This window comes from Caloenas nicobarica, chromosome 12, assembly GCF_036013445.1.
Source record: "Caloenas nicobarica isolate bCalNic1 chromosome 12, bCalNic1.hap1, whole genome shotgun sequence".
Lineage (NCBI taxonomy): Eukaryota > Metazoa > Chordata > Aves > Columbiformes > Columbidae > Caloenas > Caloenas nicobarica.
Genome location: NC_088256.1, coordinates 11,743,420 through 11,887,598, shown reverse-complemented (window position 1 = coordinate 11,887,598; position 144,179 = coordinate 11,743,420). Strand labels below are relative to the sequence as shown.

The 144,179-nt window shown below is 42.4% G+C and overlaps 3 protein-coding genes across 11 annotated transcripts in view; all 3 read right to left on the bottom strand.

The window, feature by feature from the left end:
- MTMR1 (myotubularin related protein 1) overlaps window positions 1–1,298 on the bottom strand; it is a 37,603-nt gene extending 36,305 nt beyond the window's left edge. For 3 of the 6 annotated variants that reach the window (XM_065643321.1, XM_065643322.1, XM_065643325.1), the window contains exons 1-2: window positions 1,077–1,298; window positions 532–588 (exon numbers count right to left, since the gene is read on the bottom strand). In XM_065643321.1, coding sequence (XP_065499393.1) covers window positions 532–588; window positions 1,077–1,204 — 185 coding nt within the window. In that variant the 5' untranslated portion in view covers window positions 1,205–1,298. The remainder of the gene's footprint in view (window positions 1–531; window positions 589–1,076) is intronic. The other 3 variants (XM_065643323.1, XM_065643326.1, XM_065643327.1) reach the window with 1 other exon arrangement.
- A 209-nt stretch (window positions 1,299–1,507) lies between these two features.
- Window positions 1,508–42,644, bottom strand: MTM1 (myotubularin 1). 4 transcript variants are annotated; one of them, XM_065643195.1, is made up of 16 exons: window positions 42,571–42,644; window positions 40,356–40,507; window positions 31,016–31,081; window positions 29,976–30,048; window positions 28,368–28,462; window positions 27,270–27,380; window positions 26,269–26,370; window positions 20,930–21,013; window positions 19,532–19,681; window positions 17,510–17,698; window positions 13,150–13,335; window positions 11,917–12,123; window positions 8,506–8,598; window positions 7,570–7,683; window positions 7,039–7,215; window positions 1,508–4,658 (listed from the first exon to the last, which is right to left on the bottom strand). In XM_065643195.1, exons 3-16 carry the CDS (start codon window positions 31,070–31,072, stop codon window positions 4,491–4,493), a joined length of 1,806 nt encoding a protein of 601 aa, XP_065499267.1. In that variant the 5' UTR covers window positions 31,073–31,081; window positions 40,356–40,507; window positions 42,571–42,644; the 3' UTR covers window positions 1,508–4,490. The 4 variants fall into 4 exon arrangements, with proteins under 4 accessions (XP_065499267.1, XP_065499268.1, XP_065499270.1 ...); XM_065643196.1 differs by having other exon boundaries at window positions 1,508–4,655; XM_065643198.1 differs by lacking the exons at window positions 31,016–31,081; window positions 40,356–40,507; window positions 42,571–42,644 and adding an exon at window positions 29,627–29,704 and having other exon boundaries at window positions 29,976–30,049.
- Window positions 42,645–56,753: 14,109 nt separating this feature from the next.
- MAMLD1 (mastermind like domain containing 1) lies at window positions 56,754–139,462 on the bottom strand. The gene is made up of 5 exons (XM_065643631.1): window positions 139,214–139,462; window positions 89,739–91,433; window positions 60,809–60,955; window positions 59,237–59,318; window positions 56,754–58,958 (listed from the first exon to the last, which is right to left on the bottom strand). The coding sequence occupies exons 1-5, from the start codon at window positions 139,265–139,267 to the stop codon at window positions 57,940–57,942; spliced, it is 2,997 nt and encodes a 998-aa protein (XP_065499703.1). The 5' UTR covers window positions 139,268–139,462; the 3' UTR covers window positions 56,754–57,939.
- Window positions 139,463–144,179: the final 4,717 nt, after the last annotated feature.

The following is a 144,179-nucleotide window of genomic DNA, read 5'->3' as shown; positions in this document are numbered from 1 at the left end:
ATCTGAGGCCACGCACATTAGCGTAGCCTAGTACAACAGACATTATAACTGACAAACAGACATTATAACTTTTCCAGGATAGAACAAGATCAGGTGAAGAAAGATGAAAACTAAGATAAGAAAGTGCACTAAGATGTAAGTTTTGGTGACAGAAGATGGACATTTGACTTCCACCTTCGCTAGAACGATGCAAAACTCCACATTTCTCCTAACAGAAAAGAGAATACGAAGACTGGAACCTGGCACTGATTTTTAAAAAGTCTTTTTTAAGGTGTTGGGTTTTTTGTTTGTTTGTTGGTTTTCATCTAAGTGAAATTTCAGTTAGTTTTTATTCCTTGTTTAAGGTTTTTCAAAATCAACCCTGAAGGCTGCCTGCAGCTGGAAACTTGGAAGGAATCGCTCCGCCAGGACCTGCTGCACTCGGTGCGGTAACACCTGGCGCGGGTGACACCGCGGTGACACCCCTGGTGACACCCGCTAACCTGCGGCCAGCCCAGCGCCTGCCACGGGACACGAAGCCACCGCACACACCTGGGGACGAGCTGACAGAGCGGGGGGACACCGCGCCGCCTGGGGACTGTGACACCTCTGCGGACGAAACACACGCACGAAAAAAATAAATAGGGAATAAAGATTTAAAATCTGAGAACGGCCTCAGAGGAGTTCGCAAAGATCAGAAACTATGCACTGCCCCCCCACAAAAAACTCGGCCAAAATCCTGCCGGCAGCCTCAGCCTGCGCGCAGAGGGTGACGTGAATGACAAGAAATACGCAACCGCGGGCAGGAAACTTTGACAACGGGCAGCTCCCCGGCCGGGGACAACCTGCGCGGTGGCACAGAGCAGAGCACGGCCCGCAGCCGCCGGGGCCGGCCGGGCCCCGCGGCTCCCGCCGGCCGCACCGCTTCCGTTCCGCAGCCGCTTTCGGGGCGCGGGGCGGGGAGGCCGCCCCAGGCCGGGTTCCGCGCTCCGCGGGTCGCCCGCCGCCGCCTCCCGGCCCCGCGGGCAGCGCAGGCCGCGGCGCCCGGCCCGAGCGCGGGAAGCGCGGCCCCAGCTCCCGCCGCCGGCTCCGCTCACCTGTCCAGCGTCTCCGTGCTGGCCTGCCGCGACCCTGCCCCCGCCGCCGCGGCGCCCCCCGCCCGCACGGCTCGCCGGCCCGCGCCGCCGCCCTCCACCGCCGGCCCAGCCGCCGCCGGCCGCTCCATGTTTCCGGCCGCCGGGATGGCGGACTCCCGCCCCTCCGCGGCGTCTCCCCGGCCGGGCCCGGGCCCCGGCAACGGCCGAGAGCTGTCACCTGGCGGCGGGGCTTACCCACAGGCCTCCGCGCCGCCGGGAGGGCGGGCAGCGGCCCCGCGCGGCGGGGGAAGGCCCGGCCGCCAGCGGCCCGCGCTGAGGGGACAGCGGCCGAGGGGCCTGCACGCCCCGCAGCCCCCGGGCAGCCCCCTGCTGGGAGAGACGGACCGGCCGCGAAAACGTCTGTCACAGGCAAAGGGTTTAAAACTGACACCTTTATTTATTATTTTCCCCCTTCACATAAATACACGGCAGACGGATGTTAAGCTCTCCCTCCCCCGCCCCAAAGTCGCTTGGCAAATAACACCCTGCTCCGTCCTGCGCTTCCCAACGAGCGGGGCCGAAGCCGTCAGTACCCGAGAGCGCTGGTCAGTTACAAAAACCTGCTCTCTCAAGCATGACACTAAATGCGAGACAAAAATCTGAACTCAAGGCAGAGTTTAAAAACACGTCAAAAGGAGGTAGAACGCACATCATCTCTAAGGTATACCCATAAGCTGGGGTGGATAAGGCATAAGCGAATAAAGAAGGCATTCAACAAATAAACTTTCTACATAAGTAACTGAAGCCCAGCACAAAAACTAGGTTATCTTCTGGGGTCCGTGGAAGTAAGAATACAGAAAGGAAAAAACTAAAACAGGGTAAATGATGGATATTTTGTATGGGATATGGGGCACTTACAGCTGTTGGTGTTCGGATCACAGCCCTGCTGTTCCACCCCTCCTGAAAAAGGCACTCGGCGCCTGGGACTCTCCCCTTCACCACCTCAAAAGCTTCCCCAGGCTGGTTCTCGGCCGTGACAGGTACAAGAGGTACCTGCAGCCCTGCCCAGAGCACAGGAGGCGTCAGGGAACGCAGCACAGCGCAGAGTGACAGCCCAGTGAAGGGGAAAGGAGGAAAGTTTGCTGTTAACATTGATCAGTTTGTATGCTTACCCGCACAACAACTTTGAAGTAGTATTTTCCAGATATCACTGGATTAAGAACAGCTCTACGTTTGCCTAATATTGCCATGTAAAAATAGAGTTAAAACAAGTATCTTATCTGTTAACTTGAAAAAAAAAACCCAAGCCCACACAGAGCTACGTTAGAGAGCTTCAAAGGCTGAAATCTGACTGAACCAGTAATACAAAGAATGGTATATATGCAATGAAGTGCAAAAAGGTCCTTCTCACTCTATTACACTTTCCCAAATGCAATAGGTTATCACGTAGTGTTTACACAGTAAAAACTATTACAGTTTCTGAACTTCTCTACACTGCTCAGAGATGTCACCAACTCAAATAGAGAAACGTTAAATACTCTAATAAAAAGAGCTTTTTTTATAAACCACAAGTAAGTAGAAGGCAAATACACCAGAGTATGCATAGCTGTCAAAACATATCATGAGAATCAAGTATCCTTCTTCATTTATCTGATACAATGCATCTTATTTACCTTAGCAAGTCAAGATTTTGGGACAATGTTGTTATTTTGGAAACATACACTGAACAACATTGACGGGAAAATGAAATTTAGAGGACAAAAATAAGTAATAAAAATCATGTGTATTTAGAACACATATACCGTAGGCTCTGAGCTTCCCTGGAAAAAATAGTGCAATTCAGTGTATATACTGAATTAAATCAAGAGGTGGTACACTTCTATTCCTTTGAAAAAATACTGTTCTAAAAATATTCAGATGCCCTCTAAAATTTGACTTTATGGAACTATAGTTTTAAATTTAGTTTTCATATGCAAAATATTTACACTTTATAAACTTGCAGAATTTCTAACAAACTATATTATATATAATTACACAAAACTTAATTTATATATAATCCTATTATATCTTGCAGCTCAAAACTCATCACATGTACAATAATTTACAATGACAGAAGCCTCAAGCATCAAAACATCTCCTTTAAAATAATATTACAGCCCTCTACAGATTCTGAATTGCAGTATCTCCTGGATTGCCTGAATATCATTGAACTTCTGAGAATATGCAAAATTTTAATTAAATATCAAGTAGCAAGGTTTGTGCTGTCATAAGAAGTGCTTGCAACTATTTAAAAAACACCTGAAAGGAACAAATTGAAGGTTTACAAGAAGCCTCTGAAATGAAAGCTTGAAACTAGAATTCATTGTGAGGTTCACTCCAAGTGCACGCACTATATGCAAATCTTGTATACTGAAGTCCCTTAAATACTTAAAATAAATTTGTTGAACAAAAGTTAAATTAAACAGTAAGCTATAAATGTACAAGTTTTCAACAGTGTTCGTAACTGAAAATTTTTGCCTACTTTGGTATAAAAGCTCCTTTAAATAGGCACATTAACTTTTAGAAGACAAACACAAGCTTTAATACTATGGCTATTGCTGGATATTTAAGCAATGTCTCTGAGAGTTTGTTTTTAATTATATAAATCTTCTTCAGAACCATTTTATTCTGTATTAATCCAAAGAACCAATACTGCCAACAGTGATAATTTGTAATATACTTTAGTGCTAGACAGCTAGACAAAACAGGACTTCTCAGAATCCAGTACAATTCTCATTTGTTTAAAAAAAAAAATCCATTTACAAAAAAAAAATTCTTTTATTTTGATGCCTACTGAGCTATTTGAATTTTTTAATTAGAAGCATATTAGTGAAATCCCTTCCATATTTGTATTTCAAAAAAGTAAAATTTGTAATTCTCATGTAACCAGAAAATTTCAACACTTCTCTCTGAAATCTTACATTAGAATTTATTTTTATCTCGTGAACTCCATAAATGTATTCCTAGCAGGAATACACACATACCTAATTTTATACAGTGTGAATATTCCTGTTGCCATTCATGTGTTTATTTAAGACATGTAAGACTGAGCATGAATTTCCTTACAGGAACATGTCCTAGAATGTAATAAATTAAAGCATTCCTATGAAAACAATAAATCAATTTCATTTCAATTGTACCACACTTTCCAAAATACCTCTTAGAGCACTCCACAACTATAAGTTGATTAATAATGTTCCCAGTCCACAGGTTCCGAAAGGCACGTAATTGAAGAGTTGGTTTCGTTTCTTTTGAAGACCTCCTCAGATGAAGAAAACCTAAAATAATTTGTGTTAGGACAGTCTAATGTAAGGCATTAAAATATTTGTCTTTATGCTATAGATCTATGTTAAGCACCACTTGCTGTCACAGCATAGAATGAAGCCAACATTTTCTTCAAAAATGTGTTTGTACTTGGGACATCATTTGTGAGGGAGATGCTGATGAGGCTGATGAATTTGATATCTTAGAATTATTTGTGATCTGTAGCTCTTCAAGTCTCCTCATGTAATCATCACGTAGTGCAAGGAGCTCCATGTAACGCTGCTCCACTGGATTTGGCTGCTAGAAAGAGATCTATATTAGTCTTATCACTTCAGTCCAACTACTTTACACAGTTAGGCTGCTATATTTGTGTTTTCCTGGCATTACTCAGTATTTGTAGTTTCCAACATATGTAACAAGTGGTAGCTACACAGAAATATTTACTTCCATAATGCAAGAGCCTTCTGCCTTCCACTTGTTCTCATCCAAAGAAAATCTTTACATACAAACCAGTTCTTCCTACCTCAATAAAATGAAGCCAGCACTCCCTGAAGCATATGGATTTTATTTTCTTATTGTCTAATATTGTGCGGAATATAGGCATGAATACTTTGTCCGAAGCTTTTATCTTATTGATTTATTAAAAGGTTTTAGACTCCAGAGGTCAGATGTCTCATCTTCCCTAAAAACAGTGTATAGCCAGACTGACTATTCTAGCTACGCCATTCAGATTAAGATGAAATACATGCCTTCAGATTAAATAACTTCCCTTAGTGATTAAATTTACTTCAGTTTTTAATAGTAAATTTGCAATTCTGTGTAAATAAACAAGTGAAATAAATGCAAAATGTTATTAGTGAATTTTGTAAGTAAACCTAAATGCATTTAAAATCAACTGCCCCAGCTTTTCACAGAAAGAGCATCTTAATTGTTTCCATTTTAAGCTTAGCTTCCTTTTTCAGATAGAGTAATGAAACACATAGAAAAGAAGTATTACAAGTATCCAAGGCAGATACAGTACCTAAAGTTCCCTTCAGCTGTGTATACCTGTCAAGAAGTTGCTGCCACTTCACAGTTAACTGCCTGTAATTAAAAGCTATTAGTACAGTTTCAGGAGCAAATGTAAACGCCTCACCAGTTCAAAACCAGCTGAACCAGCACTCTTATGTGCACCACCCACTGCACACCCCAGCTGAGGACGGTGATGAATGTTGAAGCAGCTGTGGAAGTTTGATCAATGACTGAGCATAGTTACTAAGATGATTAGAGGTGTAGGGTTAATGATGTCGCTAGTGACAGGCCAGATTCTTCACTAGACTGAAGTCTGATGTGGAGCATGCTTCTGAGTAATGGCACTTAGAAAAGTCATCGAAAAACTGGTTCAGGCCGTATGTCCACTATTTAGTTGCTTAAGTCAAGATGAAGCTTAATTTCATGTGTAGCAAAAAAAAAAAAAAGTTGCATTTTTCTTATAGAAAAACGGTGAAAATGAGGGACCAGTAGCAGCAGCACAGAAGATTATCACATCGGTTTGCATTTCTAATACGGAACTCCTGCCAAAAACCTTTCCTGAATAATGGCAAAGTGCATTTTAAGTACACTTACAGCTAATTTGCATGCCCTGTAATCCTTTCTAAAATCTTTGTATTCACCTTTTGCAAAATGCCCTCATCTTTCACAGCAAGCAACAAAAACTTTAAAACTAGAACTTCAAGTAAAAACTGGCAACATACTCATAAGAAAATATAGCAAACTGTCTGTTTTCAGCCTCTATGGTGTAAATAATACAGGAGATCAGCCGTGGAAAAGGAAGCGCATTGCTTGAAAATGCCCGATTCACTCCAGGGGCTGGACTGTGAAAACTGCTTCTGTCAAAGAAATTGTACCTCTGCCTTTCCCTATTCAAAACTCCACATCTTGGTAAGAAGGACAAATAAGTCTCTGCACACTATCTTTACATGCCACAATGCTGAGATTTCTAGCAAGATTGTAACAAACACTGATGTTCCATATATTAACCATTAAAAGCACAGAACTGAACTATGTGTAATTTGATAAAAGCTTTTCTGGGTTTTCAATACGATCCACATGTATAATTTTCAATGGCAGCTTTCATCCAATGGTCACACGATGTAAACAACGTTGGGTCAAAGTTATATTAAAAAAATTCTTGCCATAAACCATCAATACAGATAGCAGTTTTGAAAGAGAAAGGACCAAATAGGTCATTTTAATTTGTAAAAGGCTTAATACACTCTCTAAGAAAAAGGAGAGTGACTGAGCAAATGCAACTAAGGGTGTTTGTGATGCTAATGTCTTAACTCTTCAGGGATCACTAAGCCCTATTTATAAGCATTGTCATGCACCCTTTAGCAGCAAAGCCCCTTAAAAATGCTCCCCCCACCCTGTATCCAAGAAGAGAGGCTAGAAAGAGCTTGAGGATGACTTGATGCTAAGCAGGGAAATAAGCTCAGAGTGCTGAGAAGAGCTGAGACAAAAAAAAGAGCAAGGGGAAAAAAAAGAAACCAAAATTTTCCTTTTCACCTTTTTTCTCCATCTTTACAGATATCATATTGAAAACCTGAACAGATTACAGGTACTATTCTACAAGTCAGCTGTGACACAAAATCCTGTTTCTGAAGTCTAAAAGCATTTTGTACAGTATAGAGAATTTACTTACTTGTTGCCGAATTCTTGGGTTCCACCGGATGTAGTAATTGACCCAGAGCTCTAAATGGCGCATACTGGCTACTGGATAGAGTGCTCGATTTAGTTCTTTAGTATAAAAAGGATTGGTGTATTTAGATTTTTCACTGTTTATCAAAGACCACAAAGACAATGTTTTCTCAGTCACTTTCTAAAATGAAATTGAAATAAGAACAGTAAATATTTGCACAAAATCAGGACATCCATCACAGAAGCTATGGTTGCATACTACTATTAATATACTTCTGATTTTCTTGGAAGCATAACAAGTTACTGCATTAGAAATATTCTAAAATCAGTGCTTGACAAGTGTTTTAATGACTGCATAGTCTTTAAGCTACAAAACCCAAGGAATTTACCATGCAACTATTCTATAACGAGAATAAAGCCAGTTCAAAACCACTGTCATACTAGGAATATAAACAAATACAATATAACCAAAACTTCCTGTAATCATCTATAGTCAAGACAGCAATACAATCAAACCACCAGTGATTTGACTAACCTCTTTTTCTCTAAGAAACTCACTGTTGTACAAGAATGTACCAAACCGGCAGCTGTACAAGTGATCCAGGATTGTAATCAAGAACTGCTCATTGAATTCAAAGGCCGTAGGAAACTAATAACAGAAAAGACAAAAGTGATCTTTACATCATAAAAGGAGGGAGGGATGAACATGCCCTGGTTAAGAGTCTAAAGGCAGCATTTAGAAGCCTGAATACATCTACAAAGTATTTTTAAGATAGTACTTTCATATACTTCGCAGCATAGTAAGTGTTCAGATGATGAGGTATTCAGCTTCCTCAAACTAGTCACTGAAAAGAACTCTTCTCGAAATGTTCTAACTGCCTTTAGTTTATAAAGACAAGAATAAGACACAGAATGTTTACAGCTACGTTTTTACTAGCAAGACAGAATTAGGCATCCATAGTGTACTTTTTATAGTGCAGCACCACACAGGAAAATAAGGGTTTAGCCCCTAATCCTTGGCCCTAAACAAAGTTTGCTGCTTTGTTTCAAACTTATTGAAAATACAGCATTTAAATCATAGCACTCAACAGCTCCCGAGCTTCCTTTTTTCAGGCTTTGACAAAATCAAGGCACAGCTTCACAGAAATGGTGAAATGAAAAGACAGACCCCATTAAGATGGATGCAATTGTGCAAAAGCATTCTGCTGGGTCACCTCTCTCACTGTGTTTCTGAGAAGCTCATAGCTGAAACGCACTTGCCCTGCATGCTCAGTCAACACCACATCAAGCAACGCAACTCCAGCTTGTGCAGCACTTTCAGAAACAGGGCAGATAGATGGCGTGGTTTAAAATAAATACAATGCCAGAGCAGAAGGGGAAGCTGTCCTCTTTGAAGACTTTTTTTTTTAATCTAGTATTTTAATTCAGAATCACTTTACAACATTAGCTTCAGAAGAATGATATATCATACCTGTTTAGACATCTGCCACACACAGTCAATAAACTGGAGAAAGATGGGCGATCTGTCTGCATCAGCATGATTTTTATCACCGTGGCCTATTCTCTGAAATGAAGCAATACAGCCTCCTGTTAACCAAAACTGTCTCTTTTATGGCCAATAGATGTTGTTTCTTATTTTGCACTAGAATATTAATGCTTCTGTAATAGAGCAACCTGTCCTTATGATTTAAAAATTAGTTACTGCAGCAAAGAGGAGAGATTCAGATATAAAGAAATACAGTCAAAGTGTTCCAAAGAGGTCTGAGAAAAATTCTGAAGTGATCATTAGTCTTGTTATATTATAAAAACCTGCAAGTTATTGGACAAGCAGAACTGTTAAAGCATTCATTACTTTTCAAATAACCAAGACAAATTTTGAACCATATTTACATAATAAGTTTGTCAAAAGCGAAGTTATATACTTTGTCTCCTTTTGTAGTTTAAGCCACTGGAGAACCTAGATCAAACTACCCACACAATCTCCTCTTCCTCCTCCACACTTGAACCTGAGGATTGACCCTGAGGTAGACAGTGAACACGATCAACTTTAAAGAAATATTCATGCTCTTGACAGAAAATTAACATACATTTTAAAAATGTTGGTGAGGAGTCTAAAGTAACATCCGACAGAATTCTCTTCACAGACAAAAAGTAGGTTTAGTAAAAGCTGTTCCCTTTCTTTTCACATTTGATAGCTGAGAACAGATAAGAGATTCAGGGAAAACAGATTCTGTTAACTCTTGAATATACTTGCCTGGAGGAGACAAAAAGAGGAGCATGTATGTTGAACTAAGATGTTGCCTATCTGCCTGTAAGATAGCAGGATTAATATCTTAAGGATGTGAAAAACTGTAATATCAGTACACTACTCTGTACGATGATTTGGAAGATAGTTTAAAATATTAGAATTGAATTTCAGGAAATATAGCGACATGAGGGATTGTAGCTGAGCTCAGTCGACAATAGCAAATGACTAGAAAAGCACTACAGGCAAGACAAACAAATTGGACTCCTTGCTCTCCAGTTTTCATGGTTTAAAATACATGGTATCTGTTAACAGAATCACACATGTGTTCAGCAAGGAGTGAAAGTCCTTCCACTTTCAGTATGGTTAGCAGTATCAGGATGTCCGAGTATCTTCCATCTGTAATTATGTCTACGTCTCACATTTCTTATATTGGAATGATTTATTAGAATGACATCCCACACAGTGCACTAAGCAAATGATTTTTATCATCTGGAAAGTTCATCATTTGCTAAAGTTGGGGTAAGGAATTCCTTTTCAACACAGAAACTTACTATGTGCTTCATTAGATAGAAAATACACAGAAGAACTATTAAGAAGTCTACCACTTAGTTATTTGTTATTAAAACATCCAAATTGCAACCCTGGTGATATGAAAACATGAATCTTGCTCTAACCCGGCCAATGTAAGAAACACGCAACTCTTCTCCAGCTTCCCTTGAGGGAAGGCACAACAACGAGAGCTTCAGAGCCAAGGTTCAGGAAACGCGAGCTGCACTGGAGTGCCCAGCCCTCACTAGTAAAACTCACACTTCTATCAAATAATTACCAAACTAAAACACAGTGATCAAAACACTCTCTGCTTGCGTTACCAGTTTTTACTCTGCAGTACCCTCCAGAAAAGGACTACCTTCACCAGAAGCTAAACAACCCACCAAATCAAAATATATGGTACTCTCAGAAAAGAGCAGATGGCTAAAGGAGAGTGGCTTCAATCACTTCCAAAGATTACTAACTGAATAAGCGAGCTGGCAAAAAACAAACAGCAGTTTAAGCAAAAGCAAGCTATTTAAATCGCCCTTTTTGCTGCTACACTGTCAGAGATGAACCAGTGGACTTAGCAAGTCATCTGGAAGTCCTGCCTAACTAATAGGAGAGAAACATCATCTGTTGAGAGAGAACAAACTCCTCTGATTACTCAAACTAATATTTTAATAAAAAGAATCACAGATTATTCAAATCACAGATTATTCAAATTTACTCACAATGGTGAAAGACACATGGATCTCTCTTTCTAAGGTTTGTGTTAAGTCATAACATACGCACTAGGCTACAAGTCTCCTAGTCATGCAATCTGATTTTATCTGGATCATGAATATAACATTTTTTAAAAAATACAAAACAAAATAAGATGAGAATAAAAAGTCAAGCCAGTGTTTTCCTATGGCTGTACCAAGACAGAATACTTCAAAGGTTTATGTAACACTCACTACTAGAAGACTACAGGTAAGTACATGGAACACTGGGCTACAGCAGATACTCAAAACAATCAAAATGCAAATCTCCTAAGCCTCAAAGCACCTTTATAACATCAGATCAAAGACTGCTGCAGCCTGAAAACACACTTAAATGGAGAAGCGATTCATGCTGAGTAGCTATACATGAATTTCTAAATGACTGAGCCACTCTTGCAAATGTAAAATGGACATGAAATACACATACAGGTATATTTTTCAATTTCTTGATTTTTCCAGATTGCCTATTTTCCCAATTTTAGCTGTATTAATCAATATATTTAGAATATTCCACTAGGGACAAATGGTCTGTGCAAATAACTTGTACTGAAGGTGTGGAAACTTCTTACTGTGAATTACAGGGTTCAGCAACAAGTTACACTGTTGTAAAGCTCTCAGCTTATGTTTTATGTTTACATATCCCAGCACAGTCTCCCTGGCAACCTGTTCTGCTTCTCCAGGTTCTTCATATAGATCTCCTGCTTAAATGATTAGCTGCCAAATTTAAGAGATGTTCCACTAAGACTCTGAAAACTTTCCTAACACAAACACCCTTGACTTTGCATTATACACAGCGGTATATTAAGGACTTGTGATAGACAATTTCTACCTAACCTTCTAAGCACCCAAAAGACAACTGAACAGAACTAGAGCCAGCATTGCCAGTGACAGCCTCTCGAGAGATATCATGACAAGTTTAGAACATCTGGGAAGAAGCCACTTAAAAGACATCGGCTGGACTCATTCATCTGCCTCTCATGACATTCAAAATAGTCCAAAGAGTGACTGGGGGAGGAGCCTCATGTCCCAGTCTTATTTGATCATCTTCTGAAAAGTTTGGGAGGATGTAATTTTTCTGCCTTCTCATTTTGTTTGCTCAATAACAACAGTAACCCTAGTAATTATGTGTTTTTAAAAGGGTGTAAAGGACAAAATGAGTTCTCAGAGAAAGAACAGGAAAACACATATTAACCAAACAGTTCTGAAAACAAAAGCTCTGCTCAGATTTACCTGGAAATGTTTAAAAATCAGAATTCCAAAATAATGAAAAGATCATCAAACCCTGGAAACTTTTTAGAATGTTAAGCTTGCATGGCCCTTGTGATTATCTTCTAATTCTTACCGATGCAAATTTGTGTCCAAAGCTTATCCACTCTTTTTGCACCAGAACTTCAAAGCCTTCAACGGTTCTGTAGTAGCTGTCGAGCATCAGCATGGCCAGCGACGTCAGCTGCGCCGTGCGGTCCCAGCCGTCGCTGCAGTGAACCACCACAGAGCTCCTTCCTGACGACACCTTGTCTGCCACCTGAATAGCTCCTGTCAAGACAAGCTAGCAAAGAGGAACAGACACCAAACAACACAGAAGATTAGTCTTATCATTCTAACAAAAAGAAATGGACTTCCTCGTATCTACACAGTATCTAAATTGATACTGTTCCCATTAAAAGACCTGAAGAGCACGGTGTAGTTAATTGGAAAAGAATTTTCTAGGAGATCGAGTAAATTTCTTGTATAAAAATAGAGAAACAGATTGGTTCCCTAATCCCTTAGTAAGATCTAATTCATCTCACAGCAAATTCTTTAAAAATGGGGTAGAGAGCAGTAACCTGGATAAATCAAAGAATGTAAGCTTCTTTTTTAAAGAAAGAGGATTTACCACAGGATATACTCTCTAAAAATTCTGTATTTCATTTGGCTCCTTTCTTTGAACTAAACTACTGAAATATCTCAGTTGTTGAAAAAAGGAACTTGTACCATTCTAATATGCTTATTTTCCAAATATTAACTTCAAATGAAAATTTATTAAGTAGGATCTCATTACATAATACTCTAAATACTTTTGCATAGCTGTACTTGAGGCAAAAGGTTCAAAGGTCAAGTAGTAAGAACACTAGTGAATTTCTATTTTAAATATTTTATTTGTGCTACAAGATGAAAATTACAAAATTTACAAAACCATCATTCACAAAACAGTCACATACATACTGACAAGTTATTACTAATCCTTCACAAGGACAGTTATCTGTAGTTCTGTATTGCTAGGAACCAAAATAAATCAGTTCTCACACATGTAAAGAAAATCAGACTAACAATACATTCCTCTATTAAAGACTGACATTTGACTCTAGGCAGACAATAAATGCTGAATTTTCCCTACTGTTGCTTAGTAATGGTCTCTTATAACAGACTCTAAGTCTAGCTGGCAGAAAACAAACAGTCGGTGATGGTGGTTTTGTAGTCCAAGTAGTTTCATGTGTTCCCTACCAGGACTATCTCAAAGTCTAGCAAAGAAAGCAAGACTGATATGACAGATTTGGACTTTTTTTTTTCCCCCAAACAAAAAGCAAAAGGTTACCTTTATATGTTCTAACCAATGGGTTGATTCCAGACTTGACAGCCAGTGTGATTCTTCCACATTAGGATAAACTATGTCCTTCAACTTCTTCAAAGATTCCCGCATGACATGAATATTATGAATGTCCAAGAAGAAAAGTTCTGCGTTGGGATACGCATCTTCACTTTCATATCCTCCACCCGTTGCCTACAAACAAGAGATTTAAAATTAACTTGGGTCATATACACACTGTTGCAGGTCCTTTTCAGCAGAGCAAGAAGGGACTGAATTTCATTCATACTTTATTTTGTAGTTGGGCAATGTATAACGCTGGAAAGGAATACTCGGGGGCTTTCCTTTGTCCAAAAGGACAAAGCGTGTTAAGTATGTAGCTCATGGTCAGAAAGACATTCAAATTGCTCCAGCTAGCCTAGCTCCTTTCAAAACTTCAAGGGAGCAACCCTAAAAGGGAAAATTAATTATTTTAGATTAACACTATAAGGTTGATTGTACTGTTGGGCCTGGAGACCTTCAAATAGGATTGAACTAGCCAGGTAAGGGACAGCATCACATCAGTCAGGACTCAGACTGCTTTGAGACTAAAAAGACATCTGTACCTTCCTTGTTACTTTTGAGATTCATGGTGAAACAGCTTTTCCTTGATCAACTGACATTACAATGTCAATACTTTTTTCTTCATTTATGTTCATTTTTCCCACCAAGAATTAAACAAACTCATGATTTTGAATACAAAAGAAATCAACTTACTTCCCAGACAGATTAGTAAGGTTAAATTCAAATGTAAAGTACATCATATGTAAGAGTAATTACTCATAACATACTAGATCACCACTTCCAGGGAACAAAATTGGTCATTTCATCGTCTCTGTACTGATTAGAAAGAAATTCAGTCAAAAAGATTTGTCTGTTTCTTTATACCACTAATTCCAAAGAGAGCAAATCTCAGGGTTATCAGTGCAAACTTGCTACCAAAAAAAAGTTGCCTGTGTTTAAACTGCCTAGTTTTTTACTACTGAAATATTGAACTGCTATTGAAGTAGATAAAAACTATAAAATGTTTGGCCAGGTAAAATTAAATGTAAGAGTAAGATTAAGAATTAGCTATGTTTCATTTAAGAATTAACTTCAAGAATCTTAGATTCTGCCTCTAAGTAGTAAACTAGTGATAACGTTAGAAAAGTTACTTTAAAGTAACTTTATACTTTAAAGTTACTTTAAAGTAACTTTTCTAAGATTAAATTTTATTGCTGAAGGCTAAACATGTATTTAGATCATTAAGAAATCAAAGAGCCACATAAGTAGAAACTTTACGCTACTGCTGCTCTCTCAAAACATTTAATCCTCACCACAGCAGAGGATGTGCCTGGTCACAAAAGGAAGCAGAAAAACCACACATATTTTAGGACACAGTACCACTGATGAGGTTTCCCAAAGACAGCTGCAAAATCACAGCATTTCCTGCAGACAGCAAAAACATGCCATGCCATGAATTGTGATAAATAAATCATAAAATGTCCCAAGTTGGAAGGGATGCCTCTATAGGCCATTACAGCCACCACCTACATTTCAGACACCAACCTGAAGTACAGGACAGCCTTTCCCCACTAGTACCACCTACATGTCTGTACAGTGGCACAGCATCTCTATTCTATGCTCTGTCTCCTTCCTCGGATGTGAGGGTTTTCTCAGAGCTGCCAGGCTCTGAAACCTAAAGAAATAATACTCCAAGGCAAGAAAAAAAACGCAGTTGTTATGAAGTCTTGGTGAGGAACAACTGTAATTTTAGCATCAGGCTGCTGCAACTCCTACTGACTGTGTGGTCTTGACCTACGTACAAAGAACACAGGAATGCTCGAGTAGCGTAGCCTGAGGTTTTGCTTATACTAATCTTCACAGTTGTTCAAGAAAGCTTTTTTCAGTGCTGATCAACACTGGCTTGCACTCTGTACACCACTGTTCCTCAGACCCAGAAATGCACCCTACTGCTTTTACTGCTACGATTGAGTATTTTGTATTCAGACATAGCAGGTGTTAATTAAAACACGTGTGAAATCACAGAATGTTAGGGATTAGAAGGGACCTCAAAAGATCATTTAACCCAATCCCCCTGCCAGAGCAGGAACACCTAGATGAGGTCACACAGGAAGGAGACTCCACAATCCCCCTGGGCAGCCTGTTCCAGGCTCTGTCACCCTCACCGTGAAGAAGTTTCTTCTCATATTTAAGTGGAACCTCCTGTGTTCCAGTTTGTACCCATTGCCCCTTGTCCTATCATTGGTTGTCAGCGAGAAGAGCCTGGCTCCACCCTCCTGACACTCACCCTTTACATATATATAAACATTAATGAGGTCACCCCTCAGTCTCCTCTTCTGCAAGCTAAAGAGACCCAGCTCCCACAGCCTTTCCTCATACAGGAGATGCTCCACTCCCTTAATCATCTTTGTTGCCCTGCACTGGACTCTCTCCAGCAGTTCCCTGTCCTCCTTCAACTGAGGGGCCCAGAACTGGACACAATATTCCAGATGAGGTCTCACCAGGGCAGAGTAGAGTAGGAGGAGAACCTCTCTCGATCATTTTAAAAAGCTGAAAACTGTGCTTCATACTTCAGTAAGAATGATGTGTGTATAAAGTTTGGCCATAATACATCTTTGAAACAAATGGGCTAAAGGATTGAGTTTGTCCAAGAACTGGGGAAAAATTTAAGTTAATATATGAATTGACATTCCTTCCACAAAGCAAACAGAAGGATTACATGTTTTGTTCACCCGTAAAAATTCAGTGTGCAGAAGATAATGCAATTTATAGAATAAAATGCAAGCAATTGAGATAGACCCTCAAAATACAAACCATCAGATTAAAACCTAGCCAAATAGCCCCTAGGATAGAGTCTCTGAAAGAATGTGTGCTACACAAAATTTTTTAAAAAGCCTCATTTCTTGCTTAATAAACACCCTCTATTAGAGAGAAGGCTGTAAAGGTACAGATGTGTGCATTTAAATTGCACAGAGCAAAACACTAACATTGTTGTCCCTCTCAAACTCTGAAACAACTTAACTGTTGTTACACATAAACCTCCTAGAGGCAAACAAGTTTTATCATTTTGTATTCCTTTCAGCACAAACATTGAAGAGGACTCATTCCAGTAAATTAGTGTTCATTTTTGTGCCAAAACACTATTCAGAAGTTAGAATTCCTTCTCTGTCAGATAAGCACACTCATCGTTTCATTAAGATCTCAAATGCTCTTGAGGTCCTGTCTCATGCTCTTTGCTGAGAATGTAAGTACTGAAGAGCATGTTCACTTCATCTGCGCTTTAAGTTCGGAGGCCAAGGGACTATCCCAGACACCGAGGGACTGAAGTTGGTAAACACGAGTTTGAAGAAAGCATTAAACTTGTGTCCTTTACTGCCTCTCCTAACCAGGCTTTTCATACAAATGTGGAGGACATCCACGTCTGCCGTGCTCCGTGCCACGTACGACAGTGACGCACTGGGACTGGCACTATCCAACCATGCCTGAAAAATCTGATCATCGCCAGAGTTGAGGGGGTGGCAGAGGGGAAATCAAGGCACAGGGACACCTTTTCTTCTTGGAAGGCTGGACCAGATGATCTTTCAAGATCCCTTCCAACCTGGGCTGTTCTATGATCTGATCCCATTTAGGCTTTAATTGCAGATGAGCAAAGAAATGGCCAGTTTGTCAGATGGAAACACTACCTCAGTTACTGCACTTACCACCTACAGGCACCTAGGGAAGAACAGACATCTTGGTATCCAAGATCATACCCATACTGCTCTTCAGAGTGCAACCCTCCAAATTAACTTACTAATCACTTTCTCTTTATTTGCTGGGTGCCTGCATAGGTCTGAAGTGGGTCACATAATGGTTAGGAAGAATCGAAGGATGCCGATCAGTGGGCTTGGCTTTACGCACACAGCCTTTCCAGGACAGAATGTTCCCAGAGGATACAAAGCAGAGCTGTAGCTTGCACAGAAGTGGCACATCATTCCAACAGAGGACATGCTCTAAAGCTCAGCCCACATCTACCTCCCAGTGGAGAGTGTAGTCATATCTGATTTCCGTCGCACTCTAAGATCTGTGTTTGACTGATAATAGACAGGGTAGAACATGTCTGGAAATCCACATATGGTCCTGAAACCCTGCTTATGACCTACTTTACGCGCTCAAGTGCCTTCATGGCCTTAAGACTCTGTATTTGTTTATGTCAATGTATATTTGCTTATGTAAATTTATCTACATTGAGATTACTACTGTTCCCAAAAACCTCCTCACAGAAAAATTCAAACTAAGTCTCCTCCCCTTCCCCCTTCATAAATAAGACTATTAAGCATCTGTTTACCTTGTTCGCAACTGCGTTGACATTGGGCCTAGCATCATAGATGGTCAGTTTTGAAATCTGCCCATTAGCGTCCCTGATGACATCAAGATATCTTTCATCATCTTTATTCCGCTTGCCACTCATTCCAACAAGGGGTTGACTGCAGCGCATAATAACAGCTTGAGTCTCTGGATGAATCCATGACAGAACCTAGTCACATGTCAAAAACACAGTAGAAGAAATACACTTTATTAAAAATCGTAACTTAGATTTTAAAGTTACGTTCTTTAAAGTAGATTGTATGAAAAGCAACACTTTTAATTTTATTTCTTCAAAATATAATTCCCAGACATCTTAACTGCTTCCACTTTAGTCTCATAAAATTTAGTAGTAATAATCTTTAAAGTAGAGTTGATTCTCTTACATATTTAACTCTTACTGAAATTATACTTACCTATATAATACAATATATTTTAGTATCTTCCTACAAGTCTTAGGCTGCAAAAATAATTCTGAAAAGTAAACTGGAAACAAACATTGCAATTCCTGCTGAAACTAAGAAACAATTCAGAAGAATGAACTCATTGTAGAAACAGTGACTAAGATGCTCCAGTTCTACCAGAACAACTTTTCCCTTTTTTTGGATAAGGAAGGGAAATTGAACCGTTCTGCAGCACCCTGAATGCTTCCCATTCTCTTTAAAGGAACAAAATGTTTTGTTCCTCGGCCCTCTTTACAAAGAGGCGGCACTGGAGCAGAGTGCACGCTGCCTTTGCTGCTCTTCAGAGCCAGAGGGGACTTGTCACAAACAAGAGATACAGAGCTGCCCAGGAAACAGATTGCAGTGCAAGAGATTAAAGATAAGCATCCCAAGAAGGAGGCAAAAACTCCACCTTCATCATTGAAGAATATTAAGAAACAGTATTCTCACCCAGTCTGAAAGTTGTGGGTTACAGAGCAAAAGAACAGAGTTAAAAGAAAAAAATCCTCAGGAAGTATTCACTCCTGAAATACAACCCTTAGTTGTGTATCTAGAAACGAGACCTGTCAGTGTGTGTGGGGGTGAGTATGATTGGTTATTTCCTGACAAGAACAAAATTACTGTTAACAAGGAAATGACTGTACAGGCATACAAAAGCCCTGTCACGAATTTTGATATCACAGAGAAGATACTGCTGGGTTATAAGAATTATATGCACACTATGTACTTAACATATATATTATACACATTACATATTATACATATACATGTGTATATATAGACTACATTTATAATTATAGGCCTAGCCTGTCAGTAAATACTTTATCTAATAAATATTTATCATATTGATTTTCACATCTGTTTGAAATTAACCAAGATTCAAGGCAGCTTTCTGATACTGACAGAGAATCTAGCACATCTTCCAAGTTTGCCAAATTGAAATACTAGTTAAAAAAGATTGTATTGTGATATAAATTAATATTTTCTATAGTGCTGTAAAGAGCTGATACATAAAAATTCTCTTACCTCTAACAATTTTAGTTACAGAAATATACCCCAAAATTCAAAGCGATTTATCTTATATTCTTCAGCCCAAATGAAAGGACTAAAAACCCCAAGTATTCATTACAGAGACTATGCATAAGGTCTTATTTTAGGACTGACCACTGGAACTATGCCTAAATGCCATGCAGTTTGCATACAGGAGGATAACATTTGTGATCACTTTTTATGTGCATCCAACAATAGTCAACAAACAAGTACAGATGGCAGTCTAAGGCTCATACTTCATTAAGAAAAGGGAATCTGCAATGCTGGCAGTTGTTACCAGAAAAGTCAAGTTAAAACCAACAAAGTTGGAACGGGTGATGTTTGTGGGGGAAAAACGGAAATGTGGCTTGGTCAAGACACTAGTTTCAAGCAGCAATAGCCCTCAGCCAATCAAAACTGTTTTGCTGTAACCATTTCCAGAAAAAGCAGCCTCTGTGTTCAGCAAAAAGTTGTTTGTATGCATACTTAAAACTAGCTACACAATAAGGTAACTTTCATCACATAATACTTACCGGGATTCTATTTCGGGACCTAAAGGCAGCAACTTTCTTGAGATCATCATCTGTTGCATTATATGGCACTACTAAGAGCGATGGATATGTGTCACACAGTCCATAATGTTCATTAATAAAAGTTACTCGCCACCGTTCATTAGGCAGTCCCTAAAATGCAACACAAAGTTTTTCAATCTATTTTTGGCTGTACAAATAATTCTGCAATTGAATTTTACATGATATTATGGCCACATGGTGGCAACAACCTACCAATTTAATCTAACTACAGTACTGTTTCAAAACAATAGAAGAAAAAAAGATTACAAGGCCATACAAAACAGCTCGTTGCTGATGGATTCACAGCCTTAAACAAGTGCATAGCTATCTCATATACTCTTACATACGCAATTCTATTCTTACAACAAGTCTCAAAGGAATGATTGAAGGTAGTATATGCATTGCTTTAACTATGGGATTGAGGAAAGAAAATTGCCTTCTCTCCTCCCTCAAAGCTCTGCCTTTCCATTTTGCCTGCTGAAAAGAGACTATCGTGCTGAGAAGATGGGGGGTGAGGGAGGAAGCTCATCCCAACCTTTCTTCTCTGTAGCCAGTACTACCTTCAGGTTAAAAATAAGATTCAAAGTAGCTTTCTTATTGAGAAACAACAACTTTTAGTTGTATTCTGCTCAGTAAGGCATTTCATAAATAGCAGCCAGGAAATTGAGAAAGACTGATAAGCCCTCTGCACATGCACAGCGAGGTTTGTGTGGGTGTTTCTATTTCACCTTTTTTGGGTCTTAGGTCCCTAAACCTTTAACCAAAAAACTATGGAGGGAAAAAAAAAAAATCCAAGTCCTTATTGTTTGCCTTTTTTTTTAAAAAAAAAAAAAAAGTCATATTTAAAGCAAAAATAAATTGTCTAAAAGACATTTTAAAATTAAATATAACATCCTCTTTCATTGACTTCTTTCCAAAATCACCTAAGACCAAGGTAGAATACTGACAGACATTTAAGTACCTTCTATAAAGCAACATTGTTTCTAAAGTGGTGGTTTTGGTTTTTTTTTCCTCCCTTCACTTCAGAAAAAAAGTAGACTAAATCAAATCTATATTTAGGGCGCCGTAGTTACATATTTGGCACATTGTCCCCACCCCTTGCTTGCTTAAGAGTGGCACACTGTGAGAGATATCAATAACTTCCTTCAAAGAGCAAAGGCTACCTTCCTGTGACTTTTTTTTTTTTTTTAAGATTCCAGTGTTTTATTCCTTTACTTTTTTTCCAAGTTCTGTTTGCATCTTCTCCCATTCTCAGCTCCCTCCACAAAAGAGCTGGTAAGAGAAATGCACAAACAATAATTCTTCCATGTAAGTTGTCAGATACGAAAGCACCAGGCAACTGCAGCTTTAATAACTCACTTGTCTCCTGTATTCCGACATTGGATTGTACACCATCCATCCATTTTCAGAAAACTTTTCTTCATTTGCAAATGCAAAAAAAAGCTGTAGGATGTAAAAGAAGCTTATTATACTGAACTCTGACTGAAAGTGGTAAATATGAGGGCTTATCATCAGTTACACTCTGACGATTGCAGCACAGTTCCATTCAACAACATACAGTTTAAAGTAATTTCTCAACTTAAGATTTTTGTACATTCAGCTCCACTTCAGCAGCTCATCAGATGAAAGTAAAATTTGTATCCCCTCACAATTTCAAGCATAACACAGCAGAAGAGTCAGAGTAGGAGAATGTGCATTTAAAACACTCTGCATCCATTTAAACTCATTTCATACCATTCTATTTAATTTCAAACTACAGTTTAACTTCAGTGTAACAAGCAACCTCCATTTATAATCATATTAATACTAAGAATCACATACCTAAGCAAACTTAAGAGATATGTTTGGATATAATTGTATTTTCTTGCTTGTGTCACTGGAAGCCGTATTTAGCACACATTTGTACATTACTTTTGTTTATTAAAAATAAAACATGATAGAGTAATGTGAAGTAATTTCTATTGAATAACATTTTTTGTCAAACTGGAACTTGGATTATTCTGATGCACCTAATTGACAAATTCTATTATAGTGAAAAAAAATCAATGCAATAAATATGTATGTAGACCCCAGAAGGGTTTGTTATGATTTAGGCAAGTTTCACATCTGCTGTAAGGACCCATATATTTCCACTTTCATCCTAAATAACCCAGCTTAATTCTGTTTACTTCCTTGCAGGTGCTAACCGACAATTTCAACACACAGAGTCTCTTTTTCAGTCCTCCTACAGATTAAGTGCTTGCCTTCAACATTCAATTTATCATTACCATTTCGCACACAAACAGGTGATACACTGGTTGCTCACAACACAATGTAGTTCTGCAAGACAGAGGAGAGAGCAGCTGCAATGTGACAATACTGTTTGGCAAGCAGTCTGTTTACAAACAGTTATATATTTACTCTATTTACGGAATCATAGTACAGAAGTACATGTTCTACTTGTACACGAGTATATAACATATATACTAATCACTAAATATTTGGCCAATCTTCATGCATTACAAAAGAAGAAAGCAGCAAAACTAGAACAAGAAAGTGTTAAACATATGCAAAGAAAGTCAATTGTTTTCTCTATTTCTAACTTCCTGGTTTATGCTTTTCACACAGCGTAAATCACTAAGCTTTTACTCAGTGAAAAGGCTGGCAGTTTCTCAGTGTGTTCAAAAATAAAGATGTCATTACCCTTGCCTTTAATATGCCATTACTACAGAGCCAGTTATGTCTTACCCATTCATCTAAAAACTAATATCAGTCATTGTAGTATTAATATAATTAACTTTTGATAATTTGCAAACATGGTAACCTTATGCCATTATCGCACTAAGACTGATGTAAGTCCTTCAGAAAAAAAGCCTCAAGTCAAGATGTTTTTGGCAAGATCAAGTGTACCATGAGGCCAGCACCTATGCTAGGCCTCACTGCCAGATAAAATAATCTTTGTAGATCCAATAGCATGATCTGAGTCTCATATTTTAAATTACCACCAGAATAAGCAGCTACATCAGGAGTGGAAGAGATCAAAGTCAGACAGCACGACTACCAGTGTCTCTCATCAAAACCGGCATTCCAACAGAGCTATCATGGTTAGAAATAAATGTGTACCATGCAGGTATTATGGGGGCAAATAATCTTATTAAAATGATGTGTAGTTTCTAGATAAAAGCAGGAAGTGAAGCAGCTGCTATGCAGAAACTAAGCTACAGAGACTAAATACATTTCATCTGTTGTGAGGCACTACGAAGATTTAATTTTGTGGGTCTGGTTTTTTTGTTGTTTGGTTTTGAGGTGTTTGGAGGGGTTTTTTGACTTTTTTTTTTTTAACTTTTAAAAGAACACTTTCAGCATTTATTTTCTTTCAATTAGCACAAGTTTCCAAACACAAGAGAGGCCTATGGATAGGAGCTGTTTGTTCCATATCAACCAAGCTGTCAGTCAGGTGAGCTATCAGATTTTACATTACATAATGTATTGATTCAAGGAGATGTGAACCCAACCTACGCTCAAACTGGAGAGAGACAGGAATCAGCTTCTGGAAGTAAGCACATAGTACAACACAGACACTGCTAAACAATTGCAAACAGACCTGTGATTTATTAGAGGCTCTCAAATACTGCTGTTGGCATGGTGATTGAGAAAAAGCTTGAAAACAGTAAGTACACTCCACTCAGAAATAATGTTTTGGACTGTATTTACCATCCATTTGTCCAAGAATGGTATAGCATGAAGGAAATGGCAGCATGGCATTTCCAAAAGTTCTTGTTTAGGATCATCTCTAAGGATATGGTTCCACTACAGATAAAAATCTGACATGAAATATAAAAATACAGATAAAAATCAGGACAGTAAAAGTTAGATCTTTATTGTCCTGATGATGCCTTCTTTCCACTGCAGAGCTGCACAAGCATCAGCACTGCTGAACTAGCTGAAGATCAGGGATGCAGTTCCACGAGGCGGTCTGAGCAAAATTACCAGTTTAACACTGATGAACACAGGATATCCCTCCCTTTTATCTCCTGTCTGCTCACTGTTCCACTCACATGCCCTCTCTTGCACTAGTTCTGGTGCACACTGATTTCAAACCAGGTCTCCTCAAATTGTTAGAAGTGGCACAAGACTAACTCAGAAAACAATATTTTGTGCTGGATAAGTGAGGTACTTTGCCTTACTTGGTGATTATACCACTGTATGTTTGATATAAGAGGAATAATCAGCCACATAGCTGGAAGGTAGAGAGGAGGAGACCAGAGAAAAGCAAGCATTCAGCATTTGAGTAGCAGAGGGCTGACATCTTCACCCAGCTGTCACGTGAAGCCACAGCACATTCTTTATGAAAGATCTCCCTGATTGAGCTGGCTGCATGACCAGAGCGCTAGCGTGTGTTCCAAGCAGCAGGCAGGCGTGCACAGCCTGGGCACACTGTGATATTCAGACAGTGAAACCTTGCTCTAAACCAGCCATGGAAAGGGGCAGTCCCACCATTCCTCCTCATGCCCATCTGCCCATAGATACCCCAGGCCCATCCTCACATTGGGCTAACAAGACGGAGGAAATGATTCAGGGTAAAGCTTTTGTTTTTTCCTCCTTGCTTAGCTTTAGTCCCTTTCAGTTCCCTATCTGGTTCATCACACAGCCTCAAACTCATGCAGGGAAAACCAAGGCAGGAATGAACAACCAGGCAGAAACACCCACCTTTGGCAGGATCCATTTAAACTGCTTGCTGAAATACAGTGAAAGCACACCAAAAATACCACAGGCTTGCTGAGCTCCTTTTAAAGTTAAGGGCTCATCCACATTGTGACATGAGAAAAAGAGGACAGATGTAACTTCCTGATATAACAAGCTCACTATGTTTCACTCAAAAGTAAGCACAATGTCTAATGGTTACACCCTGCACCAGACACGGCTAAGAGATAGAAAGTATGGCCATTCTCCATATTGTCACTATATTCCCAAGTTTTGTGCTTTACTGAATCCGAAGGCAAAATTACCTCCGCCTTGACCGAGCCTTTTGGTATTGAGTGTAACTTTTACCGGCAAGTTACATTCAAAATGGATCAGGCCATGTAATGATGAGCTTTACTGGATTCAACGGGTGCAACAAATAGAGCAGGAAGTGCACGACTCCACACATCATTCACTGCCATCACTAGACAGGAACACCAGGTCTTTTTGGATGGCAAAACCTAATACAAGTCCACATCCCATCATCGTGCCATTCCAAGCCCTGTAGTAGGATTGGACACCACAAAAAAAAGAAAAAATCCCACAGGGGACTCTCCTAAGTCAGTTACAGCTTAATCTGTCAACATTCACTACATGCAAATCTACACAGGTCCTCAACGTAAGAGAAAAAAAAATCATCATGAAGATGATTAAATATTGGAGGAGATTGCCCAGGGACACAATAGAATCTGCCTTGCAGGAAATACTCAAGACTAGGCTTGACAGTGCCCTGGATAACCTAAAGGCTTATTTGCAACAGAAGCCTGGACCAGATGATATCCAGAAGACCCTTTTGACCTAAAGTTCTCTATAATTCAATATTTCTATATAGAGTTTTCTCTCTTTTCCATCATCCTTTCAAAATCCCATCTGAAGTCCATATTTGCTGTTATGCTTTCAATCATTCTCTATAGTAAGGTGCATAAAATGCCAGCAGTAGAGTTAGAGATACATTTTCTTATGCAAGTTTTCTTTGTAAAACTCCTCACACCCACCCAAATGTAGAAATCTCAGTTTCATTTCTTAAGACCTATTCATCAACACTACAAAATATTCTAAGCAAAAGCATTTATTTTTCCTTATGCTTTCATTCCACCACCGTTTGCATACAGAATGCAAAATTTCTGCAAAAAGTTGTAAAGAATTAAATGTTTACAGACTGTAGCCCATTGATTGACATGTATCATCAGAGAAGGGAATAAGATTCTTGCTGCAGCCTCTTATACTCAACAATTGTCTGAATAAAGTTCTTAAAAATTCACAGCAGAACTCTCCAACAATTTGTGAAGAGAGCTCTGATATAATTAGTCTAAATGAAAGCACCCCGATAAAACATAAATTGAATTTTACAAAAGACAAAATAAAGCATTTACTGAAGATATGTCAAAATGATCACAATACACAGATTTTGGCAAAGAGACAGAAGATAATGTTAGTTAACATCATTGTCACTCAACTCCTTCCATAAGATGCTTTTTTAACTTGAAATAAATGTATGTAAATTCATTACTGTACTAGCTGTTATATTTTTCAACAGTTTCATCAATAAAACAAGTGTTGTCTTCCCACATCTTCTTTTCCCAAAGTAAAACTCTTGGTAATTCATATTATCATTGCCTTGGAGAATGCCCAATAGTTTAACATTTTCAAGAAATCAAGTAAGGAACACACTACTATATTTCCTAATTAGGGAGGATAACTTGCAGTCTCTAAGCAATGAAATCTGTATGGATCAGAGGTACTCAGTAGTTTACCTGAGTATAGCATATAGCATCCATAATTTTACAGATACATAGATATAAGTGTTGAAAATGTACAAAATAAAACCATTAATTCTCTTTAGTTAATGCTGACACCAGATACCGTGGTTATTCTTTTTAAAAAGCCATGATGTCCATCAGTAGGTCCAACAGTTGAAGTTAATTGGCAAGAATTCTGCATTAAGATGACTCAATAGTATAAATTGTGTAACTTACCAAGTTATGTGACTGGGGAAAAGCATATTTCGTGAGGACTTCAAATATATCTCTTCGACTGTGCCCTTCTTGTTTTAATGCAAACCGTAAATTTCTCATATCCTAAAACAAAGGCATTATCTTTTAAGAGAACCACAGTTGTAAGATACTTTTATCTGATGTACAAATGCTATATTATCCACTAAACATGATTTAGCATCTGCTTGCAACATACTTCAAACCATTCTGAATGTTCAATTTTATTTTTTTATCCCATAAAACAGAGCATAAGGATTGTACAACTAAAGCAGTATGACATTCTGTGTGGCGTAAACACTGTTTTGGCATTAAGCCATCAAAAATGACTGTATCTGATTCTCTAAAAAGTCTCATGGGCTACTATTGAATCTTTGCAGAAGGGGAGTTAATCTATGCTTTCAAAATGAAAATTTGCCAGTCATCTGTCTAGACTACATTGTCCCCAGCTATCACTAACCTCAAAAATAAGCAAATTGTGCATTAACTACTAAGAATACTTCATTAATGAGTCAAATAAAGGATCCTGAATTATCCACTGGGAACTCTCCTATGACCATATTTTTTTCACGGCAACATAATTTTTTGGTGAGACTAAGGAAATAGGGATAGCTGTTGCATAAGCTTTTCACTGCCTTTACAGCTTATGAAATCCCATTTGAGGTGTTCTTCAAAGATTTTAGGATTATAAACAGATTGCTTTTAGAACAAATGAAATAACAAAGCAATGCAGGAATAATGCCCTAAAACAGGACTACTGTGCAAAACCTACTGTCAATTAGTGATTCAGAAAGAAAGACCAATCCCTCTCCTCACATGTAGAGAGGACAGATAAATAGCCCTTTATACAAAAGGTTCCAGTTCCAAAAACCTCTTTTTAAATTCCTCTCTGAGGAACATGTGTTTTTTCATTCCTATAAATAGGTAAGCACTGAGAAAAGGAACCTCTAGATTTCATTTTCTACTGAATTACTGGAAAGTCTTACTTTACAGGTTATATCTAATCCATAAGAGTTCTCTCCTCTGCTTGAAGCTCCTCCCATTTTTTCAATCCTTGAAATTACACCCAATGGAACATTCAATATCACAACTGGATCCTGCAAGGAAAGTTCGAGTAAGGAAAGGATTGATCCGAAAAGAAGACTCAAGCAAAATGTTCTTATGCATTCTAGAATATAAAGCAGACATGAAATACATACAGGAAGCAAAAGTGTGTTTCTGCGTTTGATTTGAGTCTCCCCTCCCAACACGTTATGAAGTCTGTACTCTACAGCCTTAAACAACATCCAATTTAACATGCAACAAAAATACCTCATGCCTAATACAGTATGCAGGGAAAAAAGGTGGCAACACCTTCAAAGACACCTTCTGCTACACACTTCTGATTGCCTCTGCTTGCTAAGACTGCTTTAGTGACATGCAGAATAAAGTAGAATAAAATGAAAAAGAGATTACTAGTAGAGTTAGTTGCAACCAGAAAAATCTCAGTTCAGCAGTCCTAAAACCTTATTTAAAAATAATTATAAGACAGATAACAAGCACATTTCATGTTGCTGTTTATCAAACATACTACTACTCTCCCCACTCATGTGAAGTTCTATTGATCTAAGTATTTTTCTTTTCCAACAGCAAGGGCAAACAAAAATCTTGCTTTACTGATAGCCGTTTTAAGAACTATTGCACATCATTAGCTGCTGCCCTTGATGTATGACTGAATAAGTGTAGAGAGAACAACTATCAAAAAAGTTTCAAGAGACAAAAGATAAAGGCATCGGTTCAGTGTGACTAAACTGTACATTTAACTGACAAAAATCACACTTTACAAGAATTTAAAGAACTTACATTTTTATACAGATTTCGCAGTAGCACAAAGGCAATTACTATTTAGTCATTACACAATTAAGATACTGCAAATATTACAGATCATTTCAAGTAAAAAGCCTCCCGTGCAATTCCACGAGTATACATGTGCCAAAACTAAAATAAATGAACTGTCCACAAAATAAATCAAAGACCACAGGGGTGAACAGAAGGGAGTTTAAAGCCAACTCATCCCACAGAAGTTATTGTGGCATATTACTCACATTTTCCACACTTCTTAGGTACAGCCTGTAGTTTGTGATGTACACTCTTCCTTTAACAGGGCCATTAAATGGACACATATAAATAACATCCTTGTCTGTAAGAAATGCAGCATTTCTTAAAGATTGCAAAAAGAAAAAAATCAGAGCTAAGGACAGCATCAGTTAAGTAGCAGTAAAATAAAGAGAGCTGCACTCATAAGAGCCAGCATAAGAGATGAATTAATTTAAGAAGTAATAAATTTGAATTTTGTCCACTTGAATTGTTAAGAAAATGTGAAAGTTTCATATAGTAAACTTGCTTAAATTAAATCAGCAGATTTCAGTAGCCTTCCTAATTACATTTGCGTTCTTCTCTTTCTTGGCACTATGTGGAAGAAGGCAGGACATAGAACAGCGAGTAGATTTAAGTCCTCTCTGTGATTACTGAACCAGTCTATTCACTGTCCCAGAACAAATACATTCTTCTGTTGATACCATTACATCTTTCGGTGCTCTGTAACCAATAGTGCACTGAAGTACATAGTTCAAGTTGTAAAGTGTTCAGGGAACTCACCGTCCCAAAGACAAACATTGCATTTCAATTTGAGGCAATCAAATACAGCAGGCCCATCAGCACTGTTTCAGCAAGGACAGTTGCAAAACTAGTACTAACACGCACTACTCAAAAGAGAGGTTTAACTGAAGCAATGCCATTGGAGACTTAAGTGAAGCACTATAAACCACCTATTTCTCCCTTTCCACTCATTTCTTTCGCTCATTCTATTTATCCGCCTTCCACAACAAGCACCTTCCTTCCAACCTGCTGCCCCAAAGCATAGGCAATTTTCATAACAATCATATCAAACATTCATCTTAGTCCCACACCCTCTCCCTCATGCCTTCCCCACAACTTTCCTCATTAAAAACATGCGTGCTTCCTCTGAATCACCATTTTGATTTCACCTCAGCCAACCTCATTTACAAACCCACCCAATAAACCCTCAGGCAGAGGGGCAGGAGAAGCTTCATAAAGGAAAGACTCTCAGTTCATTCTGATACCTCAACACAAACTTCCACGAGTGGAAAGAGCTTCCATCAAGTAAGAAAGCACTGTACACAACTCATTTGTCTTCCTTATGCTACAACATTCCTGTATGTAAAGGCTAACAAGTGCATAGTAGCTACATGCATGCCATGTTGTGTCAAGGAAGCATAAGATTGTACTTAGGGTAGTCACAGTTTGGGCTAAGGTTCCACACTGCTGCACAAGGTATCAATACCTAGTGGGTTGCATGTAGAATTCTCTTGACTTTGGAAAGCTTGGAGGGGCTCTGATCACTAGACACATGCTATTTAGTCTGTAAATACAATTATGACACATCTTCACTTGCAATTCTTTGCATCGGAGGATCTACCATGTGCAGAAACCAAGATTTTAAAGACTTAAAAAGTTATTAGTGATAAGTGATAAAAAGTCTCTATCGCCATTACATAAAAAATGGACATTTTAGCCTGACTTACTCTGCCCCCAGTCCAAACCACTCCAAATTGTGAAACAATCCAGCAAGATACATGTATACGCCAGATTCCTAAACATACACTACATTAGGCAGCTATACAGTTCCATACCTGTAACTCTAGTTTCTCCTGGCAGACGAGGTATTTCTTCATTTTGTTCCCAATTAGTTCCATCTTTTAGAGTCTAAAGAAAGATAAGTACAACAGCACATCACATTTTATTTACAATTACTTCAAGTTCCAGATTAAAAAAAAAAATCTTAAAGGTAATTTCTGCATGGGAAAGAACAGGTTTTTCCACAGTAGAAATTGTCAGACTGAACCAAACCAGGAACACACTCCCCTCTACTAAACTCCAGCTCTTAAACATTTAAAGGTTGAACAGACTTGAAACATAAGCATGTTTAAGTCTTTTTCCTTCTAAAAAAACCAGTTAACTATATTTGCATTAAATTGGAAATAAATTTCTACACTAAGTTCTCTGAAAAATTTGTGTATTTAATTTTCCAGCTATACTGGGCTTGGAAGAACAAATCAGATGAAATCACTTAAGCAATGTACTCACAACTATTACACGCAATATACTAATTTGTGACTTTCCCACTTTCAGTAGTTTTTAAGAATGATTAATAGAAAATAATCACTGTTTTTGAAGAAATGTTTAAAAAGCTGAATAAAACCTTAGTTTCTCTTTTCTTGCACATAGGTTACATTTTCTTCAGGCACGCATCAAAAAAGCAGAGCTTTTTAAATTGCTTTAATGTATTTCTCACAACACATGAACATTTTAAAACTGGGCAAACCACACATAAGTAGGTATAACTTATCAAGTGCAGTACAGAATCTTTCTACAGCATCAAAGTGCCAAAAATTTTCAAGAATGCCACAGATTATTTCGATGTAGAAAGCAAGGACAAGCATAGTGTAGTAGAATTGATTTGAATGAGGCTCTTATAACTTGTGATACAGAGAATATTTCACCCATTCACTCTGAAAGACATTTAAGTCAACTCAGCATATACATGCAAGAAAAAAAGTCATTAAAATACTCCTTTTTCTACCCAAATATGGAAGATAATGATCTCTGGGACCTCTGACGTAAAAAAAAAAACCAAACATGAACCACACACCATAAAAAAAGTTACACTCACCCTTTTACCTGGGGAACTCTCCAAGGAGTTATATTTAGGTGCTGATGATGAAGCCATACCGGGTATCTGATGAGAAAGCACAAATTGGAGACTTACACTTCCTCCTGGACTACATCCTATTTACAGGAGAGATTTAGACTTTGGAGGTCCACAGGTAGACATCAAGACCTTCCAAGAATGTTTTGCAAGGTACCATTAATTTTAAAAATTACATAATGCCTTATAATTGAAGGTCACTATTTAAAAATGTCCAAATCTACAAGGAAATTAATTACTAGCTCTGGGATTGGTTCTTATTATAAGGAATATTCTGACTCAAGCTGCATTTTGGAATTCAGTTGTTTGAATACTATTATTAGTTCAGCAAACAGACATTAGTGCTTGTTTTAAGTGACAGGATACACATACTACGACATGCAACCTACTTGGAGCATTTGTATTAAGACTTTGTTTAGGAAAACAGGAACAAACTATAAAATTATTGCAGGCTCTTGAAATCACAAGTGTGTCAATACACTCAAGTGTTTCAAGAAGCTTAAAAAAAATTAAAAAAGGAGAGAAGGAAAAAGCAGGAGTTCCACAGTACTTCTGCATTTAAAAACAATCCCCCATTTCCTAAAATGAAACTTCAGTTAGCACACCAGAAGGGGGAGTGTCCAGCCTTCTAGTCTGAATAGCCTCGATATGTTTAAAAGAAAATGGTTTTATTTGCTTTTAAATGGTATTGATTGAAGACAGAATCACATGATACACGATTCACCTTCTTAGTATTTCCTGACATCGCACAAGAGATCTCCAGAACAAACGCTGGGAAAATGCTCATACTTGAAGTTACTCCAAACGGTAACTTTGTACCAAATTCTACTTCCCTTTCCCTACTCATCCGCCCCTCATCAAACTGCTTTGACATTCTACTGCAGTCTTGGAGAGGTTTTGTTTGTTTGTTTGGGGCAGGGGGAAGTGATTACAGACCACACAGTGGTTGTTTCTATTCTGTAAATGAAACATTGTAGCCTTACATACGCACTTTCCCCTCTGGACACTGAAAAAAGTCTGCACAGGTCTCTGCACCGTGAGAACTCGGCCCCTGTGTGACAGCGGGCTCACAGTGACACCCCACACGTGATAGCAACAGAATAAACTGAGACCCCAAAACCTCTGAAGTTACTATAACAATACAGGACTGTGTCTGGACAGCAAGAAGGTGGAAAACCACGACCTTAAGTTCTACAGGTTTGTTACCGCCTCGCAGTGCCCAGGTCTTCCGTATCTTATGAAGAAAACATAGGAAACCTGACACTGTTTAAAATCGTAAGATTCAGTGATACAGTATCAGTGTAAGAATCACACCCTTCCAGGAAAAGGAAAAAAAAAAATAGGAACCCACATTCAGTTGAAAAATGAAGAAAAATGCCTCTGAATGCCTGTGTGACCCTGTCCCAGGGAGGTATCGCTTCCTTTCTGGGTCTCCAGCAGTCTCAGCTTTCTCCAGACACTGAAACAGAAGGGTCCTGAACTAATTTTAGCGCAACTTCAACAATTTAAATGAAAAGCTATTAGCAATCAACATTAAATCACTGTTCTTTCAAACTGTTCCACCAAAAAAACTGTTGCAACACTGGAGACTCATTTTTGTCTATAAAATTAAGATTAAGATATTCTCTCAGTTTTTCCTTCCTTGTAATATCTTATGTACTATAAAACTTAAGGTAGATATAACTTTTTCTATATTGCTATGTTAACTTGTGAACATCTAATATTTGTTCAGATGACTTCCCTTAATTTACAGAAGCTTAATTTTTCTGATAACCAGATATTTATAAAGGTAAAAGGTATATTGACTCAGAAGCTTGTTTTAAAATGTTTTACACATGAAATGGTTTTTGTTCATATTTTAAGTGAGAAATACCAGGTGAAACAAAGAGACAAAGGCACAGCAGCCCCAGTTTTCCTATGCCGGCATAGAAAGTGGTTTCAGCTAGAGCTCACATAAATTTCAATTAAGGCTGCACCAGCCGTGAGAGACAAGCGAGCATAAACGAGCCCCAGACAGGCGACTTGTAAAAGATGTGGCAACCCTGAATGGATCTGCACTGCGAAGTGGAGCTTTTGCCTGCAGCAAGTACAGGCACACCCAAGCCAGCCGTGGATCTTGCAACCACAGCTACTCCACCACCAGTCCCAGGACAAGCGTCAGCAGAGGCCACCGGAGCCTGCGCAGGGTCCCCGGCGCTCATCCCATCATTGCTCCCACTGCCTACGCCCAGCAGAGCAAAAGCTACTTCAGAGGTTCCTCACGCCTGTCGGTGCCACCTCTGACTGTAGCGAACGTCCTTCTGCTGCTCACACAGGGAGTGGTATGAAGGATTTTACAGCCTTCCATTTCCTCCTCCTCTTCCTGTATTCTTTCCTCCCTTACTGCACATTCGCTAAGTTTTGGCTGAACTATAACACCACACGAGGTGAGTTATTATAAACCTCCCCTCCGCACTGCCACCCCACCAGGGCACTCCAGCCAAAGGAGATGTCTGTGCGTACATGTTTCTGTGGATATAAGTTTACTTTGTGTAAAATTCCCCCAGCTCTCCATGAGACTGATTTCTTTAAACATACTTTACAGTGAGAATTAGTTCACTCACTGACTTCGATATCTATAGAATATTTCATTATAGAATTCTAACCAACTACTCTGTTTTATTTCCAACACATTAATGGTGCAAATTATTCTCATTCAGAGATAATTAGGTTGAATAAATATGTACGGAAGGTAAGGTGTTATCAGCTTTTTTTTTTTAAATCCATCAAACATTTTCACTAAAATTAATGGAAGTTATTTCATCAGTATATAAGCCGAAGAATTCTTTTAATGCTACCTAGATTTTGCTTTGAAATCCAATCATACTTAAAAAACCCAAATATTAATAAGCACATTTATAACCACCCACATTTCCCTGATTTCTGTAGGTAAACTACAGTCAGGTAATTAAACTTCACATCTGTGATTTCAGGCAACAGACAAGATTAAGTTCTCATTTAAAAGTACCCACCAAACACAGACGCACCCTTAAAGAAGTGGATTCCTCTACATCAAAAGAGCAAACAAGTTTTTAAAGACATTTAAAATGAACATGAAATATTTCATTTTATAAAATTCTTTCTTTTTCTGTCAAATTGCAGAAGCAGCTTCTGGCAGCCTCCCAAAGTAATATTGCCATGAACAATTCAAAAACATACTTCATCATAGTCTTAAAATAGCAACAACTTTCTCATTATCATGGAGCAGCAGTTGTCCTTCCACACAGGGAAAAAACCTTCCAAGTAATTTTCCACTGCAAACACATTTTATTCCCCAGTATCACCCATATACTTCTAGACTTGCACAAAAATTGAAACCCATACAAACCTCACCCTTGTCAGCAGCTGAACAAAGGTACAATTACTCTGCAAATTTAAAACAAATCAGACAACTTTGTTTATGATATTCTGCAGTTACAAACAGTTGAACATTCTTCCCTGAATCTAGAATAGGAAGGAGACAAAGCAATTTTACTGGATTTAACTTGAACTAATAAACAAAGCTTTGTTAAAGCTACCAGAACTTAATATAGTAACACTACCAAGAAATGTAGGCTCCAAAGATCTTACAATGACAATTAAACTACTTGAGATCTGTATTTTCATTGAAGATTATATTTATACTTGTGCTTCCTAGGATTCATGGGAATGGAGGCACAAAAACATTTGAAAGAGTAGGCACAGAAAGCCACGTTTTAGAAGTCAATTCAAGGATCCTATCTGCTTTTTATGAACACACATTGACAAACACAAGTGTATACCCACACAGAAAGTGTAAATAAGCTTTAAAACACGTAAATAAGCTTTTGAAGGTTAAGAAACCTGAAATGACCAGTTACTCTTTCCTTAAGGTTCTTCACTGCTGAACAGGCTAGAGCCTGCATGCAGCACGGCTTGGAAAGGCCACCAAGATTCCTATGAGCCACATTTAGATTGACAACAGCCTGGTGAAAGTAATTTTCGTCTTTTATGATCCAAGAACAAGTTAAAACTCATTCAACATTTTGCTGGTCCTTTTAGGGCTTGTCTTCACACCAGAACCACATCAAATAATTTGTAACTAGTGCGTAACTGAGTCATGCTTGTATCAAGCTAAAATCTTTACACATATAAAGAACTAGTTTGTAACCAAACACAAGGTAATCTGCATGTGCCAGAGGATTACTACCAAACACATCTGAGATCAAGTCAACTGCATCAAGTAAGTTGTGAGCATCACTTTCCAGATTTTAAATATTTTTGACCCTCCATCATTGGATTAAAACTTTTGGAAAAAACAAACAAACAAACACACACGCTTTCAAATTCACCCCTATATCAATCATTTGGAGAAAGAGCAATTTTGACAACAACTTAATGTAAAATTAAGTTTTTAACTTTGTATAGTCTCCAATGTTCAATATGTTAATCTGGAAAGATCGAGCAAATTAAACTGCTAAATTACCATACACAGAAGACATTTGCAGAATATACTGAGTAAGAGGCAAACATGATGAAAAGACATTAGTGACACATATTATTATAGATGAAACAGTTCTGGGGGGTGCGTGTATGCGTACATACATACATAAAATAATACAACTGGTTAAGTATGAAAATTATTTGCCTTTACCAGAATCAGATTTATCCATATGGTAAAAATGAGCAGCTACAAGTTCAACTGAACATTTTCTAGCAGCATTCTGATTTCTGTCACACATCAATAACCATGGCACAGGATAACACCAAAGTTCTCATAGTCCTGCTCCAGATAATGATTTGTGCAAGAATGAAAGAGTCTGTGCACCTCCAAGGCCTCTCCTAAAAATATAGTTACAAAATTTACTAAGTCACTTCATTTGCTGTCATAGTAATACAGAAAACAATTAGAGCACTTCTAAGAGAGTTACAGTTACAATGACACTTGAAAGCGGTCAGGGCATTGGGTAAGTCATTTAAAATCTGCAAGGCATCTGCCAGTCTAGATAAAAATGAAGTTATTTTCATAGTTAGACCTGATACCACATAAGGAATTATTTCAAAGAGGAGAAAAATAGCACTATGTTAGTAAACAATTTTTCACTGTGTTTGAGAGGTAAATGTGAGTTACTGCAGGTATACAGAAAAAGCTACTTGCATCCTCATTTACACAGAAGATGCAAAAAATGAAAAAACAGATTTATAATGACAAGGTCACACAAAGATTGTAGTGTTTTATTTGGTACAGTAAATACCTACAGAGCCAGTATGAATACACTGCCTTCTGCTTTCCATAATAAAATTAAAAGCATAAAATAAAAGTCCTAAAAATAAAACCACATCTGTCAGCAGCACAACTGCACAGAAAACACATAATATACAGGTTTTCAGAAATAACATACAGAATAGAGCAGAAATCTGGGAATTTCTCGCTAAGACAGTTAAAAAATTAAGCTACAACAACCAGGAAGGGAGAAGAAAAAAGAAAAAAAAATATTTCACTCTGAGTATTAAGAAGAAAGGCACATAAATCCTTAGAAAAAAATATGAAAAGCAGTGGTCCTGAAGGGCCAAGCCCACAACAGCACCTAAGTTATCAGAGAGTCACCAAAATAACCATCAGCATCTTTAACACTAGTAAAAGAGGATTTAATCTAATGAAGTCAAGAATAGTCATTTGTCTCATTAAGGTTAATAAAACATATACAGAGATCCAAAACAAGTCACAAGAAAGAGCTACAGCAATGAAGGCAGTTTTCCAGTCACCAGCTGTCCCTAACCAAATAGCACCAATCAACCAAAAAGAAACACAGTGAGGCCAAAGTGCCACAACCAACTAATCAAGATAGAAATAATTACATCTCTTTCATTCATTTAACCAGTTATATTTTATCACAAAGGAACTATATTTAATAATGGAAACAAAAATGAGGTAGCAGAACTCTACAAAGTTTAACAAAGCTACAAAAAATAAGTAGCATAAGGCAGAACATTCCGGTTTCAAACAGAAAGTTAAAAAACCAAAACAAAACACAGAGAAAATCCAGACCATCGAAGTACTTGCTTATATTTATTTCCAAAGGAAATTAAAAAAAAAACTCATAAAACTTTGTGCAACAGGGAAAGATACCAATGCAGGGTTTGTTGTTTGTTTGTTTTTTAATCATGTTGTCCATGCTCACTGACCTGATATATTTAGACTACTTAACTAAAAAATAGATTTTAGCATCTAAGAGTCATAGAGTACTAACATCAAAAACACAGCTAGAGCAATGCCAATTCAGACATCATAGTCACGTGTATTTACTTGTGGCCAGCAGAAATTACATGTCCCTTGTTATACAGCTGATGGCAAATAGAGAGGAAAACTGACCTACCTGTGAGACTCAAGTATCATTTAAACTGGAAGAGGCTCGGTTAAACCACTTAAGAGAGCATTTATGATTTCCTACCATGAGCGTTCAAGGGCAAATCATAACTATGATGTACACCAACAAACCACCTTTGTGTATCAAGTCATAAGCTTCTACCTGTACTTATTCCAGAGTGGATCTCTGGAGTCAACATGGACTGCTAGATCATGGAATCTCCTATTTCTTCTTTACCATCACAGTCGCAGGGTGTAAAATCCTTCTAAGTGTAACCTCTTCTTAATGGAGTCTGCAGCCCTTATGTTTCCTCAAGTGGATCCTCATGATTCTACTGGTCTGAGATTGGATTATGCCACTAGTGTGTCTTCTCCTTTAATGTCTAAATGATATTCCCCATTCACATGTACTTACTAAATCTACATTTTCCAGGGAAATCATATGAGCTTTCAAGTCTCTTTGAAAGCCATCTCAATTCAAGCTATAACTGGAACACAAAAAGCATGCCAGCAATGGAAGCCTCAATGGGACACTGTGCATAAAGAATGCATACTAGCACTTGCCCTTCTGCACTGAAGTTTCTAAGTCAATCAAATTCTTCAGTAATGCATTATAAAAAGTTCTGTATCCTACAAAAAAGATATTACTTAGAAAAAAAATTTGCAATCCGGAGCTACCTGTTTGCTAAACGTCAATTCTCCCCCAGGCTTCCTGTCTTGAAGAAAATTGCACTCCAGAATCCCTCATGTTGCAAATTCTCTGCTAGACTGTGAACAGCAACCTGTACAACTCAACACAGACTGCTGAATTCGATTGCGAAGAATCAGAAATGCTTCCTCTCCCAGAAAAAGTATTCTCTTATTCCCTGATGTGCCCTGTATTTGAAAGAGCAAGTCACTGTCCCTGAAGGACTCGATATGAACAAGTGCAAATGAACAAAAGTTCACAACAGTGAAGTGACTGCTAATTCAGCAAACAAATTAGAAGTGCACCAGTTGCCTGCCCACTCCTATTTTATAGGTTCCCTATACCAGGTAGTTTTGAAGATATCAGAAGGAAGACCTTACACTAACAAAAAATAATATCCTGACACTGAAGTCCTACAAATGGTAAGAAGTAGCAACAGCCTGGCAGAAAGTTTGGCAAATATCTTCTCAGTGCCACCAGATCCTATGCACTTTTGTGTATATTTTTATTAAAAAAAAAAATCTTGTAGCTTTACATGAAACCCATGTATTGGATAAATAATAGCTGGAAGGAGTGAAAAAACTTCAGTTCTGACTTGATTGATATTTCTCCTGATTCCATTTGAAGGTTTTCTTTTTTTCACTGTCTTAACTTCTCATAGAATTTGACTCCCATCCTATTTTCAAAGTAAATCACAACTTCCAACCAGACTTAAAGTTTGTAACATTACTTTTTTGAATTATCAGTTGCTTTCTCTTCTCAAATTACATTGAAAATGTAGCTTAGGGTGATAACCCTGGCTTTTATCCTGCAAGCTTTCTTGTAAGAAAACTGCAAGCTCTCTCACAAAGAGAGATTATACAGCGTCTGTGATGGTACATGTGCTACTAAGAAACTTATCTGCTGATGAACTCTGATCTGTTAGTTAGATATTTCCTGTGCTTTATGTCACAGTAACAAGGAAAAGTAGCACGACTTCAGTGTTAACAAATGCAATTATTTGCTAAGGCCTGTTTTCTAGCAATTGTCAGAGGTCTGTTCCTTGTAATTTATGCTGACAATTATTTCTGTCCACTTGTATTCACTCATTGCTTCTCCTTGTGTTTATTCTATGCATAATCTCTTTCTCTTGTGATTATTTTTTTTCCTGACTTTTTCTTAATATTTACTCTGGTAACTGAGCTCCAAAGTGCAAGTTCAGTCATGCAAGTGGATCAAAGAAAGTACTAGTTTTCCCTCTATGCATGTAGCCCTGTACAGCGAGTAGCTGATAAATTTAGCCAGGTTAGGTGGTATGACAGAAGTGAGTGGGTTTTTTTAGGAACCATCTGTCACATTACCTTTAGAATCAGCATTACATCTGTAGGAAACCTATGCCTGAAGGCTGATCCGTGGCTTTCTAAACCCACCCAGTCTATTTTCTCCACTCTGCATCCCCTGCAGGGAATGTATACCTCCCACATTGTCAAAAGCTGATGCGGTTGACAGGAAAGCCTATGGGATAGCAAATACAGCTTCAAAGTTTTCTATTAAGAAAGCCTTCAGTTGCTCTCTGCTCATTCTTCTTGAAAGATATCCCCTCAGGCCACTGCAGTTCTATTGCTAAAGATTTAACTGATGATTCCACAAGAGAAATGGAAATGCTATCTGTTATATAATAATATACCATATATTAAAAAAAACCCACTGTAACAGTTAAAATAACATTCTCTACTCAGGCTTTCCTCCAACCTCCCTTTGAGAACATGTACAAATGATGCATCAGACTCATCCTCTTTCATCCGCTGTGTTTAGTTCCTTCTTCCACTACATGGGTTGCTTCCTTGAATACACATAATACCATGGAGAAAGTACCATTCTGAGTTTGTCTGTTTAAAAAGAAGTAGACTAGGGACTATGAAGAAGTCATTCACAAACCATTCTTTGCTTCAATCTGTAAGAACAGGGAGATTGGGACTATCTTGCCTAAGTCATTCACGAGGCAGCACCATACTTTTGGGTGTGCTCTGCTTCAAGTAACAGGCAAGTACTTTGCTGGGCACAGAAAGTTACTTCTGCATTCCACATCTGCCTATGTATGTTATGCATTAACAGGTCCAGTCACACCACACAGTCTCTGGCACACAGCCTTTCCATTCATTATAGGCAACAACCCAGTGAAGAGGTTGCACACCAACTACTTGGATTTTTATTGAAAAACACACACCCCACCTTACACCAAAGCGTAACCAAGTCTACTTGAAAACACTTACTTTTGTTTTCTCTTGCTCAGAAGCCTCCAGGTTTAATAAGTCATTTCAGTTGTAGAAAATATAGACACCCACTCCAGTGCGAGATGAGAGGACAACTGTGTTCATTCCTTCAACTTTCAAACAAGATTTGACTTTTGTGCTGTAGCTGGCTCCTGACAGGAACGGAACAGGTAGGAAGATATTGTTAGCACTGCCAGAACATTTCAATTGACATTACTTTAAAAAAAAAAGCTTCAGAAAGGAAGTAAAACCCCAGAATAGTTGCTACTAAAAACATTCTAGAGAAAGGAAACAAAGAGTACTAGTTCTTTTTATGTTTTATCTTGTGTCAGGAGGTTTGGCATCAAGTAGTTGGAACTAAGAACAACTTTCTCTTCTAAAACTTTAAGATACAGTTTTGAAATGTTTCTAATGATTTTACAGACTTTTAACCGTGCTTATTGTCCCCATACATATTTGGGCATCTTTCTGCACAAGTTAAGCACTTCCTCTCTCATCCCTCCCCCAAAAATACTGCCATTTGTTTCTCTTCCTACATAAATTCAGGAATGACTTTCACATGAAAACTGTTACGTAACTTGGCGAAGTCGGAAGGAATAGACCATGAAGCAAAACTTATTTTAACCCGATTTAAGTTCTTAGAAAAATGAGTAGGTTGTCTCCTTTAAAAGAACACACACAATATTAAAGATTTACAGTTACTTCTCATTAAGTTAGTCCTGCACTCTAAATTAACTGTTGTTAGTTAACACTGTGACTCTACATATCAGAAACACATTAGAGTTTGTTCGACCTCAGTGATGCTACAAGCTCATCTCTTTGGCAAGTGCTTCATTTGGAAGTTTCCTTCTGACTAAGTATAGAAGAATAAACAGTGCAAAAAAAGAAAATTCTGCATTATATTGAAAACACCTCTATAATGCATCTCTTGTGACACTTGCCACAAATGAAGCTACATATAGCTCCCAAAGTTCCGTGTGTTAAGGCTCATTGCACTTACCAGCTTTGTTAATAACTGTACAGCCCAACTTTTTTAACCACCCAAACTACAAATTAACATTAAAAAGAAAACTATAACGGGAAAGAGGTTCTGGTTTTGCACAGTGCTAATCCTTTACCATGAGACACCTGCCCTTCAAATCTGGTTAATGATAAACAAATATATGACTAATAGGGTGCAATGAGCACAATACTGCACCAAAACAGGTATTATGCACTAGAGCCAGGACACTTTTTAAACATATATTATTTTGGCTACTACCTACCATGACAAGTCAACCTACAGGCCAACTGCAAAACACTTGTACCTACACAGTTTTAAAACTGAATTTGCCTATGTTGCTTTCTATAGTACCAAGAAAAATGGGGCTTTTTGTGAAAAGCAAAAAAGCTAATACCCTTCTTATGCTCTTAATTACATGTACAGCAAAAAAACAACAACAACAACCCAACCAACCAAACTATGGATCACACAAAGTAGCAATTATACTTTTTGACTGCCATAGCACAAAGACCAGCAAGCAGAAACAATCTACCATCTTCAAGAGTTACTTCTTGTTCTAAATCAACTAAAAACATTTACTCCGAAAGGGAAGGTTTCAGCTTTTCAGCCGTGAACACTGAAACAAGCCACATGCTTCAGAACAAAATTTAAGCCAGTCAGAAAGGGCTTAAAAATCTGAAAGCGAATAAAGAGCACTCCGAATATTTTCATATCACCGGAGAGAATTTATTTTCTCAGGAAAGGTAAAAAACACGGCTCAGAGGTGTCTTCGCTAAGCCGCGCCGCTGGGCCGTGCCGCCTCCAGACTGATCCGGCACACCGGGGCCGGAGCCGGGGGAAGCCGGGGCCGAACGGCAACAAATGGCAACAAACGGCCCCGGCAGCCGCAGGGCCCCGCCGGCCGCTGGCGGCCACGGGTGACTCCGGGCAGGGGCTGCGGGGCTCCCACAGCAGCAGGAGGGGCCCTCACAGCAGAGCCCCCGGGCTACCCGGGAGCCGAAGAGGCAGCGACGGGGGACGCGAGAGCGGCCGTGCCCTGAGGGGCTGGGCCGGAGGGAAGGCCCGGGCCGGCGGCAGCCCCCGCCTGGGCATAGCGGGGGGGTGGACGGCAGGAAAGGATCCCTGGGGCGGGGAGAGGCCGGGAGTGCGGGGACAGGAGTGGAGCCCGCCGGGGTAGCCCCGCTGCCCAGCCCGGACCCCACCGACACTCACCGCGACGCCGCCGCGGGCCCGAATGCGGCGCCGAGCGCTGCCCGCCCCGCGCGGGCCCACCGCGCCCGATCACGTGACCAGCCGGCTCCCGCTCCGCCCCACGGGGCCGCTCCCCGGGGGCTGCCGGGAGCTGTAGTCCGCGGGGCATGCCGGGAGCTGTAGTCCGCGGGGCATGCCGGGAGCTGTAGTCCGGGAGGAGCCACCAGCGCCTTCCGGCGGCAACAACAACAACAACCGGAACAAAGCCAACAGAAACACCAAAACACACGCACACAAAACCCAACAAACAAAACCAAGCAAAATAACAACTGCAACGACTTTATAAAATGGCCCGTTTCTGCCGCACCAAGAGCAGCCGTGTACACCTGGAGGGCAAGGCGGTGATGCGGAAACCCTTTACTGTCTGATCCTACGTGCACTCAGGAACAGGGATTTGTGTATTATGAAACATTTTTGATGCTATCAAACGTATTTTCAAGTTCTAGAACAACTGTGTCCAGCTTCTCCGGTGCTGCAGCCAGCCCTGACTTGTTCCCTGTCAGCGGCGCCTGTCCCTGCTCTCAGGACTGGATGCCACAGAAGAGCTGATCAAAGAAAAAACAATAAAGAAAACAATAAAAAATGAAAGTAACCTTGGGCTCTTTCATGATCCCAAGCAATTAGAAATTTCACATTTTGTTTAACTCGGATCTCGCAGCTCCAGCAGTGCCACCTCACACTCCCTTCCTTTGGGAGGAAGATCATCACCTGCCAGCTTGCAAGCGTCAGACCGACGACCATCGCCTCTGCTGTTCCATGTCTTCCTCAAGAAGTCTTTCTCCAGTTTGATTTTGCCAGTTGTTTGTTGTGTATGAACAAATAGTTACACCATCTGAAGAGCTGACGGAGCTAAAGGTGCTTTGAGATGAACCATGCGTTTGTACCAGACAAGATCTACTTTCAGAAGGGGCCACAAGATAATAATTTTAAAATTAATTTTATTCATTACTTTTAAGTGTCTCCCTTACTATCAACGATTTACACTTAGAATTCCAAAAACTTTAGAAAATCAAAGCCAAAAGACACAAGGGAATTGGGCTGGTGCCTCTTATGATGGGAAAATTGTTTCTGGAGTAAAAAATATTTTTATACAACAAGCATGATGAAACTTTGTGTTTTACATTGATAAGCAGCAGAAGGAAGCAGTGAGCAAAAGGAGACGGAACATGAGTTCACCTTCATCATGCAGGCAAACTTGTCTGTTGTCGTCCAGAACAATATGCCTTTGCTTCTGACATCATCCTTTCAGTAAAGACTAGCTAGAAAAATCACTGAGGAGATTTTGGAGACTCGCTTTGCTTGATTCACTGTGGTATATCCAACTGTAAATCATAAATCAATGTATTGATTTATATACCTATTTATACCTATAGGTATACATTTATTGTTCTACATATATGTGTGCGTTTACACACAGGGGATCCTTCTTATTTGGTCATTCATTCAAGGTTTGATTCAGATCACATTTTAAAGCTTTACTCTGACATAATGAAAACTAGAAAGATTTTTTTTTTTTTTTGCGTTACTAATTTCTGGCACTTTATGTCTCAGATCACTAAAAATGCTCTCACAAATTTCTTTCCATCAATTTTGTTCTAGATCTTTTCCAACCTGGCTTATGCCCCTTGCATTTCTTTAAAAAGACAAATTATCGAAGCTCATATGACCTTTAATGATCACAACTACTATTCCATCCTAATGTGTCAAATGAAATACTCTCCACCCTTTGGTGACTCTGTCTTCTCCCTTTTTTTCCTCCTACATTTCTAACCCACCTACTGGCACATTTTTGAGGGACTTATTACATGCTTTCCACCTTCCAGCAGATATTAACCTTGGGTCACTCCTCTAGTCACTCTACATTTTATCCTCAGATAAAGTGTGCTACAACCAGAGTTCAAACAATAATTTCTGCACAGATTTTTCACACCTGTGCCCCTTCACTGCAGATTGGCACACGTTCCTAACTAAGCTCTTGGCTTGTGTCTCTATTACCTTCCTACGCCTGTTTAGTGGGGCTTTACCTCCTCCTGCCCCACCAGTCCCACACCTGCACAGTCAGACGCCTGAAGATGATGTGAACTGGAGGAAGCGTGCTTTGATTCACCTGACCGATGATTCACCTGATGGCTATTTGGATCTGCAAGAGCATATGTTATTAAAGTTGTATGTATGAGTGGGGTTCTGGGATGCTTAGGCTGTCTCAGTATTTCTGAGCCTGGTCCTTGTTCTTTTGTATTGCAGCATATGGTGCCTGGGTCGTAATCAGCCCAGACAGCACACAAACATTCCAGCCTTCGATCCCTGGACCATCTGGATAGAAACTGGTTAATTGACAACCCTAATGTCATTTTAAGCTCAGTGTAGTTAAAATAGCATATCTTCTCCCACAAGTACTCTCTACTTTATCTGTTACACTATTATCTGCCTCTATGTAATCATCTTTGACTCAGACCTTTCCTTAGTCCTTTATGTTCAGACTGTATCTAAGTCTGTCCATATCACTAAAACTCCCATCTTCTCAAATCTCAATTACTGCAACATCCTTTCCTCTGGCCTTGGAAAATATAACCTTGTCTTGCTCATACTTATTGAGAAAGCTTCTATGAAGATAATTTTTCTTAGTCTGTCATTTTCACCATGTTATGTCTCTCTTTTCATCCCTGTGCTGGCTCAGCCTACTCTGTCATGTTGATCCCTACCTACAGGTCTTTACTTTGAAAGGCCTCCGTAGCCTGTCTTCACCTCACTTGCCATTTCCATTCACCACTGAGATCTAATTGCAGCTCCAGTCAGCTCGCAACACCAGTTTTCACAGCCCACTTGTAATACGTTTAAACAGCTTCTTTTGTGCATGCCTTTGTCTGCCTTTTATTTCCAGGGATTCTATAAACAGCCCAGAAGTTACAGATTATTTTTCTTCAAAACTCTCCTTAAAACTTTTCTTTCCTGCAATGTCTATAATACAGTGTCACATTTCTTTATGCTGCCTCTCCTGCCTGAATTCCTCAGTTCTCTCGGTTCATACTTTGTAAAGCCCTCAAGGCAGGACCATCCTTCGTGTTGGTCCTGATCCGTGATGGGGTCTTGTAGCACTACAGTAATGCAAATAATAAATACACACATGGAACCAAGATGCCAGGGAGAACCTAGGTATTATGAGATTGAAGACAACAAAGTGCAATTTGGGAACATAACCATATCTGATAATAACTTGTTTTCCTACTATTCTGGAGACTAGGGGAGGCAAAACTAAGTGGAGGTGAGGAGTCTGCACCTTTAAATGAAGCCCATAGGTCAAGTTAAAGGTGATTTATGTCCATATACCACGCAACAATTTTCACTTGGTTATAGTTATTGTTGTGACAAATAAAATGGAAAAGACAATGTAGTGTTAAACGTATCATACATACATAGGTATGTCTGTATTTTCACTTGTGGACTCTTTTTTTTTTACTTTCATGAGTTAGATATTGGAAAAGATAAGGTACATCAGTGACTCTCTTGCTTTTCTAGCACTGTGCCGCTTACACCCTTTGTTTCCTGTTATTGTCCTTTGTTTGCTAACTTGATGTTTATTTTTGTCTCTGCTAAATAAAGACTGCCAGATTTAATTCATTAAGCTGTACTTTAAGACCTCTTTAACCTATTTCTATCTAGCTTTTCTCTCAATTAGCCTAATCATTTCTTTATCAAGTAACATGTTACCAAATAAAACACCTAGAGCACCCTAAAAAAGAATCTGCCCTTTGCTGTTTGACTCGCAATAGCAATAAGGTGAGTTATACAAGAGGCTTGTTGTATTTTTGGATCCTGCGGCTCCCAAGGGCTGGAAATAGCAATTGTATTTTTGGAAAAATTTTCAGAAACACTTACTGAATGTACATACTTGTTATTGTGAAATCAGGCAGATGCTACCTTTCAGATACCTAGGTTTTGCATGCACAGTATTGCTGTCACCAAAACCTGGCACATGGCAAATGAAACATACATATACATATATATACACATGCATCAGCTGTGAGTAGTAGACAGACACCTCCTATTAGATGCTGATTCTTTGTCTTAAAAGACAGAGAAAATTAATATCAGGCACTTGCTGATTCTATAGTTAGGTAGGAAAAAACTCCATTATATTCCCCGTGCAAATATTAGAAGTAGTTAGTATGTTTTATTTGAGAAATAGCTGCATTTCACAGGAAGGCAGACTCATTCTCACATGTATCGTACCTAATTTGCATAGTAAGGAAAAGGTTTCAAGAGAACTGGAATTAATTTGGATGAAAAGAACCAAACAAATGGAAGTTGGTAATATCCACTGAATTACCAGAACTGTTAGTGGACTAAATTTTAGTACCATCAGAACAATGCCCCATATTAAGAGAAATAGAAGAAAACCCTCTTAAATAGCACACAAAGGAATAAGCTTCTAGTACAATTACATGTAAATTGCAATAGAAAGTTACCTGTTAAATGTGTAAATACAGCTCATAAACCAGAAGGACCTTAAAAACTAATACCTGTTAAGTGCTTTACTTTTGCTCTGTGCTTGGAAGTTCTCTGAAGGGCTCAATTTTCATTCAAATCCCGAAAGAACTCTAGTGTCACAGGGCAGCTGAGGCGACAGCAGGGAAGTGGTTAAAGCTAAAACACCTCGTAAAAGCATAGCATGTTGACATCAAACAGTTTCATCCACATAAAAAAACCTGTATAAGATGGACCCCCAACACTCTCCTTCTATTGTCAAGGTCCACACATGTATGACTTAAACTACAGTAGTGTCTGAATCACTTAAAATTCAGCATGTAGCAATTAGTTTAATCATGCCAATAAGCGCAACAGAGATGGGCTGACAGAATAGAGTTAATACATGCTCTATTCAGAAATACTTTTTGTTTTACAGTGCAAGAGTCAGGGCAGCTGATGGGGCAGGAAGGGAAACATTTTCACCAGCATTTACTACTCACAGTGGAATATTTGTGTTTTTTGAAAGCAGAGCAAACACAGCACAGCCCCTCTCAGCTCTCATCTCCCAACAAAGAGGAGGTAGTTTTAAAATTCGGACAAGCTCCAGGCAGCAGACGGTGGCTGCTGAACACTGAAGGATCCCAAGGTCCCAGAACCAGCCAGAGAGCCTGCAGAAAGATCAGCGCTGGGAAAGCCCTTCCTCTTTCCTCTTTAGAAACAAGTTTTTGCTTGATTTCCATGATAGTATTTGGTGTCATATTGTCAACAGAAGTAACTACTTACACAGGATAGGAAACCAATGAGTTGGCAAACTGTTCCAGGCACTGCTACCCACCAGAACTTTTCTGAATTCCCTCGCTAAAGCCCAGCTGATCCATTAATTCAGAAGAAACTCTGAATTCCCAGGTGCTGGTGATGAAGTTGAGGTTGGATTCAAGCCTGTGTCAGCAGAGGCTGCCAGTGCATAGCTGGACAAGTTGAGAATATGGTTTCTTTTGGGTTCTCCAAAGCTCATACTTTATTGATTTTGGTTAAATTCGAATTTCCCCTGACTATTTTTTGCAGGGAAAATGGATCTAACCTTGTTGTTCTTTATAATAAAAGAGAAAACATACCACCGTAGCCAGTTTACCTAAATATGTCATGGTGGGGAGAAGAGAAACTAGTTTCAGATGCAGTTTTCTTTAACACTGTTCAGAAAATAGCCATTTATTAGCTTAAATGGTTAAAAACAACTGGCATTCATGGTGTTAGCAGGAGTCTTCGCTGCAGCAGCCAATGAAGGTTTTCCTCTTAACTCCAGGGGGACCCAGGATCATTCCCATGCGACTGAAAGAGCCATGCTGCTGTGGATTAACTAGCCTGCTCCTCTTTGCACTCTGGTGACTAGGAAAAAATAACTTCATTATGGAACAGAATTTCTTCAGTTGATCTAATGAGTGAAATGAAACCCCTATCAGCTCTGCAAAATCACTGAGACAAGTGGGGTCCTTGGAAGCCCTGAATATCATATCAGATGCTGATACAGGTTTCTTCAGACAATTAGCAAAGCTTCAAGCAGCCACCTGAAAGAAATAATGGCTTTTATTGGAGCTAATGCAGTCATTTCTTCCACGAAGCTTCTTGTGAATAATTCTTGCTGGAAAAATTGTACATGATTTCTTTTCATTTATATTTTAATGCAATTTATTATACAACAGCGACCTCTGTTCAGGGTTCAGAAGATCAGAGTACTTACGGTAATCTTCACAGCACTTTGTATCTCCAGCTACAGCTTACATTCACAGCATGAAAAGAATAAGAAGTTAATGTACCAAATCAGAAAGTCTCTGTGTGGCAGTGTTAATCTCAGTGTTGAGTTATTATTTATTAGTAGTATTATGGTAGTGTCTAGAGACCAGGGCCTCATTGTGTTGGGCACTGCATAAAATACACAAAGAATATGTCTAGTCTCTAGAATAGCTCACAGTTTAAGTTCGAGGATGTGGACAAGAGGTACTACAGCTATCATTACTGCCACAGCCAGAGGCAAAACTCTTTTCATGCTTATTGTGGATGCTGACACCAGGAATAAAATTACCTACTGACAGATAATTAAAATGAAAACATTATTCTGGAATCAGACCTCATGGTGCAAGAAGATGAAAAAAGCTTCCCTGCCTGATTTCACGCCAGGCCAAGCACAGTTGCAGATGGTGTCTTGCTACACTCTTGGGTACATTAACCATCCATAAGAAGCTCAAGAGGTGTCAGGCGTTTGAGCTTCTAAGCCAGTCGATCATGGAGATGTCTGCAAGATGAAACTGTGGGTAAGATGGTGAAGCAGTTACATATTCCTGTGGGTTAGAGAGTACCGGAAAAGCATGCGTCTGTGATGGTAGATCTACACATGGCTTAACACGTTAGCTTTTGGCACAGCAGCTGGAAATGTGGGTACGTTTCCTAGCTTACACACTGGTAACCATTCCAAGATTCAATTACCTTTCTTCACTACCTCTAGTAAATAATGTTTGGCTCCCCTATGTTGAATGCTGTATTTGTATCACAACTCACTTCTAGGCAGTTTCCTCTGAGAAGGAGTCTGATGCAGTCATTTCTGTCTGTGCCTGGGCACCCCCCCACTAGACGATTTTGAACTGTTGGTTAATGGTACCAAATGCAAAATACACTTGGGGTCTCAAGATAATTAACTTTGACAGAGTAAACAGCCAGAGAGAAGGGGGTGAGTATCCAAGTACTCACCAGTTCACCTCTTACGACCTTGGATTCCCATCAACCATTCTTTACAGCCAGACACGGCAGTCTACAGATTGTCATCATGTGTATGCAGGACTATGCAAAGAAAATAAAGGAAATGTAGAGGTGTGCAAGGAGATATATAAAAAACAATGAAAAAACCCAAACAAAACCCAAAAAAGCATACCTTAGTTAAAAAGTCAGAACGGCTATAAATACCAGATCTATAAGAAATTGCTTCCATTGTTCGGGGGCAAAACTGGTTAAGTAGCACATTGAAGCTGAATTGGGAATCCAAGAGCAGATACCCTCCCGGAGTGCTTGTGTAGCTGAACAGCACGAACTCAGTCTCTGAGTGGCTGCGAATAACTACAAATGCACACAAACTGCGAGGCACCAACAAAACACTAATTTTCCAGGTAGGTTCAGAGCACGCCCTGAAATTCATCGGTGTAAAAACTCACTTCCCTTTTCAGCAAGGGACTGGGTTCTCAGTCACTCAAGCAGCAAACCTCAGCCTGTGGCAGCTAAGCATTTACAAGTATTTAGTTTAAATTTTTCTTTGGATACTCCGTCACTGGCCACAGGCAGTGGGAACTGCTGCTTTTGGCCTGGCAAGAGCAGCTGTAGGCTCATCTGCTTTGTGGGGCCCGTGCTGCACGGGGAGCGGGTGCTGCAGGAGGCTGCTGCGGTTCCAGGAGACTCTTGGATCTCATTGACACAGTAAAGCAAAGACATGGGACTAATAATACTGCTTGGCACTTTGACGGTCCTAGCTGCTCAAAGCACTTTATCGGTGTTAAGCAATTACCCCTCAAACTATCTCTGTGGAAGAGGGACTATCTCAGTTTTATGGGTAGGCAAGCTGAGGTGCAGAGCTTGGCTGGGACACTAGCAGCCTCTGGTTTTCAGTGACGAGCACACCACTGGGCTAGAACCCTCACCAGAAGAAGGAAAGGGCTCTGCAAGGCAGCAAAGGAGCATCCCATGGCAAATCGGCTGTGCAGACCCACCAACCACACTCCCAGCTCTCCGCTAGCAAAGAGACATCATTACATCTCTGTGTGTTCTGGCCTGAGCACAGGCTCTGAGGGAGATGACCATGCGACAGGATTTGAGGAAAGGTCATCTCTGTGCAGAGGGGGTCACTTGGGGCCACAAGTGAATTCCTAGCTGTAAAATCTATCTCCAGTGCATTTGTGCACCCTCTCTCCCTTCCTCTCCCTCCATCCTTCATTCCAGGCAGGCCCCAGGCGATGTTGCATTCACGGCAGTCCTGCTTTGGCGTCACAGCCGCATCCAGCCTGGCATTAGCTCGGTGACGCTGCACCACGCTGCCCAGAGCAGCACCGCTCCCCAGCCCACGCAGGCTGCTCCCCATATGAATGTGTGTCCATCGTGCTACTTCCTCTGGAGATGGATCAGAACTCAGATCTGTCCCTTTTCTCCTGCTCGATCCCCACAGGTCCTCTCTCTCCTGCTAGCTGTCTGGGTACTCACTGCATTAGCATGGTCCACCATGGGATGCTATTACCTGATTTCAAACACAGGTCATAAGTCACAATACCTTAGCAGAGTAGAGATCTGAAGGTTTGAAGCAGAAGCGGGACTGCACCTGCTCTTCATGATGCACAAGTGGCGCTTTCAAAGAGTTTGTTGGCAGGGATATTGGCCTAGAATGGTGACCCACTCAGGTTTTCACCGCGAGCCCAGCCCCTCTGGCAGGGCAAGGTGTGCCACGTCCCAGAGCCGGGAACAAGGTGCTGAGTAAAGCAAAGACCTTGCCCAGCAGACAGGTGAAATCCATGGCCCATCCTCCTCTGCCTACCTGCCTGGCTGCATGCTCTCCCTGGCTGGGATGAGCCGACTGGCTCTTGAGGTTGGAAAATTAAGACACCAAAGGGCCTGACTCATGGTCCCATTTTGCCCACAACAGGCCATACAGAAACAACCAGCTTATCCTCCCAGATCTGTGAAACAAAGTCCAAACTTGTGCACATCAACTGACGGTAATACAACCCACCGGCCCTGAGACAGGGCTGCCAGTCCTGCTTAACTACACTTGAAATATCCTACTAGTGTCTGCCTGCCTCATTAGGTGCTTAAATATCTTTGGGTTTCAAGTCCTGAGCCTTTTGTGCCTCACAGTCCCCCACTGCTAATGGATATCACCAACTATCCTGAAAGGGCACAGGAAAATATATATATATTTATTAAAGATTGTGAGGCTCAAAGCGGGAGGAGGAGGGAGGGGTTAGTGGGAACCACTTAGGCAAATAGTGTAGCCAGCTAATAGGTGTAAGAGAATAATAATTTATGGGCTGAGAAGAAGAAAGGAACACAGGTCCTGGTCTGCGAGGTAATTCTGTTTCCCTGGCTGCCATACAAAGCCAGCAGAACTGACAAGGAGCAGTCTGTAAACTTGAAACAAAGCATGTTTCTGCAGCTGGTTGGAGTCAAGCACAGCTCTATATTAGCGAAGAAAAAAAGAGATTTCACAACTTTATAGCTTCAGGCTGGTTTCCCCTCAGGGACTGAAAACAGACCAGTCTCCCCACCTCCTGCCACTGCCCCAGGTCTTGTCTGTCTCAGCCATACATCAAACAGCTCCAGGATGTGAAACCAAGCAGGGTCAGCACTCAGGTCCTTTCGCTCCTTGAAAAGGGTTTAAGACAACATCAGAATAATTAAAGTGTCCTATTTTTGATATAAATCCGACTTTGACCTTAAATTGACGTTTCTGTTTTCTTCTCCAACCAAATTGTTTAAATCTCAGACATCAAATTGCAGCATCATAAACCTCGATAAGGACAAAAACCATGTGATGCACACAACCCCAGAGCTGCTCACTGCTTTCTGTCTCTGATACATGTGAGACCAGCAGCAGGGTTCAGCCACACAGCGAAGGGCCTTTTGGGCTGTGGGGACAAAGCATTGCTGTAGCAGTGACACATAGCCATGACGCAATCCCCACCACTGTCACGCAAACCTTGAGAAAAAACAAAAAAAAATTTCCACCATCTCTACATCCTGAGCTCAGGAAAGCAAAGAAATTGAGCTCCATGTCCCCACCACATGCATGGTCATGGCTGCTTGGCTACACAGAGGGCACACAGCCCAACACACACAGCCCAGCGCAGGCAGCGCGAGCCCTTGTTGGGCAAACGGCTGCTTTGGGCAGAGCAGGGATCAAAGCCAAGTCCCAGACCTGCCGCGTAAGGGGAAATGGATTAAGACATGTATAAACCAGCATATTTGCTCTGCACAGTGCTACAAAACCATCGAGTGAGCAGGGAGGGAGCAAAGAAAATGGCTGCGACTAACTACACCTCTACTGGTTTCAGCCTGGCTGCTTTAATAAGGTGCCTTTCCCCGGTTTTATGCAGGATTGTACACAGGAGGCCTCTTGACCAGCCAGAGCCTTAAGTTCTCAGTAACTCCTGCAGCTGCCAACAAGTACTTGTATTTTAGCTTGCCCAGGGGAGACCCTTACTGGTATTTAAAACACACCACTCTCCTCCAGACTCTTGGCTTTAAAAAAAAAAATGCTACATATACAGCAGGGAATAGAAGGTGAAACAGGCAGTAATTTGGCATTATGCACCAAAACCTGAGCTCAGCCGGAATAGATGGCTGGGCAGATGTGCCAGGGCCAACTGTGGCCCCAGGAGCACGTTTCACCTGCCCGTCACTGCAGACATGTGGCAGGAGAGGAGGCAGAGCCGGCGCAGCAGCCGGCCGCTCGCCCTCACGCCTTCCCTCGCCCTTGCCTGCCCTGCAGCCAGGTGCCAGCGCGGAGCAGGTCCTCTCCTGGGACCACCCGGCACATCTGTGGAACCTCTCCCGCAGCACGGGGCCATCAGGGCAGGACCAGGAGGCAAGTGCCAGCCTCCTGCCAGGTGCTTGCTCTGGCTCCCAGACTGGTGTAAATCAGGGGTTACCCTGCTGCAGGCAGTGGAATAGCTCCTGATTTACAACATCCTACACAAGAGGAGAACTTGACCTTACACTTCAACATCAGTGCAGCTTCCTTTGTTGAAAGCTTCTTAACCAAGACATGTAATCAATCCTGGAGGGCCACCGAGCAGCAGAGCTCAGGTTCTGCATAAGTCAGGGCTCAGCTTCTCAGGGAAATTGCCTGATCCAGGCTCCCGTGACGTCTATTCCTAGGCACTGCCTGCATGCTTTCTGATAGGAATGAGTGTGGTTTTCTGTGTTGCCTTTGTCAAAAATGCGTTGCTTTAGATTAATACAGTCCACAAGGAGAATTTTTCCATCATAAGTCTGACTTACCTATGCTACTAACCTTTCAGACAGACAGGCTTTTTGGGAGCTCAGGTCTTTCTTTGGAAATTCTGGCCTTTATAGGCATTTGATGTTATTTTAGAATCTAAGAGGAAAAGCTTACTGCCTTACCTCTGTTTTCATGGCCGTAATTATGAGGGCAGTCTGGTGACGTAACTTGTTTGGGAAATAAATGATAGCTTTCAACAGCAAGTGCTGTCAGACACTTGGTTCCTTGTAACTATTTTAGAAATCCACATTCAATTTGCACTCCACAGCGCCAGATGCTTCTCTTACTTATGCTTGTGTAAGTCCCGTGCTACACCGCTGCCCTCAGACCTACTCCATGTTTACACTGCCTGCGAGGCAGCGGAATTTGGCTCATGGCATAAGTCTGTCTATGCCTTGTGGAGTGATCTGCTAGTCCAGTAAATGCAATGGGAGTACTGTACAGATGTATTTAGTCTTACTCTCTCACCAGTTGTAACTATTCACCTTAGTGATACAGACTGTGAAAGCAAAGGTAGGATCAGACTTCAGGTATTTTCACAGGTAGAAGAAAAGGGGAAGGCAAAGCACAGACAAAGGTTACTTTTTGCAGAATAAAATAGACAACTTCTTGTGATAGAGGCATTACCTGTTACAGCCTGCCACCAACCAGAGCTTCAGTGCTAGTGCTCCAGCTGCTGAAATGTTACCCCACGGTCATCACACCTTCACCCTGCACATCCCTGCGCTTTGTGCTCCAGCACAAGCCACCTGCTGAGCCGGGGCAGAGGCAGCAGCTCCGGGGCTGCAACCCAAGCAGACCACCAGTCATAGCAGCTATGTGCTAACCCCCCAAAAGATATGTTTGAGAATTAGCAGTTACAAGCACAACCAGAGAGAACAAGATAATACTTAGCTCTGTTCTTTTTCCAAGTGTGATACAGTCCTGACAGCAGCTCTGTGGCAAGAAAGCATCATCATTCCCTCTCGAGATGTGAGGAACTGGGATACAGAGAGGTGAAAAGCTCTACCAGCTCAAAAGCTAGACAAAAAAAACAGAGTGAAAACAAGCGGGTACATGATAAACCATTTTCCATAAAATCTGTGGAAAACAGTCGGGTTTTGAAGACATCCCCTCGCAGTATTTGGAACCCAAATTCTGCAGAACTGAAAAGCCGAGAGGTGCACTGGCACAAAGCAAAGAATGAAAAGAGGGCACCTTATGATGTTTATTAATATCCTAAAGAAGAGCGTGTGGGCAGCAGCCTTGTCTGCCACGCGTGACTGCCATGCTGTAAGCCGGCGGGGCTCCAGCACTGCTGGCTCCCAGACCTGTGGTCAGACCAGCAGCTCCGTGAGGCAGCAAAGCCCCGGCTGCAGCCAGCGCTGTTCCCTGCCAGGACACCGCTCGCGACAGAAAAGCTGCTGAAACGGTGCCAGTTTTCATGGCCAAACAAACTCACCTTTGTCCTTGCCACAGACGTACTCAGAGGTATTTCTCCCCTTCTCTGCTGTCTGGAGGCGAGTCGGTGTTTCTGTCTCATTCAGACACTTGCTGAGTTTTACAGCCTGATTTGGGCAATTGTTTGGTGGGGCTGATTTCCTTTGCTGGAAAAACTGGCTCCTTTCCTCCTTGCCCTGGTTTCACACAAGTACGTGCCATTCGTAAGATCAGGCTGGTTGGGAGCCAGTTCCCATTGCATGGCAAAGACCTGCCTTTGCCATCATGAAGCCACAGGGACCTCTGACAAAGTCTGGGGTGGTTGTGCTTAGGAGAGGTCTCCTCCCCACCTGAGCACCGGCAGCAGAGCTTGTACTCGACTGCTGTAAACCCTGACTGTCCCCTCTCATTTTTGACTTTGAGAGCTGTTTTCTGCCATCCAGCTCCAGAGAAAAGGCTTCTTGAAGGACCCACTCCAGGGGGAGGACAACCTTGCCAATGCTTCTCTCCAGCATGGACCATTTTGAAGGAGATCCCCCCAGGAGATGTCCTCAGGCTTGCCATGCCCACAGTGTGGCTGGGACAAAGAGCAGAACAGACACGTCTTCTCCACCAGCCCTAGGAAGCTAGGGCAGCGTCTGGTGCTGTTTACACAAGGCAGTTTTAGCTACAGATTCTATTTGTGCATTTAAGATTGCTAAAATTTTCCTGTTTCTTCCCACCCTCCTCCCTGCCTCGCCTCCCCCAGGGCAGGCACCAGCTCTCCTGCCAGACAATTTCTGTGTCAAAGGAGTGACATGTAGTACCCGCCACCACGGCAGGCATTGCTGAACGAGCAAGGTGGCACTGCGCCTCAGCCCCCCAGCCCTTCTCACGGCTTCATGTTCTGATGGGACAACTGACACCAGCTTTTAGAAACAAGAACCGTAACCTAAATAAATGTGGTGCCATGTAAAATAAAACCCAACAGAGATTAATTTCACCTTCACTTATAATTAGACTGGAAAAGGAAAGTAAGCCTAAGAAATGCCATCTTAAAATAAAATTAAAGCCTGCTTCAATTCTTTGCCTAGCCCATTTCTTCTACTAACAGCACACAAGCATCTGTACATGTTATTAAATTGACGTTGTAGCATCCTGGACAAATCAAATTAATTCAAATATCTGCAGGTATGAAACGTTGTAGCTGAGAAATGAGCACATGAAGTATATGCAATTTTCCCCTGGCAGTTTATTATGGTACGAAGAAAAAAACATTCTGTGCTTGAAGCTGACGTTATATTACAAATGTATTGCGAAGTATGACGTGACTATTAAAATATGATTACACAAAGTATGAACATTTTAAGAAGTTTACAGTACAGTGAATCTTTTATAAACAGACTCTTAAATATACATAGGACAACAGTAGCTGACAGAAAAACATCAAAAATTAACTATTAATGTTTATAGACTTTTCCCCTGAAAAAAAGTCTCACATTAAAACAGAAATTATGAAAAGCCTTAAAACCAGGAACAAATCACCTGTACACTACAAATATACATGGCAGAGGTGTGCAAGCCAGAGCTGCCTTTTCATGGAAGGGCACGGTCGGCAGGGAGGTTTGGCAGGGTCTGCCCAGCGCCTCCGCTCCAGCATCACCCAGTTCGTACAGCGCAGAGCTCACCCGCCCGCGATGCCCACGCACGCGCCGGGCAGCAGCTGTAACATCACCAGCACACACTCACTGCAGGACAACGGACGACACATTGTCAGTGTCAAATCGACCTACCGGAGTGTATCAAATAGAGAACTTGCCCGAGATATTGCAAATGGATCTCTGTGGGCAGATCTCTGAATGCACCAGGAGCCCAGATGGGACCTCCATAACAGAATCAGGCTGCAAGACTGAGCCACAAGGGAATCAGCAGCTCTTTTTATGGATTTTTTTTTTTTTTAATGCAACTTTTCCATCTTTTCTCTTCATATGGGAGAACAGATGCCACATCTGATTTCTGCTTAGTCTGGTTGCAATGACACCCCTAGTTCATGTGTTAAGTTATGTCAAAAACATAAGTAGTTTATGCTGTAATACACAGTATTACTGAAACTAACAATATTATTTGCATATTTATAACAAAGTATAATGAAATCACTATAATAAAACCAAAAGTTATGCTATAGGTTTATTTACAAACAGTCCAGCAAAGAAGTATAAACACTTCTACATTTAAGGTTTAGGAAAACATAATTTACAAAATATTCAAATATATACAGTCATCTGAAAAACTGCCAATATTAAACTTTGATGCAGGCAAAGAATTGGCTGAGTCTCTTCATTTTGTATTGAAAGAGGCAGCGGCTTTCGTGGGTTGTCTGCTGCTTTTCAAAAGTCACACATAGGTTTTTTACAAGGAGACTGCTTCTCTCCGAGCTAAACGTGTCCAGAGCTTTGAGCGTGCTGTCCCAAAATGTCATCTATCATTGTCAGATTGTTCAACCACTCCTCGTCGTTGCTGCTGCTGTTCTTCATGAGGGAGTCGAGGAAGTCGGTGTCGCTGCAGTTGGTGGGCAGGACGGAGCCGCCGTGCTGGGACACAAAGTCATACTGCGGCAGCTCGGCCGCCGCGCTCATCCTGGGGAAGGCATCGGGTGGCTGGCCGGCGGCCGGGTAGCTGGGCGGGCCGAGGCCCGAGGCAGGATTGAGCTGGTTAAAACCGGACACTCCTTGTGGCATTGATTTCATAACATTCATAGCTGGCAACGGTCCTCTGGTTAAATTGTGTCTCAAGTTCTGATTACTCATTGAGCTCAAGCCCTGGCCAGACTGCCCCATGCTCAGTTTTTGCATCTGTCTGACCTGGACGCCGGGAGCGATCTGATTAGGCGGCACGACGGGCTGCTGGGAGAACTGCTGACCCGGTGCGCTCGGCCTCACGCTCTGCTTGGAGAAGAGGGCGTTACCGGAGAACTGCTGCATGCTGGTATCCATTTGGCTTTGATTTGGCATTCTTGGCACGGCGGTCGGCGTCCACATCTGGGCAGATGAGCTGGGGTAGACGTTGGGGATTCTTGGCATACTCGGCTGCCTCAAGTGCTGCTGAGTTGCAGAGTGATTCGCTAAGGAACCGGAACTGAAGCCTGCCATCGGCATCCCCGGCCGCACAGCAGAGTGGCTGTGTACTGTCTGGCACCCCGAGTTCATGCCCAGTGAGTTCTGGCTCGGCCGCAGCGGGATGTTAAAGTCAGAATTAGGTGGAAAAATCTCCTGCTGCTTGCCAGGGTTGTGTGGAATCATCACCACGGTCCCGCTGCTCTGGCTGGCGGTGGCCGGGGCCATGCCAGAGCCCAAGGAGCTCTGGAGCATGGCTGGGTTCGACGGCAGCATGCGGTGGTTGGGCGGAGGAGCCGGCATCACCTGGCTGCAGTCAGCGGCAAGGGGCTGCTGCACAGCTGCGTACAAAGAGACACGTTAACCCGTCGGCACACGTACACCCTGGAAACACGGCAGAGCCTTAAAAGGCTGCTGCTCCGTCTTCCTCCTTCATGACTTAGGCCTCTCCCCTGTGTTCTTTGTAATAGTTATTACTGGAGCGATAAGGAAATGGGTGAAGTGAGAAAATGTTAAATCCTTTTATTTCAGGGCAGAGAATCATTAAGCAGCCTGTTTTAATCAGAACCCAGGCCCTGGCTCCTTGAGGCTTTTCATTGCATGCCACTTCCCTCCTTACCTTGGAACTGATTTAATTGCTGAGCTGCAAACAAACTCCTCTGCTCAGATGTTACTCCCAGCATGTTTTGTCTCTGCTTTTCCTGGAAAACAAGGGGCATAACAGTCAAGCTGCGGTCTCTTGCAGACACTTGAAGTGTAGCTACTGTCACCATTAACAATCTCTCCTGTAACACACCTCTCTGACAAGACTCAGCCCAGACAGTTCATTTCAGACCGGATCTTAATTGTTCCCATGCCCCTTCTTGCAAAGGTGTCCTGACAACAGCCCAGCACAAGAAAGTGCAGCCTTCAGCAGATGCTGTGCAGGCAGCCCAAGGCCCAAGGGAGCTGGATGAACATGGAGACTCTTGTGTTCACCAGCTTATCAGTGACGTGCAGCACAGCCAGAAGCTGCAGGAATCCTGGTGTCTCCCCAGTGCTTCTTGTGCTGACTATTTGGACGTGTTCTCTGAAGTACCAGATCCGGGGACAAAAGGTGCCCAAAAGTGTATTAGTGAACAGAATCTGTGGCAGCATTGCAGGGACACACTGACAAACAGGAGACTGCTGGTGACCATTACCCTGTCTGAAGGATGGCTCTGCTCAGTTGTACCATCGCCTTTTGTGCTGGTTGCCACTTCTAACCAGAACAAAGCAGTGAGCCACAGCAAGCCAGGGATCCTCAGCAGATGCACCCTGAGCAAGGCATTGCTGGCTTTCTCCAAGTGACCTGATTTGCGTCTCCCACCATTTAACCCCAGAACTCGCCACCACACCCTCATCCTTGCTCTGGACAGCAGCTGTGACCTGGGGAACTCTCCATGGGTGGTGGAAGCTGAGGCCTGGCTGAAGTCCTGCTGTATTAGAGCAGCACAGAGAAGCTTGAAGCCAACTTGTGACAAGGAGGCAGAGTTGGTTTTGAAAGGGAATCTGATCAATGAGCAGGACAGTACTTGGTTGAAGGTTTTCCTGAGCTACTTCTCATCTCATTTCCCATCCAAAGAAATGAGCCTCCTTGACCTGAATCCAGCAGCACACTCAGAAAGTCAGAGGCACATGTTCGATGCTGCCTCACCCAGCTCATCTGTGGGTTTCCTCCATCCCTGCTCCTTTGTACAGCATGTTACAAACCTCATACAGGGACTTCTGTTGCTAGAGAGACCAGCAAATTCCAGGACAAACTGGAGTCTAACATCTGATCTGGTAAATCCCCAGGGAACCAGAGAGAAAGGGAAGCATGGAGAACATCTCTCCTAGAGCTGACTCAGTCTCCAAGCCTCCCTTCTCTGCATTTTCCCTCCCAACTCTGTGGCTGACCAAGGATGACGGCAACGATACGGAGGTGACTGAATCCTTCCCTTGCATATGAGTGGGCAGACCTGCACTCGGACATGCTGAGCAGCCCTTGGCCACAGCCTGCCTTGGGTATGACATCCTGGACTCACCACCGCAGCCCCAGTCTGACTCAACCCAGCAATTCCAGGGTGACTCCTTAGTGTTTGCTGACTGGTGATTTCCCCATTCCAGTTAGTCCTGTCCTTCCCAGTGAGGCGGACAGCAAAGGAACCCACAGAGGCACTCGGCATCCTACCTGCATCAGCTGTCGTTTCATTATTTGCTGCTTCAGTAAATGGTTCCTCATCGTGTACCCATTCACCGTGGCTGGTGCCGTCACGGAGCCTCCGCTTGGGATGGAGCCCGGCTCCTGAAGTCTGGCAACAATTCCAGCATTTTGATCCTGCCAAGAAAGATGAAAAAAGAAAATTAATCTCATCAGGGAGATAACAACAGAAGCCCTTATCCTCTCTGCTGATATCCTCTCTCCGGTCTCTGGCTGTCCCCAAGGCCAAAACACCTTGTGCATTCACATGAACCCACACATCACAGCGAGGACAGCGAGGGGCAGGGGACTACTCTGATTTCCGAGGATCAGCACAAGAAGTGAGAGAAGCAAAAGCTTAATTCGAAATTATTTGTGACTATCCCAAGGCTACGGGACTGATTCACCACCATTACTGGAGTCACATGGCTGCCTGGGTGGCAGAAGGGATGTGAGTAAAGTGTCACATTTCCCACCAGTTCTCCAACTGCTACACTGAAAGACATAAGGAAAGAAAAGTTGCATCAGGGTAGGATTTGGCAATTTGATATAAAGGAGAAACCTACAGTAAAAGAAAACAGCTATCTAAAGGCAGAAGAGGGGAAAAAGTGCCATCAGACCAGGGACCTGGAAAGATGGGGAAGATGTGGGCCTGGGATTGAAGTGGATCTTGTGGGTTCCATGATTGGACAAATGAGAAGATCTAATTGTGAAAGGAGAGGAGAACATATAAAAATGCAGGTCAGGTCACGGCTGGGCACAAGTCAATAATGCCATGGGCCTGATTCCTGGCTGGTGCAAACTGCCCTTGCTGTAAGTCCTCAGTGAAAGATCTGAGTTGACTTTCACCAGCTGAAGACTTGCTTCCAAAGAAAGAGCATTGTGGGGAGAAGAGAAAAAAAAAATCACAAGAACATGATGAAGACACAACCCAAAAAGGAACAAGAATTTAAAAAGTACTGAAGGCTAAACATCTTAGGAGTTGGCAGGTAGTCAGGGAAATACAAGAGAAAAATGAGGTGGAAGTCAGGGCCTCACTGAGGACAAGTGCGTGCTGTACCCAGCACCAGCAGTACTAGTGTATTCCCCTTTCTCCATTTTCACATCCAGCTTCTACATTATTTATGATGCTTTGTTATTATTGGCAGGGAGAAGTATGTATATTATATCCAGCATCCTTAGCTGGGCCATGCTTCCTTTGTTTTCAGAATCGAAGCCCACATCCTTTGTTTGAGAATCAATGTTATCAGGAGATAAGCAAGAAGAAAATGGTTGTTGCCTTTTGACATCTGACAATTAGAAGCATGCTCAGAAGGAGAAAACAGGATACGAGCCATGTTTCAGAGTTGCCAGAAGAAAGTCTTGGAAGGCATTTGTCACCAGGCGAGCTTCTCAGGCCTGGGGCACCTTTCCACAGCAGTTTCACCATGAGGAATCACCCAACTCCTTCCAAGATACTCTTTGTAAGAGCGATTACCAAGAAGGTCACTGAAATGACTCATTTTTATGGTGCCTCCTTTTGTTGTAGCACTTTGGTCTATTATGCAGAAGCACAATTGATGAAATGTAAATGCCTGCTAGATAATTTACTAAAAGACACAAACCTGCAGCTCATCACTGCTCTCATTATCATTCCTATTCATGGGCAGTCTCATATGACTAGACTTTATTACCGGTGCTTTGCTTACAATTCTGCTGGACATCTCTCCTCCTCCTCCTTCCCTCCTACCCATTTTACTCCTTGTCTCCCACAGAAAAAGAGGGAGGGCAGGAAAAAAGTAAATATGATTTACTGCAGATGTAAATATGAAAGTTCATGTAAAGCTAGCACTCTGCTTTCATGTCAGACATGATTCTGCAGCTACAGTTAAGCTTTGAATAATGCAGATTGCCTCTAGGGGAATATTTGAAAGTGCAGAGATTCAGTTTGTGTACTCTGCACATGAAAGACACTGAAATGTTCATACCACCAAAATCCCTGCCATCTATCCAATTTCCTCCAAACTTGTCTTGTTGCGTGCAGAGGGTCTGTGCTTACTGAAGCAAATGAGTTTAGTGCAAGGACAATCATTCTGATGTCTTGCTCAGGGCTATTGCATTAACAAGTCATAACATTAAAGTCTCTTTTCCTAATCATGTCCACCTCATTCTAATTTCTCCTAAGCATCATCAAGAAGATAATGTTGATTTTTCCATATTATTAATGTTACAGAAGTGTAAATCACATTATTAATTGCAGTTCTTGTGCTGTGGCAGTACAACAGCTTAATTATATGGGACTTTCTGCAGGCACCCTATAGCAATAATGACAATCGGCAAAGTTCATTTGCAAATACATAGAATGGGTTGCTGAGTTTTTCAGAGCAAAGTTGTATAACACTTAATTAGCCAGTAAAGAAACAATCTACAGATATAAATTTTGCTTTTGGGGAAATTAGGACAAAATAGAATAGATGGGAAGAAAAGAAATGAATTAAAAATTTTGCGTTCTACAGTTCACATTTAGGTTAAACCAAAAAAGAAAAAAAAAGAAAAGAAAAAGGAAAAAGTTCTCTCTTTTCACCACTAGTGGGAACTACTGTATTTCCTTACAATAAAAAATTACCACCTAAACGTCAGAACTAAGAATAGCTCTGGTGTGGTCTAAAGGACACTGCTATCTGTACCAAAGGTTAATGAACTTTAAACATTTTTCCTTTTCATCACTCCCCAAGAAAAATTACTTTCCTTCCCATAATAAGGGCATGCCAAACAAGCCATAATCTTAACTTGTCTATAGTTCGGACTATCGCATTTTAAAATCCAGGAAGACAGCAAAGGGAGAAGGATTCTAGTGTCGAAGTCAGGAACGATGGAAGTGGATGTTCACAGCCAAAAGTGTCGTGCAGCTGAGCCAGCTGCCAGGTACGCTGGAGGATATAGATGGCTACAGGGGATTCTTATTCTTCAGTTTTTTAAGAAAAAAAAAGTGCATGTAGGTATGAGGGGTTTTTTGCCATTCCCCCCCCGCCCCCAATTCATATTGCAGCATCAAATGGGCTGAAGCCCTAGCCAAACGGCACGCTGTGCGGACCTAGAACTGGAGAGCATGTGTTTCTGTTGCTAGGCAAACTGTGGCACAGCAGATCTGGAGCTCCTGCAGCGCTCTCTGGGCTTTCCAGGGTGGCAATTTCTGTTCAAAAGGCACTGGGGCAAGCTTCACTGCTCTGACTTGGAGAAAAGAATCAGGTTCCGGGTTTGCAGGAATGTATCCTGTTTGTGTCAGTATTCCACCACTGGCTGTAATTGTAAAAGCTGCTGCACAGCCCAGTGAAACCAGTCCCTCCCAGCCGCCCAGCCTGTGCACAGGCTGTCCGGGCTGGGCAAACACATCTGCAGACCCCTGCGTCCAGCTGCAGCGAGCCTGGGTCTGGACCAACACAACATTCGGGCACACGCTTAATGCAAAGAGTGTGCACAGTCTCATTGAGATCTACCACATATATTTATGAATCTACATCCTTCTAAAAACCCACTGATGAGCTCGACCTGCCCAGCCCCATCATGTGATTATGTACGAGATGCACAACTGCAGTAAATAAGCACAGAGATGCATTGTTCTGTGTGAACGCAGTTGATAAACTCCAGTCCTCAGCACTTATTTATATATCCAGTAATCACTTTGTGGCTTCACTTAAGCGAGAATGAAGAAATTTATGGCCCCTAATTCCTCTGAATCCTCATTAACAAACAGTCCAAAAAGAATTTAAAAGCAAGACTTTCTAAGGATCTGAGCTAGAGCTTTAATCGCGCTTTGGCAAATATGTTAAAATCCCTCTAATCTTTAATAAAGAGCATTCATTGTTTTTTCAGGACTACGTGAAAACACTAAACTCGTTTATCATTATTAAACTTTCCCATCTGCTCTTACAGTGTAACTCCAAAGAATATAACAAAGAAATGTACATGTTAAATTGTATTGACTTAAGCCCAGAGCTATTGGAGATGTACAATTTATTTCAGTGAGGGCATGAAGGGGACTGCAGGCTGCTAGACAGAGTCATTTGTCCAATGCTGAAAAGACAGTTATCTGCACCAAAATGGCTCTTGGAAAGGCACATTTGCTTTACAAGAAATAAGCTGCCAGGTGAGACCATTCAGCATTATGTTACAGACCCAGACAATAAAACTAAGCCATGAATTTCAATAGTTAACAGATGGACTAATTAGAGACAGAATTCTTTGCGGTTCTAACAGATAACCAGGTCACAGCAAGGTTACTGAGACAGAGACAGGCAGCTCTGCACATTTCGGTAGATATTTGCAGAATCAGGGAAGAACTGCACTTCCTAACTGAAAGCATTAGCAGCAGTGGAAGAATAGAAACACGTCTAATTAAAAACGCCTGTAGTACCTGCATTTAAAAAGTTTCTTCCATTTCAAACGACATTGCTGATTTGAAAAATATTCCCTCTGCTTTCAATGGGGCATCCAGCTGAATCCAGTAATTATAGAGCTTAAAACCGGATAGTTGTTGACATGAGCCACAGCACTTCAGCGTAAAAGACCAAAGGAAGTGGGTCGCTCAGGGTAGATGCTAGCTGTAAATATGAGAAAGGGACAAACTGCTTTTTCCACCGGTCGTTCTTGTTTGGTTGGTTGGTTGGTTTTTAACCAAAGATAACTCAGCTTGAAGCATTTACTGAGACATCACACAGAAAAAAACAAACGAAACCAAACCAAAAAGCCAAAAACCCAAACAAAAACAGAGAGGAAAACCATGGCTATAGGACCTGACAGGAGCCTGTGCTGATCCGCTCCGAAGCCCCGGCTGCTCGGCCAGGGACTTCAGGTGGATCCGTATTCACGGCAGGGACAGCTGTTCTCTAGGGGTGGGGTGAAGCTTCATTAATCAAGTTTTGTTCTGTGTTTTAAGAACATCTGTTATGCATGGGGAGTTCTGTCCTCAGCTGAAGAAATGCAAATACTAGTTTCAAACGAATGCCTCTGCGCTTCCCTGTGCTCCCGCCTGCCTGCCAGTGCCTTTTCCCTGACTAGTAGGTGTCCTGCATCGCCGTGGTGGGGCTTTCATGCCTGGGCAGCACTTCACTCTGATGTCCAAGACTAAGACTTGTAGGCACAAACACTCTATAAATCCCACAGACTAAGCAATTAAAACACTAACACTATTAAAGTTGGCTCAACCATAGAATTGCATGTAAACAGTTTTGTGTTTAGATCTACGGAAAAGCCACATGTAGATTCTTGATGTGTAATAACCTTGTGCAGCCCCATAGAAAATCTTGACACCACCTTGACAAAGGAGGATCTCCTCCACAGCTGTTAATCCAAGTAGAGACTAAGATGGTCAATCTGTTTGGTCAATGCATACAAACGAAGCAAACAAAATCCAGGGTCATGGTTAGGCAGAACGATCATGTCAGCCCACTCAAGAGTGTGGTGGCTGTGAGATGCCATCTTCATTTGCTTCACGCTGAAGTCAGGGGTTACACATGCTGCTTGCCTTTAACAAAACTCTCCATTTGCTCTTTGGAAGTTTTCTGTATTTTTTCTCTCCTCAATTCTGCTCACAATTCAGAGATGCTCTTCAAGATAAAACAGCCTTTCAGTTCAGAAATGCTCCAAAGCTTTTTGTTTGTTTGCTTGTTTGTTTTAACAGAATGTATGAACATTGATAAAACAAACTGTGCAGGTCAGTGGATCTTTTTTTACCCATCTTTCATCCATTTACTTGATATACAAGCATGTGAAATACTAACAGACTCAAGTTAGTAAGCTTCTCTTGGTGGCTGTCAGTCAAGAAAAGGCTTTGTTTGAACACTGTAAGTGATCCACGAGTACATGGCTTTGTTTTTAAAAAACACTCTCTTTTCATACGGTACAAGCACTTGCAGCTTCCTTCAAAGGCAGTCCCCCTTCTTTGCTAGGAGCAATGACAGGATCACCACACCTGGCTAGCAATTTTATCAGGGTCTCCTGCCTTCAAGCAAACCAGATGAAACACTAATTTCCCTATAGCTGCTCTTATATTACATGCCGTTCAAAACAAAACAAAATCCCATTGAAGTATCCAAAGTGCTTTTAAAAATCCACTCGTGATTTTAATAAGATGGAAACTAAGTCTATTTCCCCTATTAAAAAAAATAATCACATTAGTTAAAGCTTTTGTGCAAAGACTACCAATATTTTCAGAGCTGGTTTCATCCATGAAAACATGCCATTGAAGAGCAGGAACAATCAGAGAAACAGAAAGACAGAAAATCCAGATTGAATTATTGCAACAGTGATTTTTTTCTCTTAGATGAAAATGCATCCTTTAGCAGGCAAGTTGAAATCAAGCTGTGATGCTGTTACCAGCATCATGTTGTTAGAAAGAGCATGGGAAACTGCTTTGGGAGCAGCCAAGACCCTGAGGCAGAACACGGACAGGAGAGCTGGTGTATCACAGACACACACACCCGTCCAGGGACTGCGGTGCTTGTAAGGAGGCACGATCAAGACTCCACCGTCAGCAGTTCCCCTGCAAATAGATCCTTTGGCCCCGACGAACTGCCAGGCCATGGGGGCCGGCAGCCCGGACAACAGCTTTGCTCCACCATCCTGAGCGAAAGGCAAATCTTTCAGCAGGACTGGAAACCCACAGAGGCTCTGCCAGACCCCGATGGCAATGGGACCGTGGTACCTGCAGCATTAACACACTTCTCTTCCACCTGAAAGCGATGCTATGGGGCTAGACTCATCCCTAGAAGTCTTTGTACCACTGCACTTCAACATAAACTGGGTCTGGTATTGTTTCTATGTGTATACACCCAAAGTGGGTGTTTTGTACCTGTCTATATAACATATTGTCAAGATCCAAAATTGAATTCTCTGCAAAGAACAAAATATTTATATTTGGCTTGTACAGCTATCATGATTCTCCGACCCTTGACGCCATGCTCCTGTTCCCATGGAGGGCAGCTTGCCTATAAATTCAATGAGATAATCTAAAACTGTATTTATCTCACCCAATTTTGGCTGCTAGTCCTTCTGCCCGTCTCTACAAGGTTGCGTTAGCTGTGATGACAAACTACAACATCTCATATCTATAAAGCGGTTTGACTCAAGTAATCCTTGTGTTATGTCAAGGCATGCTCTCAGAGGTGTCAATGAGATTCAAAAGGAGCTGGGTTAGCTCAGCACACAGCAAAAGCTGCTACAGAGAAATGCAATAACTGCCTAGGGGATTTATGTATTAGGGAGAACAGAACAGATCTGATCAAAAAAAGGTGAAGATTTCACTCTAACAAAGTGAAAGTCAGGAAAACTTGAGCTAATGGGAGAAATCAGTTCTCTACCTGCCCATTTCCAAATCACAGAGGATTTGGATCACAGAGGCTTGTGAATCCCTTGATTTCTCTAAGTTAAAGTTTCCATGAATTTCTTTTTCCTTTTCATGCAAAGGTTCAATTTGCAGAGGCAGATGCCCAAGTCTTGTTGACTTTCAATAGCAGCTGGCTGCCGAACTGCTTCTGAGAAGCCCTTTGCATGAAAACCTGCCCACATGCAAAACCCAACAGTATATACTCCTGATTTCTCATGTAAGTGCACAAACAAAGCATGCTCTGGCACAAAGTATCACATCACTTTTTCAGTATTAAACCTCTCACAATCTTACTCTTTCCTAACAGATGAAACTATTCGAACACCTAAAATGGTTGTAGCAGATCAACTACCCAGATGCCAAAAATTACCACCATGACTTAGAAAACAAAATGCAGTGATAAATAATATGCTAAAATAATGAATACAAAGTGGGCTGTGACTAGGTAGCCCTCATGATCAAATTTTTAAAACCAAGATATTGACATGTTAAAAAAGCAAAATGTATTAAGGTGACCTTGAGCATGTGGAACAAGGAGCGATTCCATTATTTTTTTAAATGGAAATTATTATTAAAACACCCGGAGCTGAACTGCTGTAACCAAGTCAACTCAATCTCCCCTTAAAAATTCCTTTTCTCCCCTTCCATTCAGATTGTATTTACAAACTGTAGATGTCTCATTTTTTTTCCTGTGTCATTTCATTATTACAGAGTTGAGATCACTAGCCATCTGCAGCTTCATTTCATCAAGCTCTGATTTGTCCTTGGAGCAAGGTCATCCGGGACAAGAACATAAAATGCTGCTTTCCTCAACTGACAGTTCTTTATGCCTTCCTGTAAATATTCCCCACTAATTTTAAATAATTTAACCACTTCATACTCCCCCTCACACACACTGAAAAGGCTGATATATACGCATATTAATAAGGATCTTGTCATTTAACCACTACATGACATATTAGAAGCAATTAATGGTGTTTATTTGCTGATAACATAGGCATTTCGAACTCCAGCTCAAGAATCCTTGGTAGCTTCATGTGACTTGCAGGATATTAGCTATGGGTCAGAAGTTGGGACCCCCCCATTCAGCATTAGCATATGCTTGGAGCGACTCTGTTTTCCATCAAGCAGAAAAAAAATGCAGTCAATGCACAAAAATTACCAGCTGCTACATACCCTATGGTGGGTGAGTGATAATAAAACATCACTAGGTATATGTGGGTTCATTCATCGAAATCAATAGACTGGTAAGGAAATATTTTCAGGCGCATCACACAACATTCCAAGCTAAAAAGTAAAAAAATGGAACATGGAATTTCTACTCAGATCAGATGTGACTTGCCATAAATTTCAGAGCATCTTCTCTGAAGCAGATACTGCTGCTCTGGATCATGGCAAAACCAAGCTAACCAACCAACAGCAACAACAAAAAAGCCCAGGGTAAATTAATATGAGAGTCTTCATTAGCACACCCATAAAGCAAGAGGGAACAAGTGAGTGATAAAGAATAATCAGCACTAGCTCTGGGAGTCACTTTTCCTCCCAGTATCTGGCTGCAGATGCTGGCAACAGCAGACTGAGGGTCCAAGCTCTAATCTCCAGCTCAAGGTGTGTATCTTTTGGCACCTGGAAAATTCACTCCCGGGCTGATGTGGTGCATTCTGGGATACACTCTGCTGTACACAGCCATCCGCCTCACAAATAATCGTGTGAGAGTTCTTACCTGTGTGCCTTTAACAGTCCAAATAGTCCTAGACGTGAAGATGGGCACGTCGTAGAGACGTGAAGATGGGCACGTCGTAGAGACGTGAAGATGGGCACGTCGTAGAGACGTGAAGATGGGCACGTCGTAGAGACGTGAAGATGGGCACGTCGTAGAGATGTGAAGATGGGCACGTCGTAGAGACGTGCTTGCAGGCACCCCTGGATACGCACCGTGCAGACCGGCACACGAGCCTCTGACAAGCTTACTTGCACAAGCGAGTGTCCCGTTGGACACACAGTGGAGGGTCAGCTCACGAGACTGTGAGCACACAATTTGTCAGAAGGAGATGTAGCAAATGGGATCATTAAAGGTGAACTCCTAAGATACCTCTAAAGGAGATGATCTTGAATGTTGAGTTTGTTTCATGACTGAGTCACAGGATAAAAGCTGGCCGTATGGACTGGGGCTTGCACGACCAGGTTCAGTTTCCAGTTCCATCATACACAGTTTCTTCAGGTGACTATGGACAGGTTGCTTCATTTCTCCCTCTGTCTCAGTTTCACCTCAAAAGGAATTAAAATTACTCCCTGAACAGGAGGCTGAGGTTCAGTTCCCAGGGCAGCGTGGGGGTTATTCAGCCTCCTGAAACAGTGCCTCTCCCATGCCCTTGGGTGATGACCCCACAGACCTGCAGCAGAACCGCGCTCCATGCTGCTCACCGGCGAGAGGTGGAAGCGCTTTTTCTGCTTCACTCCACATACGAGATTTTGTCGTGTCCTCTCTGCATCTCTCCTCCGGGTCCAGCCACAGCTGGTTGCATCTCAGAGGAGCACTAAACTACACCAAGTTGTAATGGTCCCCTGGGGCCTCTAACCTGGCTGCACGGACCAGCGGAGCGCAGCATGTCGCAGCCACACGCCCCGTGGTCCCATGACTCGCCCCTTCTGTGCCAGTGAAAAGAAGCTGCTGCAACAACTACAGACAATGCCGCACCGGGGGAATCCCTCAGTGCCCAGCTAGGAGCTGTGTGAAGAGGGCTGTGTGCTAGAAGTCAGCCCTGTTTTGACTGGTACAAAAAGAAGAGGTTGGCTGAGGTATTTATGGGTGAGAATCATCGATTTCCCTGCAAGTCCTGCTTGATATTTTCTTGTGAGAGCTTTTACTGCAGTGAGAACAGTCCTGCTTCCCTCCACAACTTCTCCCACATCCCTGGCTTCTGCCTCCTTCCATCCCCATTATATGTCCTTCTCTGTCATTGGCACAGCTGGAGATACTTTTCATTCAAAATTCATCCACTAGGAAGAAAACGCCCAAGTGCCTCCAGATACCATCTTCTCAAAACAACCAACAGTCCCCCTAAGTTCTACGGGATTTTGGTGTCTCTGCCACTTAAGATAATAGAAGTTGAAGAAACGTGTGCCTTTGAACATTCGGCCAGCCACACTTCTGCTGTAAGGAAAGAGGGAATTGTGTAAAAGAAGCGAGGAGGCTGGAGCTAGTCCATGTTCCCAGTGAGGCAGAGATGTTGCAGAGCACTCATAAGTGTTTCTTCTACGGAGACACCGCATGTCAACAGTTAACTTCCCTTTGTTCCCATCCAAATGATTAAGGTTAGAAGCCTGCCTGGTGACATCACCAGAGTTTAAACATGCTGGATACGGTCCAGGGAGCCAAAGTTATTGCTGACCCCATGGTTACTGATCCGCTCCGCAAGTAGCTGATGTCTGCTCTCACTTTATGAATTATTTAATGGGTTAAAGATTGGTCAGATCTTCTTTATGCAACATACAGCTATACAGTGGGCAGGAGGACATAAACATGCATTAACAAGGTTAAAGTCATATACTGTAACTACACTGTCTGTTTTCAGCTTGCAGCTTTATTGACTTAATCACGCCGGCACCGCAGCCAACAAATCATTAAATCCATTCCATTCTTTTGCTGGTTACCAACCACAAAAACAGAGGCAGGCAAACACGGAGCAAATCTCGGAGGGGGCGGGGAGCGGCGGCGGGGTGCGGGGCAGAGGGAGAACAGTGGGATCACTATGGAGCGCTGCACTGCCCTGTCACTGCCAGCACAAAGACGCCAAATCTGTCTTTACGGACTAAGTGGTTTCATGGTTTAAAGTGACACACTCATTTGTGCCTGTTTTGCAATAATTATACAAAAGAAGGAGGGAGGGGGGAGTAAAAAGCAAACTGAGCTTCTTCATACCATAACCGTGTGTGTGTGTGTGTGTGAGCGCGCATCCTCCCAGCGCCGCAGATCCGTCTGTGAGCACAGCCCAGGGCCAGGGCAGAGATCTGGGCACTCGCTCTACCCCAGGGCTCTCGGGCCTCACACTGCACTCCCTGCTAATCTGCAGTAAAATGCAGGCATAATTAAGAGTTCAGCGTAAAAGAAAAAAGACAAGGAGCGTAAAAGAAAAAAGACAAGGAGGACCAGGAGTCCTCTGTTGCCCTTCAGGAGCAACTCTGACCATAGCGAGCAACAGAAGTCCCCATTTTCAGACTGAAGTAACAACTTCACTTTCAGACAAAGGCTTTAATTTTTGACCTGGCACTTTTTGTAACTTTTCATATCCATGTCCAGACAACTTCCTAGAAGCACCCTGATTGTCAGCAGTGCTGAGAACACAAGTGCCCACCACCGTCAGCAGATTGACCTAAGTACTGTTTCTAGGTGGTTAGTTCAAGACATCCAAGTCTGAAAACAAAGCAGTCAGCTTAGCGGTTTTCAACCCGTAAGATCTTTATTTGTCACTGCTGTCGTCCCCATTCATTTCTTGATGGAAATCATCTTCTCTATCACCATAAAATACAAGCGGCTTGTTCTGCGCTATGGGAACACCACGTTGGGACACAGCTCCTCTGTGTTATGATCAGGCTACAGAGGAAGAATTCAGCATGAACTCTTGGAAACCTTCAGACATCAGGGTGTTTTGATTCTTTTAGAGATGCTAGACACAGCCTATTTGCACGCTTTCCTCCACTGAGAGAACATGAAATAAGCTCTGCCTTTCTGGGGAAGACTCAGCTACACAAGGAGAGCTTCTTGGCCCATTTCTCTCTATTGTGAAAAGAAGGAGTGGCCAACAAGCTCCTTTTTCTTCACCCTCTGGGTACGGGCTGCTTAGAGGTCCCTTAAGAATAACCCAGATTTTGGCACCCTACCAGTGTAGGGGCTTGGCAGAAACATTTGCACCTTGTCCTGAGATACACTGCTGCAGACCTTTCTGAACACCGTCATTATTTGGTTTTTATAGTTGTTTTCTTTAGACCCAAACAAGCCTTCTTACAGTTTGAGTTCCAACCTTGCCTTCTTTTGTTTACTAGTCTCCAGATCCCTCTCACCCAAAGACGTCTTCTGGCTCCACATAGTGCAAATAAATGTATCATTACTTGGTGCAGGAGTCAGCCAGAATTCCTCTTGGAAACAGCCACCGGAGAACAGTTTGTCCCACAGCCCCTTGCCCACAGTAGTGAGGTGACAGAGCACCAGCAAAGGTACTTCTTTCCAGCCACTGCGCTGGAAAACCAGACAGAAACAAAAATGCTTTCTGAGGCAGAAGTCAGCTATTTAAGGTACCGAAATGACTTTCAACTTCACAGACTTTTGTATATTGGATCACCAGAGCTGCTGCTCCTTCTAAAGATGGAGAATAAATGTACCCCCAGCAGACAAGGGCCAAGCCTAGGCGTGTTGTCCAGGCTTCCCTCACTGCAGACCATCCATCACATCTCAGAGGTGCAATTTAGGGTGAGGTGAAATTATCCTCCAAAGACCTTTTCCTCCATGGGCCACAGGAGGAGCCTAAATGATGGGAGCAGGAGGATGAATCCCAACTGGTTGCAGAGGAAGGCTGACAATGGAGAGCACTAAACCCACATGTCACAAGTCCCAAGCCAGTGCTTAACTAAGGAACTATTTTGCCTTTTGTCCGGGGTTCAGCAGCTCTGGCTCCATGGCTTGTGCTCAGCAGAGCAAGCTCCGCGTACCCTGCTGACACCACATCCCACCACCGAACCCCAGCGTTCCCTGCCAGCGTGCACCCACCTTTTCATTCATGCGTGCTCACTGGCCCAAGTCGGCAAAGCAAGGGCTTGTATGATGGCCACATCAGCCTGGAAAGCATCTTATCATTGACCTGTGCTTATCGAGAGAACGTGGAAATGCAGGGGAGGCTCCGCTGCCACGGTCATTAGCCGACAAACTGCTTCAAAGGGAAGTGACAGTTGTGGTGGTGTTTTAGGACTGACACACCCAGCTAGGAGTAACACACCACTTGGGCTATTTATAATCACTGATTCTACAGTCTTAAAATAGCACTGCTTTTATTTTTACATTTTTAGGCGTGCTTGTATATTTAAGCAACTCCATTTGCAGGCTCCGCATCAAACACGCCACAGCCAGTCTTGGAAATGAGAGGCGGCACTCTGTGCCTCCCCACTGAAAGCAGAGGTGAATTCCTCTCTCCCCACAGCCCCTGTCTCCTTGGACAGTGTGATTAGAGTCCCCAGGCCTATTTCCACCTATTTTTACAAACAGACTGGCTCTTCCAAATTCACAAAGCAAGGGACATGCAGCATCCGCCTGCAAACATCTGAATGCAGCAGAGCGCAGAAATGTTTCACGGGCTGCAGTACATGGCCACACGTGTGCTGCTCTTATCAACAGACACCACAAAGACTCTGAAGGAGTTAATGGATTCTACAATAAAGCGATTCTGACTGTTTGTGTTTTTCTTAAAAAACAAAGGTCAATACACAAAAGTAGTCAAACAAACCACTGCTGCGCCTCTGAAAGGAGAGCTCTCTACAGCCTCAGCACAGGCATAGCTATGTGTTCTCTGCTCTTTGGTGCCACAATGTACCTTGGTTGGCATTTCTTAATGACTGGAGCATCCATGTACTCTTTGTAAAACAATTATAAAATATTCAGGGCAGGAAAAAAAATACCTTGCACAGCCAAGGCTCCGGCAGACTGCATAGGTGTCAAATGGTAAATCGTTAGGTGTTTTGTTTTAATTGCAGAGTTATTTATACCCTGGAACTTGTTATTAACATAGGAAAAAAACCCAGAACCTATTGTTACCCATAATTACGGGGACTATTATGGGACTGCAAAAGCTCGGATGGCCCCAGCCAGACCACCCCTCCTTTGGCAGCAGTGACTGGCATGGGGAGGAACATTAAACAGAGGCCTCGTTTTAAGATACTTCAGCCAAGAGCTTCAAAGGGGTCGGTCCCAACATGTGAACCCCAATTTCTGCGCCGAGCCTCACCCCTCTGCACCCCTCCTCCTGCCTCTGGCCACTGACGTGGCATAAAGCAGGGGTGCTTTTGGGAGAGGGTACTGCAGGGGTGCAATCCCACCTTCCCTGTCAGCAAATCCTTTCTGACCAAGGCACACACTGACAGGACACATCCTGGATTTGGCCTGGAGTTGCATAACCATCCTTGTTAAAATTCAGGATTAACAGGTTATATTTTCATTTGTGAGATTGCTATCTGCCCCGAGAAAGGTTTCCGATTTCACCAGCACTAATCAGGACGCCACAATGGATTTCCGGTCCCAGCAATGAGGCTCGAGAGCCTTTGTACCTTGTGGAGCTGGTTTTAATTCAAATCTAACTGGCATAGCTATTGTAGGCTGCATGTTGAACAGATTAGATTAAAAAAAACTATTCACTTACATGCTACTGTACCTCATTTCTAAATCCATTCCTTACAGACACAAATCTCTGTGACCACCAAAGCATCTGGTAGCTGTGCTACCTTTCCAGGAATGACACCCTCCATCTCTCCAGCGGCCCTGAGCAAAGATCCTCATTACAGCTTTGTGCCTTAAAAGAAACCTGTCAAAACCCTGCATTGGTGCCCACCTCAAGCTCTGGTTTATGCTGTTAAGGATATAATAAAAAATAAGCAGCAAATATGCCCTATATAAAGAGATTAGCGTGCCATGACAGCCCATGCTCCCGAACAACACGGGGATACATGCCCTGCCTCGTACGTCGGCTCACCGGGCATTTCACATTTTAATGCTACCGCCCAGACACGACGCCCTGGCAGAGGACCTGCAGTCGGCCTAGGAGGACAGTCAAGTACAAAACTACGGATGCCATAATTATAACTGGGAGGCCAAAGAGGCTCTCGAGAGGGACTATCTCTGTGGACAGAGAGGGGAAAGGCTCACTGACGACTGGCTTTACCAGATGAGTAAATTAGACCTGGGCTAGAGCCTTCTTGCTCTCCCCCTGCCTCCTCCCCCAAGGACTGTGTGAGTCAGTAGAACTGGAGGGAAAATATATACTAAATTCTACAAGTGCAGGAATTAAAGAGACATCTACAGAGCTTGCCTCTGGCACTTGATACCAGCTGCAAAATCGGGTTAGCTTGACATTGCTGCTGGAGGTGAACAGAGCCAGGCAGGCTGGCTGAGCAGCAGACGAGCAAAGCTCCTCTCTGCAAAGCAGGTGAGCTGAAAGCTGACTGCAGGCTCATTGCTACAGCACGCAAACACGGTTTTAAATTTTTAAATCCGGGAGTGGAGTGAGAACAATCAAGGAAACAAACTCTGTTTCCTGAACAAACATGAGGTTCAGACAGTTTGGGATTATGAGATACATGCAAATCTGCAAGTCTGGCCTGAGCCAGTTTTTGAGGGCTACAGACCCCTGCAAGTTCTCCAAGGTTCAAAGAAGCTTTTCCTTTAATACTCAGATCAATAACATCTCGGTGTTGAGGCTCTTATGCAGGTGAGAGCACCACCAAATCAACCCCAGTGACGTTCACACTGTCAGGCAGCGGCCTGGGAGAGCTCTGTAACCGGCATCGCAGCTCCGGAGAGGAAATCTCAAATGTCTGGTACATCCTGCTGCGGGGAGTGCCACATGGCAGGGGGCTGGCTCAAAGCTCTCCGGCTTTGTCCGCTCGGACGGGATGCCAGGACCCGTCAGCGATGACACCCAGCTGCCCCTCCCAGAGGGATGCCACCCGAAACGTCTGCCTGTCGCTGCCCCGTCCCCTGTCCCAGCCTACCCCTTGCCACGAGCAGCCTTCAGAACCCGGTGTACAAACTAACCCAGAAAAAAAGCGACAAATTACTAGGTTACAGCTGAAGAGGCTTTTTTTCCTTAACACTTTCCTTCCTCTGCCCATTTGCTGCTGGATTTGAGATAAAGGCTGATAAAGTCCAGAAGCCTTTGATACCTCTCCCCAAGTTGGGGAGGTTTCCTTGGGGCTGCGGCTGCTGCTGGGGTCAGCTGGGAGGAGGGCGAGGAGGGCAGGGGAGGGAGAAGGGGAAAAAATGAACAGCTGCAAAGCAATTAAGCCTGCCTCTCTGCCTTACTGTCCAAAGCAGGAGGCAATCTAATTCAGCCTGGTGCCTCTCTTCCTTCAGCCGTCTGGTGCCTGCCTGGGATTCAGGAAAGGGGCTGTCTGACTGCCCACTTTGTCTGCTGAGCCAAAGGGGCCCTTCCCAGCCACAATTTCCAAAGGAAAGAGATCTTGGCTGGCGCTGTCTCTTCTTTTCTGAGAAAAACATGCACTGAATGTAGTGGCAGCAGCTTTATAACCCTCTCCTGCCCTTCCTCAGCAAACAACCAAAGTGGAGTGGGAGCATGAAAATGACCCCGCTGGCTCCTCCGCTCAGCACTTGTCTCCCAGCACAATGAATCAATTAGCGTCCGATCATTATTGTGGTAACTGTATCTTTCACAAGCAAGATTTTATATAGAGATAGAATAGGATGTTTTCTGCTCATTTCCTTCCTGTCATTCCAATCACGAACTACTGTTAAAAATACAATGCATTTAAAGTCTGTAATATTTGCAAGCATGTGCTCCAGTTTCCCAGCTGAATGGCTGGTCTTTTGTTTTCTGCACAGTAAAGGTATGGAGAAACAGCTATACAGGAGAGCCTATAGTGCAACTGGGCTAGAAACTCGCACAGGGCATATACAGAAGGTCATCTCATTTTCATGTTCCTAATATCAGGGATTACTTTAATTCCTTATTCTGGCCAACTGTTTCAGTTTATAATCCATGGCACAGGACTCCTTCCAGCATGTCTAAGGTGGTACTCGTTCAGCTTTTTATTTGGAAAACGTCAGTGCAGCAGTAAAAGCCTTTTAGTACCCAGTCAGAAGGAGAAAACAGGCTCTGTTAGAGGAATAGAGTACAATTCAACTGTACTTTTGGTTAAGATTGACAATAATCTAGTCAGCAGGTAGATCCCCTCCCTCTATCTTAATCAAGACAGAAATAGGCAAAAATGTGTATTTTAAATGCAAAGAGACAGCATTTCATCTTAGGAAAGGTCTCAATACTATTATCATCGTCAGCAAAAACAAGAAATCACAGAGAGAGCAAGATTTTAGCTCACCATACTGGCAAATGCTTTACAAACGATGAAATTTGAGGAAACCTCTGTAAACTAAAGTACAGTAGTTTTTGCATATTGTGTCAATCTAGAATGGAGCAGCACACCCAAGGCAGAAGTTCCTTTCTTACCTTATTCCAGGGTCCCTGATACAAGGTCAAAGTTATTTTTAAAATTAGAATTTAAAGACATAGATATATGCCACCTATATAGCAAAAAGCTCGTACTCTGGACTGGCCACAAAACTGATCTGTCCATTACCACCCTCACTGCCAATATTTTTTTGTAATAAAAAAAGTTCTTATTAAATGGTCACTTGAAAAAAAAAGTAAAATACAACATAAATGAATGTTGGGGATTTTAGACAATGTCCTAAACTATGGGAAAATACCAATATGTCTAGCAAAACTTTTTTTCAGTTCAAGATTTACTCACATTTCAGGACCATCACACAGTCTATGGTGATGTTATCAGCATTTCTCTGTTCTTGCTGACCTTAAGCACTCTCAAACCATTAAATACATAATATTTTCTGATAATAAAATGCCATTTCCATTTCAGTAACAATAATTCACTTTGATGAGATAGGAACTTACACATCAAATGAGTCTACCTCTGTTTGAGAAATATTAGCGCACTTTGGGGAATTGTAGAATCACAAATAATGACATCGAGAGTCCAACATATTCCTGGAGAACTTGTAACTCCCAGTTACATCAATAGGAATTTGAGATGTGTAAGGATTGCAAAATCAGATGTTAATCTGCAGCCAACAACACAGGTATGGGCAGTCTGCATTTTTGCCTTAAGCAAACAAAACTATTAATGAGGGAAAACAGCAACAGTTTCTAACTGCATGTATAAATAGGCATTAAAAACAACTGTATTCCTTAAGTGAGTCATTACATCATAAAGAAAATTTTTACAAAAAACTTCGCGTTGTTTGCAAATTTCCCATTTACTTTTTTTTTTTTTTTTTTGCAATTCTTCCCTTCCCACTCATAACACACACACCGACCTCGGCAAAGAGAACTGCAAGAGACGGAAACCTGACGCTTAAATTGAAAAACACAGAATCATCAATATTTACTCCGGCACCTTGAGTTAGCAGGTTCTCCACTTTTTCTGCAGTCGAATAACCAATGCAATCTAACCATAGACCTTCTTATAAAACTACGACAAGATTACTCAGCTTTCTCCTGGCACGGGGAGATGCAGCTCTTTAGCTCCCGGCGGCTGCTCTCGGTGCAGGGTCTGGGCTGCGCAACTGCCTCAGCGCTCCCCATCGCCGAGCCAAGGACAAAAAATACAGCAGGAATAGCTTAATTCCAGCTCTAAATGAGCTCAGCGGGGAATCTAAACAGTCAAGTCAATTGCCAGAATCTGCACTTTTCAACCTCGTTCTGCTCCTTTGATCAGGCTGAATTTTGAGCTACGGCGATTAATGGACTAATAGAGGAAGTCACAGGGTATCTCTTGGGAGAAGAGGGAAAGGAGAAAAAAGTATCTCATCCTCATTATGTGTCTATTCTGCTAAACGCCACATTTCCACGTAGAAAAATAAAATGCCGCTGCAGAAAGTGTGCTGACTGAGCTGGAAAGGAGGAGAAAAAGGGGGCTGTACGAAACCAAAAAAATAAATGCTCATACGATCATTCATTCGTTGCTTAAACACGCCCTTCGGAGCAATGGTAAAAGAAAACAGACTATCCAAATACAAGTGCCCTGTAAACTACCCTTCAATCCAGTTCAGTAACAGTTTGTACTTAATAATGCTGGAGAGCAAAGGAAATATTAAACACATTTATTATGCAAAGAGAAGTTTTCAAAAGCCCTAAGTATTTAAGCACTGAGAGAAATGGATTTGTTTATGACAGGGGTACATACTACTGATATCCCAGGACAGTATGTCCTCATCTTTCAGGAAAGGGAAGAAACACATTAACAACAGCAGCCTGCAATGACCAAAAAAAAAAAAAAAAAAAAAGAGAGGGAGAAAGTATATATATATCTTTTTTTTCCTCATTTGCTTTTGCTATTGCTGTGCTCAAGAAGAGGGGGCAGCTTTTCTTCCTGCAAGGGGCAAATTTTGCTTCTGCAATTCATGACTGGAAAAAACAAACACCAGAGGACTGCAAAGAATCACTGGACTGATTAAAACATAAACTTATTCAAAGTTTGGCATGTTTACAAAATGCTGGTACTAACCTCCATGAAAACAAACAAACAAACACAAAACAACAACAGAAAAGCCAAAATAATTCAAACATAAACTTGAGCTGAGGTAGGAACAAGTGCATCAAAGCTTCCAACTCTCTCTTTTTTTGTCCTAGCACTAATATGCCATTGCCAATGATTACTGTGCCCTTTGCTGCATCCTCCTCCTCCACCTTTGCACTTTCTTGAGCATACAAAGACTATATGCATACATGATTCACTCTGCATCAGAAATAATCCTCTAGTTGTCCTGGAATGACCTCCCACTGTATAAATTTAGGTGTGTGTGAAACTTTACAAAATCAAGCTGTTAATGCAATGTCTTAAACAGGGATATGATACTATTTTGTCTACATTACAGGGTTTACCCTCCTTGTGGGTCTCTTATCAATTCCGTAATGGGGAAAAATAGCTTGGCATAGCTTGTCCACATCTGCATCTGTCTGGCACTGATCTGAGGTATCGTGTTTTCATTATTTCAATGACAAATATTAAATAATTTTGCTGGTTATATAGAGAATATTATTTAAGCTAAAGTAATGTATTTCCTATCTTCTTATTTTAACATTCCCATACGCAAAGGGTTAATTTGTAATATAGGATTACTTTTTGTTAGCAGTAGTGATTTAAGAATTACATACTGATAATGATAATATTTGCCTTTAAATATGCTATAAAAAATTTAACTTTAAAGCATACATGTAGTAGAGTGATGAGCCTTCAAAGTCCTAAGAAGAGCTGCTACATTCTGATTGTGGATTTTTATCAATTATTAATGCCGGCTGTTTGAAATAGTCCAAAGTGCTCGAGACAGGAATATTACAGAGCCAACACAGCAGACTGATACACTTCCTAAACGTACAGTTTTTGAAGACAGCTCGTAATAGTGTTTGGCTTTCAAAGCTTAATGTTAACAGCTTTGATGGGACTGCTTCTAATTTGTATTTAAGACCCATTACCTCTCCCTCTAAGCAATCTTCGTGAAACATCATTTGTTCCAGGGGGATATTTGCCATCCAGTACAGCACTGTAATGGCCGTTAATTCACACCATTTTGCTTGCTCCTGTATTAATCAGCAAACTGTGAATCATCCCAGTGTTTCCAGACTTGCAGATGTACGAGAGAACCACTGAGGCCAGTTCAGTTTCTCTCCCCATTCAGACGCGGAGACAATATCAGTTCCTGTTTACAGCCACAGCTTTGTTTTCCCCCACCCACACACTGAAATTTCTCCAAAATGCCCAGAGAAAAAGAAAAAAAAAAAAAAAAAAAAAAAGACACTGAGTTCATTTTACCAGGAAAGTTATTTCTAGGTATTGCATCTGAAACAAAACATGTTTGTACTTTTATTTTGTGTGCAGCGTTTACTGCAGCGAGGCAGAAATGACAGGGGAGCAGAAGGACAAAGTCGGCTGCTCCAGCACCCCACCCTGTCGAACCACCGGCCGGCGCCAGGCACAGCATTTAACAGCATCTGAGGGACTCTCTTATTTATTTGGTTGCTTTTTTATTCTAATTGTTAAATTAAACTTTGGTTCTGTAAGTATTTCTGCCTTGTGGAATACAGACGTCATTTTAGACTACTGCAAGACAACACTAGGTAGAAACCACCCCAAAAATCAAGGGTACAAACCATGCTCTCACGGTATCACTGCAGAAAGTACTAAAATTAATTATTAATTTAGGCATCAAATTCGAGGTAGTAAGAAGGGTAAGGTTTTAGGGAAAAGAGCACATTTTCTGAAAGCCGGGCTGCTTTTTGTTCAAAATAAGCTCCCCAAACTGCCATTTACTAAGAAAGATACAGAAAATACAGGAAACAAACCAATCTTCCACACATGTGGGAAGTAATGGAATTGAGAAGTTCTGATATTAATGGGAATTTACAACAGATGAAACAAGTTGGGTGTATAACAGGGCCATGGAAACCATTTCCTCATTGCTGTTCATCAGCATGAACACACCTTTTCAATATAAGAATTATAGGTGCGCTGACCAGTAAGTGAGGATGCAAGTAGTGAGCCTTACTCATCGCTAACCACTATTCACATTGTTATTTGCAAGAATGATACACAGAAGGAAGTTAAGGCATTTCTTATGAAGCCAAACAGTGAGAAGGTCCCCGAGTCTTTCCCTGGATTCCTAGGATGTTTATAACTCCATATCATCTAAGGGCACAGTTGAGAAAAAATATATGTTCAAAATCTTTTGCTCAACTGCTCATAATTTAAAATTTCAGCATATGAATTTTTTTTTATTTTTTGTGGTAGTAAAGAAAGCAAAACAGGTTACTTTAAAAAAAAAAAAAAGAGCAAGAAAATTTGCAGATGGGGCCTGATTCAGCTGATGTTGAGCCCAGGAAAGCTTGTGAATTCTGCTACCAGGCTGCCTAAAAAACCCAAGAGAAACTGCCCACCTAGGCTGGCCGGACCAGAGTGGTTTTGGTACAAAAGGGTGTCAGAATATGGTTTGACATCCAACACATCAGGCACTTTTTAGCGCTACACCACCACTCGCCTTATGCCTGTGAGAGAAGAGGGTCTCTACCACCCCTGACTGCAAAGCAGAAGGAAACAACCGTCTGTTGCTTAAAGCTCAAAACCACAAAAGCGAGGGGGTTTTTGGAGTTCACGCAGACGCTTGGTGCGATGGCAGACTCTGCTCCGCTCGCCCCGGGGGACCGGGAACCTCGCCAACAGCAGCCTGTCGGGCTGGAATCCAGCACCTTGTCCTGAATTTCTCTGCGATAAGTCACATTTCCATCTAGGTGTTCACAGCACATGAATACTGCTTCCTCTGGTCTTTCTCCACCAAAGCCCTGGACAGCACCACATCAGCCCGCGCACACACGTCGCTTCACCCTCCGGCAGGTAACGGAGCCAAAGCCTTTCTTGAACCCCCCAGCAGCCCTCGCCGGTGTTCGTATTATAGTACCTCCCGTGTCTCTTTTTTCTTTCCAAGTGGATTTTAATTGTCCAGCATGAGATTCCCATAGAGTTGTCTATATCCTAAGAGCTAAGCTGCTGGCAGAACATCTTCCATTTTATTAAACAGGTCGTAACTAAAGACCCAGCTGGACTGAGGAAAGTGCCGCAGCTTTGGTGCAGTGTCCACGTTAATTTCAGATCCAAAAGGATGGTGATGGTGAGGGTGGGGAAGGATGCTCCCCACATGGTCTTCAGAAAGATTTGGTCTATTTACAATCATCTCCTCTGCAGATGGCTTCCCCTAATGATGTGCCCTGTGGTGTCCAAAAGTGCTTTCAGCACAACAGAAAGCTAAACTGGAAGGAATGGTGAGTGCATTAGGCAGAGCTGCTAGAAACATCAATGCCTGTAAACATCTCAAAATACACGCCAAAGAACTGGGAAGGTTAAGACACAGCTACAAGGGCTCCACTACAACAGGGAAATGCTTTGAAATACCTGTAATCTAACAGAAGACAACATGCGCAACTTAAAGAACACTGTGAAAGAGCAACGGGCTAGGAAAATCCAGATGTGAACCAAGTTTTTTATCTTGATCATAGCATTTCTGAAAATGTTGTATTGCTGCTGGCATGTTGAGGGCAAACATCCCATTTCTTTCCACAAGTTTACTCCTTACTTTCCAAAACTTATCTTACATTATTTATTCCCAGGGGAGGGAGAGGAAGGGAGAAGATAGCAGTCCGAAAAGTTCAGTAGAGTTCCTTTCAGACTCTCTTGAAAGAAGGGAGGGGAGAATATCCAAGTTTGGGAAAAAAAGAAAAAGAAAAAAAAAAAAATCAACTCTGTTGCAAGCGCACAGGTAAATATAAATTCAGAAATGACCATTCAAGAAGATGTTTTTATATCTGTGGAGAGGTCAAACTCCAAGCTCAGCCTTATTGCTCTCTGTAATCCAGATTCATCACCAGCTTCCTTCATTCACCTATTCAAAGGCACTTAATTAACTAAAGGGCTTGTTGCTTTGCCTTCAAAAGCTCTCCACTCCTTCAAAAGCTTTGCTTTCGTATTGTGCTACCATTGCCCTGTGAAATCAAATCGTTTTTCTTCTCCACAGCATCGGTTAAAAAAAAAAAAGTAGTATTTTTAAAACTTCTCCAGAGAAAAGGAAAGGAAAATAAGGAGGGGAAAGAAAAATAAAAGGAGAAAGAAAAGGAGAAAGAAAAGGAGAAAGAAAAGGAGAAAGAAAAGGAGAAAGAAAAGGAGAAAGAAAAGGAGAAAGAAAAGGAGAAAGAAAAGGAGAAAGAAAAGGAGAAAGAAAAGGAGAAAGAGAAAGAGAAAAGAGAAAAGAGAAAACAGGAAAGAGAAAAGAGAAATAAGAGAAGGAAAAGAGAGGAAAGGAAAGGGAAAAGGAGAAAAAAAAGAAAACGAGGGGGGAAATACCAGTGGAACTTAATTCAAAATGGCTTTAAAGATAAGTTTGACACTTAATAAAAAAAAGGAGGAGGGAGTGAAACTGCAGATGAAATCTGGCCAGTACTTTTGGTCGTATTTATTACACATGATATTGTAGTTTTTTGATGTGTTAGAAAGACTCCTTGTCACATCTTGGAGATCCCAGATAAAACATGTTTTTTCCCTGTACTTACAAGAGGACTGTATGTACTCAGATGCTGTGTGCTGCGTTCTCTGCTTTTCCAAACTCTTCATCAACCTGCATCAGAGCTTATAAACATCAAGCGCTGCTCAGTCAGAAGAGCCTCACCTAACAGTCCTGGTGCGCTGACTTGTCGCAGGCAGAAATAACGTCACATAATGTAGAACATGGAGGAATCGATCCATGGTATTAACATTTCTGTTTATATTAATAAAAGCTGTATTTTCTATCCCGTTATATTTATTTAACCTTTGGCATCTAAGCTCTGGGTCAGTTTGCTCTTTATAACAGTGCATTTCCTCTTCAGTTTTGTTTCTATATTTAGAGAACTCATGCTCAGAAACAAGATTTTTTGTTTAATTCCCCCCCCCTAGTATATTTAATCTAGCTCAGGGGTTTTGGTGTTTCTCTGCAACCTATAATTTACTCTGCCAACTCAGATACTATATTGCTGCTTTTACCACAGTTAAAGAAACACTGCTAAGTCCTTTTCAAAGGTTTTTTTAGTCTTCAGCGTGTTCTTCACTATCTCACATGCAGTCCATACTTAGTAAAATATAGCCATCTTTACTGCAAATAAAATTATTTTTCTCTCTGTCTCTTCTCCTATCATTTTTCCTCTACCGTCATTTTTGGCGATGGAGCTGAAACAAATATATCCTTCACTGACAATCCAGTACGCAACTATCTGGATGTCAGCAGGAATGCAGAGAGCTCTAAGAATAGCACATTTGGTTCCTGCAGCGCAAGCAGAGCTCAGAAATGCACAGTGTGTCCCACCCAAACAATGGCTATTTATTAGCTGCACCCCTCCAACAAAACAACCTTTTAAGTTGTGTTTTGGTTTTCAACATTTTACACCAAGAGCAGTGGGCAATACTGCCCTCCGCCCCGAGACTCTCAAATTTTAACTCAGGCACACTTGGGCTTGGAAAAGCAATGGCCACCCAAAGGGTTTCTTTTATTCCAGCCTGACTTAACCTGCAAAGATCACCGTCTCCTTTTCCTGCCTTTTGGGGAACCCTTCTTTCTGTTCACAAAGACCCGTGTTTGTTCTTGTATTGGCGAGAGTACAAGCAGAGCTCTTCTGGAGGCGGTGATGTTGTAGCAGCATCGCTGGAGGCAGAATTGGGCCCAATATATCTGATGTGCCAGAATAGGAGATCTGCAAGTACGAACTGTATTTAGACATGAAAATGCCCAACTATTCAACCTGCCTGGGCAAATGCAGCTTTTCATGCACCCAAGAACAGCCAATAAAGTCAAGTGGCTAAACTTAAGCCCGGAAAATAGCGTGTGATAGTTTTGGAGACTATCTTTGACTCTCTGGCATTTACTACCAACTTTATATCGCGGATTTATGAGCTCAAACCTTTGAGTATAATATCACTCGGCAAGTATCAGCCCTACATGAGTAAAATGAAAATCTGCACATATCCACAAGAGCGATGTTAGCACCACCAGGCTTTGCAATAGCGCACAATGCAAACTGTCAGTGCCTCAATCAATATCTGTCAATGCTCAACAATAAAGACATAGTGCTTCAGATGGGAAAAGATTAGCCCTTATCAGATTTACCGGTTGTCCAGGCAATACAGGATCTGGGATGCAGACTGATTACACTTAAGAGATATATCATTAAGTACAAAAACAGTAGAGCTGTGAGGCACCACCGGTAACCCAGCTTTTGGAATGCGGAGTCTTTGCTTTAATACGCATTTAAACAATAGCAAAAAGCTCACTCTGGGTCCATGTCCCAGCCGCTGCTCTCTTCCCCATGTTGCCTTGCCTGCTACAAGGATCAAATTTCATGGTTTATTGTTCTCTCTCCAACTGGCCACCATCCACATTCTTTTTCTGTACAAAGCTGCACCTCTTGCTCAAAAGAAGAGAGTACTATGCCTTCTTTTTATAAATTTTAGTCACATTTTAAAACACACACACAGAGTAAGGGGATGACTTTTAGACACTAAACAACATTCCAGGGAATGCTGTTATTTTTCTTTGAGCAAATTTCTGTGAGCGGTGTTAAAAAAGGCAATTTTCCACTAGAAGGTTACTAATTTTTGAAGATACAGAAGTCGTCTCCCCTGTCTTCTGAATCTTTAACATTTTGTCTTTTAATGAAACAACTGCTCTGTGTTTGAAAAGCCCTATTCATCACTTGCCTCAGGAGAGAATTGGCACTGAGATTCTGCAAAGCTCAAATTCAGCTCCAAGTACACTGCTGGAAATCAAAACTAACAGTCACTGGAGCTACTTCACTATAATGGAGTAAAATTGGTACACAGCAGGTTGGGTCCAAAATTTCAGTATCAATGTCTCAATGTAAATAAGAAATCTACTGCAGAATACCTAGAATATTTTTTCCATGTGACTTTTCTTCCAATTCAGCACTCAGGATCCATTTTCTTCTATGAGATTTGCAGTAAAGTTATCAAAACCTAACAAAACGTTCCACTCCTGAACATCCACCATCTTTCTTCGGCAGCTCAACAGACTATAAAACTGAAGCACTGTCATCTGGTGTATAATTATTGTAATAAGTCTTACTTGTAAAATGAAGGAGGCACCATAAGCTTACCTAACTAGTCTGAAAATGTAAAATGCTCAGCACCTGTAATCACTGTTTTAACTGTCCTTGATCTTTACTGATAGCTGCCAAACTATAATAACTCTCTCTCTGATGGTGAGAATCAGCTAAAAATGCAGCACAGGGCACTAGGAAAGCTGCTGGAAGAGGGGCAAAGGCCAGTTAAAGAGACTCACCTCAGGATTTTTTCTAGCCCCCCCCCCCCCCTTTTTTTTTGGCTAATCAATGAAGTAGAGGGTTCAAGGGTGTAAGACAAAAATGCAAAGCAGGGAAAACTAGGGCACAGGAAACCTCAGGAATCCAACAGGGACGAGGCAATTCCACACACCCAGCAAGGGAGCCAGAAAAAAAATATGCTCAAAGGTTATGGACATACGATCAAAAGTAATTATGTTACTGCAGTTAACTTACCAGCCATCATCCGAGATGCAGTAAAACACCATGAATGTATTCTTCACCCACACTGCCTCCAGAGTAAAACATCTGATGGGCAGTAATTCATGAAGATGCAGCAACCTACTCACTTTCAGTCATATGTCCATCCATACCCCTAGCTCCCAAGCCAGCAGGACCCTCTACTTTGTGTTTAATTTGGGTCTGACTGAACACAAACAGGGTCCTCACGTGCTTATAACGACATAATTGCTTGAGGTCTTTGTTGAATTAGGGGTCTTATACTGATAACCCTTTAAAATGAACTATATATGCCATATCATTACGTCATATATTTGGATAAGCGAATTAAGCAAGTCGCCAGTCCTTCCCAGCTGTCTGTTTTAAGCTGCTGTATTGAAGCAAGGGAGTACTGAATGTGCACAACTTGGAAAAGAATTGATCCTAAAGTGGCACAGTGGAAATGCACCTCATTGATTTACCGCAAGAAGCTGACATTTAGTAACTATCCCCTTATTACTATCATAGGACAAGGTTACACCAAGTCATCTACATGGAGGAAATCCACCTCTAGGAGAACCGGTCACTTAGCAGGGAAGAAGAGCAAAGAAACTCAGGTTGTGGAGTGCATTCCCAGCCGAGCACCGTGCTCTTGAGCAGATCCTAGCAGAGCTTCAAAGATCAGCTGGGTGAGAAGTGCTTCAGTCCTTCACAGGAGCTGAATGAGTGCCTGTGTCCATAGCTCCGCAGCTGGAAGGATTCTCCTTCTAAAGTGTTGGTTCAGCCTAACGAGGTACTGGGCTTTGGTGATAAGGCTCAATGTTTCCCACTATTTTTCTTAATAAGAAATATTTATTCCTCACACCCAGGCTGCTCTCAGACTAAGTCCCCAAGCCCTTCCTTGTTCTGAAGTCCCTGTTCACAGTAAATCTCTCCTCTCTGGGGTAGCAGCAGATAGTGCTTCACACCTCTCCTTCAGTCTCAAGGAGAGGGTTGCTGGAGAGAAATCAGGGTTGCGTCTCACTCCTGCCAGCTGCATTTTTGCATTTACCAGCTCGCCTGGTATCGCAGATCAACAAAGGGTGGGGAATGGCTCTCATCCAAAGCAGGGCATTGCTCCTGGCAAATACTGGTAACAGGTATTTCAAGTCCGCCTCTTTGCTCTTCGGCAGCTGTACTGTTTGACCTGCTGTCCGTGAAGGAGTCATAGTTTAACTTCACTTCTCACCGCCCCGACGCCCTGATCTTTCCTAGCCTCAGAAGCATAACACAGACATGAATTTTTTGAAGGGCACTAAGAAAAAAAATATATTCCCACTAAAAAGATGATGGGAACATCTCTACAGATTACAATAGAAGCTAAATAAGAATACCACCTATACACGTAAAAATAATTTCTTTTAGTGGTATGAAATGGGCTTTGCGTAATAGCATAAAGTTCTCCACACGGCTAGAAGAGACAATGGATGATGGAATTAAAGTACATTTCAAGTGAAGAAATAAATAAAGTTACTTCTGCTAACACCAGGATGTTGTTACTGCCTTGTCCGTGTACACACTGTGCACATCCCAGAACTTTAGCAACATTGCAATTGAAACGCAAAGAAAAGTAAAAATAAGAAAATAAATGACTCAATATTTTCACATAAGCCTTATAAGACAGAAGAGACGTTCTCACCTGTCTGCTTTGAGAAGGCAAGGCGGCAGGCTGCACGTGTCTCTGCATCCGATGGGGCTGCATCAGCTGCCGAAACTGCTGCTGGAGAAACTGGCTGTTGCTGGGCTGCTGGGCCGGCTGCGGGGCTGGGGACTGCTGCTGCTGGAGATAGTGCATGAGAGACTGCTGCCCTTGGCCTGCCGACAGAGGTGACATCTTTTGAGGAGCTGACTCCGAGGCAAAGTGAGACAGTGGTTTGGTGTTATTGAAAGAAAACTGGTCTTGGCTAACAGGGCTCTCATTCACCAGACCTGGCTGCAAGCTACTGGATGGCTGTTGCATAATTATGTTCATATTTTTGGACTGGTTTGTAGTCATTGATTTAAAAAGCGAGCTCTGCATGCTTGTGGGGTTGCTGTTTGGAGTGATGTTGGAGATTAATGTACCTTGAGGACTGAAGGGCTGCTGATGCAGAGCTGGGCTTGACAGCTTTTCTGGTCTGTATGGTGGAGAAGGTCCAGTATTTGTGGAGGCCATGCTGCCAACCAAGTTGTTCTGTGGACTTTTAATGTTGTTGGCTGGTAAGCTGGCTGCTGTCAGGGTGGGCAGCATGGAGCTCTGCGGGCTGAAGGGCTGCTGGTTCAGAGCCGGACTGGAAAGCTTCTCAGACCCATAAGGAGGAGAGGGGCCATTGGATGGGGTGCTGCTGGAAGTCATGCTTGAAAGCAGAGTGTTTTGAGGACTCTGAATGTTGTTTCCCGGTAAATTATTAGCAGGCATGCCAGACACCATAACATTCTGAGGACTGAAAGGCTGATGGTGTGGGGATGATCCTGTCCTGTAAGGCGGAGAGAGACCAGGAGGAGACAGAGCTGGCCAGCTGGAAGCCTGTACTGGCTGCTTAGTAGTAGACACCTGCTTGCTAGCTGCCAGCTGCTTTAGCTGCTGAGCATGCCAGTTGGAGCCGGGTATATTGGGTAAGGGGACTGGAAGCATAGGTGGTGGCTGGTTCTTGCCCTGAGCTGCTGTAGAGATGGGTGATGCAGCAGGTTTGTTTGAGGGAGGAACTTGGAAGTTAGCTCCAGCAGAGGACGGCCTCATCTGAGGAGATCCTCCACTGGCTGGATTGCAGCCTGGAGAAAAATCCTTGTTAGCAACATGGTTCTCCAAGTGGGAAGTCTGTGGGGAGGACTTTGGAGGGGTGCTTATGCTTGGTTGAGAATGACTCAGCCCAAGTGGTTCTTCAGCCTTGCTGCACAAAATCTTCTCCAGATCCAGGTCACTGGGTGAAGGATCAGGCATTTTTGTCAGCTCTTCCAACAGATCTTGCAGCTCCTGGTCCACAGACTGTAAGCTGTTTCCTTTCTCATCATAGTGGACGATGTTATTGTTTTGCCCTCCTATTGATGCCTTCTGATTTATTTCCGTGTTGGGTGGCACTGAAAATGGGGAACCAATGCCACCACCATTCATGTGATTATTTTCAAGGAGCACTGAGTGACCTGCGACACCCAGGGAAGAAGAGCTGTGACTGGTGGAGAACGGAGAACTTTGTATTTCTGGACATGCCACATTGGGATTGGCACCTTGGCCCATAGCAAGGTTCACGTCATCAAGACAAAGTCTTTTACTGTCATTTGGGAAAATGACATCAGGCACGCCACCGGAGGCAGGAGAGCTATCATCTTCCAGTTTTCTTTTAATGGATCCCTGTAACTGGAAAAATAAAAAAGAAGAAAAGATCCATTATTGACCTTATTCTAACATGCTCTGAAGCTCCATACTGTAACACTGGGTTGGAGATAAAGAAAATTAAATCGTACAATTAAAAAACAAATCATGTGGGACAAATTCAATCAGGATTTAAGTGTGTGCAACTTCACTGAAATCAAGAGAGTTATAGTCAAAGGCAAAATCTCACATGTTGGCCTTAAAACAGATGTAAAATACGGTCTGTCATGTGAACTGTAATAGAAGTTTTTTAAATAGTTTCTGGTACCATTTCAATTAAGACATTATACTCCCTGAATAACACACATGCCAACATTTTTATGGTAACATTTTTTAGGTCTAAAAAATGCCAGATCTGAATGAAACCCTGGACTGAATTTAGTGACCTTCTACCAGTGACTCAGATTAAATTCAGACCTGAGACAAATAAATTGTTTTACATTCTTTATAGGCAGAACATCTGAAATAACTGGCATACTTTCTAAACAAACCAGAACAAAACAAATTCTCAACTATCTATCTAAACAGACTTTCAAGCTTCCTAATCACAGATGTTTTAGATTTCAGAAACCAGCAAATAACAGCTAAATCTCTTAATTTTTGTTTATTCTTCTAAGTCTAAGGCAGTATGGGCTTTATTCTTTTGAAGGATTGCAAATCATTCATAAAAACGGAAATGTTTTCAAAATACAATTATATAAATATCTAGATCTACAAGAAATGGTAAAGTTGTAAATCCACAAATCTTAGGGAAAAAGACCTGCCTTATACATATAAAGAAAGTGAAACCAAACCCAATGCTTCTAATACTAATTCAGCGTGGTATGGCAATCTCTTCAAAATATAATCATCTGTGGCTTTCAATTTTAACAAGCATGACCTGTATGTCACAGGATTAATCAGACATTAACACTGCTGCTTCAAGTTAAGGGAAATCAGCATTATGTCCTTGTTTATCAATAGAGGGAGGCAGCATTTAGAGAAGTATCTAATCAGCAATGCCGAAAGCATAAGAAGTCCCTGTTCCTCTAAGGTGGCTCACCGTGAAGCCTCTCCCAGCCCTGGCCTACAATTGCAAGTGCTGCCAGTCATCTAGCACCATGACAAAAATTAACATCTAATAACAGCTAATATCACCAGAAAAGCCCCACCACCCAACTCCCATGTAACCAGATCCACTCTAGGGCTCTGCCAGGTATGACTAACTTCGAAATTTTACACTAATTATTAAGCACATCACAGTTTTGCCTGAGAGTCACTACGCAACAGCCAGCAACTTTGGTGCTCTCAGACAACGGTGTCAGAGGACGATTGCTGTAGGGTGTGCAGAAGGTGCGGAACACAAGGTGGGAACACCTCCTTGCAGCTTCTTCTGCAATGGGCATGTGAAGGCCACTGTGCAAACGACCCATGTCCACCCCTAAATTCAGCCTGTCTTCAGGCAATCGACCCCAAACGTGCATTGTTCTGACCCGGGAACACAGGAGAGCTGCCCAGTGGCTCACTCAGCTGGCTCACTGAGTGCTCGCTCATCACTTATTTCTAAACTGGTGGGCAGAGAGAAGATTGCAGATTTGTGCCTACAGTTGCTTAGGCTAGAGATGCAGTTTAGGATTAGTATCAGGCATTGCCGTGCGAGTATTCAGCTTACACAGACATTTGGAAAAGTGAGAGGGCACAAGTTAATTGTACGTGAGCAGCATGACGGATGGAAAAGCAGGTCTGCGTACTACAGAGAGCTGATGATCAGGTTTTAGGAGGAGTTCACCTAGCCCCCGTCAACAGGCACAGCAGTTTTCAATGGCATTGTGGCAAACAGACCTTTTTACATGGGTGCTTTCCCCTTTCGCTCTAAGAGCGATCCCTTCCTCGAGCCATCAGTGCTTCTCTCCCGTGCCCCCCAGTTGCATTGCTTTAACATGGGTTGCACTCAAAAACCACTGGCAAGTGAGAACTGGCGCTGAACGGGGAGAGTCGCTCTGAGTCGCACCATGCGCTGGTTACCTGACAGCCTCCTGGTCAGTGGCGCGACGCGTGGTTTGAAGCGTTGCTCTGCGAGAGAACACCTTCACATCACAGCTAAGACAGCTGAAGCACTAGGGATTTGATTATTCCTCTGGACTGATGAGGCCAACATTTCCGTAGCTTTAAGAAATGGAACAAGGCCTGAAGCTTCTCCCAAGTGTTGGTCTAATGATGGATGAAATTGTTTTCCTTCATTTTCTTTGCTAAAACTAAGCCAGAGTTGCATGTTCCAACAGATGTTGCCCTGTGTAGGCTGAAACATGTTGGTAGAGCATAACTACATATATTTAAACTCAGGCATGTATAGAGAAGCTTTACAGGGGCTTCACACATCCAAAATAAACACAGTGTGTTCCCAATTGTACCCTGGGAACCTTTGGGCAGGAAGTGGTGGGGGATCTCCCACACTTGGCCAGCTGACATGCTGGCACGTGTGTCCTTGCCAGGGCTTCTTTTGCCATAGGACATTCCTATGCTCTGAGTTACTGGGGAAAAATTTGGGCTTTTGAATACCTCAAAAAATAGGTTTTTTAACTGTTGTGCTGGGGAGTAAATGTGATGGGAAAACAAAACTCCATTTCCCCAAGACTGTTACTAGATATAAACAGATAAAATAAGGCCATAACTTTCAGATGGCATAGGCATTCCAAAACTGGGACAGGATTTTTAAATAGGATGCTGTTGCTTAGCCCTCGTGAGAAGCCTGGCTGTAAGAGAGGCAGTGAAATTAGCTGGGTGTCACGTTCTCTTGAAAAGCAAGACTCCTGTTTCCCAGGTGAATATTTGCACAAGGACCATAAAATCCAGAAGACCAATTTCCCCCAGTGCAGGCAGGTATAACTCCACACAACTTAGTAGCATTGCTTTTGCTTAAGATAGATTTGACTACAGCCCCAGATTTGAAAGATACTGTCCTTAAAGCAGCTAAACAAATCACAGAGTAATTTTGGTTAGAAGGGATGCCTGGGTATCATCAGACCTCTGCTTCAAGCATATCACAAATGAAAAAAAACACACTACAGTATTTCACCAGGCTATTAAGTATGAACTACATGCAGAAATCCCTTCTCGGGCTGCATGGGCTAGCTGACAAGCTTGCTTCAATGTTCCCCACTGATGCACGCGTGGTTGTTACTCCCACGCAGGACGCTCTGTGCTGGTCTGTCTGTGAGGAGCCAGTGTTTTTCTCCCCAGCTCCCAGCGACTGCTCTCCATGAACGTGCCACTGGGGCAACCCTGACCAGTGCAGGGGATAGTAATGCAGTGTCATATCATGGGGACACTGGCTGGCTCAGATGTGCTAACAACAATGGTGGCAGGAGATCATCATCAAGGCACTATAACTTTTAGGACCAGGAGCTTCTGACCTTCCTAATTCAAGAAGCTGCTTGTTGCAGATCATTCATCCGGTACTCTCAGATGTCTCAAGACTAACTCTTTAAAGCCTATCTGTCCTTTTCTAGACTCTTCCCTTACTAAAAACATTTTTACTGCCCACTTCCTTCATCTGGCCCAGGATTCCCCAGGAAGGACCTGATTTATTCCAACTCTTTCTCCTCTTTGAGAGGGCTTATGCTATTTGACAAAATCAACAGAAATGAGAAGAGCACTAAAATATGTTCTTCCTCTTTCTCTGCTGATTACTATATTGGGCAGCCCTGTTTCAAATGGATAACCGAGAAGCAAACGGAAAGATTTTAGTAACTCATAAACACACACACACACACACTTAAACGGGCTGGAACTGTCTACGGCTAAGGATGGGAAAGCTTCATTCATATGTGCAAGCAAGGACAAGGCAGACAAGCAACAATCTTGCGACCTTGTCAAAATTCATTAAAATGCATTAGCATGCACAGGCTAACTTCTGTCTGGGAATACCTGGGAAACAAAGGCAGGCACTCTGAATATCTGATTATGAGTTCTCCATTACCCCAGGTTTGCTTTTAGAAGTGAGAGTGCCCTGACCCCAGCACTACTATCCTCTCAAAACCAGCGAGCTGTCTTTCTGGGAAAGACCCAAGTTACGAATGAGTAGTGCTGCTAGCTCGCAATGGCAGCATAATGCGACTAAATAATAACTGTTTACCCAGCTCTGTCCAAGGAAGCTATACAGTTGTGGTTACAAACATCTAATTTGTCACACGCTACCTCTTTGCACAGAACTGATTCCCTACGTGCAGGCAGAGCACTCTGCAGGCTTCTCTTGTGCAAGGAAGAAAAGGCAGATTCGGTAAGTGAAACTGGTCCTCAGTCGCACCTTCTCCTAGACTGAGCTCTCAGAAGGTGCCTGCTCGGGTGACTTTTGGCATCAGGCACTTTCCAAACTCAGGAGGTGGTGCTGACCTTGAGTAACTTACTATTTCTCAACAAAGGGAGAAAGGAAGGCTGGAAGTGGTAAAAACTGAAGTGGAGAGACCACATTGTTAATAAATATATGCTGTGGTGGTTCCATTGGATTTTAATAATCAACCAAACAGGCACCTCTGGACTGGCTCCCTGCCTCGCTGCCGCTCAGCCTCCCTCCTGTCTTTAGGACATCGGCTGTCCGCAGCGGCCACTCCATCTCTCCACGTGAGCCGGGCTGCCCCATGGCCCTGCTGCCAGTCTCTGTTAACTCTCCATCCGTCACTTGCGCCTTCGCCCGCGCGGTCTCCAGGAGGAAAGAGCCAGCGTCACTCGCCTCGTTTTTCCAGCCTTGCAATGATCCCCCTTCTGCCAGAAATAAGCCAGCTCTAACCATAGATTCCTATTTAGGTCAACGTAATGCAGAAATGAGAGAGAGGAAAAACGTTACACGAGGTATTTCTGTGCCTCTTCCTGGCTTCCGCAGCCTGTCAGAGATTCAAGCTTTGATTTACAGCAACCGCAGGGAGCTGATCATTGATCTGCAACCACCCCACCCCGCTCACTGCCATTGAGAGATCCAACCTACAGGAGCGATTCCCACACCTACGCAGCTTCTTCAAGCGAGAACTGAGCCCAATGGGCCGCTGCCATTTTGAACCAATATCTATAGCGTCTGTGCCGCATTCTCTTTTGCCAGCAGGCACCACCATTGCTGGAGACTCCCTTGATTTAACAGCGTGAAATCTGTGGATCCATGGCTGGGATATCCAGAATAGGAGTCAGATAACCTTCTTTCACTGGGAACCTCAAGAACCTTGTAACTTTTGGGAAATCCCAGTTGTTGGCTTCTCTGTTTGTTTGATTGAAGAAAAGAGAGAAATTATGGTAAAAAGGAGATGGGGTGGGTGGGGAAAATTTCAGTCCCACCACGGATGCTGGGATTTGCGAGTGTTGTGGCAGCTTTGCATAAAGCATTTCAGAGGAAGACACAGGTGCCTCAGAAACCTGGGATCCAGGTCACTAACAGGCTGCTAAGACCTGGCATATCTGAATTATTTTGTCAGAGAGAGCATGTTTAATTTTTGGTGGAGGGGCTGAGCAACACAGCAGCCTGAGATGAGTAGACATCTTTTATCCAGTATATTTTCAAGGTGTATTGCAAACCATTTTTTCCCCTCTGCAACATATAAAACCTGAGTCTAAGATTTGCTCAACTGAGCTGACCAGAGAAACTCTCACTCTCTGTCTCTTCCAAACACTAGACACCGCCAAAACTGGAAGTATGTATTTGCCAGAGGCAAACTGTTCACAGCATTCAATGATCAAGACTTCAGTCTCTGTGGCTTCAACAAGCTTCAGTGAGAGCTATCTGCCCATCAGCCCAAAATGTTTCTATCTGTTCTGACAAAAACAGTCATGTAATGAGAAAATGAAACTGGCAATTTTCCATATAAAACAAGAAAACGTCATGATTTTTTTCCTGTGCCTTAAATAGACAATTTGGAAAGGTTTCTGCTCCACACTCCAGATAGATTTTAATGACCTACTAATCTTTGAGGATAGTTAATGAAAAAAAGTTGAGAATTCAACTACGTGTTTGAAGGCTGGAAAGTGCATGTGAGATAAAATTACCTTTTAAATGGCAGCATTTACTTGCAGCCCTGCTTAAGCTATCAGATGTGCTGCTTTCAGTAGCAGGCTGGCTTGCACATGAGCAACAAAACCCAAATGCTCATGGGCAAAGATCCCATTTAGCTACAGCAGAACCTGGCACTGCATGAAGTGCATTTAGCACATCTGCAAGTTTCCATTTGTATATGCTGGCTGCAGTTTGGTAACAGAAACTCACATGATTTATCTGAATCCAAAAAAAAATGCCTCCTGCTGACCAGTACCAGTGAGTAGCCAAAGCACTCCATGGCTACAAGGAACATAAACTATGCTTTATCATTGTCACATCTCAGGCTACAAGGAGAAGTCAAGGAGACTCAAGCAATTAAAACTACCATTCACTTTCTCCATACTAAGATTAAACATAAGCTAAAATCACATTCTTCCTACTGCTTTAGGCTGTTTGACCCTTCTGATCTCAAGCAATATTAGCATGGGCGGACATAAAGTTGTCATTTCACATTGTCAGGAAAGAGATCCCATGTTTCACTGTGCTTAAAAATAGCAATACTCAAACTCCTCCACCAAGGAGTACCAGAGTAAAGTCTGCTTTGGGGTCTGTCGGTTATTTGCAGGCTGGAAAGCTGACAGATCTGTTCGTCATGAGGTGTGGTAGTGGAGAAAGGATTATGACCAGGGAAAATTCACAGGGTGGATTTCCTTCTATTCATCACGCTCATGGAAACAGGCAACTGGAAGGGAGGATGTAGGAAGAGAAATCGGGGATGTCAGCAGTCATTTTGACCATGAAAGGACAGGGGTTATTAGTTTGCATGCATTATGTGGATTATTTTTACCTGGAACTACAGCTTCTCCCAATTTATAATCTACAGTGGCAATATGAAATCTGCCACCCTTAAAACAAGCATATTAACATAGGCTGGAAGTTGCTACTTAGGCTATGCACATGTAAAACGCCTCCTAAACAGCACTGCTACATGTGTAGAATCTGATCTCCCATCAGTACAGCACACATCAGTTCACTTGATGGGAGTGTGCTGTGATCCTTTGCCCCACGACTGTCACCACTCATTGTGATCTCCAGTTATTCCCTCAGTAAACTGGGAACCTCAAGCTGCGTTAAAAGTGACAGAAGAAAACAAGGTGTGTGCTTTCCCTTAAAATGGTGGCAACGGTCCCTGTTGTGAGGAAATAAGAGGGCAGGTGCGCCCATGCCTGTACGTGTCACCTGGACCTGGGCTGGTCTGCTTCGATGGTTGAATGTATGTGAACTTTTTAAATGGTGACTGCCAACCTGGCGCTTTCTTTTTCCTACGTGGCCTTCTTCCCTGAGTCACCGTGCAGCACAGGAAGCAATCCTGGCTGCAGATACTCAGAACTGCATAGTCCTGCTGGCAAGCACAAAAGTCCAAAACATCACGACTAAACAAAACCAGAAAGATGTGATGTTACAGTAAGCTTAAACCACAGAAACTAACAGGAAGTTCAACCTGGACTACCAAGAGCCTGAGGTATCAGCTTTTTTTCCGAAATCTTAACCAAAAATTAAAGGGAAGGAAATACTACAATTATTATTTCCTTATACCGATTTCTGTGAATGCAGTTACATTTATAATGACAGAAATATACCTGATGTGCATCCTGCTTTAAACTGGAATCCCTTCAGGCTACAGAGCAGCAAGTTTGTGAACAAGGCTTTTCTGGTTAGCTTTGTGTAAAATTACAGGCAACATCACTGATGTCTGTGTGAAGATATCAATGTAGGATCACTTCCAAGGAGAAAAAAAACATAGCCAAGAATATACCTATTTTGCCATCTTGCACAAGCCAGCCATATGCAAGAGACCAAGTAACATTCATTGTAGAGAAAAGAAAAAAAAATAAAATAATCGAACCAGTAGCTTTGCTCCTTTTCAGGTCAGACAGAATTACCAATCTCATTTAAAAGGCACCAACAGAGATCTGCCCTATCAAAACAAATGCTCAGAGCCTTCCCATCTTGTCTTTCTTTAGTAATTCATCTGCTTTCAGTATTAACAGCGCTGTTAAAATGGAAATCTTTCCAGGGCAAAAATTGCTGTTGACAAACGGCTCTGGAGGAACAGGACTACTGCTTGCTCCTGTGTTGTACAGCTAGCAGGAGATCTCTGTACAGATGCCTCTTAATTAGTCATCTGAAGACTTACAGCAATCACGTCACGCATATTGTTTGGCTGTAACTTCCACATTCCATTTAATGACAAGTGATATTAACTAGACAGCTGAAGACAGAACAAGTTCTCTGCCTCTTGGTTTTTAAGCTGTAGTACAAGAGCTGTTCTTTCACATCTGGCTTTAAATCAAGATCAATCTTAGACTCAACACCTTTCCATCAGTATTACCTCATCTTACCTCAGTTTTAATACCAGCAGTATTGTTTTATATCTTTTTTTATAGTCCATTAATTTCAAAGTCCTATGCAACACTTCACAGTAATTTTGTAGACTACATTAATTTCTCACGGCAATAGCTAGGCTGGAGAATCGCAGATCCTCTCCACTGAGCAAAAAGTGATGTCTTTGCTACTTGGGTCTACCGGGATTTGCAAGATACTTTTCTCTCTTCTTTTTCAGCCCCTAACACCAGCACAGTTATGCAATGACCAAAAGTTCAAAGGAGCTAAGAATAAGAAACAGGCTGTATATGTTCCTAAATTATGAGGTAGGTTTACCATTTACTAGATAACCAGATAAAACCCTGTCTGACACTTTTTTGCTGCTACATATTGCATTATTTTTTAAAACCCCAGAAGACTTACTCCTGCTGTTTTATCAAAATACAGGTTCCATTTTGTCAAAAGGTGCGGTTGGGGAATTAACAGCCCGGAAGCAAAGCCTTCAATTAGGCCAAACCCGGGGCCAGAAAGCTCTCAGATTCTCAGAGCAATAAGAAACAATGGGATTTCACTACGAAATAAAAAAGGCATTTTTCTTTCAACAGCTGAATTACTCACACTTACTCCCCTAAAGAACAACAGCTCCAACCTCAGCAGTGTGGTCGCCCCGAATGCGAACGCTGTGGGACTTTATATCTGACTGTGGAGTGGCCTTCTGCTCAGCTTCAGCATGGAAAGCAACACCTTAGTGCACCCAGAGCTCTTCACTGGGCTTAGTGGGGGACAAAACATTTAAAAGAGCAGTCTGAAATTTGTCCTAAGTGGCAGCAGAAACTGGAGCACAACTCTAAGAAGTATGGAGCAAATGGGCAAGGGAAGGAAATGTCCTGAACGGCTCTTCTCCTGCACATGCAGCCTTTGTTAGCCTCCTGGATGTTCCTCTACCTTTCAAAAAATGAAACGATAAACAGGATATTGACTAATACAGAACCATAAAACCAAACTGTACTTAGAGTAAAAAGATCGTGAATCTAGTGGGTCTCTCACTGAAGCTGGGTGTAGAGAGAAGTCTTTATACAGCCAGAGCAGAAATGTTTTGTAAAGCAGAAGAGTCTGGTAGTGAATATTTAATTTGTTTCTGACTACTTCATTTTATCCTACCACTTTCATCTTTACCCACACAGCAAGTCCACTATTCTCAGCATGCATTAACTGGAAGAGGAACACGGTTCATTGGCAACACGTTATTTGTAGGCTTCCTTCCTCCTGCACCAGCAAGATGAGCGACCAGCACGCAGCTCTGGTTCCTATGACACAGTCCCTTTGAACGGTATCTGTTACTTTCCCAGGGACCTTTAAAGGCATTCTGCAAAACAATGGTACTAAAAACCCCAAACGAAATACAGACCATCGCCCCATCCCTGAAGCCCTCATCCCATATAAAGCTGTTGAAATCCTGGCCTCAATGAAATAAATATTTTGGGACACTGACTTCAGCTGGGATGGGATTTCACTCTTTGCTCTTTCATTATTATTAACTAAAGGAGTGAATTAAAAATACACAGGACTCGGAGAAATTCTCTTCAGCAGAAAAGGCAATGCTTAAGTTACTCAGTTTTTAACTGGAGAACCTCTCAACTTGCTATAGATACCAGTTCCCATCTGTCCTAGAAGCAATGTTAATCACACATTCATCACTGCAAACTGACATCATAAATGCTGACTTGTGCAAACAATGTTATAGAAAATGGTGTTCTTGCGGCAGAAGTGAGTTACACAGCCTTTCAAGCTTTCTACACTTCTCAGCTTTATGTAAACTCTAATTTCTAAGCCTTTGTTCTGCCTTTAAAGGTCACACAGTTGAAATCTATGAAGCATAGCATGTGTTCCCACTGATATTAAAATACTGTTTACTAAATCATGCATATAAATGTAAAGAAGAAACTGTTTGCAACCTACTGTGTTAATAAGAAGTGATTTATCAGTCAACACAGTTCCAAGCATCAACATGTGGAATGTAAAAATCTGATCTTAATCACACAACATGATTTTTTTTGTTCTTTTTTGCAGTAAAGTCTCCACGTTGCCATGCAATCACACTAACTTCTGATGACACTGTATTTGACTGATTAAACTCTTAATCTTGCCAATGCCTAACTTCAGGAATACAAGCAGTCTTTTTAGATTTGAGCAGATGATTACACATTTGCAAGATCAGGATTTCATTTGCATATTCAAATTGCAAAACTGCATCTTCCCTTTGTCTGTGTAAGGCCAACTATAGCGCTCCAAATGCTAAACAACCACCGTAGAGTTGGACAGTATTTTTAGCATCTCTGTGGTGCGCTTCTATCTTTAGCTGCTGTGTTCACAAACAATCCCACAGGACACTGCATAGCTAACATAGCTCGGGCTCTTCACCACATTCAATTTTTCTCCCAAAACATGGTAAAAGCAGATTGTACAACAGGCCAGTTCAAGACTCGCTGAAGTTTCCTTACTGCAGTGTCTTGAGCAGAGCAGAACTACGGCAAAGTACTAAAACATTAGAACATTAGGACATTCTGCTCTGGAGTGGGGATGGAGATTGTCGTGGCTTCCTCTGGGGAAAATACAGCTCTACACTCCGCGTTTGCACAGTGCAGATAAATCAAGGAGAAGAGTGAAGGATTTCTGCATGTTGCTTCCGAGCAGGATGTCCCCATGAGTTCATGGCAAATTTCTGGTCAAAGCTTAACCCTGCAAGAGAAGTTAATAATTGAACTTGCCAAATCATCACAATTTCTAAATCCAGCTGCGTCTTATTTTTACAAAGGGGCATCTTAAACCAGTGAGCCATTTTATTAGACTCATGCTCATGTAACAAAAACATGTGTTAGCTCTTGAGTGCCAAGTATCATCCTGGAGGGTTACCAATCCCCGTTACAGATTTTGTAGCCAGACTGCAGTTATCTGTCATAACAGAGGAGGTAGTTTTGAATACACAGAATGAAGCACGCTGCTCGCTTTGGGAATACTTTATGTGGTCAAGGTCTCTTTGTAAAACTCTAGGAAGGAGATGTACTATAGAGGGGAAAAAAAGAGCTTGAAAGTTTCTGCTGACTGTAGTGGGGACTATCTCACAGCAGCCTCCTGGACGGCTGGGACATGGCCCCAGGCTTGCTCCTTCATTCCCGAGAGGAACTTTTGAAAATGGTTGCAGCACCACCAGTTCCAACACACGACCCTGGCAGCTGAGTCAAGTCTGAGTGCATAGGAAACGATTTGAGAGTCATCTGTGTGAGGTGTTTCACGACTACAGGTTTACCACAAAGAGAGAAAGAACTCATTGTGGGAATGGCAGTATTAATCAGATGATTGACCTTTGAAGCTTCAAATCTGAAATGCTTTCCACACCAAGGTGGAGCTGCATTTGGAGACAAAAACCTCTGATATCGTGATTTACAGAGGAAGTACTGATGGAATCCCATATATCCTGTTAATGGCGAAAGGAAAAGAATTACCTAAAGGAATAAGCTTTTCATTAAGCGACTTAGCTAAGGTTTGCAGATGAGCCTAGACACTTGGCTCCAATTTAATTTCAAGGGGACAAGACAACCTGAAAACCCTTAGAAAACCTTAGACCTTGTGAGTGCTTCACAAATGGGCTCCTCATTTCCCCATTTACACTAATCTTATCTCCCATTACTACATGCTATCAAGCACTCTGTTATTAAAATTCTTCAAATGATAATGTGACTTTCCAAACAAGCTGTGTTCATTAGCTCTACCCTACTACAGGTATGGCCGTACATCTGGGAGGTGTGAGAAGTGGGGAAACAGCACCAGAGCTGGGAGGGTGTCCCTTGGCCCCGTGGCAGCACCGGGGCACGGCTGAGGTGCACAGGAGGCAGCGGCCAGGCAGCAGCCCGTGCCGTGCTCTAGGTCTGCAATACACATCTGCGGGTTTTCTTCGTCAGAGTTATTTTTTCCTTTTAAGCATAGCACGTGTTCAATCAAGAATATCACAGTTATTCATTCAAAGCGTTCGCGTTATGTAACATGAGCATTAGGTTAAGGAGAAAAGGAGGAAAAAAAAAAAAGAAGCACAGGTACTTTTGGTTTTTTCTGAGCCCCTTCTGACAGGACTTAATTTTTAAATGAATAGAGGCTTCCCCTCCACCCAGCATGAGAGGCTGACATCCTGGGGTATGGTCTTCATCCTACTAAAGGCTCCTCAACTGAAAACTGTGGGTTGCAAGACTTGGCCTTTACTAAGAAACAATATTACAGGAAAACTCACTGCATACTTTCAAACATCAACTGTAAATTACCCTTCCATTTTCTAATACAGACACGATGTCTGGAGTTGAGCAAACACATTCTTGAAAGGTCAGAACACTTAAACTGTATGTACCTAGTTTAGGGTGAAAAAAACCTGTTGTTGCCTTTTAGTTATGACATTTCAGTTTACCCACAAGAATTATACTACTTCCCCTAAAAGTTTTCAAGCCCAAGAACTTGCCTATCTCCCAGTCTTGGAAAGTGAAGGTTAAAGTTGTCTTCTGTATTAGCTTATCACAGCTGTCACTGAATCCAGTGGTTTTCAAGAATTTGGGCATTCCTCCCCAGAGAGCTGCAGCTGTCAGCAGATGTGTGTGTAGGGAAGCCCTGTCCACCTGCGAGGAGAAGCTGGAAGAACCCAACAGCAGCCGATGGTGAGTCACTGCCCCGGAGAGTCACACGTGACCATTCGCACCAAGCTTTGCAAACCTGAAAGAACTAAGACATCTCCTAAAACAGAGCTGGAGGGTGGGTAGCTCTTTATTTTTTTCTGAAAGAATAGGAGGAACTTCTGCTTTCGGTTACGGTTACACGGTCTAGTGAGGATATAACTGCTGTAACGATCAGGAAACGACTGTCATGTCGAATGGCACTACGGAGCGTTACTCGGGAGCTGCAAGGACCTTGCAAACTGGGGACAAAAGTTCAGATTTGCTGGAAGTGCTCTGATCTGTCACTAAACACAGCGTTGTGTCCACCTTCAAGTTTCAGGGTGTTAAGGGAACTGAAGGAGCACCAGTGTAAGCCTAGCCCAAAGAGGTGAGGTTCACTTCATTTCAGCGGAGCTGCTTGAGGTCACTTCATCACTTAAGACCATATTCCTTCTCTGAGGCTCAGACATCCCGAAGCCAACGCTGCCATTGAGCTGGCTCTGCGACTAATGAGCACAGGTGAACACTGTGTTAATGCAACCCACCATGCTGGGCCATGCAAGGACCTCAGCAGGACATTGTGTGCACTGTGCCCAGGTAGCCTCAGCAATCTCAAGCTGAATTTCACCAAGAGAAACTCCCTTTAGCTTATTCAGTGCTGGTGAACAGGGACAGCTTGGACATGGGAGAGGTGACTGTCCTCTATATTATGAATTGACAGCCCCTCAGGTGGAAGTTGCTGAATGCCAGCTGAGAAGCACTGACTGACTGGAAATGCAATGGAGATTGAGACAGGTTAGCCACTAAAAAGTGGTTGAGAGTAACCATTTTATTTCATATTGGCACAGAGGCTGTCAGATGCTGCTTTGTAGAAGGGAATACAACTTCTTCAAATGGACTAACTTGAACACTACCAAGTGCTTACCATGGCTGCAACCCCTCACCTCCATCCTTACCACAATTCAAAGCTCCTGCCAGCCCAGCTTTGGTCCTTGACAGTGTCTCCAGCATGCATCACAAGCATCGCTATGCATTTCATGAGTCTCCCATTCCCAAGTTCCTAACAGAGAGCCAACATCTCTTCTGAACCAAATTTTCAGTACAGTCTCTCCTAGCGCCCACCAGCACCATTGGTACCACACCATGGCACGACACGTACCCAGACCAGTACACCTCATCCCACCACTGCGGTTGCTCCGGAAGAAGAGAGCTCCAGTTCTTCAGAACAAACTGATTTCCTATTGAAGTAGCTTGTGTGGACTGCAAAGAAACTCTACCTGGTTTCCTGTGCTTCAGTCACTAGATTTGCCAGACATGACATAGGAAATGGGCAGGAAACACCAACTTTGCGTATCACAGCAATTCTTCCCCTTCCCTCCTTGCCACAACTGAGCAGCACATCAAGACCTGACCTTGCACTTTTTAGTGCAGCTTTTCTTACACAAACATTTGAGTCAGATATGGAGCCAAAACCAAATAAAAAGCCAAAGATATTGCCTATTTTTTTTAAATGAAAAAGGCTGACACCCTGTTTCATACCTATTTGTACTCAAATCTAAACCAAACCATGCATTTTTAACTGCATGAATTTTGCAAGACCAACAAACATTTAAAAACTCAACCTATTTTTTACTCCTTGTATTGGTATAAAAACAGTTAAAGAACTGTTATTCCTGGAGCTCTGTACAGACATGAGAGGTAATGAAGCCCAAAACCAGGTGTATTATGATTAAGCACATGAGTTAGGAAATTTCAGCTGTTATACTCCTCCCTCTCTTTTCTACAGTCATGTTAATTTTGCTTCCATTAAAAAATCCAAGGCAGAAAACCAATGGAGACCTAGTCTTTCACCTTCCTTCTTTGTGCAATCATTTGGACAATGGATGTAAAATAGCACTTTTCTAACCTGACAGCATTTTATATTCACTTTATCCAGGAGTAAATGACAGCATAACGAATAAGAAAGTAGAATCAGGTACAGCATGTAGTTCTCTAATAAAACTACACATTTTCCTCTTAAGTATCTTGAACTGAATTATAATTTTCCTGTTTCGTTTCCCCATTAATTATATATAAACAGGAAAATATAAATGTAAAGTGTATCTTTAAAGGAAAAAGGCACTACAATTTATCAGTCCTCCAATAAAAAAAAAAAAAAACCTCCTTCTTCCTGGATTAGTCCCTTCCTTTCACAAGTTGTCTTACTGTTTTGTAGTTTTTATTTACTGCCAAGAAAACATGCCTTAGTATATCACTGGAGAATCTATAGGTCTTAACTAACCATCCAGTATCTTCCAGATCAGGCTTGTACTGCTGACCATTTTTGAAAAATCAAGTCTATATTATATTTGGTCATGACCAGTTAAGAATTACCTCACAATACTGAACCCAATTTGAAGTACTTTGTGTTAGTACACAACAAGACACCAAAAATACTAACACCACATTGGAGAAACGAGGTAACATTGGGGCAGACTTTTGATTTAAGGAAGTTTATTCTCCAGCAGCACACTGTGTGTTCCTTTACACAGCGTTTCCTGATTTTTGCAAGACGAATTTGTTCTGTAACTAGAGAGACACTAAGTCAGAAGTGTCAATATGAGTAACTCCCTGAAAATAAACTTTGCTCGTTTACAATACAGTGTTTCTCCTGTGGGACATGAAGCCCAGCTGTGGGGAAGGAGCTTACGGTGCTGCCTGCAAGCGATCTGCACCGGTGGCAATGTGCACGGTCCGATTCCTCAGCCCAGCGGAGAAAATGCGATTCCCTGCATGAGCTGCAGCACGAGCCCATCGGCTGCCGTGCCACGTTTGTCCACCAAGGGGTTGCGCAAGAGGAGACGTTGCCCATGGGTGGGTACCTCCTGCAGCTCCTCCTCAGCCCCTCTGAAAACCACCAGCTCAGCAGGACTGCCCATCTGATGATGCCTAAAGGGGACTCCTAGACAGCTCTCACATTGCCATGGTCTGGATCCCTCATTGCCACATATTAGTTTTGGGTTTCTGAAAGAGGCTGAAAACATTGAAAATGTGTAGAAACTCATGGATTGAATGGGAGAGAAGGAGAATTAACCTCAAGCACATTTCCTTTACTTGCTAATGGTGCTGTGCTTAACTCTAAGGGTAATCCAAGAACAAGGAGGAATTTTTGCTACCCCTTTAAAAACGTGTTTATGTTTATCTCCATATGAGAAAGCAGCCTTTACCAGCACATAATCTGTTCCTGGCTTCTGAAGCACATGGCTGTCAAACAACTAAATACTTTTAATGAAAATCTGGTCCATTAACAGGCTGAACCATGAAATAGTCACGTGAGAACAGCAAACAACCCCAGGAAGAACTGCTGTCTTCCCATGCTGAACAAAAAGCTCTTTACAGTAAGAGAAATCATGTACCCTCTAATACTTCTTTGCCTCCCTAACACGTTTGCACACAACTTTTCCTTGGTTCCTGATACGAGTTTAAAGAAGCAAAACTTGCCTATTTCTATGCTCACATTTCTGGGTGCTCCTTTGTGCAGATGTTCTCCCAGGACCCATTTTGCCACATTCCAGTGCCAAGAGCAGCTCTCATCAGGTCCAGGCTCTCCACTGCCTCATGCATCAAACACATTTCTGTTTGGTTATCTCAGTAATGTTTTTTAAAATAAAAGTAAACTTGGTCTTTTCCTCCCTGAAATCTATCTTTGCAATATTCTATATGCAGGATAATGTCTATTGTGTTTTATAACTGGACCTGGACTGCTGAAATGACTGGAAACTTTTCAGCTGATTTCAGTGGGCGTTTCTCTGTGCATCTACTCACAGCTGCTCTTTTGGGAATGAAATGATCACCACATCTTTTATAACAATACTAGCACATACTTATTTTTGCATTCTGTATACCTTTGCATACAAAGAGATTTTATTATTTCTGCACTCACCACATTTGACTTGTTTCAAAACCCACGTGCAATACAAAGAGCTGCACTAGACAGAAGAGAAAGTGTGTGTCTAACACAAACATTTGTAATTCCAAAGCTTTATACAACAATTGAGATAGACCTAGCATCAACTGCAGTGCAAGCTGTGCTGTGCGATTCAAAAGGAGCCTTGAAGGTGCAATTTGCATTTAATGTTTTTGCCATTAGCTCAAGCTTTAGGTGAAACAAACAAACAAAAAATGTCATTAGACAGGTGGAATTAACTGAAGGTGAAGTCTGTGGCAGTCCTACTCGGGGGCGGGGGGAAGAACCTCGCTCACTTGGCAGGTAAGGCGATGCTACATCCTGTGATAAAGATTTAATTTCTGTAATTTTTATTTCTGAAGAAGGATCAATCCCCCACATTCTAAGTATGTTCATCAAGGAACTCCTAACAACAGTAAATCTGCATGCAATGCTTTCCTCAAATCTTTTGCCTTCCACATCTAGGACAGCTGCTTTTCAGCCAAAGCACTAGGCTATAGAAATGGGCTGTTCTGATTTATAACTGAGGTGTTTAAAATCAGGCAATCTAATTATCGAGTTGATAGTCCACAACATCTTCAGTCAGCGAAATTTAAAAAAATGCAAAATATTGACAAGATCAGACAAATACATAATGAGGGAGTTATTAAAATGCAAATTGCCTGCCTTCTGGTACTGCTGTGGTGCACAGGAGCCCTGAGCCCGCATCTAGCCCAGCCTCCCTCTAACTCCGTGCTGGTTATGAGGAGGGGAGAGAGGCAGCTGGGGAAAAGGAATGGGCAGAGCTACCACAGGCCAGCCGAGGGGCCCCCAAGGAGAGACAGTGGCTGTATGGGGACAGGAGGCATTGCATTTTGTAAGGAAAAGGCAGCCTGGCACACCCTGGACCCCAGATCCTCACGGGACCCTGGCCACAGAGGGAAGCCCAACAACAGCAGCTTGAGGCCACATCTTCCTAGGGAGAACAGCCAGAAGTGGAAACTTTTTGCAAGTTGGTGAAACTTGACATCGAAATTCATGAAAGGCGCTGCATTAAGATTTAGTAAAAAAAGGCTTTAAGAAGAGAAAGCCCAGTGCCGTGATCTGGTTTGAGAAGTCCTAGCTGGAAGGTGAAAGGAGGTATCATTACAAGCCATGTAATCCCATCCTTTCTCATCTCTGCCCTCAAGTTTTTCTTCTCATTTAAATAGCTTTATAATCCTGTGGACTGCCTAGTATATGCTTATTATTTCACTTTGCAGACACATTCTTGTAAGTCTGAGGGCTGCGTATGTCTGGATGTTTATAATAGAACAAGTAAAATAATACCATTCTCAGCTGTGGGCTGGATGATTTAAGCTCCAGCAGGAGAAAACTTTGATAGACATGATAATTTTATACAATGTATTTCAATCATGTTAATATTGCTGTAACAATCTCTAAGAACTATGCCAATACAGACAGTGGCACCCAATTAACAAGCAAATACTAAGAGGGAGGTTAAATGCTAATTTTACATTGGCATTTAGCCTAAGAACTTCATTATACCATCTTCTATTTTAAACTGTAGCCATCCCACCTTGTCCTGTGGCGTCGTCCGTTCTTAGTTAGTATTACATGAATCACAGTAATTCCTTGCCAGACAGATGGGGTCACAGCTGTTGGTGTGAGATACCTGCCCAAAACCAGAAGAAAAGATGCTCTCTGCCCCCAGGAGCTCACAGTAACTCTGAAGCTAAGCTTTATCAACGCTTGGAAAGGAGATCGGGTGCAGGGCGTTAAAGTGATGGTTCAGACAGACGGACATGGCTACTTGTTGCTCCTGAAAACACAGCAAGAGGAAAAGAACACTGCAGCGATACAACCTCCACTGAATACTGGCCCTTTTCAGCATCTGGAGGAGCGCACATGGGCAGCGTGGAGTCAGGCAGCCAAAAGGCTGCTGAGTCTCCCTGGCCATTAGCGAGCAGCACTGATACAAAGCCAGCTCTTTATCTCATCTTTCGGATAAATAATATCCAAAATAGATGGAGCTTAACACACACAGATAGCAGCAAAGGTACAGAAACAAATTGAAAAATATTACAGCATACTTGAAGCTACAGCCAAGACTGTGCTAAAGCTGTATTGAATTTGCTGAGAAATTAGATGCCTCGTTAACTGTGGATAGATGCACAACTGCCCAAATTTAAACTTCCTCCTTTCCCCAGCTCACCACAGTCATTACAAATCATGCAGCTGAATGAAAGCTGAAAAAGCACTTGGAGCTCTGCAATTTTGCTGTGGAGAGTCCAATAATAGATGAGGGAAGAGGGGTGGTAGCACTGATAATCTTTGTATCAAACACATTTTCTGCAAAGCAACCTACTGTTGTTCATTTGTAAAATACATCATGCTGCTAGTAGGGAACGAACCGTCCTGCATTTTACGGGTAGTCATTTTATTACAGATTCTCCCTTATTGTGACTCAGAAAACAAATGTTTCGTGCATCCTTTCTTTTTAATAAATGCACAAGATAGACAACATGGCTGGATTATGTTATACTGTTTTAGCCAGTGGTTTAAAATTAAGTGTTGGAGGGATATTTCTACTGTGCAGTATCACACATAAATTCTTTTTAAAAGTTAAGGAATGAAAGCAGAGCAAAGCTTCATCTGTCCAACGAAAGTAGGCTCCTGAAACATGCTGAGCATCCTCCCCGTGTTCCCAAGTCAAATGGGCTGGAGGCAGCACCGCACCCAGGAGCCCCAGTCCCTACGGAATCTCTTCCTGGTCTTCCCATCTTTCTCCCTGAAGCAATTAAAAAATCCTGAAGGCTTCTTGGCAAACAATTTTTTTTTCTCTTCTCTCACTCTGAAGTGACAACAGGTGGGGTGTAGTTTTGTAAGTGCTAGCTCTTTCTCCTAAAGCTAAAAATGTTTAGATGGATGTGAGCAGCCTTGACCACATGCAGGAAAACCCAGTCCATTGCTTATCAGTTGATTTGGCTTCACACCAAAAGTAACACACTGCTATAAAGGGCCAATACAGTGTGAAAAAGGAGCTGTTCTACTAGAATACACTCCGTTAATTCTGGTTGAACTGACATTCTCCTAGGACAACAGCTCAAAATGCATTTAGATTATTGTACTAAGCATGGCAGGGAACAGAGCAGCAGGCTGGTTTCTCTCTGATGTCACGAAACAAGACACAGACCAAAAAAAAAAAAAAAAAAAAGCAGCAAACCTCTTGAAAAACAAATGTGGGACAAACTCTCACAGCATCAGTTTTCATCAAAATAACATGTCAGGTTTTAAACAGAAATCCCCACCACTGTAGCAAGAAAAGAAAAAAAACACTGAAAAGTCAAAAATTCCAGACTCGCTACGCTTACTGTAATTGTCCTTTATAAGAAGAGCCCTCTAGTTATGTGAAATGACATTACCTCATGGCCCCAGGCTCCCCGCGCTCGGCACAGGAAGGAAGCAGACACACATCTCTTTAAGAGCCGTTTCCTCTCTGCTCTATTAATTTCGGAGATTAAGCAAGCCACTCCTTTGTGGCATAACAGAGCAAGATAGAGCCATGGTGTTTACGGAGAGTCCTGCTCACTGTTTTTCTATCTTTGAGCATGGGGGGTGCCTTAGGACTTTATTTTGAGATGAAAAGCCAGGAAACTTTTAGCAGCCCTAAAGCCTCCCTTCTTGAAGTCCGATTCCAGCACATAAGAAGCCAGCAGCTCCATTCCTCTCCCCCACCGCTGATGAGGATTTCAGTGTCTCACTGATACAGTTCAGGATGGGAGAAAAGCCAAGTCACATCAGATGAGGAATTATCTTTTCAAGGGCCCTAAATCAACAGGACTCATTAAATCAGGATTTTTTTTTTTTTTTTGCCTGGACACACACATCCCACCTTCCTGTCCCTTCCTGCAGCATTGAAGCTGAGGCACTAAATTTATCATCATTTTTTTCTTCTTTAAAAATTTTATACATCCCTTTTGCTTTCAGAGCACAAAATGCCTGATGACCTTTAACAATACAGAGGCCACCGTCTCTCCGTTTCAAAGACTATCAACACAGCTCATGTTGGAGCCTGGGATTAGATGGGCTACAAAAATGACCACCAGCCGCCCAGAGCTTCAGCTACTCCTAAAGCTTTTCTAAAGGAAGAAGAGAGAAGCAAGAGAAGATTGACCCAGTGCCAGAGCAAGTCGGGGTCACCACTCCTGGGCTTTCAAATTTCCTTCTAAAGCTCATGCAGATGATTTATCCTCAACTTTGCAGTTTTCTTTCCAGACTGTTAAGCAAACGAGGTTGGAAACACAGGACCTTTTTGGAGTCAGCTGCCATAGGACATACCACTTTGCGGGGGCGCGCCAGGCTGCAGAATCCTTGAGACTAGTTCACATTTTTTACAGTGTGTAAACATGGCCATTACTAAATAGAAATGCCATCAGTGGAGAATGGATTTCTTTAGGGGGAGAAGGATAAAGATAACACACGCTCGGAGCTTTTGAGCATCAGAAGCAGCAGGAGAAAGGACGATCTCATGGCTGGGGCAGGAGCACATGAGCCAGAACACTGTTTCTACTGTACCTTCCCTGCAACACAGAGTCAGGAACATGAAACCCATCCAGATAAAACAATTTGCCTATTCAGCAGCTTTCTTTTCATGAGCTGCTTCATCTTTGCAGGCTGCACCCCTCCCACCCCCCGCCTTTCTAAGTCGCCAACTGAAAACTTCAGAAAGAAAAGGAGAAAGGAGTTGCTCAGACAAAGGCCTGATTCTCTGCAAGAGGAGGGCACGCACACCAGAAAACACCGTCACGGTGTTTTGGGCACGGTGCTGGCAAGTTATTCCGCCAGTAGCTGTGAGATTCTGCTCGCTCCGCAGGCTCCGCTGCAGGTTTTGGGACCAGGCAGTAATGAAAAACGAGGGAGCTGCAGCTCCTGCACCTCCAGCACCGCCCGCCTGGATGTGTCCCTGCCAGTGCTGCCAGCCGCGGAATTGCAGTCTCCGCACCTTCTCCGAGCAGCTACATGGGGCAGGTTCCTCGCAAAGTTTTCCCTGCCTGTTGCCAATGGAAATCGTCACCCTTTCTAGCGATACTTCTTCTGGGGCAGTGTCTTTTTTGGTTGGTTGGTTGGTTTTGTTGTGTTTTAAATGTTGTTTTTTAAATTATTGAATGAATAAACTTTTCTGATGCATGAATGTAAATCACCAGTTCATACTGCAAAGGTGACTCAACAGCATTTAGATGCCAACATGTAGTTACTTCTGGACAGAGCAGGATGTGATTCAGCAACTACAGGCCAGTAGCAGTGTATCCCTTGCATCCTCTACATTTCTTTTCTCTTAATAAATTAAACTAAAATCCAGTTTAGTAATTTTTACTTTGATTTTGTCTTTATTACAGTCACTATTGATCTAACATAATATATACCTCTTACCCTTCTCCTCCAGTATTCAGAAGACCTATGAGGAATCATAGTATTGGCACACATCAATAACACTAAATAAATCTTGCACTGAGCATCGCATCAGTCTTAGCATCTGAAGAGTTTTCCTCCCTATATTATCAAAATTTCACCCAAAATGCAGCCCCCAGCACAGCTGCCTTACACCAACAGCTGGAGCAGCTTCTCTGCTGCTCTGTCCTGCTACGAGCGTGCCGGAGCAGCGCACATCAGCTGCCGGTGGACCCTGTCGATGGGCAGAGCCTGGAAGAACACCATCATCTTCCACCCACACACACAGGCTGCTGGGGAAGAGCAGAGATAAGGCGATTGCGAAATGCAGGTGAAACTTTTTTTTTTTTTACCGTGTTCCCTGTGAGGAACAGAAGGTAACTGACTGCACTTGAAAATATCAACCTATAAAGTTGAGCAAGCAGAAGCCCCGGCAGGGAGTGCTGATGCAGAGGGTGCACAAGGACACTGGCGAGGACGTGGTCGGTGCCTGGATGACCCGCTTAGCATCTTCTCTAGAGCAGTTCTGAGTGTCTACATGGAAAGGCACGGAAGAAAGCGTTTATCTTTACATAGCACTTTGCATCAAGGCAGAGCGGGGGGGAAGTAAACTACCTGAACTCTCTTGGAAGGTCTAACAGGCAGGATTTATTAGTTTTAATATTAAAATATTAAAAAAACTACCTTGATCATAAACTTAGGGGGTTTGAGTCACTGGAGAAAAAACCACGGATTTTTTAAAAAATGTAATAATAAATAAATAGCAATATTAAAATCATCAGTCAAAGCCACCCTGTCTCCAACATACAAACCTATTTGCACATTTTCTATAAGGACAAATCGTATTCTCGTATTGCCTTTATGCCAAACCTGACAAAGGAAACAAGCATGTTCTTTGCCACCCACTTTACCAAGGGACTGCCTGAGGTGTCACTCCACAAGGTTATCCTCATGTCTGGCTGTAGTTCCCGGTACCGAAGAGACTCTGCACCATTTCCAGGGATTAAGTGGAATTTGGTGATAGGGAACATCTAGACTAGAATTTTGTATTAGAGAAAATACCATGCTTATTGGAATGCGTTTTAGCTCCCAACTCCAGAAAACAGCTAGCCATCTATTTACACCTTCCCTGCACAAAAAATCTGCATGTGTTTAAAGTGTGAATTTAGGCTGTTTCTATAAGAACATTTTTTCTAAAGTATAATAATGGCCTATTATAGCTTTCATTTAAATTGGTTCCTAATGGAGGTAAATAAAATGAAAAGGAGTGGTTTTACCCAGCCTGTCTAAACCACAGCATACACCAGCTGATAATCAGTGTAACTCCCTTGTTCAGACAAGATCCGAGTCCTCTTGATTTAAATTCTGTCCTGAACATAAACCGTTTACCTTTTGGATGCGTTACATCTCAGCTCTGCTCTGCAATATTTACCTTCAAATAGGGTAAAAGCAAAACACAATAGAAAGAAGCTGCATAAGCAGTGCTCAGCACTCTATAGGCACTTTGAGGAAAAAAAAAAAAAAAGAAGAAAAAATTAAATTCATCAGAGCATAATTTCTTCAAAATTTGGTAGTTCAAAAAAATGACCAGCCTTTCTTTGCAGAGACAAATATCCACCTAATGTTTTGCAAGAAACAAAAGCATGCACAAGGAATTACAGTGATAAGCTAAAAATTGTTCAACTCTAAAAACAGATTGTAAAACAAAGGGGAAAACTCCTAGGAAAAGCTGAGAATAAGGTTTTTAATCTTACACTGAAGAGTTGTAAACGTGCAAGCTCAATACCTCACAACCCTTTTTGAGTAAATAAAGGTTTAAAAATGTTCTTTCTTTAGCGTGACTGAATTCCTTTCCAAAGTGACCTCAACATGCCATTCCTCTATCTTTATCTGCCGACACAGCAGAGCCGTTGACCTTTCACCAATGACCTGCGCAATCAATAAACAGCCGACAAACTCTCTCCACAGAAATGCTCCCCGGACAAGTTTCTCCCTCACTCTCTACACCATCAGGCTCTGCTGTTCCTGAACTTTTCCTCAGGCCCTCGGTTGTGCGTCACTGTGACTTAACAAACAACACGGGGCTCAGAAATACATTTTCTTGGGCATTCCCTATCCAAACATATTAAACCTCTAAGTGATTTTGCTGTTGTTTGCAGTCCCAAGAACTGCTCTCCTGTTACGCGTAGGATCTACAAGATCTCTACCTCATGCTGAGCGCTTCGTGTTGACTGCCAAGGGCAGAATCCAAACTCGCATAACTCAAATATGCACAAACTGCTGGAGAGTAAGATAACAGATTTGGAAAATAAAAGATCTTATTAAAGACTTGCCCAAAAACCAACTGGTGCAGTCTCACCTTAAAGAACATTTTTAAAGAAAAAAATTAACACAGTCAATTACAGATGTCTGGAATAGGTAAAGAAATCAAGGCAGGTCAGAAAATATGAGCGGTATTGTGGATGTCTTTCAGATGACTTCCAACGATACAAATTCTGTTGTACAGTTACACTACATAAAAAACATTTCTATCACTATGATTTAAGAAAGCACTGTATGCGTTTTAACTCAAACCTACCCGTCTTTTGAAGGTGTTGCAAAATGGGGAACCAGTAAAGTGCTGCAATGTGTTTTACTGGGGTACAGAAAAGAGAACAATCATTCCCTGCAGTGGGTTAGAGCGAATGTACTGAAGCATTGGTCAAGATCTGTGAAGCCAAAAGAATGAACCCTATTAGAGACCAGCCATAAGCAGAAATGAAACTAATTAGTCCATAGAGTCTTTATCAAACAGAGCGAACACAAAGGTAAAGCAGAGGTGGAAGTACTGAAAAGGAACTTAAGATTATTAAAACTGAAAGAATAACAGTTTAAAGAGTTTATTCCCATGTCATCTAAAATGCTTAACAGATGGAGTTTCTCTCTCTATATATACACACGCATATTAACTTTTCTTAGTGTATATATATTTTTATATATATATAATCTAAGGAACACTTGCAATGGGTCTTAAAATGCTAATAATATTTGCTGATGTCAGACGGCTGAAATTTCAAAACCTAATAAGTCTGCTAAAATTTGTTCAAAATACTACTTTCTCATATGCTTCGCATACTCCAGGAGATTGATTTATTGTCTCTCTCCCCACCATTTGAAAAAAAAAGTAGCATGATTACAATGGTGTTTTGAATTGTTCTGTTAAATTAATAATGTAAATCAGTTCTAAGTAGAGCATAACATGACATTCCTTTACACACGATTTTTTCAGTCTAACTTGAAAGTATGTTCACTGCACATTTTTAGGACCCACTAATGACAAAGATTAGCTCTTTAAAGGGCAGTGGCAGCAAAATTTAGTAAAAGTGATCAAGTGATTAAGGTGCTCATTACAGAAGCAAGAGTGTTTGCATTATTATTTGCACAGCAGAGAGCTGAAATGCCTGTATCAGCTCTGATTTATTTATTTATTCTTAACATAAGCAAGTAAGCATGGTTCAAATTGCAGTATTTAACAGATTGCACTGACGGATCGATACAATATTCCAGAGAACTTAAACTTCAAGCAGACAAGAGCTATCAAAGCTTTTGATTCAAAAAAAGCCTTTGTATTTCTCATTTGAGTCCTGATCTCACAACCTGATCCTCCAAGCAGGATTTCATAGGCAGGAGCCCTGCACGGCACCGGCACTCGGGCAGCTGTCCCCCACCGTCACGGTGCCCGCGGAGCTGCTGGGGCTCTGCAAGCACAACGGTCACCTGCACCAAGCCCCAGGTGTTTCTGAGGCATCTGTTAATAACCTGGTGAAGTGAGAGAATACACACTTCAGCTTTCTACACGTTACAGGTATTTCTTAGTGTGAGAGTGGGAGTGAAACCTCTTGCTTGGGATTGCTTAAATAAACGGGCGCAGATTTCCAGCCATGGGCGTCTGCAGCCCAAGACCAACAAACGCAACTTCAGAAGAGCCGGGCGTCCCTCTGGTGTGGTTTGTCAGGGCAGGACACAGGTGCCCAGGCAGGGTGCTGGGCAGGGAGGGCAGTGGGGGGCTCCGCCGGACGAGGTGGAGGTGCAGCCAGGAGCCCTCGGCCACCAGCCACGGTCCTCACCTGACCCACGCTGTGACCGAAGCCCCATCACCCCGTGCTGCGTGGGCACAGTGCTCTGAGGAGGGAGATGAGCTGTGGCTAATAGAGGTGGCAGAAAATTCAAGCCCAACTTCCCTTTCTTTTAAATCTACCAGAACCTGCAGAAAGCCCTTGAGATCCCAGCACTCTCCAGGTCAAAGCTACGTGGGAATATTTGGCCTGTGCTGGGTTTTGGGGTTTAGCGTTTTGTTTGTTTGTTTGTTTTCTTTTTTCCTTTTTTTTTTAACCTAGATGGAATGAATTGAAAGTGCTGCGTAAGGAGAAAAAAAGAATGCAAAACTGAAGAAGCACCGTAAGTAGGTATATTAATAAACAGGCTCCTAATTTTTTATCTTTGATGGTATTCAGTACTATTTTAAATATTCTCAACAGAATCACAAATATACAGAAGGTCATACATAAAATCCCCAATGAAGCAATTTAATGCTAAATTAAAGCTGAAACTAGGTAAACCCAACTCTTGGGATCTTGGGTATTTTCAAAGACTAGAATAGAATCAACACTACCCAAGAACACCGTGTGTTTTTCAGATTTTTAAATATTTATTTCCTAAATTAAATAGAGTAGGTTTAGCTGGTTCTTACAGCTTAGCAGGAAACAATTTAATTTCCAAGCCAATTGTATATTGACAGTTGGCAACAATGGTTTTACTTTATAAAAAGAGAATGGGAAAATAGTTGTGCATTTCTGAAACGCTTCCAGAAAATTTCCTTTGAGAACACATCCAGTGAAAAGTATACAAACAGGCATTAAACATGAATGTAATTTAATAAACATCCACTCAGCTATACGATGTGATAAATAGGTAATAAGAATGTAATACAGGCATTTAGCTTTCACCTTCCAAAGGAGCTGGAAGCTAAAACAATAATACTTTCATTAGACTCTCCTGCCTGGCATCAAGAGCCAATTTCCACCTATTAATATGGATTTCTATTACCTGCCTTGTGACTACTGTTAACCCATTTATCAAGCAAGAAGCCGTACTTTTGTCACTTACTACAAGCAGAAGGAGAACAGAAGGATTGCTAGACCATGTAACATTAGAGCATCAGATTAAATCATTTGACCTAGAAGATAAAAACATTCCACTTACATTTAAGAAGGAAAAAAACCAACAACGACAAAACAAAAGAAAAGACGCAAAACCCAAACAACAGCTCTGCTCATATTACAGCTAATAAGACCTCTTGCAGGATCAAATCTTCCCTTGCTGTGTCAGAAGGAAAAAAAAAAAAAAAAAAATCTGTGTGCAGACTAATTGTAAACTCTGTGCATGTGTAATTAAACATGCCTCATTGGTTCTCTTGATATGTCAATAGTGGGTAGGAGGAGGTTGATTTAAGTTAAACGACTCAAGCCTTACGGAACATTTGCCCCTTTCTGTGTCCTCTAAGCAAAGCATCATTTAACAGAACAACCTCAGCCAAATATGAGGAGCTCGGAATCAAGTGTTTATTATTGAGATTACAGCGGTGCCCAAAACACGCCAGGCACTTTTGGGCACGCGCAGGGAGGCGCCGGGACTGACCCCTTCCTCTGCCCCGGCCTTACGCCCAGAGCACATGTGCCCTCCCAGCACGGAGCTGCTGTCCCGCTCCCCTCCCCCAGCAGCCAGGGAGATGAATGGAGGGACTGTGGTGCAATCGCAGAGATGACAGGCACACATCTATTAATCGCATGTTTGTTGCTAAACACACTAAATTCCCACTTACCCACAGCGCCAAAGTCTCCTTGTCCTCACAGCCAGTCCCCAGCTGCAGCGAGCTGCACTCAGCAGCTAACGGGTGCAAATGAGCACTTGGCTTTAGCCTCCCCAATACCTCACTGCTCCCCTGCTCACCTTCCTGCTAGGGTATTAAGACCATAACATTTTTCTTGCTATTCATGCTGGATCAGATTATGAAACATGTCTGCCTCCATGCCCATGATAAAAGCTCTACAGTATCCACCTCACCCAGTTTCTCTGGAGCCATGACCCAGGAGAATCACTTGTATTCCTCCCACCGTACACATCTCAGCTGCAGATGCCAAAAATACTGAAAACCTCAATCCCCAAAGGAGAGACAGGATCCAGTAAAGCAGAAGAATGCGAGTGAAATTTCTGAAGTTATAATAGTTTTATTATTATTAATAATAATGATTAAATAATCATTTTTCTGGTCTCCATTCAATGGAGTCATTGAAGATATGTGAATTCTTCAACTGGGATGTCTCAGCTTTCCTCGCCTCACTCCCCACCACTGTAACTCAGCAAACCTAGTTCACTTGGCTTCAACAGCTTAGTGCTCGTTTACCCCACTCACCTGGCAATTCTTGTTTTGGCTCAATTTTGTCAAACCACGGAAGTCTCCCAATGTGTTTCTTTTGGTAAGACTTCCATATGACTTCCACCCCTGGCACGCCACAGAGCTTCCTGCCCCACGCACTCCAACGCCTCCAAAATTACTACTAAGAAAAGAATATTTCTCTTTTCCGTCTTTGAAATCTCACAGTGATCAGTAAATTAGTGAGCTGCTCAGAAGTCATTGAGCAATCAGGCCACTCATTATACTCCCCAATGAAATTATTACCACGAGTAATTTTCAGTGCAGTACTACAGGTTGGCCAATTTTACATCATTTTCAAAGGACTGGAAGAAGTACTGCGGCTTCGTGAGACAGATTTTTAATTCCTCTTATACTCTCAGGTAGTCATTTTATCTTGAATTTTACCTTTTGCACACTGCGAGTTCATCCATACCCTTTTCTTTCTCGCTGGTCCTTTAAGCCTTTTCTATTCATGCTGCAGCTCAGCACAAGGACAAGTATATTTCTATAGGCCATGTACTCAGGAGGCTCTGTCAATATGCATGCATGGTGCAAGGAAGAAATATATTTCTGTTGAAGAATCAGAAGCTGGGGTCAGACGTTCTATATTTTAGCCAGATTTTGATAAGACCTATTAGGAATTCGTAGGGCTTTTATCATTTTCAACAGCAAGAGGATTAGACCCTATGCTGACAAGAGCAAGCACATCAATTGTTAAAAGAAATATGCACCACACTGAAATACAGTAAAGCACCTGAAAGACATAACATACTGTCTGATAAAAACACCATAAGCACTTTCAAATTCAACCCAGTGATGACTTGCAGAGTCAGTGCTTCATTTGTCTGGCAGAGCCAAAATTACAACTTCGCTTCTATTGCTCAAAAATACAACAGAAGTGCAAAGGGAAGCCATGATTTAAACCATGGCCTCACACAACGGCAGAGATTCAAACTATGGATAATATACTGATGCTTAGGCCACAGGGCAGAAAGAAACAGTAAGAATCTTTATTTGGATTCAAAAATTTTATCCAGCAAGCTTGCAGTACTGATGAAAAGACTCAAATCTTAATTTAAAAAGAAAGTGGTTTTTTTTTTTCCTTCTCAAATTCAAGGAAAGGTAAAGATATTGACTCAATAAGTCCCTCCCCCCATCTGAAGAAAGACTCCAAAACCAAAAAGCATCTCAAATTCATCCTTCATTCCCCTAAAATATTCAGAGCACAGCAAATGTGTTGCAAACTGAATGACTTTTTGTACTGAACTTCTAAACCCCTTGACTTCTAATAAGGTTGTGCATCATTTGATTTTAATTACAGATTTTTTTTTTATCCCTTAAATTTGACTAAAAATGATGTGATTTACAAAGCAAACAAGCCAGTTAAACAAAGCTAATTAAATTCACTAGAGACAGCCTTGCTTTTCCCCTCAGTGAGTGTTTATTTCAGCTCCCAGTGCTCTGATAGCTCCTGACAGCTTGCTGGGACACAAGAAAGAAGTAGGTCAGGGTAAGCTGGAATCAGCAACAGAGGATCCCATTAGACAGGCTTGTAGGGTAATACAGAGATCGAGGAAGTGTGTGATGTAGTGACAGTGTTAGAGACACATAACAAACAGCCTGAGGACAGCCTCCAGCAGAACCGGTACATTTATCTTCTCTGTGTTATAATGACCTCTCATACAGCTTATCCAGTTGGTGATTGCGCGTACAAGAGGTGTTGTATAAACCTAACGACAAAAAAACGCGCTCGGGGTTTGCAAGATGAGGCCACGCCAGAGGCAGGGCTGGCGGCGGCTCTTCCCCAAGGACAGGGGCTCCGGGGGGTGCGGAGCCCGGAGCTTCCCAGGGCAGCTACTCACGGGAGCAGGATACGTCCCCCTTTGCTCCAGCTGGGCATGCAGCGATGAACCTCACTGCACACAGAGATCAAAGGGGAGTAAGACTCGTTTCTCCTAACCAGCTTCTAAAGCATTACACTGATGATTACGGTCGAGGTGCCTACCCGGATCTGAAAATATTAGGTACCCTGTAGCAAGAACAGCCACGGTGGCAGCTAGGGAGCCCAGCAAACCGCATTACAGGGCACAAAGACACCCGCTTCTGACTGCGCTGTTGGTTGGGGGCTCCTGATGTGCCACCCCCCAGGTCCCTATGTGCCACTTGAACTGATGGGAGGGCTGGGGTACGTCTGCCCATGCCATAGCACCTCTGCCTTTGGGAGCACCGGCTGGCAGACAAAAGAGGCTGAAAAAGCTGTGGTTTCTGCTGGCTTTCCCAGCTGGGATCACTGTGTAATGAAGAAACATTAGCGGAAGCAGGGAGGAGAACAAAAACAAAAAGACCAAAGGGATTGATGTCAAATATAAAATGCTTTATGTTTCTACCACTGTATAAGTTTTTTAATGAAGAGTGTATTTTTACTAGATATGTGGATATACCTGGACACTTGCTAAGGCAACTATTCCCTCACTAAGAAAAAGATAAGAGTATCTTTTTCTTTTTCGTTTTTTTCTTCTTTTTTTTTTTTTAAGTGCCTTAGCAATAAGAGCAGAAAACACAGTGTCATAAACTCTGTAGTGTAACACTAAGAGGCAAGTGGAAAAGCAGAGCCCTAACCCTCCTTGTTCTCTTGACTACTGCTCACACCATGAAAAGTTCAAAGTCTCTCCCACCGTCTCTGGCAGTGCTGTACATACCCCAAACATTTCAGTTACAAGAGCCAATTTCTCAGGCTTACACACACAGCAAGAAAGATTTTCCTCAACTCCAAACTGTGTAGCTTACATTAAAAAGCGAGCGTGAGAGTGCGCTATCTCAGAAAATAGGTAAGTTTGACAGGAACAATTTAAACCGCCATGGGCATAAACAAACACAAATGGAGAACGTTGTTTTATTTTGTTCAGAGCTCAATACATTCACTTTGTTTAGCGATGTCTCCAGCATCCACTTTACTTGAGGTGCCCGAGTGACACGGTTTTTAGAAACGTTGGAGCCTGCACCGATTAAACAGCTTGCATTATTTCAGGAGTTTAATTTTTGCCACCCCAACTTCGTTTTCATGTTTATTCAATGAGTGTGTCGTGTTCAGCACTCGTCCCTTTCTTTGTTTCTAGTTACAATCTTTCTGCAGCACAATCTGTCTCCGGCACTAGCAGTGCTTCCTGCTCTTCAGGGGGCCACACTACATGGCCACCCGCACCCACCCATTTTACGACACAACACATCCCTTTCCTGCAATTTTTACTTTAAGCAGACAATTTCACTGTGCTCTCAGAGGTTTTGTTCGAGTGACGCCTGTTTACTCCAACCCTGAGCATCCAGGTAAAATCCCCACCCGCTTAAATGTCCTAAAGAAAAACATGCATGTCCTAACAAAAATATACATTAGGACGAAAGCATTAAAACAAAGGGAGACAATGAGAATGATCAGAGCAGCACTGCCTGTGAGGAAGGACGGAAGCTTTTAACAGCACTAAAATATAAAATTGATTTGTACACATATTTGATAAAAATCAATACAATTAGCAAGTAACTGAATACTAGAAAGGGAAATTGATTGCTTGAGGGCCCAGAGGACTCGGGGCAATCAGTCCATTCTTCTAGCTCCTCCACTCTTAATAAAAATTTACTTTTTCATAATCCTGCCTGAACTCTTTGCCCATTAATAATGCTGCTAAATAGCTCTTCTTTTAGCACTATTATTGCAGACCTGCTTGAATTACATTTAGAGGCAGTTTCGAGTGGCATGTCCTGGCCATTTTGCTATCTGCAGCACAAACCTCCAAGCGATAGCATAAAAGAATACTGGCTAATGAACAGGAGCACAGGAACACTTGAGAAGAGCTTATAAAATTAAGTACCAAAGTTTAAATAAACGGATTACCATAGAATTGATTTGCTACATCAATTTGGTCAGCTTTTGCTGATACATCATTCCTTCCTCAAAGGAGAGGAGCCACCGTTTCGAAACAACTGATTAAACATTTTGAACTGTGGCCTTACAAGGAAAGCAGGGCGGCATTGCTCTGCTCTCCTGTCTCCCTTCTCTGGCTGAGTGATTCTTCACTGCAGCGTAAAAATCGTTACTCCACATGAAACAGGAGACTGAATTTACAGTCAAATCTAGACAAAATGAAGTGTCTTCTACAGCTGCCATTCCTGAGCAGATTCCAGTTTCAGGCAAAGGCATCTCCTCTTCCTTCACTATGGTGGGACTGGAGGAACTAAAACACGATTGTTATGCCACCCCAGGTGAGGATTTCCAGTACAGTCAACCAGCTGTACAATCTGATAGAGGGTGCACAAAACTCACACGCACCCACAAAGGAGGTTTCTCTTTCAAAAGGTCAGATGCCTTCTCAGATAAGAACTTTCTCAGATGTTAAGCTTTGTCCACTGACTCATCTTGATAGGAAGCTCTTTAAACCAAAACCTACCTTTGGGCCCTCAACAACTTGTCTGCCAGTCTGCAAGTTCACGGCAACACAGCCTTTGCTGTTAACTGGGGCCCCGACTCAGCAATGCACTTGAGCATATACTTAAATCAAGCTCTGTGAGTTGCCCTATGCAAGCCAAAGGTAAACAAATAATTTTTCCATATTAATGACACCGCTTGCATGCTCAAAATTCAGCAATATAATTTAAGCACTTTCTAGGGCATCTCCAAGGGAACATCTCAAGAATCACTGAGTTGAATAAGATCATGTACGCACCTCATCACATTCACTCCAGCAGAAACTCCTTTAACTCCAGAAATCTCTACACATACTCATGTCTCCAATGGTCCAGCAGACCAGTAACTAAACTGAGCCATTATATCAGCCTAAGAAAAGGCCCATGGATGCTCTGCAACTCAAGCAGCAATCTGTGGTGATGCCTCCGTAAGCGTGGATGAGAGACTGCAGTGCTGAGGGAGAACAGTGCATCGCTCAGCAGGTCATCAGCATAAGTGCCACAGGTGTAGCTGCAACATCTGCTGTTGCCCCACTAAATTCTTATGATGTTCTTACTCAAAAGTTTGTCCTACTGCTTCTTCTTACAAAGAAGAGACATTAGTCTGGACACAGAAACCAGAAATTATACCATTTCAGTGCTGGCCTTCTTTGTAACCATGAGCAAATTACTTTAATCTCTTCGCTTCAGTTTCCCTGCCTTTATTAATAAAGCAGAGACAGTAAAACTTATTTGACCTAACTCATACATCTTTTGTGAAGATGAAATGCTTGTTCTGTGTAAAGTACTTGGAAGATGAAAGACATGAAGTAAATATTAATCGTAGTCACCACACCTACCAATAGGATCTCCAGTATGCTGATTTGGATCCGTGTTTGAAGAGTCTTTCTTTGTGTAGTTCAAGAATGATACCTTCCTGGAGTAGTAGGGGTGAATTAAATCTAATCAAGAATTCCTATGTTAATTGGCCTTCTAGACTTCAGAAGATCATAAGAAGGATGATGCTTCCATTTCAAGACAGCACAGCGCCACAGAATGAATTACATCCAACTGGCTGCAGCCATTTACAGCATGGTCATGGAGGGAACTATAGGAGTTCACCCACCAACATTCATCTCAGGGCATACACACTTGTAAATCAGCTCCTATTCAATAATGAAATGCTGAGTGACTCATTCTTTCTACGTGTGAAGAAGCTCTCAGAGAGAACGAAAGAATCTTTTACTTTCTCATCTGCCTTTATAAACACTGAATTATATCTCCTTACTTTTGAGAAGCTACAATGCTTCCCAGCCAGCTGTAAAAGAGAATATTACCGTCTTAGGTTTACAGAATTCAAGGCCACCCTAAGGTCCCAAATTTCTGTTAAAGGGGATTTGGGAAGATGGCTCTTTAGCTGATTTTCTGCACCAGCTTCCCGGGCATGGCGAGGCACGCTGACCTCACGTACTTGTGCCCACAGGGCTGGCCCAGGGAAGGCGAGACACACCGCTCCGGGCTCTGCTGCTCTTCCGTGTGGGTCAAGTGCCAGGTTATTTACTTAATGTCTAAAGCACCTACTGCCGCTCAAACTTAGCTCATGCAACCACAGCTGTCCTGCTGGCAGTAACCAGCAGCTTAGCCGGGTGAAAGTAGTCTTCACTATTTCTGCCCGAACCAGTGCATCTATACAACAAGGACAGTGGTGCAGACATACCTTCACTTCTGTCCCAGTCTCAGCACCGGCTCAAAGCCGACTGGCAGGTCCTGCAGCCACACACCGAACAGCAGTTGTAAGCTTGGTCAGCTGTTCCGCAGCCCGACTGCCCAAGCACCGCGCTCGCCCAAGGAAAAGTGCTTCGAACAAACAAAATAAACCAAACCAACATGTGCCTGTGATCACAGGACAAGGAAAGGTGTGCGGCCCCGGCACCGTGCCTGCTCCCTGCCACAGCTCTGCGTGCCTCCAGAGGTGACACCAGGTTGGGTCCCTGGAGCATCTCTTCACTGCTGCTAAGAGAGTCAAATTCCTCTGGCAGAGCCATCACAACAGAACCATGAAAGCAGGAGTACAAGAAAAAGAAACCCCAAGAGTTGCAAACTTAAAAAAGACAACCGAGATAAAGAAAAGCACTGTCTGTGAGTCAGTGTTGAAGGAACACAGACTGAGTCTGCACAGAGGAAACACTTACTGCTTGAGTGGAAGCAACAGGAGATTCTGGACCTGGTGGACCAGGCACATGAGGGATCCCAGCCCTGCCAAGGGGGACCTGGACCTGCTGTGCCTCCACCTTTCTCCCAGATACCTGCCTGGCTTCCTCAGCTCTCCCTCTGTCTCCTTGGCTTTGCCCTCCCTTTGGTCCCAGCCCATCGCTGCTCTCTCTCCCCTACCATCGTCTCTCCGTACTTTGGACCTCTTCACCTCTACACCCGAGGTCTCTGTCTCTCCATCAGTGGCTCGGGCAGCACCAGCCGGCGCAGCCAGGCCAGCCAGTGCCGCAGAGCAGCTCAGCTCACGCCAGCGGAGCTGGTCCACCTCCTCTCCAGGATCCAGCGGTATGCATAAACAAACAAATTACACTACAGAGACAGAGCTATGCTCCAAAAGGAAATGACCACTGGATGTTATTGCTTAACCTTCTTAATAATGAACATGTATTTCTTGAAAATATATGGCTGCCTAATTCCCTCGGCATTGCAAACATGTACAACAGGAGGGTAATTTAAGTTAATCAAGCCCTGAGCTCCACACAAAGTGTAACACTTTGCTTCACTACATTTTGGGTAGCAGATGGCAAACCATTCGATGGTAAGTTTTCCACAGCCCTTGTACGAAGGCCTATTCTGCTCCCAGTGCAAATGCCAACGAAGGGATGTTCGCTGGACTAGCTGAAGGCTGCAAAGTGGGTCACCATTCTAAATCCTGAAATAAGACATGGAGCATCTGTATTGGTATCTACAAAGGGAGGACTCATGGAGAGCGAGAATCAGTCATTTGTCTGGTAGTTCCCCATTGCTACTATTCTTAGATATGATAAAATTAAAGCTACAGGCTGGCATAAGACTTCAAGTAATTAACTCATGCCTTATCTGCATGAGCACCAACATCCAAAATCAGTTCCATGCAGGCAAGTAGAAGGGGTTTTCTTACAAAACAGCATACCACACTGCTGCTCTAGCTCGCACCACTTCTATGTGTGTTGTCCTTACAAATGACTCCAGACTGTAAGCAGCCTGGCACGTGGGCATCAGAAAACAGTCCAAGCGTCTAATTTGGATTTCAAACTGCCGCAGTGGGCAGTCACTCAAATGCTCTATATCCAGCCAGATTTTTGGGGGCTTGGGTGAGGGGAGAGAAGAGCTGTCAAGGGGAAAAAAAGAATTTGTAGAAGATGTGCAGAGCCAGACTGATTTTTAAAAAAGGACAATTACGTCTGCCCAAGTCAAGCTTTTTCCAGGTATGTTAAAGTGACCAGCAAGCAAGGAGGTGAGCGACAAACAGTTCAGCCTGCGACACTCAAGACTTCCGTAATGTAGAACCAACAGAAGACACACACTTCTCCTTCAGAACACAGAGTGTACCCCCCAGCACCCAATTAGTGGTGGTGTGTACAGTGAACATACTTACACTAATTGACTGGTCCACTAATGCCCCCAAGCATTTCTAGAAGTAGCACTTCTGGAGCAGCACCATGCAGAAATGCTTCACATTTATTAACTTGTTTGGTTTTGATTGTTGCATTGGCTCCCCGTTCCCAAGGCACTTAGATTTATTCTTTTAGCTTAACACTACAAAGCAATCAAATCACTCGATTACAGCTGACAGGCTGTAGGAGCCCTGAAGGGGAGGGAGGCATCAGAAGAAACATCTACATCTTCTCTTACATCCTTCACACTTGCCCTAAACTTTAGATTTAATTCATCTATATTTCTGGAATTCAAGAATATTGAACTTTAACTGACATGGGAAATTATTTGAAGATGCAGCACTTTCACTTGAAATTAAGGCTGATCTACCTTCTGGGATCAGGGACCAAGATTCACTTCTCATAAAGACTGAAAAGCCCGAACACACTCTCCTTCTGCTTCAAGTCGAATATAAGTGTTGCTGCAACCAAGAAAACATCCTTCCAACACTATGTAAAGTTCAAACCAACCAATCCATAAACAGGGAGAGGAGATGAAATGGAGGATTCAAACACAGCTTTGTGCCCTTCCATCAAATATGTAGAATAGGTAAGAACAGGAAGACAAAGGAGATGGCTCGAAGAGTCAAGATTAATATGGAAATTGAGAAAAGGGGCATGCCTTTGGTTGGATCTTGACTCTGTCTCTTCAGTACAATTTTCAGCTTTATGCAATGCCGTATTAGAAAATGCTTACACACAACCCTTGATGTGGAAGACAATTTTTTAAATTTAGACAAATTCCAGTCTCCTTGTCTAATGTTACCCAATGCACAATTATAAACAAATTAGTGCTTGCATGCTACTGTGTGCTTAAAAATATATTGAATGATCCACTGCTTAAAGTATGGAGAGGGTCCTCTGTTATTAAATTCCAAACATGTTTCATTTTAGACTATACTCAAGCGGGCAGGATAAAGCTTGAAGAAAATCACCCAACATTATTTTTTGATAGAGGAAAACAACAAAACAAAACCTCATGGAGCCTGTAATCAAATGATCTTACAGAGTTTGGACTTAATACACCAACAATGTCAGGCATTTCAATGCAGTAGCATCAAAACTAGATCTTTACTGCATGGTAGCGAGCAACTCTTTGAAAAGGGAGGAACAAAAATTTCTTTTTAATGAGTCACCATTTGGCAGTCAGGGATCAAAACCTTTTGCCTGTACTTCTGACTGCAAGATTGTGTATACTTGGGTTTCTTTTCAGTTTGTGTGACTTTAAATCAACACAGTTAATTAAGAAAATAAGTTAAAGGAACAGGAAAAGTGAAGTCCTTAGAAGTACCTGCCCATCAGCATGATCTACTGGGTTACTGAGATACTGGATGAATTCAGAAGTTACTTCTGTATATAGATTTAGAACTGTGAGAATCCTAGTAAGATTTCAAGTAACTAGTCAAAACAAAATGTAATTATACTCAGTATCCATTCCAATAATCACAAGAAATGAGTGTTGCATAATTATCCTTAAACTAATGAAAATGTTTACACACTAAAACGTTACATGCTAATGTATGGGGGAAAAGCTTCTCGTGTGAGTGGAATTGTGTGTGACAAATGTCTTTGTAAAATATCCATTTGTTTGCCTTTGCCCAGAACTTAACCTGTGAAGATCTGTGGCTGAGAACGAAACATTAAAATACATGCCTGAGAGTAGATGCCATTTTTTTGTCTTTAAATATTTTCTTTTCATGTCTGGAGGCCTGTCGTGCTACAGATATTCAGACCTTCTGGAAAAAAAAAAAAAAAGGCCGACAGTTTTAAAATTAGAGCAGGCATTATTTGGGGTTGGATTCTACCTTAGGAAATCTCCAAATGGTTACGTGAAAACTCATATCCACAAAAATCAGAGCAGGGGCTTCCAGCCCCCTCCACACAGACAGCAAACAGCCATCCCGTGTAACGACTGATCAGCAAAGTGTCTCCATACCTTATTGTCAGCTCAGTGAACCATCCCGTCCCTTACATCAGTTGATCTTAATTTATGTTCAATTTACTTGTAGATTGGAAGTTATTAGAGTAAATAATCACAATAACTGGTTGCAGTTTGGGAATTGAGAGAAGTGAAGAAAGAATTCAGAGGAGTAACCTGATCCACTACTATAAAGAGAATCAATCATCCATCTCCTTCCGTTAGTCATTTTGGCAATCCTGTGTCACTGTTGTCACAAGCCCGGATAACGATGCTACATTAATTCTCCTTTTGCGAAGGGGGCTACAAGATTTGACTCTGTAACTATGTCCTATCTGACCTTGGGGAATCTTTGAGGAAAGTTTCCCATCAAATGCAGTTGCAGTTACATTTTCTACTGAAGGAGAATTACTGAGCTTGGCCCATGCTTTATAACTTGAACGCATGACACAAAAATATGCAATCAACCTTCTGTTTCCACTAGAAATAAATCGTCAGTACCATAACCAATGATTTTGCGGACCCAACCCTATGTGAGAAATTACATTTTCAAAGTCATTTCAACAAGCCTGCTCAGAGGTGATGGACGCAGGGCAGGACGCAGAGGCGGCTACTGCAAATTTATCATGTAACAACAACGGTGCTTTTAACTGCATTTACCTAAACTGGAGATAGGCTGCATTTCCCAATCCAAACCTTCCCAGAGGAAAAAACCAAAACAAAACAAAACACACCTTTGTTGTAAACATTACAGAACACAGAAATGGAAAAAAAGAAAATGACCCTATGTCTCATAACAGAAACAGACTCGCTCCCTTCCTTCAAGACTACCCACTACGCTCAATGAACTGCTGCATCACTGATGTCAGTGTAAGCAGGGAGAAGAGGACATATGGCCTTTTGTACTGTTCCCAAGATGCTGCATGTTTAAAAAAAAAAAAAAAAAAATCATTATCCAGGCTGGAAGAAACCCAAGCCGCTGTAAATGTTTGTTTATTGCAATTTGGAAGACCCTTTTAGAAAAAACAAACAACTCTTAGACGTGTAATCCTAAAACCAAATGGTGGATGGGAATCAAGCAGAAACCATGCACTTTTTTGGGGAAACCATTAATTATTTTGGGAAAACTTTTGCTGCCATTCTTATTTGAGTATTTCTAGATATCATTCCTATTACTGTGGCAATGACTAATGAGTTAACAACACTATTTACACTAGTACTGTTGTATCATTAGAAACAACAAGATTATGTACTTTAATTCTAATGCCAGTACAATTATTTTAACACCAAGTGTGTCAGATCTGACTCTATACCCCCTAAATTAATTTCAGAGTAGTGGCTAAATAAAATGACATTCTTCTTTGTGCTTTTGTTATAACACGCTCATGTGCAGCAAACTGTGAAGAAAATGTAGTAATTAGAGGTTAAATTAATCCCTGACAGACAGGCAGCTTCGTAAAGCTGGGCCCTCTTCAGAAAACATAGCATAAAGCTTGCCAGTCTTTCAGAATTAGGCACAAAGAACAGGAAAGATTGGCAAGTCCCCCACCGCTGCAATACAACCAAAGGGTAACTCTGAAAAGTTGGAGTAAGTCTTCAAGCAGCCAGTACTACCGGTCAGATCTTGTCACAAATGTGATTTCGAGCTCCAAGCAATTGTTGCTGCAGCCGCTCTAACTGCCTGATCAGGATCAACCACTTGAAATTAAAGACAGGCTTTTGCACAGCAGAACAGGCTTCTTACCACCGTATAATCAACCTCGAGACGTTAATAAAAGTGAACAATGGCAGTATATTTCACAACATAACTAGAAAGTTACCTTGCTGCTTCTGATTTTAATGCAGGTAATGGGTTTCAGTGCCCACAACAGAGTAAATGCGCTGTGTTATTCTGAAAACAATAAATAGGTATGTCTCAGGTAGATATAACTCCTGAACCTGCTCAGAGTCCTGAGGTACTAAATTCTAGAGAAAAAGAAACTTACACAGAAATGTGAAAGCAAAACAATGCAGGACAAAAGAGGCAGCCAGATCACGTTGATGACACCAAGTAAGTACTTCTTTTTTGTGCGTGTCAACAGACGTAAATATTTTTTCCGATCACTCTAGCTGTGGCACGACAAAAGTAGCCGGTAGCTGCAAATACAACCTGTCATGAGAAGGGAACAAACGGAAGGGTGTTTGCTCTGTGTTGTGCAAAAAGCGCCCTGGCTTCTCCATACTGACAAATCCTGGTGCAGGAATCGCAGAGGCACCACCGCATCCATCCCATGGGACTTACACTTCACCTCCAAAGGTAAAAGGTGCAAAAAACTGGCTTCCCCCTGGGCTCACACTGATGCCACTCAGTAGATCGCCTGACATGGGGTGAAACAATAACGTAGTTAACACCCTCCCCTGCAGAGGTAATCTATACCATGTCTGCGCCAGGCTGAGCCCCTAGCTGTCCCTGCCTGAACAGGGAAGCACAACAGGCAGCTGTGGTTGGATCACCAGGTAAATTCAAAAGAAAAATAAAAGAAAAGGAAGAATGCTTATATTCCAATCAAATTCAAAGCAAAACATGGGGCTTGCAGAGATTGCAGATTAGTGTGGGAGTGCATTAACACCACTGGTATTTCTGTGCTACCCAGATCATCAATTATTAACAAATTAGGACATGCCTGATGGGGTACTTACGTAACACTTTGTTATCAATAAAACTGCCAAGTCCCTCGCAGGGGAAAGCAGAGCAGATTTCAACAAGTCACAATACGATGCCTCCCTTTGTACAGTGATGAATTCTGCTTTTCCCTCTCCTCAGCCCGGCCACCCATTGTCAAAGAGCAATTTTGGTCAGTGCAGCATCCACCACTCGAAGCCTGGGGTGCACCCTGCCCCCCAAGAGCAGCAGCCCTTTCCTTGGGTCAGCACTTACCAAGGGTTCATTGCTGCGATGAGGCAGCACTCGGAGTAAAGGGCCATAGGAAATCCTGCACCCACTGCATGTCCACACGTGGCCGCCCCGGCCTTTCGCTGGCCCCATGGGCACAGCCTGCGGCCCGCGGCCAGTCCGGCTGGCTGGGAGGGAGGGGAGGAAGGAAACCCACAGTTCTTTTCCCTGCTCTAGCCTTTGGGCACAACTCTTCCTGCACAGGAGCAAAGGGGCTGCTAAAATCCAGCCTGCGGAGAAAAAATCCTTCGCTCTGCTACGTTTCCATTTCATTTCCTTCAACAGGTGAAAGGGAGCAGTTTGGGGGGCACATAACCACCCCCTTCCCTATCAAATCTGAGTCTCATCCCCTATAAAATGAAAAAGGACTGCTAGGTTTGGCCCCTGATAGGAGAAAGACTGGTGTACTGTCCTACAGCCTGGCCTAACAAACACCTTTCAGCTCACCTGAGACACACACCAAAGTAAATAGCTCTAAAAAGAGCTACTATGACTTTGCAAGTAGATGCTGTACAAAATAAGTGTTTTTCTCTTGAAGGGAAGTAATGACTTAGTAGTACACTTTCTTCCATTTAAAAAAAGAAAATTATTATTAGTGAGGAGGCTTCCTTAGAGGAATAAAGACTCTTTATAGCTCATTTACATTTGCTAGTTATCCCTCTCTGGCTGCATCACTCTCTGGTAGAGCAACTGGTGACTTCGAAAATGATGGAGTCATATCCCAAGAACCATGAACCTTGCTTACGCTGTCAACCTGAGATATACTTTCATTTTGCACAGAGCTAACAGGCTGGTTCATAGCAACTGCAATGAAAAATATCCAGCAGAAGAGAAGGACATAAAGTAAAGCCTTTAACTGACAAAGACTTCAATTTTCTGCACAAAACACTAGCAGTAATAATAAAGAACATGGGAAGGGGACTGTGATGCGAGCACAGACTGCTTTGCAAAGTTTTCCTTCAGCTGCTGGAAGCCCTGAAATGGGTTATAGAAAGTCAAAACTGTGTTATTGATCACCGCCTATTCTGCAGGGCTATTTTTTCTTTTAAACACAGCATTGTTATTGTGTTATTTTCACTTAAAACAATACACCAGTATCTTCCAATATCCGGTCCAATCTGAAACAACACTAATGAGAGTAGCACTAAACGCCTAAAGGTTTCTTCGCATATTTGTTAAGCATTTGATTTGAGTGCATCCCTTTTACAGGTTAAACAAAGCAAAACTTACTATGAGCACACAACAGTATTGTGCACATTTGACATTTCACAGCAATGCTCTGAAGTTCCCCTTCAAAATTACTGGCAAGGAAGGAAGTTCTGCATAATTTTAGCACTCAACATCTGAAAAAATTAGAACAGTCCCAACTGTTCTTTGAGATGTATAAAAGAACAGTTGAAAAACTTACAGTTGACTGGTGCTACCTAGGTTACCCGTCAATGGCATTGAAACTGGTATATTATTAAGAGAGGTGTATGATGGGAATTGGTTTATTGTGCTGATCCATAGTAACCAACTCCTGTTCGTCCATCATTTATCTCTCTCACCAGCGACATATGGGTTTGTCTATTCACACTCTCAGCATTCTCTCTGCTCCAACAAACAGTCAGCCTTTTCTGCTGGGATAAGGAGATTTTTTAGTTACATCCATTATGTGCGTATCAACATTTATGGCAGGAAGATAATTGCCAAAGGGCTCAGGGGGATAAAAGCTCCCTCTTTATAACACAAACCCCCTTAAAAAATCAATATTGATATAAAACAGTTCAATGCAAAACCTTGGTGTGTCTTCTGCTTCCTTCAGTTCAAAATTCTCTTTTTTTTTTTTTTTTTTTAAGGTAGCAAGTCAAACTGGAACATCAGGTAGAAAGCCTTCGTAATGTGTTACACTACTGCTCTTCCCATAGAGGAAAAAATAGCAGTGTACAATATTAATTGTTCCTTGAAGTGAGTGGCAAATGTGTCAGATATAGAGCGTTCCTTGGAGAGGCGCCAGCATCATTTAAACTGATTTAGCTATCTTTATTTGGAGACCATACCAATTACTAATGAATTGTAACTTACAGTCACCTTCACCTAAATGTTGAAAAATGCTGACACTCAGAAAGAGTCAGAATGAGGGAACAATGAAAACCTGGGGATTTTGCCTTTTTCCCTGTTTAAGGAGCTCAGACAACCTTCTACTACTCCATCCCCCAGTTTGGATAAATCCATGTGTCACAGCTTGTGCAAGATTTACTTCACTTTCCAATGGTTACATGCTCGTAAAAGTTATTTTAAGGCGACTTTCATCAGAGTAGCAAGTAACATAGAACATTTATTGATTAAATGACTGGGAACCAGTGAGTTGCACTGTACTTAACCTACAGGACGACTCAGGGATTTTACTTACTGTTATCCTTGCCCTTGTGTTACCTTATGCCTTCCTAACTTGTTTCTCCCATGAAGCCAGTTCCTAAGTCGATCCCTGTCCTACCATTGCATCCAGGCAGGTTAGTAACCATTTAAGCAATGGCAAGAGTGTCAGACTGACACCTTGGATCATGAACTCTGGCAATAAATTTCCTGCATGTTCCGAAAGCACCTAGCACAATAGCTCCCTAATCCCATTTGAAATCTCTGAATGCTACCACATTGTAACATTTGTAACAATATCAGTAAAAAACCCAAAACCAAACACATTGTATTTATAAAACACTTCTACCTGTGCAACAGGAAGCCATACAAAAGAATTTTTAAAAATATAACTGCCTCCTGTAATAACTAGTGCCCCTCAAAACCCTTTAACAACTACCTTAGCTTTAAAAAGTCCAAGACTTTGCAAGTTTGAACTACTTAGTTACAAGGGACTAAAACTGAAGCCTTGTCAATATTTGCTTTTCTGATTCTGAAGTATTAGTTAAAAGGATTAAAAATAGAGATGAAAAACCCCAACTTAAAAAGAAACCACAAAAAACCCCACGCCAACTCTCTGAAAATAAAAAGCTAAATTAAATTTGAGTCGCTCAATTCTAAACATTAAACAGCTTTTGACTGCCTTGAAAGGAGCTGTTAACTGCATATTACCTGCCTTACAATATATAGTATTTGTTTTTTATCCCTGAGCAACAGACTATTTCCTGGTTGAGTTTAAAAACTCAGTGACGTTCCAATTTCAACCCACACATGTGTGTCACTGTCAACGTCAGTGGCAGGAAAACATTAGAAGTTACCCCTTGCTAACGCTTTCCTAACATGGAATTTCCTCCTATCTCGCTCCCTCAGCCCACCTCCTCCCTTTAGCTGAGAGCATCTTTCCCAAATTGCCTTTTTTTTCCCCTTCCAAACATATGGCAGGGAGAGAGAACTGAAAATGGTCAGTGCCAGAACTAGATCGCTGCTTTTTTAGGCGCTCGCGTGTTAACTCTCTCCAACTGCTCCCTCCTGCCGGCACCCGGCGAGCGCGGCCGCCGGCGGGCAGAGCCCGAGCGCGGGAGCTGCTCCCCCCGGAGCGTGTGTCCCCTGAACCCCTGCCCCTCCTCCAGCCGCCCCGCACCATTAGTGCCTCCCAGCCTCGCTGTTATTCTCCTTGCAGTCAGCTGCTCGCACGGTAACACGCAAACACGTCCCGGTGGGTAGACGGGTTTGGGGCTGGCGGGGAAAAGCCGCCGCCGCCGCAGAGCGGGGGGGCGGGGCAGGGCCCCCGCTTATCCGGGGGATGCCCGTGCGCCCGCCAAGCCGGGGGGGCCGAGCCCGGGGCGGGGGCAGCAACCAGCTGCCGGGTCCGGCAGGTTCAAGGCCGTTCCGGCTCCGTCTCTCCTGGAGGCACCATATGGGCCATCTCGCGCATCAGCAGCTTTATTTCCCCATCAGCTCGGCCCAGAGGGGAACTCCGGGAGGGGCAGCCCCCCTCTGCCCCCCCAGCCCCCCAGGGCACGGGCATTAGGCATTACCCGGGGATTACAGCGCTAAGCAGGGAAACACTCACGTTTATATAACAGGGGGAGTATTTCGCCTCTCCTGGCGCTCCCACCCCCCCGCTCCCAAGCCGGGGCGGCCGCACGGCAGCGGGAGGCGGCCGGAGCGGCGGCGGGGTGGGGGGAGCCCGGCGCCTCCGCCCCCGGCTCGGGAAGGGACCAGACGCAGTTAATCTCCCCGCTGGCGGGTCGGGGGAGGGACTGCGGGGTCCCCCCCGGTGGCGGAGGAGCAGGCAGGCTCTTCGTGCAGCGCCCAGGGCAGGAGGCTCGTCCCCTTCCGACGGGAAGAGGCGAGGCCATCAGGCGTCCGCACGCCGCACCGGGGACACTGCCCAGCCGGTCGCGCCGGACAGCGGCCGCGGCTCCGCGGCGCCTCCCGGCCCCCGCTCCGGGCTCCGCCGCCTCCCCCCGCCGCCCTGCCGGGAGCACCGGGGAAAACAAAAGCAGCCTTTTAATTTATTGTTTCTGGGGTGGGAGGGGTGAGCAGTGTGAAAGGAAACCAAAGCCCGTTTTCTTCCAAGAAACGGCCGTTCTCCCCGGGAACCCTCCGAGTCACCCTGGTGACAACCCCCCTCCAGCCAGACCCGAACAAAAGCCGCGGTGCCCTCGGCCCCGGCGCCACCCCGGGCCGAGCAACAGGCCGGGGAAGGCGGCGGAGGAGGGACCGGGAGGAGGGATCGCCTATTGACTGGGGGAGAGGGGCAGCCCCTGCCTTACAAGGAGAAGCGGGACCGAGTCAGCGAGCGCCTTGTTTACCCTGCAATTGCTTTAAACCCCAATCTTAATCACAGGATGAGAAACCAAAACAGTTTAAATCGTGAGTCAGCATGCATTTTATTTCAAATACATGGATAGTCTCGGGGAGAGTGGCAAACACGCCGCGTTTGCGCCATCTCCCTCACTTTTGGGCTATTCCCGTTTCGAGAAACGCGCACACACGCACACGCAACCTCGCCAAAAAGGAGGCTGCATGTTGAGCTTCACACTCTTTTCAGGAATAACCGAGGGCTTTTTCTGGGCTCGGCGGAGCCTTTTGTTCAAAATCCTACCAATATAACGTGCGCTTTGGAGTCCCAGAATAACCAGGCACGCCGCTGCCAACACGAATGCCAGGAGTTATTAAAAGAATAATACAGACCAGCACTAGCCTATCTACGTGTGACACCTTTCCCGAAGGAGTCCCCTTGCGAGGATGGGTTTATCCTTCCCTGCCTGTTTAAGTTTAACTGAAAATTCCCCAGCGCTGGGCTGGCCACGCACGGCTGTGTTTACACACGGATACTACGAGCTTGCAGCGCTGGGCGCACCGGCACTTCCCCCGGGCGGCCGGTGTTTCACCCCGGCCGAGACCGGCAGCAGCATCCCCTCTCCTCTCCTGGCACCCCAGCGCGTCGGCACACACGCAATGACATGAAAGCCCACAGAGCGTCCCCTGCCGCGGCCGGGGCTCGCCGGTGTGGCTGCCCGCTCCCCGCCCGCGGCTATCCCGGGACGCGGCGCCCCGCTCACCCCGCAGCCCGCCCCTCCGCCGCCACGCACCGGCCGCCCCGCTGCCGCCCCGGGGATCACCTTGTTCGCTAGCATTTTCGAGCCCGCGGACCCCTTCCCTCCCTCCCGCCGCAAGCGACAGCCTCCCTCTTCTCCCCGGAGCCATCGGCTCTCACCAAAAAGGAGGGCGAAGTCTTAACCCCAAGTTTCTGGTTCCTTCTCTTTCACAGCCCCGGCGCAGCCCCCACGAACACAAACCAGCCGAGCAAAACCAGCACAAGGTGGGCACTTTCTTGAACCGCGTCTGCAAACTTTACAACCCCGGCTGGGAGCGGCTCCGGCGGCAGCCGCGCCGAGTCTGAGAGAGCGACTATTCCGAGGGTGTTTAAAGTCCTTTAAAATCAACTGCTACTTTCCCAGTTCATATCGATTTCAAATACTACTTACTGGAATATGTGGCTCCATGCGTGGTGCTTCTACCCGCTGGGAAACCAGCAGCATCTTGGCCTGGGGATCAGCCGGCTTTTAGATCCACTTTGGCTGTATTTAGCAAAACCCAGCACCGCCAAGGACTCTGAGGCTGTTTTCTCCTTTTAGGTTCCAGACAAGTTCATCCTGGCGTTGCAGTTTGCTAATGATTCACTGTCTGTCTCAATCTGCTCACTACATTTCCATCAACCCACAGCTTCCTCACTTAGAAGGTGGAGTTTGTGGGGTTTAAGTTACTGATAGGCATATCTAAGTGCTGTGTCACTCAAAGAGGAGGAGACACACACACACTCACACACACACTCACGGCTCCAGGCTTAAAGGCGAAGTAACACTTTCTTCTCTTTAGAAACTGGTAATCTCACAGATCTAAGGATTTTTTTTTCTTTTCTTCCTTTCTTTTTTTTTTTTTCCTGTGCAAGAAGGTGAAAATCATGCAGCCTACAGGCACTATTTTAATACGCAAAAAACTCCTTAGCATGTTTACCACCTTCTTCGTAAAGCTTCAAGTTCATTAAGTATAGAAGTAACATAGCTCAGAAATATACTAGCAATTAATGGATATTTTTTTTTCCAAATCAAAATGTACAAATCACTGAAAAGATAGCCCGAGGCATGAAGTGTAAAGGTTTGAGTTATTCTTAAAAAGTGTAGTCTTCTCTCTCTTTATGCCATTAGGATATTCAGCACTGATAAAAAACACTTATAAAAGGGTTAAACTCCTCTCACACAGGTGAACCCAGGTTACCAAGAAGGAAACAGTGGTGGTGTTTCGTTTTCCCGCTTTGTGCTATGTATTTTTGCAGGCAGATACAATTCTGAATAGAGAGTTTCCATAAAACCACACACTTCTCATATGACTATAAATGTGCTTGTTACAAGCTGCAATCTCTGAATGTTAATTTTGACAGACCATCAGCTGAAAGCTGAGAACCTGTTCAGACCTTGTCCTGAATTGTGCAGAAAGGACTGGGAAGAGCAAGTTGCAGGCAGCCAGGAGAGCACATTTGGTGAAAAATAATCGCCGATATAATTTCATTTCATTGCCTTGCTAAATCAGTACAACTGTCACTCCTGTCCTGATGCTGGAGATGCTAGAAACCCTGTCCCGGTACGCTGACTCAGTGGATGAGATGTGGAAGATTTAGTACCATTTCTAATAAAATGTCTAACTTTAAAATGTAATAGTAATATTAGTAAATTATGCTCTATAAAATTAGGAAGAAAGTTATTTGAATAAAACTCAATTACTGTGGCCAAATACATAGAAGTGGAGCCAGAACCTGGCCTCACTTTCCTGCGAGTTTTCCATACAGCAATCATCTTCAACTCACAGTTAACTTATAGACCAAACCTATCTTTGTACCCCAAGTTAATCAAGATCAGAAATATCAGTTCATCAACAAAGAAAAATTTGTTTTCACCTTTGCCAAAGCCTCTAGCTTTCCTGTGACTGCTGTAACTACAGGCCCACTCCTCTGAGCAGTATTTGTGTTACTTCTTTTTGGATTGTTTGGAAGTTTATTGATTTGCTTTTCTGGTGATTTTGCCTTCTATATTATTTGAAATTACATCAATGTATTTTGTCTACTGAAGTAAAGAAGCACAAAAATAATAAACTTGTCTGAGTGTGAGCACCCTGAATTCTACAGACTCCGAGGGCTGGATCTCAAAAGGTTTCTGTGTCTAAGGGGAGGTGTATCAACACCTGATGTTTGCATTTGTTGAGCTGCCCAGATCAAATCTACAACCCTGCCCGAGGTGCCAGGGCTCAAACACAGCATCAGGGCATCGGCATAAGATTTTAAAAAGCCAACATGCTGAGAAGGAGTCATCTAAAATGAGCAAGCCCAGTGGAGACATGCGTTCATCATGCATGTATTAAGCTCCACCTGCAAGGAGGTGCTGCTGTCTGCCCAGTATGCAATGTCTGGAACCCTCCCCTGAAGGTATACATGGGTGTGTAAGGGCTCCCATCTATCTGCCTGGAGTTTTTTGGAGTAAAATGTGTGTGTATGAAATGTGTGGGACACACAGGGATTCGCACATTCTGTGGATATCCTGGACCTACTGACACCACCGTGATCAGAAGATGAATGCATGATAGGTCCATTTTTCTATGCAGCACCTGCAGTGCACACTAGTCATTTGTCCAGAAGTTTTGGACAAATCATGTCATTCATGACTCTTCCAGATATCCGAAGTTCCTGACAAGTGGCAAAAGTTGTAAGGACCATCGTTTGCTATGTGTACTTCATAAAACTACACCAAAGGACTTCCCCAAAAGGAAAATGTCATGAGTAGGGTGTACAGGAGTCCTGCCTGCACCTGCACATGTGGCAGGAACGATGCTGTTGTCTTTAGTTGTCAAGGAGATCTGCTTTCCAGATGGTGGTTTTTGTTCTCTTCTGTAAGGTGAGACGCACTCAGATGGAAATCAGATTGAGACAACTGAGACACTGCAGAAGGTCTGGAGGTCTGGTTTTCACCCTGGCAGCCCAGTGCCAAGTGTGGTGCTCTGGACTGGTCAGGCGATGCTGTAAGGTGAGTGCTGGGATGCTCAACAGTGTCACAAGGACAGGTTTGGGTGTACACAGAAGCCTGATTCGAAGCAGCGTGAGCACTTAACAAAAACTTAGCCTTACAGCGATCACTCATTTTCGGCAATAGGCAATGGCTAAGCAGGGGATTTCAGGATGCAATTTTGGTCTTTGGTGATTAAATTATGAGCCCTTTATTTAGGCATATTTACTACAGCTGACCTGGGGGCACCCGTGGCTGCCAAAATCAATGACAAAACTTTCACTGGCTTCTTCAGGGCAGCATTTTATCTTCCCAGGTTAGGCCTACCCTAAACAAATTGCAGACTATCTTATTATTATGTTTCTGTCTAATTTTGAAAAGGTGCACTGTGAGATTCTGCAGAAAAGAGGAAATCTGATGGCCATCAAGGCTCTCGTTATGGCCACAGGCTGAAGCTTACCAGAATGTATCCTAGTACCTCAAATGCTTCTCCCAAGGCTGGGCATCAAACCCAGGCCTGACTGACTGGGATTAATCCTGTTCTTTACCAATTTTACAGTAGTTAGGCGTATTTTACTTAGTATCTTTAATATCCATAGAAAATATAATTTGCTTTGTTCACTTAATAAAACTAGCATAATTTCCTTCCAAATAGAGACGTCTAATTCGAAAGCCAGAGCCTGAGAGCTGGGAAGTCATAACTATATCTAAAAAATTACAAACTAATAAAAGGAGTGCACTGAACTGTATATTTTCTGAAAGAAAACAAATAAACCACCAAACCAAACAACAACAAAAAACCAAAGAGGACCAATGCTTGTCCTGTACTCCACAGTTTTCGAAAAAGCAGTATATTTTTACCTAAGGAGAGCTGTTAGTTGGAAAGCTGCAATGTGCTAAATAACTGATCGATGTTATGTTCACCAAGTGAAAGGATCATGCACCTGGAGTTGATCTTGAGGAGCTGTGTGAGCAACAGGCACTGCCAATATGAGATGGCCAAGAGCTAGAGAAAAGATTTGCATCTTTCCAGTTGGTGTGAGCTAAACATGCTAAAAACTGAGCATCCAGGTAACTTTAATGCCAGGGGACTCTGTTCTCCCAGGAGAACAGTGCCTGACTCCCATCTGGCCTCTGGGTGTTCCTGACATCAAGTAAGGACCAAGCAGACAAGGGCTGCTCCACAGCATGTCTTGTACACTGAAGGGAAGGAGCAACTGAGCAGTGCAAGGATTCACCACAAATTCACTGAAAGATCCATAAATTTGTCAGTGACCTAGAATCAGATGGATGGAAATCAGGCGATGCTTGCTACTTGCATGTTTTTGACCTGAAATCAGGTAAAATCAATGGTTTTGGCTGAAATACACTTTGAGTGTATGTTTATTGGAAACTAAAATGCAAAGCAAAGTTCCTGGGGAGTAAAATCACACAAACTGCAACAGATATACACAAGTCTTCATAAGCTAAATGAAGAGTTTGTCCCAATTCTACCCCAAACACAAACCCTTAGCATGTGAGAATGAGGTGCAATATTCAGAGGAACGATGTATAAACTGGGATGTGGGTAACTCCATCCCACAGTGAAGATAATTATTAGGCTGAACATAAGCAGGGTGATAAGGAAGAATACACAAAAAAAGATCAAATTATTCCTCTGATAGAAAATTACAGAAAACCCACGCAAATCCAATTGTGTTTGCTTTCAAGGAATGAAAACAACTGTGGCATAATCACAAGTCAGTGTAATATGAATAAGAACACAAGAATTCCCACCAGATCAAAGGTGCACCTAACCAGTGTTTTTCTTCTGGATGTCAGTGATATCCATTTTCAAGAAGTACTTAATTAACTATAGAGATAGTTACCATGGATGGACATTTTAGAATAAATGGGTTCAAAAGGGATTGGAAGTACTTACAGAGGGCAAATTCATCAGCGGCTATTTAACAAAGGTCTGGATGTGACCTCTGGTTCTGAACCACTAAATGCTGGAAGCTGGCAGGCGGATGAAGGCAGGAAGGAATCTCTGTCCATGCCTTGAGTACAAAGCAGGTTCTTTCCTAAGGGTCTAGTAGCAGCCACTTCAAGGCACAGATATTTGGCCCGATGAACCTTAGGTTTGACTGGTCAGTATTGCATTTCTTATGCTGGATTAGATCAGTGGTCTAGCTAACCCAGTATTTTGCCTCTGACCATGGGCAACAGCTGATGTTTCAGAAAACAGAAAAGAAACGTTAACTGAAGAATTGCCGAACGAATCACATGTGGCAGTGCAAGTTTCTCAGCAAGTTTCTTCCTCAGGACAGATCATTTGTAACTGCCTGATGCTCAGAACTGGGAGGGCTCGTGTCCTTTGTGTACTTGCCCCATAGTACACTACAATACATTGAGGCTGAGA

Coding starts and splice junctions, on each gene's coding strand:
- MTM1 (XM_065643195.1), bottom strand. CDS start 31,072: ATGGCTTCATCATCAGCACCTAAATATAACTCCTTGGAGAGTTCCCCA. Junction 30,049..31,015: donor AGAGTTCCCCAGGTAAAAGG/GTGAGTGTAACT, acceptor ATCTTTCTTTAG/ACTCTAAAAGATGGAACTAA. Junction 19,682..20,929: donor TGTCGGAATACAGGAGACAA/GTGAGTTATTAA, acceptor GTTGCATTTTAG/GGACTGCCTAATGAACGGTG.
- MAMLD1 (XM_065643631.1), bottom strand. CDS start 139,267: ATGCTGCTGGTTTCCCAGCGGGTAGAAGCACCACGCATGGAGCCACAT. Junction 60,956..89,738: donor TGCCTTCTCAAAGCAGACAG/GTGAGAACGTCT, acceptor CTTTCTTGGCAG/GATCAAAATGCTGGAATTGT. Junction 59,319..60,808: donor TGAAACGACAGCTGATGCAG/GTAGGATGCCGA, acceptor CTTGTTTTCCAG/GAAAAGCAGAGACAAAACAT.